The 143,832-nt window shown below is 45.8% G+C and overlaps 1 protein-coding gene across 1 annotated transcript; it reads left to right on the forward strand.

Annotated features, from left to right (window-relative positions):
* Nucleotides 1-925: 925 nt before the first annotated feature.
* On the forward strand, nucleotides 926-120,895 carry TSPAN7 (tetraspanin 7). Its single transcript, XM_068155083.1, has 8 exons — nucleotides 926-1,052; nucleotides 99,485-99,673; nucleotides 103,759-103,833; nucleotides 105,271-105,366; nucleotides 106,249-106,404; nucleotides 111,173-111,256; nucleotides 117,818-117,890; nucleotides 119,523-120,895. The coding sequence occupies exons 1-7, from the start codon at nucleotides 972-974 to the stop codon at nucleotides 117,884-117,886; spliced, it is 750 nt and encodes a 249-aa protein (XP_068011184.1). The 5' UTR covers nucleotides 926-971; the 3' UTR covers nucleotides 117,887-117,890; nucleotides 119,523-120,895.
* The last annotated feature ends 22,937 nt before the right edge of the window (nucleotides 120,896-143,832 follow it).

Genomic DNA, 143,832 nt, shown 5'->3' on the forward strand with positions numbered 1-143,832 from the left:
TTCTCATCAGTTTAGGCTGGGGTTCAATGCACAGATTTAGGATAGAATTCAGACTCAAGGCTGCTGTGAAGCCAAGGTTAGGGATCAGGCTCCAGCAGCATCCCAGCTTCATGACCTGCACTTGTAAGGTAACACTCATAAATCCTACTGTCTCAACCCAATCCCTTGCACTCGAGCTGCCAAATAGAGGTACGTCAGAGGTGCAGAGTTAGAGGAGCCTTGGCACTTCAAATGGATCTGCTGTGAGCTCTTGCCCTTAGATACAGCCCGGCTCACACACATTGTTGTATAGCTGTAAGCAAATCCGTGGTGTGCGCACTTGCTGTAATCCCCAGATGCTTGTAGCCTGAATATGAAACACAAATTTTCATTGCGACACTGAGAAGACATTTTCTCCCATATGGGCAATTTTCCTGTCTGCCCCTGAGCTCCCAGCCTTACTACCTCAAACCCCTGAGCAGGCCAAGCAAGGCTTGTGCGCATCTTCCCAAGAAACGGGGGCTGCCCGGGATGTGCGTGTGTCTTTCGCGTTGCCTCTCAAAACCTCAGGCTCTCCCGCCCCCCCACCTTGCGGTACCCCAGCCGTTTTCACCCTGCGGGCAGAGCCCCGACGGTCAGCCCCGGGCAGATGAAGTTTCAGCGGGTCAGGCGGCGCCTAAGAACAACCGAGGCCGGCACCGAACGCCTCCCTCCCTATTGCATAGCACTCCCTTCAGCGGCGCCTCCCGGGCAGCGCCCCCTGGTGGCAGGGCGCGCCGCGGTGTGGGGCCGAGGGAGGGAAGCGAGCGGCAGCGGCGGCGAGCGGCGCGATGCGGTGCGGCGGGACCTAAGCGAGCGGAGCGGCGAGAGGAGACCAGCGCTGAGCTCACCTCCTCCCGCCCCCCCCACCCCCTCCACCGGCCCGCCTCCCTTCCCTCCTCCCTCCCTCCCTCCTCCTCCCGCGCCCAGCCTGCAGCCGGGATCTCAGTATTATGGCATCGAGGAGAATGGAGACCAAACCCGTGATAACGTGTCTGAAAACCCTCCTCATCATCTACTCCTTCGTCTTTTGGGTGAGTGCAGAACGGCTCGGCGCGGACACCCACCGACCACTGGGCAGGGCCAGGGCACCCCCAGGGTGCCTGCGGCCCCCACCTGCTCGGGGTGGGCGGCGGGGGCTTCTCCGGGATGTCACCGGTGTTACCGTGCGGGGACGTAGCTCTGATGATGCCGGAATATATGCGTGTGTGCATATATATACACACACACACGTATGCGTAAATGCACATAGATACATAGGCATATGTATATATATGAGAACACACATATATATGCACCCACACACACATATATATGTATATACACACACGCGCGCACACACACACAGACAGACATATAGATATATTTTTTTTTAATAATTTTTTTTCCGGCTCTTCTTGCGGCGAGCAACCACTCCCCGAGCCCCCGCATGGGAAAGTTGCGGGGGTCTCCCTGGCTGCCGCGATGGCCGCCTCCCCCACCCGCCCCTGGCCGGCCGGACCGCGGTGGGGAGCAGCGGGGCGGCCCCCACCGCCAGTCTCCCCGCTGCCTGCCGCATCCCCATCCCGCCGCGGGGCCCGGCGCCGTACAGCCTCCGTGCCCCCTCCCCAAGCCCCACCACCCCCACCCCGGTGCGAGTCCTCGGCTCTCACCTGGGCGCAGCGGGGGCTGACCTCCACCGGTATATCCGCTGCGCTGCGTTTCGTAACCCGGCTCAGGCTCCCGTAAACCATTTTTATGACCCAGATACATTAATTGAGTTGCAGTGATTGACTGCCGGGGAGCCGGGTGTTTCAGGCGACCCCCGGGGTGGAGGCCGGAGGTTTTCGCTGTGTCCTGGCCAGTTACTCAGCAGATCCCTGGCATGAGCAGCGTATTGTGGCGGCAATCTGCAGATTAAAGACCTTTTGATGGTACATGGTGACAACATATGATAATGGCCCCACTGTGTGCTGTTAGAGACCGTAATCAGCACATCATTGATACAGTACACTGAAGCGAATTTGTCACTTCCTGGCTAGGGAAGCTCGTTGTGCGTTATCGTTTTAATAGCTTTATGCTGTGAAAAGTGCCTGGGAAACGCGAGTTAACTCAGATTTTCGTCATTCTGTTTAAAATTGCATTCTGAGCAAAGGATCGCTTATTCACGGCAATAATGCTTTACATCTTTATCGTGAGCATACGATTTGAACTGTTTTGGCTTTAACTTCGTAGGCTTTTTGTGCTCGGGGGGTTTGTTTGTTTTGTTGCTTGGGGTTTTTTTTTGTTGTGGTTTTGGATTTGGTGGTTTGTTGTTTTGTGGTTGGTTTTTTATGTTGTTATTTTAAAATACATATTTATTTATTTTTGTTTGGTTTGTTTAGTTGGTGCTGTTTTTTTCTTCTAAGCATAACCAAAGTAATCTTTTTTTTGCTAATCCGTGCTTAACGGCAGTGCCTCTGCATTATTGACCTCCCCCACTCCCCAGCAGTTAACATATTCCCCCTCCCTTCTTTTTAAACAATTTCGGTGGTAACAGCAGCTGATGTGTCTGAGGACTGAAATGGATAGGAAGCTGGAATCATCTGGGTTTTTGTGGGTTTTTTTGTTGTTGGCAAGTAGATCCTCCACTCTAGTCTCAAGGAGGTAGGTTGCTAAATTTATACACTTACCACAATTTCAGGATTCATCCTTTCCAGTGCTGTGTTCACAATGGATCTACAAGAAATTCCTTATTTTCCTGTGATTAGTGAGCAACTGCAGGAGCTCTGGTGAATTCGTGGTCTCTTTTCAAATTACAGCTTTTTAAGAGTGACTGCTGTATCCGCTGTATCCTGAATAAACAGAGGACTTAAATCAGCATGCCTGTCAAGATAGCACATTTTGTGAATGCTAATCTCATTTAAAAAGAGAGAATTGTACATTTGAGCCAAGCAGCTGGCTAAGGGCATTTCCACTGTAGGCTGTCGTGATGCCAGGCCAGGTTGACAGCTGGGACTTCATAGGGTAAATAATGCAGCTGAGCTCTGATTCAGGCTCCAGCATTGCTCCTGTCCTGGTGGGATGCTCTAGTGCAAATTCTTTTCCTCTGAGCTGTCTGTCAAGCTTCCATGTGTCTCAGTCTTCTCCAAGGGCATGTCCCACTACTGTGCCTCTTCCAAGGTAGCCATTACCTGGTAGCCATCAGGTTGTTTGTCTGTCCTCCTTAAGCCTGGAAAAGGAGGAAGAAAATAAATGGTTGGAGACAAAGTCTTGCAACCATGAGCGAAATAAAGCAAATCTCTTTTCCAGTGTGCTTTGCTGCTTCATCTGGTTTCCCAAGGCAGCAAGTTAGGAAAACTTAAGCAGACCTAAATGGGAGAGGATAACAAAGGTATTGGTAAAGTTCCACAGTAGTTGACAGCAGACCCTGAGTCTTCATCGGTTGTTCTTCCTTCAAGCACAGGAGAACAAAAACCAGTTCATATTTTTGGCTCCTTTCTGGGCTTTTAATCAACCCATTTAGTATGAATTGTAGCAGGCTGCACCTTTTGCCATGAGTAGAGCAGAAACATGTTGTCCTCTGGCTGTATCCTCTTCTTTTTACAGGCAAGTTTGAGAGCTAAGGGATGCGTGGAGCTGTCTCAATCCTCTATTATTTGTGGGGTGCTCTTTGTACTCTCATATGCTGCTGGCTTCAGAGTCAGTGTAACTCAAATTTGGTCCCTGTGAATTCTCAGAGCTGAAAATACAGGAAGTGTTCTGTTTTAGAAATTTATTTCTTGGACTTACCTAAATGCCAGAAGGAAACCATACCAGTTCCACAAATGGCTGGCTTGTAGAATTTTATTTTGATGGCTTCCCTACATTTATTGGAGAGGTTGTAATCTTATTTCTGAAAGAGAAAGCCCTGTGTTGCTTAGCTGCAGTTTGTACAGTTTTTTCTAGCTGTGAGGATGGAGTTGCAGGGAGGAAAGTGGTCCTGTGAGAGGGAGCTATGCTGTGGAAAACCTTTGGATATTTGGCCAGCTGCTTACAGATTGTGATGTGCGGGGACAGGGGGAGAAGATGTTTCTTTGAGTCCAGTGAGCTGTTCTGAAACATCCAGAAGGACTTCTCTGCATTCACGTTGTTTATAAAAGAAAACCTACGTGAGCAGAGCATTTCTATCACGAGTGATTATTTGTCAGCCTTAAATACGGATTGCATTTGTATCAATGGGTGAGATGTATGTAGATGAAGGCAGTTAGTATAAGCATTAAATGAGGCTCCACTGACTACACGAGAGCTTCAGGGCAGTAATGAGGAGACGTAGCTCATTCAAATTTTATACTGCGTAGCTTGTTCCTTCCCAAAGAGGTTTTGTTTAATGGTATACTGGTTGTTTTGATGACTTCCTCTTCCCACCCCCACCCCTTCATCCTTCTTCCCAACTTCTTTCACTCAGTGTATTAACATGGAAAGGGGGAAGAAAAAATCAGTCCATAAACAGAGATAACAAGGTTTTTATGTGCTCATATGTATTGGTATTCATAGTACACACGTTAAACGCCTAGGGTTACCGCTTCAGGCCCTTGAGGGACGCAACAATAAAAATTCAACAGCCCTTTTTCTCCTGATCAGAATTCTGTGCTGAATGCATCTGCTTTGGAACTGGTAGATATAAAAAAAAAATAATAAGAGGGCAATGAAAGTACTGCTTGGCTGTTAGCTTCTCCCTCCACCCTCTTCCCCTCATGTTGGGTATCATAAATTGCACCCATAGAAATCTAAGATATAACCTGTGTGTTGGTTTTGTTTCCTTGGTGTGGTTTTGTTGTTGTGGTTGTTGTTGGTTTTGGTTGTTTTGTTTTTTGTTTTAAAGGAAAGATGACTTCTGAATTAGAATTCAAAGGAAATTTCTCATCAGGGGGTGAAACCTTTAAGCACCCCTCAGTACCTTATATTTATTTAGTTCATGGCGCTGAGCAACCTGATCTAGTGTGAGGTGTCCCTGCCCATGGCAAGGGGCTTGGAACTAGATGATCCTTAAGGTCTTTTCCAACCCAAACAATTCTATGACTCTATGATTCTTAAGTGATCCTATGTCTTAAAATGTATATATACTTAATATTTGGTGGTAGGCTTTGAAATATGTTACCAAATTAACAGCTGTTTTGGCAGAGAGCTTTAAGGGTGCATGGGCACCTTGAGTTATAGGACTGCAGAAAGTGAGTTTTATCTTCCATGAAAAACTTGTAATTTCCCTGAACAGGCAGCATCATGGCACAATGATTAGCTTTCAGTTTTAGGCCCCCTCAGAATCACTTGGCACTCCAAAAAAAGCATTTAAGTAGAGTTTCTGTTCATGTTTCTCCAAGGTAGGTCACTGATCTAAAGAGCACCTTCCAACATTTAAATGCTAAATTAGGTTCTTAGAACTTGGCTTGTCTTTTGCTGTGTGACCAAATCAGAGCTAAAATCCCTGTTTACAACAGGAGTAGTTTACTTTTCCAAGTTTTTATTGTTTGGAAAATGCACCTCTGCATCCTGGTACAACACATTGGAGGTTAGCAGGTGGCAGGAGAGCCACAGACTGGAGTGTAGAAGGACAGGTAAGTGTCATATGGCCACTGATTTTAAAACAGACTGAAATTGCCTGTTTGCATATGATTAGCCTTCTTTTAGCCAGTTTCTCAGGGGGCCACAGGACTCAGGTGGTCAAAAGATGGCCTTGTGAAGGATGACGTGCTTAAGCCTCTGGTGGTATGGAGATCACGGGGAGACCCAGCAGCTGCTTCAGAGAAGCAGCCCTCCTATCTCTCTCTTCTCTCAGGTTTGCTAAAAAGAAGACGGGGAAGAAGGAACTGGGACTGGCTACAGCATCAGGGCAGGCAGCTCTTGGGCCTCACACTGCAGCAGTCTGGCAGAGGTGGCCTTTACCCACCATTTCAGGAGCTCACAAAGCCATTTGCTGGGAAATGCCCAAGAGGAAGAGCGAGCGTGATGACCTGCTCTGTAACACAAATTTATGGCTGAACTGCTGACCCATCTGCAAATGCAGCTGTTTGAGCTGTGCATTATAATATGGGATTAAATTTGTGTGTCCCTTTGAGTTACCAGTGGCATTAGTCATCTTCACCATGAATGTCCAGCTGGGTTGCCGAAATTAACTGTTTTTTTCTCTCCAGAATTTCTTTGCCTTGCTTCTGTATTGGTTTCTGCTCATGTCTGGGCTTTTTAATACCTCTTACCACACTTAAATTTTTTTACTTTATTTTTTGTTTTGTTTTGTTTTGTTTTTACATATCCTTTAGCAGATGGTTTTAAAGGAAATATTTGGGGAAATGTTAGCTTTCCCACGTGGCTGAGATTGCACAATCTTTTGGTAGTTCCACTGACTGCAGAGGAATCACTGCTACATTTTTAGGAGTAAATTTTATTGTTTGTACTTAGTTAGCTGAAATGCAGAAAAATTACACTCTCAAAAATACAAAAGATTCCCATCGTGATGGGTTTGAAGTGCTCCATTTCTTAGGCACAAACCTTGTGCAGTTGCCTCTAAGTCAGTGGTTTCCTGTTCTGTTCTCATAATGATATACATGAAAGATTAAAGATAATGGTGTTCTCTTGTGAATGTAGCCCAAGGTGAATTCTGTTGACTAAATAAATAACTGGATTAAAAAAAAACACACCACAAAAACACACAACCAAAAACCCAAACCAAACAAGAGTCCCCAAATAACAAGCTCCAGAGTCAACTTTCTCAATTCCCTGTTGGGATACTTAGAAACTAGGCTTAGTTGTGTTGGATTTTTGGTGGGCTTTTTTGTTTGCAGGTTAAAACCCTCTTAATAGAAGTCCAAACCAAATGTGAGCCATGCCAGTGTGAAAGCTCCAACAAGTGTGAGTAAATTGAGAAGACAAAGTCATGACTTCCACTTGTGCTCCATTGCAAGTGCTGGGAGGAGGTGCAGGGGCAGTCTTGGCCTGTCCCCAAGCATCACCCATAGGTGTGTGTGTGTGATACCAATTAGCATTGTATATCTCATTTAAGGGAGGAATTGCCTATACTACTGGTTAAATACCCCACCTGGAGTACTGCATCCAGTTCTGGAGCCCCTATTACAAGAAGGATCTGGAGGTGCTGGAACGTGTTCAGAGAAGGGCCACAAGGATGATCAGAGGGCTGGAGCACCTCTCCTATGAGGACAGACTGGAGGAGTTGGGGCTGTTCAGTCTGGAGAAGAGAAGGCTCCCAGGTGACCTAATTGTGGCCTTCCAGTATCTGAAGGGGGCCTACAGGAAGTCTGGGGAAGGACTTCTCAGGATACCAGGTAGTGATAGGACTAGGGGGAATGGAATGAAGCTGGAGGTGGGGAGATTCAGGCTGGATAGGAGGAGGAGGTTCTTCCCCATGAGAGTGGTGAAACCCTGGAATGGGTTGTCCAGGGAGGTGGTTGGGGCGCCGTCCCTGGAGGTGTTTAAGACCAGGCTGGACAAGGCTCTGGCCAGCCTGATCTAGTGTGGGGTGTCCCTGCCCATGGCAGGGGGGTTGGAACTAGATGATCCTTGTGGTCCCTTCCAATCCTGACTGATACTATGATACTACTATGATACTAAATGCTCCTTTTCTTGCTGTTTGTATAACTATGCTTACATCTTTAGGAGGTACCTGCTACATTTTGACCTTGGAGTTTGTATCTGGACAGTCCTCTGCTTTGGGGCTGGTAACTTTTTCACATTAACAGGTCATTTTGGAGTGGTGAAGAGGGATAGTGGGTGACTTGGAGTGTTTCAGTTATATTTGGGAAGACATAGGGTGAATTCATAAACAAGCGAGGGCAGAAGTCCTTGCTCTTTCACAGGTGCTGAGATTGGAGTGTGGTGGAGTACTGCTGAATGTATAGTAAACACTTTGGCTGTTTAGTGTTGAGTCCTGCTCTGAGCACCCTGCTCAGCACTGTAAACTAATATTCTAGAGCAGGGTGCTGGGGAGGCCTTGTTAGCACTTTTCTGTTGAGAAGGCAGTAGAGTCCTTTTTCTTGTATGCTGCTTAAAGCCAGCCTTGCTTGTGAAGGAAACAGAGGCAATTATCTGTGGGTAAACCAAGGGAATTTAAAATGGATCCAGGAATCTGATTTTATCTCTGATTATGTGACTATTTATCAATTCCCTGTGCTGGCAGGGAGGTAAATTAGGTTACCTGGTACTATTAGTTGTCTCCGTCTCCGTATTTTTATCATTGTTTCTTCAGTTGATGGAACTGCCCTACAAATTTATGTGCCAGTGAATTAACAGATGAATATCTAGGAAGTCTCTTTGTGCATGTGAGCTCATAGAAACATCTCCTTCAGTCTTTCATGTGCTTTTTAAGTCCAATGATACTTGTTACAGGGATGACAGCTTTGCTGCAGTACCAAGTCTCTGTTCAGCATCCACCAAATCTGTGAGTGAAGCTCCTGTTGACCTTAGTGCCTTGCAAACCTAGGTGGCTGAATGTTTTGAATCAAAGACAAGACTCCAGAAGTGACTACAGGGAGGAGACGACAGTTACTGCAAGGCCATTTTTATTTGCATAATGTTATTTCTTCAGGCTCATCACTATTAATTAGCATTTAATCATCTCAGAGAACAGATCTTTCACATCAGCAGAGCAAACCTCTTTCCATCTTAGCTCTCTTTCACCATGGTGGGCAGATGGCTTATATGTTCTATCTTTATAACAGTTCTGGGTTATGAGAGAGAAGCATTTAAATTTCTCTTGGACTAAAGGGACTAAAGGGAAGCATGGCATGCTTGTGTCTTACTGGATTATCATTATTTCACAGCTGAGCTGGTTTTTTTTTAGCTCTGGGAGTAGGCCACAGGGTTTGTAGGAGCTGTAATAAAAGAATGGAAGTGATGTTGTTAATAGTAAATTTGCTGTAATTTCCATGTGGTGTTTTGCAAGGTGTTTTCCAGATGTTCTCTTTTCATCTATATGGTTCTGTGGACAATGCTAAAACCCTTAAAAGCAGCAAGTAGCTTCCCTTCCCTCTCTGTTTCTTGCCTTCCCCATCTCTCTGAATTTGCTGTGCTGAGTTTAGGTGGTGGCTGGTAACAGCATGGTGCTGGCACTCCTGGAGGCCAGGCTTGGATGTACCACAGGGCAGGAGAACTCTGTGAAGCTGCTCAGGATGTGCAGAATGCTGAAATATTTCTTGTCATCATTTCATTCTGGGAGTTATTTGCTGTGAGCGTTCAGAAAAGGTGGGATTTGGTTTGGGCTGCGTGTGGATTTGGATGGATCAGGGTGAAATGTCCTTCTTTTATATTGAAGTAGGGTTTTTTTAAGAGTTTATTTGCTAGGAGGATGTGATGGTGTGAATAATTGAAGTGACGGACTTAGTCTTCAAAAGTCAATGCATCTTGGGAGCAGATCTGAGGAAGAGGGTGGCATGCTTATGTGGTGCAGCAGGGGATGAGAGGAGAGAAGAAGGTGAAACCCTGTAAACATCGTAGGAAGAGGAGCGCTTCTGTTTCCCTAAACATGGAAACGAAGGAACCCCCTGCTGTGTGACCCTTGTAACCACTCAGTGCCTCACTGCCTTTGAGTAGAAATGAGCAGCTCAGTCCTGCTTGATGCCACAGCACTGAAGTTACTAATGAAGCTACAAAATTCTTCAGGATCTTTTTGCTGACCAGAATACAGGCTCTGTTTCAGAGAATATAGTGCATGGAACCAGAAAATTTTGCCAAATATCAGCAGCAAAATATGTTAACAACTTATCCCTAGGACATGAGAAATCGTTCTTATTGCAAGGGCCAAAGCACATCCCCTGCACCTGAAGTTTCAGCTAGACCATGCTGATGTAATATTTCATTAAGTTTTAAAAACATTCATAATTTGAGCAGAGTATTTGATGGCTTGGCCTCCATCTGGCAACAACTTTGAAGCATTGAGAAAATTTTCTTCATCATTTTTTTTTTGGCAAGAGAATATGAAGAAGTGTTTGTTTTCTATGTTTCTAAAAAGAAATGGGAGCTATATCAAAACCTGACATTTCTGATGGAGGTAGTCCTCTCAGGGATGGAAACTGATATGGGAAATCCTAAAAAGAATTTCCTGAACATGCTAGATAATGTCAATGTTCTTTTTTGTGCTCAGACTTGGAATTTAGGGCAGTTTAGGGCATTGTGGGTTGTGTCATGACATGTGCTGAATCAGTCACAGAATCACAGGATTGTCAAGGTCGGGCGGGACCTCAAGGATCATCTATCTCCAACCCCTCTGCCATGGGCAGGGACCCCTCACACTAGATCAGGTTGCTCAGAGCCACATCCAGCCTGGCCATAGAAACCTCCAGGGACGAGGCTTCCACCACCTCCATGGGCAACCTGTTCCAGTGTCTCACCACCCTCATGGGGAAGAACTTCCAAACATCCAATCTGAATCTACCTATTTCTATTTTTGTTCCATTCCCCCTAGTCCTATCATTACCTGACACACAAAAAAGTCCCTCCCCAGCTTTCTTGTAGGGCCCCTTCAGATACTGCAAGGCCACAATAAAGACTCCTTGGAGCCTTCTCTTCTCCAGACTGAACAACCCCAACTCTCTCTGTCTGTCTCCAATTAGGCAGAGCCAGGACAATCTGTAAAGTATGTTGGCTTTCAAAATTGTATCTGGGACTTGGAGCCTAACAAGATTTGGATGTCTGTAGTGGAGATGGAGAAGTTGGAATCTTCAGGCCCATGCAGTCTACAAGGATGTACATCTGGGCTGGGATTTTTGACCGTGTTAGAAGATAACACAAAGGTGCATGATACTGTACAGCTTGCCTGGGGCTGTCCAACTGCTCTACTCTGACCTCACCCCAGAAAACGTGAAGAACATTTGATATAGTTTATAGAAACATGTGCAGATCACTGACAAAAACTGTGTGAGATGGAGGACTGCTGCAGATTTGCTGTGGTGAAGGGGAGGGAGAAAGATCCCATGATTTTTGTTATGTTCTCTGGTAGTCTCCTGGAGGAAACACTCTCATTGCCACCACTGCATCAAGACAATCAAAACGTCAGAAATTTGTCATGAAAGTGGTGGGGGTTATTGTTTTTTTAACCAAGAAAAAACAAAAGAAAAAGAAAAAGAAAAAGAAAGGGTTAAGATAAAGGAGAGGACACTTTCCAGGTATGTATTAACAGAAGATGGAAACTCAATCCTCCTCTATGTGGTTCACTTCAATAGTACTTAGCATCTAACTGGCTCTAATCAGACTTGGAATGATAACATCATTAAGTCATGTCACTTCTGTTTCCCTTTGAAAACAAAGAGGAAATACCACAGAGGTTACCCTCAATACCTCAGTGCTCTCCCTGATGGCTGCATCTCATCGCTGGGCTCGTTTTTACTGGGGCATCTGCCCTGTGCTGGAAGTAGGACACTGCTCTGCAGTGTGAGTTCTTTGCAGGCAGAGTGATTCCATTTACCTGTAAAATAATGTCTTCAAGGAAAGGAGCAGCTGACATTATTGCATGTTTAGAGAATTTTTTAACTTCCCCTTGGTTTACAGGTCATTGATATGATGTTAGAGCTGCTTTTATCTCTAGCTGCATCTTTGAATCAGTTGAAGCAGACTCAGTTTACAGTTAACAGAGTCACAGAATTGTCAGGGTTGGAAGGAACCCCAAGGATCATCTACTTCCAGCCCCCCTGCCATGGACAGGGACACCCTCCACTAGATCAGGTTGCTAGCTAATGTTAAGACCAGCTTGCATATTATCTGGGACTGAGTTTCTCTTTGCAGTATACTCCAGGAAAAACTGATGAGTTAAATTATGCAAGTCAAATGACCTAGAGGCTAACTAATGTTAAGATCAGCTTGCATATTATCTGGGACTGAGTTTCTCTTTCCAGTACACTTCAGGAAAAACTGATGAGTTAAATTATGCAAATCGAATTACCTAAAGGCTTAAATTGATCTCTTTTGTCCCATAACAACCTAGGGACTATCTATGCATTGAGTACAGTTTAAAAACTCCTGGACAAAAATTGAGACCTCAAGATGTTGGGGCACTGGCTGTCAGGAGTACTTCAGTATTTCCTGGGACACAGAAACCAAGTCCCTTTGTATTCCTTGCTGCCTGTTCTCATGAAACAGGGGAAGATATGAAGAGATTGGATCATGATTTACTAAGAGGTCACACCTTTCAGAAAGATAAAAGCCACAGTTTGTGGGGGTGGCATTATGGGTTTATTTTTGTCGTTGCAGGAAAGACTGAGGACACATACAGGCTTTCTAGGAGGCTGAAGGACTCTGTTGTATTTGCTGAGTATGTGCAGGATCTTTATGCAGCTTTCATAGTGCTTGTGCTAAACTCTTCCTGGCAGGATGGGGTAACTGCTGTCTTTGCCTGTGGTCCTGGTAAGCAGGTAGCAGGGTAGGCAAATACTTTCTTACAGAAAAATACTCACTTTTATATCTTTCCCCTTTGGTCTTCCTGCTTCAAAGTGATGCTTCTGCTGAGTGTCCTCCCAGCGTGGGAAGGACAGCTCAGTGTTCTCTGTCCCCCTGTACAGCAGTACACACCCACCCTCAGCCATCTTCTCTGGCATGGTCAGAAGAATAGCATGCAAGATAGGGCCATTGGTCCTTGCTCCATCTGAGGTGGTCTCTGCTGCTGCCAGGGATCAGGCAACAGCTGCCTGGTATAGGGGTCAAAGCACTGATGGGTTCTGCCCTGAGGCAGGCAGACATGGGATGACCTGTCCTACTGTGCTCACTGGCCTATGAAATTACAAGCTGCAGGAGATGCGCTGGGCCAGCCAGTGTAGTGCTAAACCGAGTATTCCATCCAGCAATTGTGTTATTTTCAGCCAAAAACAGCAACTAAAATAAAACCTCCCACTTCCAGGAGTTTGGTGTTTTGTAAGCACCAGCTAGTTGCTTTCTGATGTGCAAGATGATTGTACTTAAAATAGGTACAGCTGTGGGAGAGAGAATTTTCAGCCAATGGAATGGTTCAAAATTATATGGAAAGGTTGCCTCAGTTTCAGTTTGCTAGCATGATATTCATGTAATACTTACACAGAGAAATGGGTGCTCTTTAACACAAACCAAACCCAGACCCTGTCCTACAGAAACCTGAGCATGCTGCACCATAGCTATTTTTTTAACCGAAGTATCAGATTTAAAGTGTTCCCTCCCTCCTCAGTGACTGACCTCAGATTGCCAGGGGACCAGGCAGATTAATCTCAGTACCCTGAAGAATATCCAGTATTAAAACAAGGAGCTGGGCTGTTTCCTACAGTAGTGCAATCCCCAAATAATCAAGAATTTAACTGAGCCACAACAGCTTTGCTGATTTATTCTTTGAATTTCATGAAGTGCAGTTTCATGCCAGGTGTTAGACCAAAATTTACTTCCTATTTTTCCCGGCTCCATCAAATATGTAAGAAGGCAGCCTTCTAAATCTGAAGGACATGGAGAATTTGATCCTAAATGTTTGAAGTGAATGATGATATAAAATTAAAACCACCTCATCAGTGAAGAAGAAAAACAAAACAGTTGACCATTTTATTTCTAATACTATCCACTAGCTAATCAGTTGTGCACCCAAGCCCAAGTGTGTGTGGCAGTAACAATTGCCTTCTGAGAGCATATTTGCTGCATATCAGACTAGTGTAATATTGGCAAGCAAAAGGATATGACATAGAAAGACATTTTAAGTAGAATTATATCAGCTGAGGTAGATGAGTACGTTTGGCTGGACTGAACTTTGTCCATCTGAAATGTATACAGTCTCTTGTGAAGTCATCTTGCTCTGCTTACAATTAGTGGAAACCATATATGAACAGACTGTTTTAGGCAGGCAGGTGATTGCTTTCAAAATTCACCTGTGCTTCATATTTGGGTTCTGTGAAACAGAGGCTACTTCTGGCTAGGCTCCCACAGAATTCTTGTAGAGTTGGGACTGGAAGGGTTTATCACTCCTTCTTGTGCTGGATATCTCAGCACAAGTGGATAAACCTTTTTTCCCTTTCTCTGTCACAGAATCACAGAATTAGCCAGGTTGGAAAAGACCTTTGGGATTATCAAGTCCAACCTATCACCCAAGACCATCTAATCAACTAAACCATGATATTAAATGCCTCATCCAGTCTTATTTTAAACACTTCCAGTGATGGTAACTCCACCAGCTTCCTGGGCAGCACATTCCAATGGCCAATCACTCTTTCTGTGAAGAACTTTTTCCTAACATCCGGCCCAAACCTTCCTTGGCACAGCTGGAGACTGTGTCCTCTTGTTCTGGTGCTGGCTGCTTGGGAGAAGAGACCAACATCCACCTGTCCACAACCTCCCTTCAGGTAGTTGTAAAGAGCAATAAGGTCACCCCTGAGTCTCCTCCTCTCCAGGCTAAGCAGCCCCAGCTCCCCCAGCCTCTCCTCACTGGGCTTGTGCTCCAGACATCTCACCAGCCTCCTTGCCCTTCTCTGGACATATTCCAGCATATCAACATCTTTCTTAAACTGAGGGGCCCAGAACTGGACACAGTACTCTCAAGGTGTGGTCTAACCAGTGCTGAGCAGAGGGCAGAATGACCTCCCTGTTCCTGCTGGCCTCACTGTTTCTGATGCAGGCCAGGATTCCATTGGCCTTGTTGGCTACCTGGGCACATTGATGGCTCATGTTCAGCCTACTGTCAACCAATACCCCCAGGTCCCTTTCTGCCTTTTTAAGCTCTGCCTCCTGTCTCCAGACTCGAGAAAATGTGCACTTCTCCAGCATGCTGGTTCCACTGAAGCTTATATGGACCCCAAAGAAGTAGAACAGTGATAAAATTCTTGCAGCTTCTAGAAAACCCAAGGCTAAACTAAAGGATGTGAGAGTGAAAGACTCGATCTGTGCAAGTGTTGATGAGACAGTGTACTGTGAAGTCACACATGTGTCAGCTGGTGGATGAATAAATGCTGAGTACTATGGCCAGCATCAGAGGGCATGGCAGAGTGCACATTGTTTGGATTCAATTCAGCAACAACAACAAAAAAGGAGCCTGGCTGCTCCCTGTATGCTAATGAGGGTTTTACAACCTTGACAGTTTGTGTTACAGTTTTCTTTGTTCTTCAAATACTGTTGTTCTTAAGAAGCATTGTACTATTACATATATGGGGAAACTAAATCTTTGGGTTTGTTTATCAGTGGGACTCATTATAAAAGAGTAGTAGACATGTCCATTCTATAGCAGGAGATACTGGTGGAGGTCAAGCAATATATCTAAGGAACAGTTTGGTCAAATTTGTCACAGCTGTGCATCAGTTATTTTAAGTCCCTGACTGTAATAATTACTACACTGTAGCACTCACTCTGACATCTTCTTTCAATTGCAGGAATAGCAAGGTGAAAGAAAAAAAAAATCACCTTTATCTGCTGTTAAGTTAGCTTGTAGAGTGTGAGAAGAGGTTCAGACTGGATGTTAGGAAGAAATTCTTCACAGAGAGAGTGATTGCCCATTGGAATGGGCTGCCCAGGGGAGGTGGTGGAGTCACCATCATTGGAGGTGTTCAGGAGGAGACTTGATGGAGTGCTTGGTGCCGTGGTTTAGTTGATTAGGTGGTGTTGGATGATAGGTCGGATGCAATGATCTTGAAGGTCTCTTCCAACCTGGTCTGGTCTACTCTACTCTACTCTACTCTACTCTACTCTACTCTACTCTACTCTACTCTACTCTACTCTACTCTATTCTAATATTTCTGAAAAGTCTTAATGACTGCTACTTGTGGAAGGAGATTATTGGAAGGAGCAGCTGGCTGTAGCTGAATAATGAAATTGGCAGACTGATGCTCTTTTTATTCTGAAGTTGCATACACAATGCACTGGAGAAAGCATTTCAGGTTGCCCAATATCCTGGGAGACGGAGCAGAGCTGGTGGTATATGACAGCAGGCCTTCAAGTGAGTGAGCTTCTACAGCTGGGAATTAATAATAATAATAATAATAATAATAATAAATAAACCAGTTGGAAGAGACCTTCAAGATCATCGCATCCAACCCATAAACCAATCAAACCCACCTAAACAACTAAACCATGGCATCAAGCACCCCATCAATTCTCTTCTCCTCTTGAACACCTCCAATGATGGTGACTCCACCACCTCCCCAGGCAGCCCATTCCAATGGGCAATCACTCTCTCTGTGAAGAGTTTCTTCCTAACATCCAGCCTAAACCTCCCTTGGTGCAGCCTGAGACTGTGTCCTCTTGTTCTGGTACTGGCTGCCTGGGAGAAGAGACCAACATCCGCCTGTGTACAACCTCCCTTCAGGTTGTTGTAGAGAGCAATAAGGTCACCCCTGAGCCTCCTCCTCTCCAGGTTAAGCAACTCCAGCTCCCTCAGTCTCTCCTCATAGGGCTTGTGTTCCAAACCCCTCACCAACTTTGTTGCCCTTCTCTGGACTCGCTCCAGCAAGTCAACATCCTTCCTAATCTGAGGGGCCCAGAACTGGACACAGTACTCGAGGTGCAGCCTGACCTGACTTCAGAGATCAGGCAAGCCCTTCTGTGGACAAAAGAAACAAAAAATTCTCCTCGTAAGGATAGTTTTCCTTCAAGGGAATCAGTGCACATATCTGTAGATGGTCATTTACCTCTGTTTTGAAAGATCATTTGGCTGGGGAGCAAGCACGTTGATATGCTTATCCCTAAAGGAAGGAAACTTGGTGTGCCTGTTTAAGAATGTCCTCGTCCTCTTCCTGCTAATGTCAGTAATCTGTCATCTCTATGGCACGTACCAAGTGTGGCAAGCAGGATCAAGTTTGAATGTTGACGTCCAGAACAAGCTAGTTTGCTTCCTTTTACCCTGCTGCGGACATGAAGAGCTGGAGAAGGATTTTGCAGACATGGAGCTCTGGTTGCAGACCAGCATGCAGAATTCTGTGATTGCTGGGTTCTGCCAGATTTTCTGACTGTGATTGTTAAGCACTCCTGGAATTGGACTGACTTCTTAGCTGAAAAAGGATTTCTCTTTAATTTACTGGTGCAGTGGATGCTATGACAGCTGCAGAGGCTTATTAGCAGTTCTCTTTGCTAAATTTTAATCGGACAGATACAAAGTACAGTCCATGTGAGGATGGCAGCTGTCAGAAGTCTGCTCTAGTGCAGGAAATTTCGTAAAGAAGAAGGGAGTTTTTTTCATGCCTGTTATGTAGCCTGTACTGTAGGTCTGTGCTTTCCCCCACACCCCGGTGAGGCCATTCTGGAAGCAGTTAATGCTGGCTACCCTTGGGTTTGTGTCAAAGTTAACTTAAGTTTTTTCACTAGCTGATGATTAAAGTGTGTTTTGTTTGGTGGATGTAGGCTGGGACAGATCATGGAAAGAAGTGACCATGGAAAAAGATATGGACCTGATAGAAGAGGTCCAGAGGAGGGCCATGGAAATGATCGGGGGTTTGGAACACCTCTGCATTGAGGACAGGCTGAGGGAGCTGGGGTTGTTCAGCCTGGAGAAGGGAAGGCTCTGAGGAGACCTAACAACCTTCCAGTGCCTGAAGGTGGCCTACAAGAATGATGGAGACCTGTACTGACAGGACAAGGGGCAATGGTTTCAAACTAGAGAAGAGTAGATTTAGATTGTATGTTAGGAACAAGTTCTTTACCATGAGGGTAGTGGAACACTGGAACATATTTCCCAGGGAGGTGGTTGAGGCCCCACCCTGCAGATATTCATCTGGCAACCTGATCTAGTTGAGGATGCCCCTGCTTACTGCAGGGGACTAGAAGACTTTTGGAGGTCGCTTCCAACCCAAACCATTCGATGATTCATCCTAGTATGCATTTTGAAGCCAAGTGGGTTTGGGTGAAGGGCAGGCTGGTTTTCTTCTGGTATCTCCCATGCAGTTTTATCCTAATGTCTCTTGTAATGGCTACTGCTCAGATGGTCAGGCTAAGAGCAGAGCAGAATGGTTTAGAGCAGTCACTATTCTGTTCTTATTATCTAGTGAGTAAGAGAGGAAGGGCCTCAGCAAGGAGGCAGCAAAAGGCTGTTTCTTGGGCATTGCTGGACCTTGCTACCTAAAAAAGAGAATTTTCAGGTAAGCTACAGCATGTTTTCTGTTTCCTATTTCCTCTTCCCCATGAGTGGTATCATGCAGAGACAGAGTGGCCTGTGGCTTAGTTTGTGCTTTGGAATCTTTTATCACCAGTTTAAATTACACTTTTGAAATGGTAAATTATGGGCTGTTTTGGAAAGACTTCTTAATACCATTTTTACTGGCAGTTTATTTCATACCCTTAATATAAGTATCTAGTATCTGGTAGGACTGCAGGCTAAGCAGCAACAGATGGCCATGCTAGCTTGGACAGGAAGGATCATAGAGGTGGGAGCCAGTGTTACCTACCTATGTGTTTTGGTTTGCATCATTAATGCTTCCCAGGAGGGAGCATGGTTGCCACTGGAATTGGGAAAATCAGATTTTTGGTATTCTTTATTCCAAGTCCTGGCATACTTGGAAATTAACATATGTGGTTGTGGTAGTTTTAGGCTATGCCTTTAAATTCTTTTCACAGATCTTGAGCAGAAAGTAGTAAAGTGTAAATAAATCACTCTTGGGTGTAAAAAGGAAAAGAAAGATGATTCTAAACAATCCCACCATAAGATCTTGTTCCCACAACAATGTCTGCTCTTTTCTTGCTTCTTTGTTCTGGGGAGAGATACTGACTTGCTTCTGCTTGACCTTGGCTGCATGCTTTGATACTAACATTGCTCTGCTCCTTTCTGCCTTCTTTTGTACAGGGTGATAGGCAGATAGGGAGGGAAGGAGAAGCTGTTAGCTTCCCCATGTCAAAGTCCTTGTGCTGTTTGTTAATTGTAAATACCTGTAAATATTGTAAATCCTGTATAGTTTGTACATAGCCACTTCTGCTTGTAAATACAGCTTTCATTTGCTCCCAACTGGGCTGGTCTGGCAAAGTTAATGTTGGGGGAGGGAGAATTTCAACCCACCATGGTGGTTTGTGTTGAGCAATATCAATAACATTGAAATGATACTCCCTCTTGAATAAAATCTCTGTGTTGCTGATTTCCCCCTTTTTTTTGGACTTATCCTGTAATCAAGAGTACTGTGTGAGAAAGTATAGAGGAGAACAGCCAGTTCCATTATGTAATCTCGCTTCCATGTATGCTCTACCACAGGATAGCCTTAAAACGTAGTAAATAAAGCAGAGCTGAAGGAGGAAAACCACAATTAGTCGTAGACATTTCAAACCACTTTCTCCCCCACTAGCTTTGCTCCTGCACTAAAATGCTTAGATGCCATAAGACAAAAGGGTGAGGAAGAGAAGGGGATGTTTCAGAAAGTGGCTGCCTTGCAGAGATCCTGTGCTGGGGCTGGCTCTTCTTAATGCTGGGCTGTCAGCATCCTTCATGCTCTGCCTTGGTTTTCATGTCTGTGAGTAGCTCTAAGAGGACAGGGAAGAAACATGGACAAAGAATGTTGTGGTTTTAAACACAGTGTGTGGAGCTAAAACTTTGATTCTGCTAAGGTGGCTAGGGCTTAACCACAACCACTGAAATTACAGCTTGCATTGTGTATTGTATTATGTTGGATGTTTGTCAAGGTGCCAGCAGGCAAAGGCTAAGAGATCCTGGACGTGGCCATGTGATTGTGATTTGGTAGATCGGGCCATTTAGAGCGCTCTTGCAGTGCATATTGGTATCTGTCTCCTCTTGCCAGTAAAAAAATGGTATGTGTGAGGCAGGAAATTGTCCTTTTTCATATGAACAAAAATGGGAGAAACTTCTTACTGAAAATTTTCCCTGTCAGACACAGGAAACCCCTTACTTTCTGAATTGCTTTCCTTCTTCATTGTTGTCCTAGAAGCTTCCCATGGAAATCTGATTTAGAAGATAACATTTCAGTCATATAATCTCAAGGGTCTTTCCCAACCTGAATGATTCTGTGGCTCAGTTTTTCCCCTGCCACAGTTCTGAACTTAAATTCTTTTCCTTCTCCCTGGATAGGCAGAAGCTAAGCAGTCCTTGCATTGAGTAAGGTAACTGGAGCTTATGTCACCCATGAGAGGACATAATGTTCTGACTTCTTTTCTCAACATAGGATAATAACCCATAGTAAGTAAAACACATTACAAGTGCCCAGAGAATGATGTGGAAATGACCTAAAGTGGTCTTGTCAGACTGAGACCTTATCCTTGGGCAGCCAAGCAAGGGGGACATACTTCTCAGCCTGGCCTGGAAGCATTTGTCTTGCAACTTGGCTTTTGAAAGTAGCATTTGCCTACTGCTGCATCACTGCAGTGACAGTGGTTCCTGCTGCCTTGATGTCTGTCTTTTGAGCATAAGCAGAGAAGGCTGACAATGTGTTATGTAAAGATCCATGAAGTCTGCCTCTGCATTGCCCTGGGAGAGAAGAGAAAACCTAGAAAGGCAGCAAAAACTCCTTCTCTACCTCTGCCCCATGTACACACACTTGCTGGAATGTAGGGTAAAGCCAATTTCTGTGTGGACTCACTTAGAACCTTTTCTGATCATTCAAGAAATGGAGAGATGAAAGCAGTCTGTCTGAAGCCTCTTGTGAAATTAACGTGAGATTGCTTATTTTGGAAACAGCCTTCCCTCCATTTTAAGCATCTGTTGCCTCATTTGGTACTAAAGTACAAGAGGGAATGGCCTCAAGCTGCGACTGGGTAGGTTTAGACTGGACATTAGGAAAATTTTTCACAGCAAGAGTGGTCAGGCATTGGAATGTGCTGCCCAGGGAGGTGGTTGAGTCACCAGCTCTGGATGTGTGAACTTTGTAGAGTAGGGTTAATGATTGGACTTGGTGATCCTGAGGGTCTTTTCCAACCTGAATGTTTCTGTGATTCTGTAAAGTAAGCTCAAAGGCAGCTAAAACCTTTTCTATATCCTTTCACATTCGCCTCTGGCCTGAAGCTGGAAGGTCACCTCAAGGCTTGTTCTATCTGGAGGCAAGCTGTCTCCATCACCTGCCTTAGAAGCATTTCCATCTTGGGCATATGCAAGACAACTGCATGGTCTTTGTGTGATACATCTGCAAAACTCTATTTCTAGGTGCAGCCTTCTGAGAGTAATTCTGTGCTATGCTCTTATTTGGCAAAAATGAGATAACTGTAAGGAAGATCCAAACTGGAATGGAATCAGGACTGCCAAGCTCAGTTCTTTGGAAAGGCAGTGGAGCTATGTCTCAGCTAGAACAGTGTTCCTAGAACAGTGTAGTATTGCTCAGAGGTACCTGGATGATGGAATTAATATGGTCATGATTAATGGTGGACTCTTCTCAGATTCTGAGAACTCACTGGCTGCAGATCAGGGATGCATGGATTTGACTTTATTGGTTTTGGTTGTATAGCTGACCAACAGTGCTGCATTGTGCACTGTAGATGTGCCCTAGGTGTCCCTCATCTAAACTCTTCACAATGTTTGATCTTAGGGTTTTTGTGCCTCATAGGTACCTCATAGGTCTAGGGAGGTTCTTCTACCCCTCTACTCTGCCCTGATGAGACCACACCTGGAATGCTGTGTCCGGTTTTGGGCTCTCCAGTTCAAGAGAGACAGAGACCTGCTGGAGAGAATCCAATGGAGAGCCTCGAGGATGCTTAGGGGACTTGAGCATCTCCTCTATGAAGAGAAACTGAGAGCCCTGGGGCTGTTTAGTCTGGAGAAGAGAAGACTGAGAGGGGATCTGATCAATATCTATAAATATCTGAGGGGTGGGTGTCCAGTGGAGAGGACCAAGCTCTTTTTGGTGGCCTGCACTAATAAGACAGGAAATAACAGACACAAGCTTGAACATAGAAGATTTCACCTCAACATGAGGAGAAACTTCTTTACAGTGAGGGTGACAGAGCACTGGAACAGGCTGCCCAGAGAGGTTGTGGAGTCTCCTTCTCTGGAGACTTTTAAAACCCACCTGGATGCATTCCTGTGCAGACTACCCTAAGTGATCCTGCTTTGGCACAGGGGTTGGACTCGATGATCTCTTGAGGTCCCTTCTAACCTCTAATGTACTGTGATACTGTATAGATGGTTTGGAGTGCCTTTGTAGTGTAGTGAAGTGATACTTGTCTGTTCAAGGAGATAAGTTACTCATTCTCCTTAGGAGAAAATTACTCTATAATTTATTGAATAAATCAGAGAGTGTATGAAAAATGGTGGGGATTTAGTTTGGTTTGGGTTGTTGTTCTTTTTTCTTTATTTTAATCTGTTTTGAATTTCTCAGCAAGTGTTGACACAGTATAGATGAATTACTGCAGAGTTCTTACTGTGAATTTATTTTCCCTTATGAGTTGACCAGGTTAAGAACTCAGATGAGTTTGCCTCTCCGGTGGGAGCTAGAACCGCTGCAGGATATTTTCAGAGCAATGAACTTAAATGGTCCAGCCCAATCCCATGCTCTCTTTTTCTCCAATGGTCTCATGTGTGGAAACAGGATTAGAAATACACTGTTGGACTTTCAGGGGAAGAAAAGAAAAGGAAGAAAAGAGTTTATCCCCACTTGCCCCAGGAGCCACAGAACACATGGCTGTGCAAAATGCACTCACAGTATCACTAAGGTTGGAAGAGACCTTGAGGATCATTGAGTCCAACCTGTCACCACAGACCTCATGACTAGACCATGGCTCCAAGTGCCACGTCCAATCCCCTCCTGAACACCTCCAGGGATGGTGACTCCACCACCTCCCTGGGCAGCCCATTCCAATGACCAATGACTCTCTCGGTGAAGAACTTTCTCCTCACCTCAAGCCTAAACTTCCCCTGGCGCAGCTTGAGACTGTGTCCTCTTGTTCTGGTGCTGGTTGCCTGGGAGAAGAGACCACATCCTTGATGGAGGTGACAGCTGAATCTTTTCTGGCTCTGCTCTTCTCTGTTGGCTCTTCAATGGAGTGCCATGGCACACCTTATGGAGAACAGCAAAGGAGGGAGCACTTGGTTTTCTACCTAAGCTGCTGTAGGGATTTAATGCTAACTCTGTTGCACTTCCTTACTTAAGCTCTACTCTTGAGAAATAGCTTATTAAGCAGCCTAGTGAGAAAGGAAAGGGTGGAAAGCCACTAACAAATTCACTTGGTCCAGGTCAGGTCTTCCCATAGCAGTCAGGAGCTTGCTCTTTCCCTCCTTGTTCTGGCAGGGATATCAGTAGCTGGCTGGCAAGGAAGGTGCTTCCCTGTTATGCCATGTACTAGTTCAGCTGCTGCTCATGCAGTGGCTGCTAAATATAAAATTTGACTTTGAAGGATGTGAGAAGTTACCTAAGAAATGCTGGTAAGGACTGTAAAGCTTACACAGATTCCAAATTTAACAGCCACCTTCCTCCCAAAATTTCACGCCAGTGTTTAAATGTGGTACCTTTCTTTCCTTTTCAAAGATTGCTGTGTATATGGCAAGCTGACAGGCAAAAAGATCTTTATGATAATGCTTTGACCTCAGAAGTCAGTGTTGCAGATAGATAGAAATTGGTAGGTTCCTTTTGCACGGGCTTGGCAAGCGCTGCTAGAGGAAAAGACAGCTCATTACCTGCTTAGGGAGGAGAATATTGGTGTCATAACACTATCCATTGCTGGCCTTTCCTCTTGCTTACTGATGAGGTCTTTTGAAATGAGCCAAGAACATTTTATCTGACTTTGAAACTAGCAAGAAAACCACAGGATGACTGCAAAAGTGTAAAGATTTGCACTTGATTCCTGTTGTAGGAAGACATCGTAGACTTTTACATTACTAATGTTTATTTCAAATTGGGCAGAGGAAGTGAGGATGCCTGTGAAGACAGAAGGTTTCCCTGTGCTACAGAGTCCAGCAACCAATAGTGAAAGATAAATTGTATCAATGAGAGGAATTTAGGTAAGGATCTCCAATGACATAGAGAGATATCTGAAGGAAGAAAAACTCTAGTACTGAGTATTGTGTTCAGTGTTCAGTTCTGGGCCCCTCACTATAGGAAGGACCCTGAGGTGCTGGAATGTGTCCAGAGAAGGGCAGGGAGGCTCATGAAGAAACTGGAGCACATGGCCTGTGAGAAGTGTCTGAGGGAGCTGTGGTTGCTCAGTCTGGAGAAGAGGAGGCTGAGGAGAGACCTCATTGCTCTCTACAACTACCTGAAGGGAGGCTGGAGCAAGGAGGGGGCAACCTCTTCTCCTTGGTGTCAAGCAACAGGACTAGAGGAAATGGTTTCAAGCTGCACCAGGGGAGGTTCCAGCTGAATATTAGGAAATAGTTCTTCATAGACAGGGTTCTCAATATTGGAATGATTTGCCCAGGGCAGTGATGGAGTCACCATCCCTGGGGGTGTTCAAGTACCATGTGGACCTGGCATTTAGGGACTTGGTTTAATGCTGACTCTTCAGTGCTGTGTTAAGGGTTGGACTGGATGACCTTTGAAGTCTCTTCCAACCAGATATATTCTGTGATTCCTTTTGTTTTGAAACTCTCTTCATGAAGTGCCGTAGTTACACACAAATATCATACTGCTGAAGTTCTGTGTATCTTTACTCCTGACATACCTGCCAGTATTTCTACAGCACACAAGGGTCACATCTTTGAGGCTCTTAGTTTCAGGAGAGTTCAGGTGGTTCTCCTTCCCCTCTTCTGTGCCCTGGTGAGACCATACCTGCAGTACTGTGTCCAGTTTTTGGCTCCCCATTTCGAGAGAGTCAGGGATCTGCTGGAAACAGTCCAACAGAGAGCTATGTGGATGACTGCAGGACTTGAGCATCCCTCCTATGAAGAAAGACTGAGGCCTGGGGCTGTTTAGTCTTGGGGAGAGAAGACTGAGAAGGGATCTTACCAATGTCTATAAATATCTGAGGGATGGGTGTCAAGATGAAGGCGATGGCCTCTTTTCAGTTGTAGAACACAGAACAACAGATACCAGCTAGAACACAGGAGGCTCCACCTCAACAACGGGAGACTCTTCTTCATAGTGAGGATGGTGAAGCACTGGAACAGGCTGCCCAGAGGGGTTGTGGAGTCTCTTTCTCTGGAGACTTTCCAAACCTACCTGGATGTGTTCTGGTATGGCCTGCCCTAGGGAGCAGGGGGTTGGACTCGAAGATCTCTGAAGGTCCCTTCCAACCTCTAACATTCTGTGATTCTGTGAAACACCCAATAATAAAATGGTATTAAAATGTATATCTAACCTAAATAATAATAATAATAACAACTATATTGAACATCCTGGAAGTGATCCTGAGCTTCAGAATTCACTCTTGTTCTGATGCCTTTAGCTTTATTCTGGTAGAATAAAGCAGCAAACGCTTTATCCTATTCTTAATACTTCTCTTTGGCTAATGAGTGGGTTCCCTCTGCTGCAGCAGGTGGTCACTTCCCAGACAGCTGCTGTGAAGCTTGCCTGGGACACAGCCTTAGTGTCAGTGAGGCATGAGGGATGGAGCTGCAGCATTTTTATTTTGATGTAAGGGTAGCCACAAAGGTTCATCAGATTGCTCCTTCTCGCTGGCAGCTTGCCTTGGGTCTTTCTGATGCTCCTCTGGCAGGCACTATTTGTCTTGTGCTTCCAGGTGGATATGTTAGAGGATTCTTCCCACAGCCTTCAAATATATCACCTTTATGGCTGCTTCCTTTTCAGACAGACTCCCATGCTTTGGGTTCATTCTGTTGGAGAAGGTCAGTGGATTTCTTTGACTTTTGTAACAGCTCCTGATACCCTTGGTCATTACACTGCTAAGGTGATGCTATTGCCCCACTGATGTGATCCAGTCTCTCTTTCCTAGGTAATAAGCAGCTCATTTTTAAAGAATCCCCATTACTACCTCCCTTTCTTAAGGTTCCTGGTGTCAATGGGTGTGTTGTCATGCACATTTACAACCAAACCCTTCATCTCCCTCTGCTTGAGACTGCATCATATCTTCTACACTTCCACCCTCTTATACTTGCACGAGTATACACATTTATCTTGCTTTCCTACTTTCCCATGTCTTCTTTTAAATGAGACAATTGATTCAGACATCTCTTTTCTTCTTTCCCCCTCCACATTTTCCCAGCTCCTCTCCTGTCCCCAGCTTGAAGCTGCAGAGATTTTATGACCTGATCCGAAGGGAATATCCAGTCCAATCCTATCCCTAATATTAGGTGATGGGACCAGAGGAAATGGCCTGGGGTTGTGCACAGGGAGGTTTGGGTTGGAGATGGAGAAAAATTTCTTTCCTGGAACAGTGGTCAGGCATTGGAGCAGGCTGTCCAGGGAGGTGGTGGAGTCACTGTCCCTGGAGCTGTTTGGGAGGCACGTGGACATGGCAGTTGGGGACATCATTTAATGGCCATGGTAGTCTTGGGCCAGTGGTTGGATGGGGTGATCTTAGAGGTCTTTTCCAACCCAAACAATTCTATGATTCTATGAATGCATCATCCTAAGCACTGTGTGCTTTTGCTCTTCCCCTTTGTTGTAGAATCACAGAATCAAGCAGGTTGGAAAAGACCTTCGAGATCATCAAGTCCAACCTATTGCCTAATACCTAACACCTCCTGACAACTAAACCATGGCTCCAAGTGCCACATCCAATCATTTTTTTGAACACCTCCAGGGACAGTGACTCCACCACCTCCCTGGGCAGCACATTCCAATGGCCAATTACTCTTTCTGTGAAGAACTTTCTCCTCACCTCGAGCCTAAACTTCCCCTGGTGCAGCTTGAGACTGTGTCCTCTTGTTCTGGTGCTGGTTTTCTGGGAGAAAAGACCAACCCCCTCCCGGCTACAACCTCCCTTCAGGTAGTTGCAGACAGCAATGAGGTCTCCCCTGAGCCTCCTCTTCTCCAGGCTAAACAATCCCAGCTCCCTCAGCCTCTCCTCACAGGGTTTGTGCTCCAGACCTCTCCGCAACCTCGTTGCCCTTCTCTGGACATGTTCAAGTGTCTCAATATCCTTCTTAAATTGAGAAACCCAGAACTGGACACAGTACTCAAGGTGTGGCTTAACCAGTGCTGTAACCAGTGCTAAGTACAGGGGCAGAATGACTTCCCTGCTCCTACTGGCCACACTATTTCTAATCCAGGACTGTCTTTCCTTTAAAAAAATCCTGATGTTTTCCTTTTTCTTTTTCCTCACTCAATTACAAGGTTTAACATACATTCCTGGTTTGCTTTACATGAACCTGCTTTCCCATCTGTGTGCTCTCTCTGTATCTAAAACTCTGTGCAGCTCATCTAGAGTCCAAATACTGCTTGGGGTTTTTAGGCTGTGGTACAGTCCAAGTACTCACTACAGGCTGTTTCTGTTTTCTCTGTGATTTTACCCTTGTTCAGCATTTTTGGAGAGCTGCATGTTGGAAGGGATCTGCCTTTTGGCAGATGCTGTTAACATAAGGAAGGGCAACTGCACTGTGGTGGCAGAGAGGCTGGCTGCAAGGCAAGAAGGGTTTATGCCAATCACAGTACCAGAGTACATTACAGTTTGGAAGGGACCTCTAGTGACCATTGGGTCCAAACCCCCTGCCAAAGCAGGCTGAAGGTACACTCAACCTCCTCATCAACATTGTTGATGAGGATATTGAACAAAACTGGATGCAGTACTGATCCATGGGGAGCACCACTGGCCACAGGCCCCAGATAGTACAACCATGTCCTGTGCCAGCTGCATCTTGGATGTGTAATGTTGCCTATCTTGGACTTGAAATGCCACCTGTCCTGAGTTTGTAATGCTACCTGCCCTGCCCTCAGGACCCTGGGCAGCATTGCTTGCCCTCTTGAGTCCTGGCTCTGCTCTTCAGATGCCTTGTTTGGGTTTTTTTTGTTTTGTTCTGATTTCCCTCCTTCTACATTCAGCAGGGGTGGGGTGGGGAGAGGGAAGGGAGAAAGGCTGCATTGTATTTAAAAAACAAAAAGAAAGGAGGGGAGGGGGAAGAGTAAGGCAAGGTGGAAAACCAGAACATAAAAATGTGAAGGGGAGTGCAAAAACATAAACTTTGGTGCAGTGCACACTGATGCAGGAGGGAATGGCATTGGATAAGGCACTGGCATGCAGAGAGATGTCAGGAGTGCAAACTGGGCTGCAAGCCCTAAAAAAGCTTTCTTGTCATCTCATTCACACCTAACCCCCACGGGCAGTATGGTCCCTCCGTGCACAGATGAGCTGTCACTTGCTGTGTGAATGTCCTCAGCGTTGCCCAGGTATTCCCCAGAGGTGGTGGTGTGGGCAGGCTGACTGCAAGTGTTGGCAGTGACCAAATACCTCCTCTCAGGCCCAGGCAAGGTGAAGCTTGTTATGAAAACAAGACAAGTCATGCCCAGGATTGCATCATGTTGTTCTGAAATGTTATTCTCCACCAGCAGGCAGAGATACTGTGGGTGCCAGGTGGCCTCGTGGTGCAGCAGCCCTTTGCTTAACCCCCAGTGCAGGGTGGGAACAAGGCAGCAGGCTGGCCCTCACCTCATGGGATTTTCTTTAAGGCTATGGTAACATGTAATGCCTTTGAGGTGGGTGTTAGTCCTTTCTTTCCTTTGGGCTTTTCTTCCTTCAGACACCTTCCTCCACCAGGAGTGACTGTGGGTGTCAGTGCTGATGGCTGCTGCCTGTTTATAGCTATGTGAAGTGCGGTTACCAACAGCTGCCAGAATTTGGTTGTGCAGGCAAAGATGTAAAAGCAGAAAGGAGGGAGGGTTAATGGTAGGAAATGAGAAGGATATGTAGAGGAGGAAGATAAAATTAATGGAGAAGAGAAGGCCATAGGGACATCACCCCATCGTGTATAAAACACTGCAGGTTGGTCTCTGCAGCAGAATCAGAAGGGCTGGTGGGAAGGAGGGGAGGCACAGTGGTAGTGAGGGTAAGTAGGGAAATCACTTGTCAGGTGGCTGCAAAACTTCCCATTGCCCCTTTCCCAAATAGCTTTTTAATGTTGTGACTCTTGGTAGCATTGAGATTCATAGTGCTCCCACCAAAAAAGAAAGGTACCAATGGTGCTGGCCATTAGCAATGTAGCTGTGCAGGCAGAGCCCACTGTGAGGGTACCTGCACCTTGAATTGAGCCTCTTGCCTTTAGATATGCCTGTATGAATCTATTTTAAAGCTACATTTTTATATCCTGGCTGTGTAGGCAGAGGAAGCACATATCAAGGATACTTAGGAAACATCTCTGGCTGCAAGGACTTGCATAGCTTTCTGGGGGACTTGTCACAGAGCCAGCTGCAGCAACACCTTTGTCTGTCAGTCATGCTGCTGTTAGTAAGTGTAAACACTAAAACCCCAAACATGCCAAGCAGTTCAGGAGCTGCATTGCATGTGGCTGTTTAATACACTGCTGCTAAAAGTGTTCTTCCTACCATTAGTGGGGCTGTTAGTGTAATCCTCAAGCCAAAGGATCTCACAAGTCCAGTTAGCTGTACAGCTGAGAAGGCTCCTCTGGGTGGTCGTACTTTCCACCTCATTCCAATGCCATTTCCCACCACTTATTTTTCCTCTGTTGAATCAGCCAATGTCACTAATAATTCTATTCTTAAATTTCAGAAATTCATGAGGTTTCAGAAACTCATGAGCTGCCTGGGATGGGGGCAGAGCATCTCTTTCATTTACAAGAGCAGATCATTTTAGGGTGTCAGGCAGTAATAAGACTAGGGAAAATGGAACAAAACTAGAAATGGGTAGATTCAGATTGGATGTTATGAAGAAGTTCTTCCCCATGAGGGTGATGAGACACTGGAACAGGTTGCCCAGGGGAGTGGTGGAAACCTCATCCCTGGAGGTTTTTAAGGCCAGGCTGGATGTGGCTCTGAGCAACCTGATCTAGTGTGAGGTGTCCCTGCCCATGGCAGGGGGGTTGGAGCTAGATGATCCCTGAGGTCCCTTCTAACCCTAACAATTCTATGAGTCTATGATCATTAGATCTTTACCAGACTGCCTACTTCAGAGTAGCTTAAGGAGGTTTTTCTAGTGGCAGTGAGGGGCAGAATATGTTGTGATGCCCAATAATAGTGAAGCTGCACTTACGACAGGCAAGCCTGTGTTGACAGCAGAGAAGTGTTTCAGAACATTTGTCCTAATAAACTTTCATTGTTCTCTGCTTGTTTATCAGCTTTGTTCCCTTCAATGCTGCTGTGTTTGTGGCTAATTTCCTCTACTGGTAAGCTACCCCCATCGAGTTGAAAGTTGTCTATTTTTAAAATGCCAGCTGCCTCTCACATGAAAAAAGAAAAGCCACTGCTGATGTACCATTGCCTGCATTATTCAAAGTCCTTTTTAGACTCTCTCAAATAAAAAGCTTCATTAATATTTCAGCAGTCACTGTGATTCTTTAAAAGGGGGCTCTGCTCCTTTTCTCACCTCACACCCCTGTAGTTTTGTGTGCGGAGGAGATGCTCAGGTCTCAAGTTATCTTTAGTAAAGCAAATTCCTCATCTTCTGGAGGAAATGAATCTCAAAAGAAAATCTCACCTCGAGATTGGTCCTAAGAAGACACCTGGTATACCCTGTGTCTTACTGCAACCCTCAGAATGGGAGAGGTTTGGGGGTGGAGAGGCTACTTAAGTATGCTGAAGACCAACTGTTGTGCTCCATCACATGAAGTGACCTTTCTAGGTGGCACAGGGGGGAAATAGGAAAGGGGATTGGAAAAGGAGAATCAGAACAGGTTGGACTTCTTTACAGAAAGATTTACTTAAGGTTTCCTTTAACTCTTAACTGAATTTGCACTGCTTTCAAAACTACACTGAGGGCTATTTTCTTCCTTCTCTCTGTTAGGTACAAAATCTGTGGTAAGGCTGTCATTTGGAGAATGAACATAGTGATTTCCTCACCTGAGGTGCCAGCAGAAAATCAGTACCAGCCAGATCTGGAAAAAAACTGCTTTTGACTCTCTAGAAGAAAGTTTGAGACAAAAAGTACTGAACATTCTGGATTTGATATGTAAGAGCAGTTTTCTTAATCTAAAGCATCATAGAATGGTCCAGGCCAGAAGGGACCTCCAAAGGTCATCCAGTCTGACCCCCCTGCAGTCAGCAGGGACATCCTCAATTAGATCAGGTTGCCCAGGGCCTCATGGAGCCTCACCTTGAATATCTCCAGGGAAGGGGCCTCAATCACCTCCCTGGGCAACCTGTTCCAGTGTTCCACCACCCTCATAGTTTGAAGCCATTGCCCCTTGTCCTGTCACCACAGGCCCTTGTAAACAGTCTCTCCCCATCCTTCCTGTAGGCCCCCCTCAGGTACTGAAAGCCTGCTATCAGGTCTCTCCTCCTCTTCTCCAGGCTGAGACCTTGCAGGAATCTTACTCCTTTGCTTGTGCTGCCACAATAAAAAATTCCTTTGGCTTGATTGTGCATGACAGGTTTTGATACCAGGAGATGGAGGTGCAGTGATACAGAGCTGCATAATCATTTTGAAAGGTAGTTTCTCAATACATCAAATAATTAGGTGTCTGAAGGGAAGACAGGCGTTCAGAGCTGCTGCTCACCCATGAAATGAGAGCAAGAGTGATAATGCTAGCTAAAAATCACTGCTGCAGTCCTCTGTGTGCACAAGATCTCCCCTGCAAAGGGAGGTATCGAGGAAAGGATGGTGAAGAGGTTACAGAATCAAAGGATTAACCAGAGTGGAAAACATTTTCAAGATCATCAAGTCCAACCTATCACCCAACACCATCTAATAACTAAACCATGGCACTAAGTGCCTCATCCAGTCTGTTTTTAAGCACTTCCAGGGATGGTGACTCCACCACCTCCCTGGGCAGCACATTCCAATGGCCAATCACTCTTTCTGTGAAGAATTTCTTCCTAATATCCAGCCTAAACCTCCCCTGGCACAGCTTGAGACTGTGTCCTCTCCTTCTGTCAATAGTTGCCTGGGAGAAGAGACTGACCCTCACCTGACTACAGCCTCCTTTCAGGTAGTAGTTGTAGAGAGCAATAAGGTCTCCCCTAAGCCTCCTCCAGGCTAAACAACCCCAGCTCCCTCAGCTGCTCCTAACAGGGCTTGTGCTCCAGACCCAAGGTTGATCTGAGTAGGGTGGGGATCATCAGTTAATAAAGAAATAAAGCAACCACAAACTTTGATGGGATTCAGACTGCACGTGGCTGAACTCTGTGTTGCCTACCCACAGTGCAGCTGGTTTGCACACAGAGCAGTTCTTGCACAGTGAGGCTTCCCATGGGGACAGTGTGCAAGCGGGAGTCCATGGCTTTGCTGGTGGAATACTAGGAATGCTGTGAGCTGGAGTGATTGAGCATCCAGAAACTTGAATTCTGGTTTGCTGTTGAAGAAAATTACTCTGACCAGGCTTGTGAAAATTATTTTTCTAATCCAGCAGTGAAGTGCTATTGTGGGCAGGAAATAAGTTTTGGGGGCTTTGGTGGTTGGTGTTTGTTTGTTTGTTTTTTCCTGTTGATGCTGCAGTGCTTTAAACTATGGTTCATGTTTAGATACCCTATTCAGGGTGAAATTAAATCACTGCTTTTGTTTCCTGAGGTAAATAAGAGTTTTTAGAAGTCCTGATCCTGCTCTCCCAAAATGTACAGAGTTATTTCTTCAAGAGGGAAATAACAGCTGCTGCTCTCAGAAAATACAGAGTCCCCCTCCCTTCCCCCCTCCCTCCCCCCCCCCCCATTTCTTTGGAATCATTCATGACTTTCCTAGTATAATTTGTTTAACATTTAAAAAAGGAGCTTAGCTTGCAAACTGTTTAGAAGGTGCAGGAGAGCATATTGCCTGGTACTGGGAAGACAGCGGGGATGCCAAAGCAGTACTGGCATACTTTGACTGAAAGGTTGTGTCTTGGTGAGAAGGGTGCAGGGGTTTAGACAGCAGACAAGCCCAGCAGCCTGTGGAGGTCTGTGGTAGTTTTAGGCTACATCTTTAAAATTTTTTCACAGATCTTGAACAGAAAGTAGTAAAATGTAAATAAATCACTATTGGGCATAAAAAGGAAAGTAGAGATAATTCTAAACAACCCCATTGGAGAGATATTCACCATATGATTTAGTTCCCAAAACAATTTCTCTCTCTTCTCACTTCTTCACACTGGGAGCGATACTAACTTGCTTCTGCTTGACCTTGGCTGCATTGTTTTGGCTAAGTCTAGCATCCCTCTGCTCCTTTCTCTTCTCCCTTTTGTACAGGGGGGTCAGGGCGAGGCAGAGAGGGAGAATCTAATAGCTTCCCCTTGTCCTTGGCCAGGGGTGTTCTTGTGCTGTTTATTAATTGTAAATGCCTGTAAATGTTGTATATTGTGTACCTATTCATTGCATTTCATTGTAGTTTGTAGTTTTGCTTGTAAACACAGCTTTCATTTGCTTCCAGCTGAGCTGGTCTGGCAAATTTAATGTAGGAGGGGAATTTTCAACCCACCACAAGGTCAGTGCAGAACCCATGAGCTTGTGCTGCATGGTCAAACAGCCAAACTGCAGGACTCTCTAGGTGGAGGTTGCAAGCTTTGGGTTAATGGCAGGTGACTAGCAGGGTATGCCCTGGCTGGCAGTAGCTGAGGAGCAACCCAAGCGTGCAGGAGCTGTGCAGGGGCAGGCTGAGATGGTGGCTATCTGTGGGTATAGGTGCAGGAAAGGATATGTGGCACGTCCCTGTGACAGCCCCTTGGGGGCCTGCAGGAGATTATTGTGTCACGTGCGTACAGGCTGACCTTAATCTTCCTAATACAGGATCGCCTTCCTGAGAGGGACAAGGAGCAACCCAGATTTTCCTGCTGATGGTAATGCAGCAAGCGAACTCATAGCTCCAGGGAGGAAGCATTCATAAGGCACTGAGATGTGAAGAATGGAAAAGAGTGGTCTGTAAAAAATGGAGACGTGGGGTTGCTTCCTGCTTTCTGTACTGTGTGTCCATCCAGGCTTATCATGGAATCACAGAATTGTTAGGGTTGGAAGGGACCTCAAGGATCATCTAGCTCCAGCCCCCCTGCCATGGCCAGGGACACCTCACACTAGATCAGGTTGCTCAGAATCACATCCAGCCTGGCCTTACAAACCTCCAGGGATGAGGCTTCCACCACCTCCCTGGGCAACCTGTTCCAGTGTCTCACCACCCCCATGGTGGAGAAATTCTTCCTAACATCCAATCTGAATCTATCCATTTCTAGTGTTGCTCCATTCCCCCTAGTCCTATCATTACCTGACACCCTAAAAAGTCCCTCCCCAGCTTTCTTGTAGGCTCTCTTCAGATACTGGAAGTCCACAATTGGGTCTCCTCATAGCCTTCTCTTCTCCAGTCTGAGCAGCCCCAACTCTCTCAATCTGTCCTCATAGGAGAGGAGCTCCAGCCCTCTGATCCTCCTCATGGCCCTTCTCTGGACACATTCCAACACATCCAGATCCTTCCTGCAATAGGGGCTCCAGAACTGGATGCAGTACTCCAGGTGGGATCTCACCAGAGCAGAGTAGAGGAGGAGAATCACCATCCTCGACTTGCTGGCTATGCTTCTCTTGATGCAGCCCAGAATGTGATTTGCTTTCTGGGCTGCAAGTGCACACTGGGGGCTCATGTTGAGCTTCTCATCCACCAGCACCCCCAAGTCCTTTTCTTCAGGGCTGCTCTCAAGCCAGTTTCTGCCCAGCCTGTATCAGTGCTTGGGATTGCCCTGACCCAGATGCAGATCCCAGATTTGGGATTAATGCTGTCTGATGGAAGTTCCTCCTTCTCAGGTTGCTTTTCCTGGCCAAGAAATATTTTCCCTATTGTGCTGAGGCGCTTCAGCTGGCCACTGCTTGCTCTTTCAAATATCACTGGAGATCTCTGCTTGTTCCCTGCCTGAGGATGGGGGGAAGCCTCTCTTTCCTCTGTGTTCTGGCCCTGCTATGGCTGCCTTTCCTTCAGAAAACTGTTAATTACAATTAAATGTCTGCTTCTCATTCCTGCTTTAAGCCTGTAATAGGGAGATAGCTTTTGCAAGGGTTACAGACGGGTCCTGACCCAAGGGACTTATCTGAATGGTGTTTGGAGCCGTTGGTCCCATCTGCTGTGTACCGGCTGACACTCATTATTTTACCTGAATGGCAGCTGCTGGAGAAATTGGAGCCATTGTGTCTGGTGGAAGAGCAGATGCTCAAGAAGAGAGGTGGGTGCTCAGACCCACCTGAACTTGACAATGGCTTAGCTTGGGAAACAAGAGCCAAATTTGTTTTAAAAGCTTGTAAAACAGTGCTAACGGTAACTCTTTTTGCCCACATAGGAAGCAAGGACTGCGGGTGGGAGCGAGGCACAGAAAGTGAGGAAAAAGCAGAACAGGAGTTGAGGCAGATGTTTGGTGCAGTGTTTTAATGGATCCGGCTAGCGCACAAAGGTGCCTTTTTGCAGCTTAAGCTGCCTCTTTTCAAAACAGTGTGTTTTCTGGAAATGTCCTTCCACAGTCACTGCTGGCACTGCTTAACTCCACACACAATCACAAATTTGGAAGGTTGAGGTTTTTATAAAGGAACAAAGGTGGTAAGATTCTTATGGTGAGATACAAAGATCTTGCTTATTCCTCTCTGTTTGCCTTTCCTTCTTCCAAGTCAGTTCTGAAAAAAGATCTCCATGATTTTGTGGATGAATTCCTCTCCCAAGGGGAAGAAGACTTTCTGCAAGCCTCCTAACTCTTCTATGCTCAGAAAGGGACTGGGATATTTAGTCAGAGAAGCTGGTTTGGTTGGAGGACAGCCAAGCAAACAGGCACTTGCACAAATTGGTGCTGCTGATAGAGTGAGACACTTCTAGGAGTGACTCAGAGGAATTGGCCAGTGTGCCCCACGGCTACAAAGAAATGTACAGAGCAAAAAGTTGTTGTCAGCAGAACATCTGATGATGCAGTAGGTAAACTTGTTTTTAGTGGAAATTGGGAAGTGAGGCTTGGAAAAATGTCAGACATAGCCTTCTGGGTAGAAATTGAATGCTGTATTCTTGATGTTTGCAAGGCTGTAATACTTACTTAAGAGAGCAGAAAGTTAATTTGTTTATTAAATGTTCTGTCAGCTTGCTCCTCAGTGACAGTTTGTCTGAGTCACCACTTATCAGCCCAGCCTTCCTTCCTACAAATGTCACAAGCTTAAATTTTTACCACAGCTTGATCTACATGTGCTGGAATCTGAACTCTGCTCATTTAAACCTGTGCAAATATAAATGTTGCCTGTAGCATGCCCAGCAGGGTTGAAATTATCTCTTTTGTGGGAAACATATCAGAATTCTTGAGCTGGCTTGTGTTTTCTTTTGGGAACAGAAGAATACTTTCTTCTGTGGAGTCTCATTTTCTGGAGACTTTCAAGACCCATCTGGATGTGTTCCTGTGTGACTTGCGAAACATTCTATGGTCCTGCTCTGGCAAGGGGGGTTGGACTCAATCTCCAGAGGTCTCTTCCAACCCCTAACATCCTGTGATCCTGTGAACAACCATTGTGGCATCGATGGTGCTGCAGAAATGCTGTTGGGTTGTAGCAACAGACAGGCAAAGGGTGTTGTATGGTTTGGTGTGTCTGCAGGACCACTAGAGAACTGAACTGCTCCTGTGTGAAGCAGAGAGGTGGCACATTGCAAGTGTCTACAGTGCAATGCCTACATTTCCTTCTGATTTTGCATCCTTGCCCTGGAGTTGGAGGTTTTGCCAGATGTCAGTGCAGTTCCATGCAGCTGCAACCTTTTCACCTCCAAGTTTTCTGTTGTCCTAGCAGGGGAGGCTTGTGGGAGACTCAAAAACATAACTCAGAGCAATGAGAAAATCCAGAAAGTACCTGTTGTGCCACCTCTTGCCTGGACAAATGTCTACTTTCATACCTTTTGGGGAGGCTGCCAGTTTGGAGCTGACCTTTCCCAGCTCTGGGGTACTTTCAGGAGGAAGCTCTGGCTTGAAGTGCTGCCATTGCTTCTTGTTCCTGCAAAGGACAAGGGAGATAGAGTGCTTCTGAAGCTGCCCAAGCCAAGAGGCTTTTGCAGAAGGATGCTGAGGAGATCTTCCACTGGGTGTCCCGGTAGGAGCTGGGGTCCTCAGGGCCATCCAGAGACGTCAGCACTGCTGTAGGCAGGACATTGTTCTGCTGCTCTTGCTGGCTCACATCCTCTTGCAGAAGCAGAGCCCTGCTCATTTGCCTAATGATGGTAGGTGAGATGTTAGGCAACTACCTGAATTGCTGTTTTACAGTCCTTACAAAGAGTATCAACAAAGGAGTGTGTGTACTTTGTTAGGCTGGTGCATAGCTACCTCGATAAAAGGGTCAGGTGATGAAAGTTTCTTCCAAACAAGAAATGAGGCTTTCCTGCAGGCTTTTCTGAAATGCCTTAAAGGACAGATTCTGCCAGTACAACACAAAATGGCTCTTTCTGCTGAGCACAGTGACAGTGCTTTTATTATGTTGTAAATTAGGTCTTGGAGGCCTGATATTAAGCTATTTGGGCTCTTCAGTACTGTTAATAGGAGAGATTCAAAGGCTCTTTCCCCCTTTTCTTTTTCTGCTTTTCCCCACCTCACTTTCCCCTTCTTGCTTGTAGATATGAAAGGATTGTAAATTGCTCCAGATGGACTTTTGGGCAGAATTATCCAAAACTACCTAAATTAGAGCAGCATAAAGAGTATTTCCTTCTGCCCATTAGTCTAATGGGAGTGAAGAGTGAAACTCTTGGCCAGACTTTGCAAACATCCTTCTGTGCCTGTTTATTTTGTGTCCTGTAGATTCTTCACCTTCCCCGTGTGCCTTCTACTCACGAAGGGACAGCTCACCAACCCGGCCAAGCTGCAGTCTCATGTGCTCAGACTTGGGCTGGGAAACCCAGTTTGCTTTGCAAAGTCACTAAACCAAGTGTCCTGCAACCTGGCTGGCCATACAAAGCGCTCCTGAACAAACTGTACTGCACCTTCTCTGAGCAGCACCTCTTAGCCCACAATGTCTGAAGTGATGCAGCTGTGATTTTGCTCACAATGTCCTGTGGCTGAATCAGAGGTTGAGGTTTATGGTTCTTTCTTTGCTCCTGCCCTCCTCCAGATGCATGACTGCTGCTCATTCCTAAAGTGCACGGCCCCTGGGGTTTTTGTTTTTTGCCTTACAGTGCACAGGCCAATTCTCTGTAGCTTTATTATCCTCAGCTTATGGAAATGCTTGTTGAAATGTATCTCTTGATGAGCTTTGCTTAAGTACTGGTACCCGAGGCACTACAAATTTATCTTCAAAACAAAGTTAAACTTTAAAAAAAATTATTTAAAAAACAATTTTTAGTCATTAAAGAAAGACAAAGAAAAGATATTTTTTAGAAGACCTAGCAATTAAACAGGTGGGAACCTCAACAGTACAGCTAAGAAGAAGACAAAAAATAGCTGCTGTTTTGTTCTGTTGTGTTTCTTGTTTGTTTCTGTTTCCTTTTCCCCTTTTCCCCCTTTCCCTTTTCCTTGGTCTTAATTCTATGTATTTTGTGTAGTTCTTGTGTGTTCAGATATAGACAAGGGTAATTTAGGAACCCAGGTTGTTTTACCTCTTTCCCAGTCTGTCTGGATATCCAACACCCTTCCTATACCTCCACTTTCCTCCATGGATGTGGGGCAGGATGCTGTGGAAGGTAACGTCAGGCAGTGGTACAGGTTGGAGCTGGCTCTGCAGCAGTGTCCAGCACTGGTTGCTGTGGCAGGAGCAGACCTGCAGCACTGCTGCCCAAGAGTGGACTGCTGATCACAGCCAGGGCAGCAAACAGCATTCTTCAAAGGAGACTCCAAAACCTGGGTATCCCATTGTCAGTGTCTCCACCTTCCTCTTTACCTCCCTCTACTTTGTGGCTCTCCTTTTTTATTTGTTTCTTTTTTCTACTTCTTTTTATTTCCGTCAGTGTTTGCTAGGGGACACCTTCTTCTGTCAGAAATTGCTTCCTTTCGCAAAAGATGTATTGCTTGCTAGCAATTCCTGCTGCTGACCTAGGGAGCCTTGGACACTGATTGTGCAACTGATGGTGTCTCTGTGTTTTGCTGGTTTGCTGCAAAGAACCACTGAATGCAGCAGATGATTGTCTCAAGGGATTGAGCTCATCTGTCAAGAGGATGGCAGTGTCTCTGCACAGGCTCTTGCCCACAGCATCTTGCATCACATGCTTTGTGGAAAATGTGGTTCCTTGATTGTGGTGAGGGGAGGACTGACTGCCTTAGAGAGCTGCACAAATGTCTGGCTGGAAAGTACAATTTATCCTCAGTGTGCTTTCCTGCAAAACCTTACTGCCTGCCATAATTTATCCTCATATGACTAGTGTCATTAAGTTTAATGGCTTCCATAATCAAATTCTCATGTTATCCTACCCCTCACTGTGTTTTACTTTTCTACTCCTCATCCAAGCCTCTGAGGAACAGTGTGTGCTATTTTGGCTGAGGACAAACTCATGCAGGTTGAGCACTGAGCAGCTGAAGTGCACAGGCTCCACTTCATACACCGCCATCCAAGAAGCAAGGACAGCAGGTTTATTAATTTGCCCTGAACAACCTCTGGAAGCATGCTTGACATGATAATTAATGCCAGGGTTCATATTTCTGTTCTCAGGCACTGTCAATATCAGTAAGAAGTAATGATTGAGTCCAGTAAAGGGTTTGTGCAATGTGCACCCAGCACTGGGGAAAAATGGGAGCACTGGCCTTAGTCCAGGGGAAATGTAACATAGTAAACTTCTTAAAAGGCTGTTCAATTGCTCTCTTTATTATGCAATTGCTCTCTTTATTATGCAGGAGCATGCAGGCTGTGTACAGGATGAAGAGCATTTTCTTAACTGCTGCCAAAGGAAACATTTTCTATGCTGTGTACAGTCGTCTTCACTTTGGTGTCTGGGCTGGCAGCAGAAGACAGCTCCTTCTCACCTTTTCACAGGGGTGATTTGTAATGGTGCAGCTTGCACTGAAGCGAGGTGTAGGGGGACTCTTCAGGAGTGGTTTGCTTGCTTCAAGCACAAGCAGAACTCAGATGGTCCATATCTTTGCAGAGGAATCACAGAAGGTTAGAGGTTGGAAGTGACCTCCAGAGATGGAGTTCAACCCTCTCTGCCAAAAGCACAGGATCACCTAGGGTAGTCTGCACAGGAATGCATCAGGGGGATGAGTTCACTGTCTTTCTGTAGTTGGATAGATCATGAGTGAAAGAATATAGGAAAAAAAGTTCTTTTTGAAGAAAAGCACCATAGACAGTGGATAGCTGGATGGGAACAGCAGTGTGGTTGTTTGGCTGGAGATGGGGTGAGATGCTCTGGCACTTGTGTATTCTGAGCTCCTCTTGTAGCTAGGGGCTGTAGCTTACAGCTCCTGCAGCGAGGCTGGTGAGAGGCCTCGAGTGCGGGTGCTGCAGGGGGAGGCTGAGGGAGCTGGGGTTGTTTAGCCTGGAGAGAAGGAGGCTCAGGGGAGACCTTATTTCTGTCTACAACTACCTGAAGGGAGGTTGTAGACAGGTGGAGGTTGGTCTCTTCTCCCAGACAATCAGCAGCAGAACAAGAGAACAGAGTCTCGAGCTGCACTGGGGGAAGTTTAGGCTCAAGGTGAGGAGAAAGTTCTTCCCAGAGAGAGTTGTTAGCTGTTGGAATGTGCTGCCCAGGGAGGTGGTGGAGTTACCATTCCTGGAGGTGTTCAAGAGGGGATTGGACGTGGCACTTGGTGCCATGGTTTAGTAGTCATGAGGTCTTGGGTGACAGGTTGGACTTGATGATCTTTGAGGTCTTTTCCAACTTTATTGATTCTATGATTCTATGCAGGCTCCTTTCCCAGGGATCCTCAGCTCCCAGCACCACTTTTGGATGTAAGCAGCAGCATGCAGCCACCCATATTTTACCCTACTTTCTTACCCTTGTCAACCACTTTTCAGTGGGCAGCAGGAAGAGACTTTCTTCTAGCTCCCCAGGCACTCAGGCTGCTCAAAGAATGTGAGGCTCCCTCTTCTCTTTCCAGCAACATCACAGTGAGCAATCACTGGCAACAAGCCACTGGCCACCAGCAGCCTGCAGCGGGCCAAGCCCTTGCACTGGACTGAAGGACATGTGGGTGGTGTACCCTGCTCTACCACTGGTGCACGACTGGTTGGGGTAATTCCTTTCACCTCCATGGCAGTTTCTCTGCCACAGATGATCCAGCTTTGGCTGCTCTGTGTGAAAGGTACTATCTCAGTGACTCAATGTTGTTATTTGACACCTGCAATGCTGAAGCAACCAGACAAAAATGCTCAATAATATCAGAAATAGCACAGTGTCTTCAGGTGTTCTTTCTTATGCCTTTAGCCTTTTCTCTAGCCTTTGCCCTTCCTACTGGTTTATTACTTTCCCAAAATAGGTTTTGTGGGAAAAAAAATTTCCACTAGATTTGTTCTGAAACTGGAGTGACAACTTGTTTATTTATTTAATTGGTTCTATGTTCCAACTAATAATCTTCTCTGTGTTTGATGTTTTTGAGCAAGTGAAGCTAAGGGGAGGGGGAATGCATACCAGAGATGTGGGGGTTTCTTTTCCATGTTTTATCAGTGCTTTCTTTAAATAAAGAGGCTTAATTAAAGCATAGCTTCCTCATGACAGTCTGCATAAATGTGGCACCTAAAGAACATGAATTGAGCTGGAATAGTTTACTGTTTCTGTGGAGCCCATAATTTTCTTTATGAAAATAATTTCTGCCTGTGATTATTTGGTTATCCCAATGTATAAAACTTCTGCAACTTCATACAAGACTTAGAGATTTTCCTGGCATTCTTACAGCCTGAGCTTCCCCAGCACTCAGACTATATTTTTCTCCCAAGCTTCTAAAATTGCACAGGAGTTTAGGGGTGTTCCTTACTTTTAAAATCTAAATTTGTTTTTTTTTTTTTATGCTTCATGGGCTGCAGTGTGTGCACAACCCATCTGCACACAAAATGAGAATGAAATAAGCAGGGTTCATTAGTCAGATGTGGTGAATGGCTTGAAGTCTTTAATTAAAGGGGGAAAAAAAAAAGGCACAAAAGGCCCAGTGAATCAGATGTTCACAGAGTAACGGAGGTGGAGAAAAAAGACTTTGTGAATAATATCCTGTTTGAAATGTAGACTCCCTTATTTGCCCATAGTTAGTTCCATCTGTGTCTTTCTTCAAGGGTGACCAGCCAATAAAAGAGGTGACAGCCTCAACTTTTTATTTCTCATGGATAATTCTGCTGTGTTAATTCTTTTGCCTCGAGGGTAGACCTTTTTTTCACAGTATCACAGTACAGTAGAGGTTGGAAGGGACCTTCAGAGATCATCAAGTCCAACCCCCCTGCCAAAGCAGGATCACTTAGGGTAGTCTGCATAGGAATGCATCCAGGTGGGTTTTGAAAGCCTCCAGAGAAGGAGACTCCACAACTTCTCTGGGCAACCTGTTCCTATGCTCTGTCACCCTTGCTTTAAAGAAGTTCCTCCTCATGTTGAGGTGAAATCTTCTATGTTCAAGCTTGTACCTGTTGTTCCTTGTCTTATTACTGTACACCACCAAAAAGAGCTTGGTCCCCTCCACTTGACACCCACCCCTCAGTTATTTATAGACATTGATCAGGTCCTCTCTCAGTCTTCTCAAGACTAAACAGTCCCAGTGCTCTCAGTCTGTCTTCATGGAGGAGATGCTCAAGTCCCCTAAGCATCCTCGAGGCTCTCCATTGGATTCTCTCCAGCAGGTCTCTGTCTCTCTTGAACTGGGGAGCCCAAAACCGGACACAGTATTCCAGGTGTGGTCTCACCAGGGCAGAGTAGAGGGGGAGAAGAACCTCCCTAAAGCTGCTGGACATGCTTTTCTTGATGCAGCCCAGGATTGTCTTCAATCTATTTTAGAGCTAGACATTTCTGGAGTCGACAGTGTACCTTTGGTGTAGAATGAAATGCCCTAATCTTTCCCAGCCATGGCATGACTCTTTTGGTCTTAGAACGGAAGCTCTGCAAAAGTCTCTTCTCACTTAGGAAAAGTCTATTCCTACTTAATTTTTAGCCACTAGCCAAACTTGTGACATCCTCCCTGCTAAGCAGCCCCTGCAAAGATGTTTTAAAAAAAGCCCACAGAGAAAGTAAGTGCTTTACTTCTCCTGATGTTGCTGATAGAAATGGGGGGGTGGGGTGTATTTTTAAACCTTTTCTGACGACTCATGCTTCTTGTGAGCTTCTCATCAGCCGAGAAGTTGAGCAGAATAGAGGCTATTTCAGCTAATTACAGGGTGACGTTAGAGCTTGAAATGGAGGAGAGGAATGAACAAGCACTTCTGAGCGCTCTGCCTCTGTTCCATTTTGTGCCGGCATGTTAATAGCTGTGTCTGTTAGCGCGTTTTTAAGGCTGTGCTCAGTCTCAATAGGATGGTGTTTGTCTGTGGGCCTCCCTTTTATTCTGTTTGCCACCAGTGTATTTCTGACAATGCCCGCACTGTCTCTGTGCCCTGAGCCGATTGGATGACTTGTAAAGGGGACTGAGATGTTACACTGGCTTGTCAGTGATGCTCTTCATTTGTATTCTGCTCAGGGGGCCAAGCCACTGAGGCAGAGACGTGCCAGAATGCTTCCCTTACCAGAGTCTCTGCCCTCTTTAATTTTCCCTCGTGCTACTTTACCTTGGTGAGCCTTTCTTTTTCAAGGTGTAGCTCTTCCTGCAGCATGGAGCTTGGCTTCAAATGATGTAACAGATGGGATGGGCAATACCTATAAACCAGTGGATTGTTTGGGACTGGTTTTATTTTTGGCTGTGAAACGCAGCATTAGGAAACAGAAAGCTGCACTGAGAGCATCTGGTGCCTGCCCTCTTGTTGGCTGCATGGGAGGATTCATGTGGGCAGAGAAATGTGAAGTATATTGTGGGAGTGTGGCCTGTGCAGAACTGCTTCTGAAGCAACAGCTAGTTCAGCTTTTTAGGGAATGGCACGTGCTCTTGGAAACTTGGGAATGAGAAGCTCCCAAACTGCTATTGTTTTAAAGGGCTGGTTTTGTTCTTAATCTAAAAGGCCACATGTTTCAGACCTCACATGCTAATATGGCATGTCCTCCCTAAAATGGTGCAGAGAAGCATCCTCAGTGTTGAAGTAGTGTGTAGGCAAAATGCAGTGTCCTCACCTGCTCTGCTGCTTGAGATAGTGGCAGCCTTCAGGGAGAAAGCAAAATGATTTAACAGTACGGGGTGATTTTGCTCCTGAATATTGAGTAGCCTCTCATGAAAAGGCTTCTGACTTTGTTCTGTGGTTCTCTGAAAAGTGAATGGTGCTGGGTCTATGTGCTGGGTTGATATGCTGTCATCCTTCCTTGCTTTAACTGCAGCAGTTTCCAAGTCTGCTATGCAATGGTCCCATTTTCAGGACTGCTAATGCAGCAGAAGAGACCAACTGCCCTTGAGCGATATCCTTGTACACCACACTGACAGGGGCCAGGCGACTCCTGTTTGTCTTCCAGCAGCCTGTGATTAATGCAAAGTTCAACAGCAACAACTTTCATCTTCTGCCATGCAAGTGGTCCCCACCAGGGAGAGAAAGCTCCGATTGTTTTGGTGCTGGCTCCAGTCTGTGCTGCCATCCTCATGATGGTGTGATTTTTCTCTCCTTCTATCCTTCCTGCACCTCCCTTTTGCCCTCTGCCCTCAAAGACTCCTGTGTAAAGGCCAGATCAAACAGTCACCCTGGAAGGAAAACACAGAACAGAGAAAAGGCAGTTTTGGTGAGGACTGCAGGTCATACGTCAGGTTAAATCAATCCCTGGTGGAGAGAGCAAAGAAAATTTAACTTTGAAAGAGCAAATGCAGTTTGCTGAGGCAAGGTCTGTGGCTGGTTTCAATTGCTTCAGGGTCATCTGCATAGCTATCTACAGATCCTCTCTGCACTTAAACTCATATGGTGCTGAACTAAATCAAGTGAGGAAAATTAAGATCAGGAGGAGGTTGCTGGATGTGGGCCAGGGCAAGCACCTGACCATTTGTGTGAGCTGTGTTAGGAAAAGGACAAAGCTGTGCCCAACTTGGTATCCCAAGTTGTGTCATGACATGCATGAAGATGCCCATTTCTTGTACTGTCCTGTTAATTTCCTCTGAGGGTCTCATTATCTGCCTGCCTGTCCTGGAAGTTGAAGACCTAATTCTAGATTTAGGCAATCACAGGTTGAGTCAAGGTCAGTAAAAACTCCTGGATATATTTCTAAAGAAAATTCTTTTCTCAGTCCCACATCCCTGCTCCTCTTGCCATGTATTGAAGACAAAGGTCTTGCTGGCTTGTTTTCATCAGCTTGTGAAATGGTGGGTGCCTCAGGATCCTGATATATTGCTGCTGCTATTAGGAAATTTCTTAGAGAGCCTTCTGGATGAAGGCCTGGTAACCTAAAGGAAATTCAAATGACTTCACCAAATCATGTATCCTGGACCTATGCTAGACAAGCACGTGATGGTGTAGAAAGCCCTTATCTTTCTTGGCTGTGAATGAATAAATGTGGTTCCTAACTTCAAAACAGAGGTGCTCTTACAGTTGGAAAACTAGTTATTTGTTGTATCCTAGGAGGGGTATAGATCCTATACAGAGAGCTAGAACAGCAGTGCAGTATTCTCACCAATTCCTCCCCAGTAACTTTCACTACTCCTTTACATTGCCATAGACTAACAGAAATCCATTACTCTTTTCCTTCATCAGTGATGGATGCAGGGAACAAATGCACTTTGGCCACGGCAACCTCATGCAGAGCTACAGGCTGGGGGTCAGAGTGGCTGGAGAGCTCCCAAACAGAGAGGGACCTGGGGGTGCTGATTGACAGCTGCCTAAACATGAGCCAGCAGTGTGCCCAGGTGGCCAAGAAGGCCAATGGCATCCTGGCCTGCATTAGGAATAGTGTGGCCAGCAGGAGCAGGGAGGTCACTGTGCCCCTGTACTCTGCATTGGTTAGGCCGCACCTTGAGTCCTGTGTCCAGTTCTGGGCCCCTCAGTTTAAGAAGGACATCGAAATACCTGAACGTGTCCAGAGAAGGGCAACAAGGCTGGGGAGAGGCCTTGAGCACAAGCCCTATGAGGAGAGGCTGAGGGAGCTGGGATTGTTTAGCCTGGAGAAGGGGAGGCTCAGGGGTGACCTCATTGCCCTCTACAACTACCTGAGGGGTGGTTGTAGCCAGGAAGGGGTTGGTCTCTTCTCCCAGGCAACCAGCACCAGAACAAGGGGACACAGTCTCAAGCTGCACCAGGGGAAATGTAGGCTGGAGGTGAGGAGAAAGTTCTTCACCGAGAGAGTCATTCGTCATGGGAATGTGCTGCCCAGGGAGGTGGTGGAGTCACCGTCCCTCGAGGTGTTCAAGAGGAGATTGGACGTGGCACTTGGAGCCATGGTCTAGTCATGGGGTCTGTGTTGATAGGTTGGACTAGATGATACTCGAGGTCTCTTCCAACCTAAGTGATACTGTGATACTGTGATACTGTAAAGGAGGCCACATCACAGCAAGTGAGGCAAGGCAGAAGTAGTGGATGGGCCTTTTGGGTCCCTGGTTCATTTGGAAGCAAGTATCAGGTCCCAGCATCCTCTGAACAGGATGTTGAGGTCCCAAACCATTCCTGTTTCTGCACATTACTTATTTGTTCTTGTGACACTGAGTCAATGGAATTTTCTTGCATAATTAGAGAGAATATTATCACCTTCAGCTCTGAGAGCAAATGAACTTCTTCAGCAGCAATTCACATTCATGTGTGCACTGCATAACAAGGGGAAGAGGAACGCTATGGATTTTATGTGTCTAAGCAGAGCAGTCTGAAGCTGGAAATGTCACTGCTTGTAGAGTAATTTTATCTGCTGGTGACTGGGCGTTTCTCATTTGAAATTAAATTCCTTTTGGCCCCTCTGCCTATCAGGGCTTGGGTTGATGAGCAATTTCTTGCAAATCTGTGCATCATCTCTGTTAGGTGTCTTCTTTTCCTGTTTTTACCCTGTGCTGTGCAAATTAATGTCAAGAAGAGAGCGTGACTCAAAGAGTTATTTTTTTTTCTCATACAGGAATTCTGCTATTTGAAAGCTAATCTTTCAATCACAACTAGGCATGTGCAAAACTGATAGGTAAAGTAATCACCCTGTTTTATGAGTCCCAGCAGCAGGCCAGCAGATGTGTTCTGTGGTACTGGCTAAGCAAAGTCTGTGGATTAACTGCATTTTAATTGAGTGAAGGGCAGCTTGGTGTTGCTCTGAGACAAGTGTTTGAGGCTTAGGAAGACATTTTGGAACTAAACAGACAATCTTCCCCCAGATGCTCTCCTAACTGCAAGTTTTCAAGACCCTTAAGTGTGATCTCACCATCTCTTTCTAATATTTCAACTCCTGACTAGACTGGGCCTCTGATGCAGATGTCAGCGTGTTCCTAATTATTATGGCAACGTCCTTGAGTGCAGCCAACTCCAGTCAGACAAATCTGTACAGCTGAATATAGCAAAGTGGTATTTCAACCCCAGTATGGGTTTCTTCCAGCTGACATAGCTTCTATTCCCAAAGTTAGCTCCAGTACAATTATTTTTTTTCTTTTCTCTTTTTCCTTTCTCCCTTTGTCCCAAAGCCATTTGAGGGAAGAGAAGTCATGCAACTTTCACTGGCATCTGGAAGATACAGTTGACTATGAATTCAGAGTTATTTTTCAGTTGGTGTTATGTGCCATTTTTGGCAGAAATCTCTTCCACAGGCTTATCTATGGGAGGAGAAAGGATACCTGAATGCACTTTGTTTGGGATGTTTGTGTGCCTTTCTTCCCCTTTAGAAGTACCTGAGTTATCTACCTGGCTGTAGAAATCTTGCTGTTGGTGTTACCATGCTGCAAAACAGGAAAGTGCCTCTGTGCTTGCCTGATAAAGTTCTTCTGTTATGAATCAATTTTGCCAGAACCAACCCATCTTCCATTGCAGTATGAAGTTTCCAGAATAATAATGGATACTGAGTTCCAAATATTTAGAGTTCTCTAAATAGAAGAAATGATCTCTGTGCTCCACAGTCGGAGAGTTGTGTGTGTGTCTCCCTTGCCCTCCCGGCCCCAAGGGGGCTGGAATGAGCGCTGCAGTGTAAGAATGTAATTGCTGATCTCCTGTACCACGCACAAGTTCCATGAGCTGTGGGACAGTACTGCCCTAGCCTGGTTATGTTTTCCAGAGAGGTCATGCCCCCACCAGGAGGAAATTCAGTGAAAATGAGCAGACCTCAAACCTGAAATGTAATCAGAAAGGTTATGGGTTTCTTGCGGGCAAGAGATTAGGCCTCATGCTTCAGTGGCTCTAGAGCCAGGGCTTTCAAAGAAGTGTTCCTCTGAAAATATGATGACTTGGGAGAACTTATCCTAACTTACAGCTACCTGAAAGGAGGTTGTAGCATGGTGGATGTCAGTCTCTTATCCCAAGTAACAAGACAAAACAGTCTCAAGTTTCGACTGGACATTAGGAGCAATTTCTTCACTGCAATGGTTATGAAGCACTGGAACAGGATGCCCAGGCAAGTGGTGGCTTTACCATCTCTGGAGATATTTAAAAGATGCATAAATGTGATGTTGAAGGACATGGTTTAGTGGTGGCCTGTGAGTGCTAGGTTAACACTTGGACTTGGCCATAGAATCATAGAATGGTAGGGCTTGGAAAGGATCTCTGAAGATCATTGAGTCCAACCCCCCTGCCAAGATGGGATCACCTAGGGCAGGTCACACAGGAACACATCCAGACAGAAAGTTTCCAGAGAAGAACCTCTCTGGGCCTCCTGCTCCAGGGCTCCAGCACCTACACAGTAAAGAATTTTCTCCTCCTGTTGAGGTGGATGATCTTAAAAGTCTCTTCCAACCAAAACATTTCTATGATTCCCATACAGACTATCATCAGTGAGAACTCCAAAGCATGTTAGGATCCAATGTTCCCTTATGCAGTAAGATTGAAATCTTTTAAGAAGGGAAATCTAAAATCCATCTGGGACATCATGTGCTGGTGCTGTAGAGCATCCTCTCTATGTGGCCAGCTGCATTGATCAGGAAATAGCTGGAAGTGTAAGCATGTTATTTTGGTGAGGTACAGTGTACACAGGTAAAAATGTTGCAGGGCACACATACAAATCCTACTGTTTTCTGTACGGTGACTCTCACCATTCCAGCCAAGCCCTGAGCTAGCCTTGAGGCTGCCTGCCCAGATGGCACAGAGGCACCCCAGACAGCCTGCTTCATCCCAAGTAGGCATCAGCCACAGGCAATTGTCTCTGCTGACTCTGCTGGGGCACAAGAATGATATGTGGCTGCAATTTCTCATGCTCTGCTACATTTATATCAGTTGAGTCCTGTCCCTTACTAAAAGGGACTTCCCTGCCATCATGGTAACCAGCTCATTTATGACTTAATTTTCAGTACTAATGAGATACTCAGTGCATGTCAATTTCACTGGGGTTTGCTTGTAGCTCTTACGGTTATAATGTTGAAGCTCTTAGTGCTTACAGTTGTAAAGATGAGATTCATGGAAAACTAGTTAAAAATGGGTTCAGGGGGAATGCCAGGAGGTTATCAAGTTGTTATCCCTATACCTGGATATGATCAGCAATACTTCAGTCATTCATCACTGATACTAATTTACCCTGTGTTTGAAGAACTCACTGTAAAATCTACTTGTGTCCTTTGTTCTCATTATATGTAGTTTTTATGATGTTTGATCTGAGTCATTCTTGCTCCAGTTTCAACCCACTATTCCTTATCTGCTGTAGTTGTGGAGAACAGCTCATTCTCTTGACTTTTGTAGTCTGTTTCTCTGTATGCAGAAGTCCATTATCACCCTGCTCATAGCATTCTCCTCTCTAGGTGAAAACAATAACATTTCCTTTAATCTCTCCTCACAAATCATATTTTAGAATCATAGAATTGTCAGGATTGGAAGGGACCACAAAGATCATCCTGTTCCAACCCCCTTGCCATGGGCAGGGACACCTCACGCTAAACTAGGTTGCTTAGACCCCCATCCAGCCAGGCCTTAATAACATTCAGGGGTGAATGTTTTCTAGATATCTTTCTTGTTCTTCCTTTTGTACCCGTATTTATTTCTTTTAGTACTGGTACAGGAGATTGCACTTCATCTGGGGCCTCATGAAGCCAAACAGAGCAAAGGATGACCTATATTGCAGGTGATGTCTGCTCCTGTTTATACATCCCATCGTGTTCAATTTTCATAACAGTAGGACTTCCCTGAATCACATTCACCTTGCAGTCTGCTCCACCCCAAATCTTCCTCTGAAGAGCTGTCGCCTGAAAAGTTTTCCCCAAGCTCCCTTTGTGCAGTTGGTTGTTTCTGGCTCTGTGTAATAACTGTACCCCTAGCTGTGCTGAATTTAAAGCATGTCTTCAAATGATGAAATAATCTCATATAATCTTGTCCTCCAGTATAATTGCATTCCCACCAGACTCGTGTGCTGCAAATTTTAATAAGCAGGTCCTCTACTGCCTCCTCTCCTTCACTAATGTCAGTGTGGAATAGAACCAAGAATAAGAAGGTTAAAAAAAAAAAGGGTAAACCTGCTTAACCTCTCTTTAATTTCACAGTGACCCTTTAATGACACTTGTATAGGTCCTTCATTTGTTGCTGGTTTCATCAAGACTGTGCTTCCTTGATTGCTTGTGGGAACATCTCTGGATGCAGCATCCAAAGAGGTGTAGCTCTGCATGTAGGCAGAAAAAAAGGAAAATATTTTTATCCAGAGGGATCTGGATCTTTCCTGCAGAAGTGAAAACCCATGGGATGCTAATGTACTGGTTTTCTCTTCAGTCAAATTGCAACAGTGAGTGATTTTGGTGCTAGTGTAAGTGCAGGTTCCTTACTTGAAAAAAAATTTCTTAATTTCAGCTTAAAATCATGCAGGGAAATGTAAATCATAAATCTAAGAATTTAGGAAGTTGGTAAATAGCAACTGTTGGTATGACCACATTCCTGGTTCAAGTGCTGCCAGCTTGTGGGGACATTGGCATTGGAAACCCATGCTAAATGGGTTCACAGACTTGAAAACTAACACATTTCAGAGTATGAGGGTAAATGTAGGCTTGAGTATTCTGTGTGTCCCAAAATCTCTTGCCAGTGTGTGGGGTTTACAGTAGATACTTTTCATAGTACTTTTGCACTTCATATGCATCTTAGATCTGACAGCCAGAGAGAATGGAGATAGTGTGCATGGCACCGAGAAATGCTCAAACTGAAATGATCCTGAAAAAGAGAATCTTTGTGCCATTTTGTCTTTGGGTGTCTGATGATAATAGCAGATGTCTGCAATGATGGAAGATTCAGGCTCCTGCTGAGAAAGACTGTAGTAATGAGAAGCATTTGATGAGCTGACTCTGTTTCATTCTTACTGATGAGTTGATATTTTAAGGATACAAGTAATTACAGCAACTTTGATCAGATTTAGCTTAGGCGCAACTGGAATTGATTCCAAGAAAGGCAGCTTGCATGGACTGAAAAGTAACTAAGATACAGTATGGCTGGGTGCAATATCTCACTGGCTCTTATTTTTCATTCTTTCTCCATCTCTGTTTCCCCATTTACCCAGCAGTGATTTTATGTTAAGTACCTCCTTAGAATTGAGTTATTCTACAGTCTTTAAGATTGTATGGCATCACTTTCGTTGTGTGATTATCAGAAGTACAGGGGAAACAGTCTTTTTGTTATATCTGAGTCTGATAGTGATGGTTTCATAGTTTCATAGTTTCATAGTTTCATTCAGGGTTGGAAGGGACCACAAGGATCATCTAGTTCCAACCCCCCTGCCATGGGCAGGGACACCCCACACTAGATCAGGCTGGACAGAGCCTCATCCAGCCTGCTCTTAAACACCCCCAGGGACGGGGCCTCGACCACGTCCCTGGACAACACATTCCAGGGTTTCACCACTCTCATGGTGAAGAACCTCCTCCTCACATCTAGCCTGAATCTCGACACCTCCAGCTTCATTCCATTCCCCCTAGTCCTATCACTACCTGAGATCCTGAGAAGTCCTTCCCCAGCCTTCCTGTAGGCCCCCTTCAGATACTGGAAGGCCACAATTAGGTCACCTCGGAGCCTTCTCTTCTGCAGACTGAACAGCCCCAACTCCTTCAGTCTGTCCTCATAGGAGAGGTGCTCCAGCCCTCTGATCATCCTTGTGGCCCTTCTCTGGACACGTTCCAGCACCTCCACATCCCTCTTGTAATAGGGGATCCAGAACTGGACACAGTACTCCAGGTGGGGTCTCACCAGGGCTGAGTAGAGGGGGAGGATCACCTCCCTCGACCTGCTAGCCACACTTCTCCTGATGCAGCCCAGGATCTGATTGGCTTTGATCAGGATCTGATTTGGCAGTGTCAAACTGAAAGTCTACCCTTCTATCGATGCAAATTGTGTGTGTGTCTTGTAACCTGCTTCTGATTGTGTTGGGAGAAACCTGGACGATCTGCACAGGATAAGAAATGCAGTGACCGGAGCTAACTCTGCCCTTCAGAGAAGTCATTTGGGCCTGCTGGACTGGAACACTTCCAGGGAAAGGGTACTGATACCAAAGTATCTTCACACATCGCTGCTGATCACGGGAAGGAAAGTGCCTGAGGGAAGGACAAAACTCTGTAAACAACTCTCAGATGGAAATAACGTGCAGCAACCCTTTCGCTTTGCCTTGACTGAGGGTCAGCCAGCAGGAGTTCTGGAGCAAGCTGTTGCTTTCTCCTGGTCAAGGAAAACATTTTAGGAGTAATCTCCTCCTGCTTTATTTTACTTTTCATCCTTATGAAATGTTGGGTGTTGAAGAATAAATGAGCAGCAGTTATTGTTTCATGAGCAGTGCCTCAGGGAAGTGGGTGCAACCCGGTGGCTGTGTCGCTTGTGCGGCAGCAGGTGTCAGGTGCCCTGCTGGCTCCAACAGCTTCAGCTCCACTTTCTCTGAAAGATCTACCAGATCTGTAGTGAGCTGAAATAAATATCCTTTTCCCCATGCTGTGAGATCTTGCCCCGAGTTTTCTTACAACAACTGTGTCCAGTTCTGGGCCCCTCAATTCAAGAAAGATGTTGAGTTGCTGGAATGTGTCCAGAGAAGGTCAACAAGGCTGGTGAGGGGTCTGGAGCACAGCCCTGTGAGGAGAGACTGAAGGAGCTGGGGTTGTTTAACCTAGAGAAGAGGAGGCTCAAGGCAGACCTTGTTGCTCTCTACAACTACCTGAAGGGAGGTTGTAGCCAGGTGGGGGTCTGTCTCTTCTCCCAGGCAACCATCACCAGAACAAGAGGACACAGTCTCAAGCTGCACCAGGGGAGGTTTAGGCTGGATGTTAAGAAGAAATTCTTCCCAGAAAGAATGATTGACCATTGGAATAGTCTGCCAGGGAGGTGGTGGAGTCACCATCCCTGGAGTGTTTAAAAAGAGACTGGACGAGGCACTTAGTGCCATGGTTTAGTTGATTAGATGGTGTTTTGGACTTGATGATCTTGAAGGTCTTTTCCAACCTGGTTAATTCTGTATTCTAAAAAGGCCCATCACCTGTGCTACTTGCTGTCAGCCAAGTGCAACTGCTGGGACATGAGACTGGAGGGCAGAAATGGGACACTTGCTCTGGGAGGGCAGATAGCTCTTCTGGTGTCTCTCCTTGCATGCCAGGCAGCAATTAAGTAGTGGCTGTGAAATGGAGGTGGGTGGGAGCGAGTAATTTTTGGAGAGCTGCTGGTGAATGTGTCGTGGAGCTGCCTGCCTTCACACCGCCCCGGCAGCGGCGGCCCTGTGGCCAGCCCGGTGCTATAATTAGCTGCTGGCAATCGGCAGCTGCTTGCTCCTGTCGCAGGGATTCAGACTGTGTCTGAAGCAGTAAATACACAGAGCTATGAGTTGTTTTTTGCTTTACTGACTCTGTCTTCCCAGAGCCAAAACCAAACAGCTTTCTTCACCTGGACTTCAGACTGACTGGTGTCTTCATTTCTGTACTTCAGCAGTAAGCTGGGCTTCATTTTCTCTGAGGAAAATGTAGGAGATGTGTTGAAGCATTAAGAGGACTTATTCACGTTTCTGTGCAACCCTCTCAGTTTATAATGAGCAGTCATCTAATTAAGAGACCTTACTGATTGGAATAGGAACAGATCCCTTTCTGGAGATGGTCTCAAGCTGTGCCAGGGGAAATTTAGGCTGGATGTTAGGAAGAAATTCTTCACAGAAAGAGTGATTGGCCATTGGAATGTGCTGCCCAGGGAGGTGGTGGAGTCACTGTCCCTGGAAGTGTTTAAAATAAGACTGGATGAGGCACTTAGTGCCATGGTTTGGTTGATTAGATGGTGTTGGGTGTTGGGTTGGACTTGATGATCTCAAAGGTCTTTTCCAACCTGATTAATTCTGTATTCTGCATCCCTTTAACCACTGTCCTTACCACATTAGTCTGCTCTGCTAGAACCATCTCAGAATACAGGAATTCTTAAGAGACTGGAAGCTTGTTTCTCACCTGAGGCATTTTCTTTACATTGTGTCATAAGATCCTGGGTTGTTTTTAGCTAGGATTGATTTCAGCTCTAGTGGATGGGCAAAATTATGCACCCTCAGACTCTCCAACTTGCATCATTTACCTGAGCCTATCTCAGAAAGAGATCCTGACAGTGTACACCACCAAATGTTTTTTGCAGGAGCTAAAGTTAGGGGAGGAGGATACCACTTCCTGCTCACTCTGTTTTTCTTTTTATTTATAACATGATAGGTCAGTACATCAGGATTTCTACTGACTTTTCATGGATTTTTTGGGGTGTAGGTAAATGGTTTGGTAACAGCCTCATCTGGCACATTATCCTTTTCCATTATTTTGTTCTGTGGTGGTTGGGAATGTGCTTCCTCCCTCTGAAAATGTTCACCTTACTTAAGGATGGGGGGTTTTGTTGCTGGCATGTCATCCTACAGCACTGACACTTCTCTGGCAGTTTTTAACAAGATGACTCTGGGAAAGGAGAATGAAGTCTCACATCATATGGGTGAGCAGGGTAGAATCCAGAAACCTGCATCATATCAGATTGAGGAAGACTGGTTTTGACCCAATTCTATCAAGCTCAAATGCCAAGGCTAAGATCTTGAAGCATGTACTTTTGGTGTCTGCAGTTGCAGAGTGTGATTAGTCTGCTCTGTGTTTGGTTAAAGAGATGGACAAACAGCATCTAGCAGTATACTGGGTGCTAATGAGCTTTGGAGGCTTTTTTTCAGGGTTTTTGGTGTTGTTTTTTTCAGCCAATCAAAGAAAGTGTTCAGGTTTGCTTATTGCAGGATTTGGATTGTGCCTTCCTGGTCCTCCTTTGCAGCTGTGATCAGACCCTAAAGCACAGATCTCCAGGCTTTGGCAGTTCAGGTTACTCAGTGGAGTCTCATCTAATACCTGTGCATTTTGTACAGTCTCCCAAACCTTATGCAAGGATAAGGCCATTTATATGCAAAAGCACACAGAGAGCTCTGTGGGTCTGTGCCTGGATCTCTCTGGTGTGGCTCTGAACCATTAACCTCTCCCATGGTTGTCAATGTGTATTTGGAAGCATGAAATGATATCATAAGACTTTAAAGCCTATGCTGTCAGACAACTTTGAAGCCTTACCTTTCAAAGTCAAATGTGTTTTCTTCAAATTTGTACAGAAGTTATAATTCTGAGCACCATATTTGTTCCCTTCTCTTCTCTTTGTCTGCCCTCTTCCATGAATTATTCACTGGTACATATCTGAGTAAGGATGTAAGTACGTTTGAGGAGATTTTGCAAATGCTACTGATAGAATAAATTTGTTCAGTAAAAAAGATAGCTCTATAAAGCATCTGGCACCAGATAACAATGCTGTCATCCTAAGTACCTGCTTCACACCCTGGGTGCCTTAACTCAAAGGACCGACAGACAGACCAGGAATTTTTAGGAAGAAGTACTGCTTGCAAAGTACGACACTAAAAGTGTGTGCTGGCTGGCATACAGTGGAACTAGCATACAGCCTTAGTGGCTGTATTTATAGCAGGCAGCAGCCAGATACACTGCAATAAGCAGAACTGCTCTTCAAGTGTCAGGGGAATTCCCAAGTGTTATGGCTAAACAGAAGGATGGGGCCATCTTCTCGCTAAGACAGTTGGTACTCAAACTCTCCGGAGCAATTTTCCTTAGACGATACTGTGTGCCTCCTGCACAGAATGTTTTATACCAAGGCTGGCTGTGATTGTTTTAGGCTATGCCTTCAAAAATTTTTCACAGGTCTTGAACAGAAAAGTAGCAAAGATGTAAATAAATCACTGTTGGGTGTAAAAAGGAAAATAAAGATAATTCTAAACAATCCCACTGGAAAGATAACGGACTGAAGCTCGTGATGTAAATAATTTCTCTCTCTTCTCGCTTCCTTGGGCTGGGAGATACCAACTTGCTTCTGCTTGACCTTGGCTGCACTGCTTTTGTTCTGACTGATATTAACTTCTCTGCTTCTGTCTCTCGTCCCTTTGGTACAGGGGCGCAAGGGGGAGACATGGAGGGAAAAGCTATTAGCTTCCCCTGGTCCTTAGCCATGGGGTTCTTCTGCTGTTTATTAATTGTAAATACCTGTAAATATTGTATATTTTGTGCATTTTCATTGTAGATTGTAGTTTTGCTTGTAAATACAGCTTTCATTTGCTTCCACCTGAGCTGGTCTGGCAAAATTTAATGTTGGGGGAGAAATTTCAACCCCCCCCCACTGGCACAAACCAATTGGCTGATGATCTGTTTACCTTGTACTCCATACATGCTGTGTTCCAGGGAGCACAGGAAAGCCTTGTGCCTGCTGCCCTCATTGCCTGGGAGAGGGATTAGGACGGGAAGCAAAGCCTCCACTGGAGCTGGAGCTGGAGCTGGAGCTGTTGCCCATATATCTGCTGCTCACATAACCGATAATCTCCTATGTTCAGCACGAAGCATCCGGAACAAAGTGCTACCCGCGCTGTTCCCCTGCTGACATCCATCGTTCCACTTCCCATCTGCTCGCAGGTTTCCAGGGCATCAGCTGTGTTCCCAGCTGCTGGCCCTCTCATGTATCATGCAGCTGCTGGAATGGGCTTCATGAGCTGTTGCCTTCCAACTTCATCCTAAGGGCTGGCCCTCAAAGTGTGGCTCCTTAGATTTTTTCATGTTTGGCTGCAGATGTCTATGTATATTCACAGACTCACAGGACATTAGGGGTTGGAAGGGACATCAAAAGATCATCTAGTCCAACCCCCCTGCCAGAGCAGGATCGCTTAGAATAGGTCACACAGGCACATGCCCAGGTGGGTTTTGAATGTTTCCAGAGGGGGAGACTTCAAAACCTCTCCAGGCATCCTGTTCCAGTGTTTTGTCACCATCACAGTGAAAAAGCTTTTCCTTTTTAGTCTAATGCAATCTATAAAATCCTACCTGTCAAACTTCTAGAAAAATAACTAATTTGCCCTATGCTATTGGCTCCTTCAGCAGGCTTCTCTCTCCTCAAGTAATTTACACTCTCTCAGCCTTGCTTCAGTCCTTGAATATCTTCAAGTGTTAGATGTGCATTTCAGTCAACCTGCTAAAGAAACGCCTCTCTTCTATGGACCACTAGTTCTCTCTTCTTGAGGCTATTCAAAAGCACAATTTCAATAACCACAGCTTTAATCACATTCTTTGACTGCTCTTAAAGATTTGCACTGCAACAGAAGTGGGAATCTTTCCTATCCCTTGAGACTTGTAGCACTTCCATCTTACCTTGGAAAGGACCCAAGATACTGATTTTTAACATTCTTACTCTCTTTACAAGAAACTGTGGTTTACGTTATGTAAGAGGCCTCAGCATCCTCCAAGCCTTGTATCCATCTTACTGAGAGGATACAAAAAGTTGTTGTAGCAGGATTTGAAAAGCTGTCTGATGTGTTTCCAGAAAGATGACATATAGAAGATACAAGGTAGTGGAGTGCAAGGGTAGCTTTTCTGTAACATTTCTATCTTGCCATCAAAACTCAAGAGGGGCTTTATCCCCTGTCTACAATTTGTGGTTTCAAGCTCATGCGGCAATCACCTTGTATGCCCTCCTTCCCCATCGCATATTCTAATTCATACTCAGAGTCTGCTACAGAATGACTTAAAGGGACTCACTCGAGTTTGGTAGGAAGAACATGACTGCTACAGAGTCTCTAATGCATCCTTCTGTGTTTTATTCATTGCTCATAAGGGATTTGGAGAGGGTGTGGATGTGAATAAAACGTGCAAAATTTGCTGTCAACAGCATGATAATTAAAAGAGAGAAGATAACAGTGTATGTAATAATATTGGTACACGTGCACAAAGCAGGGCTGATCTTAATGTTAGAAGCTGAGTGTTTCTGAGCCATTTGCCTTTAAGACCTATATAATCATAATGCTGCTACATTACCTTAGGGTTTCTCTTTTGATTTTCCAGCTTCAGAAAACCAAGCTTGCCTTCCACACACCCCCACTCCCCCCGCGCCTTTTCTTCCTTCCCCTGACAACACTCTGAAAGCCTGAGGGTGTTTGTTTGAAGAAAGACTCACAGCATATAAGATATTATGGTACGGTAAGACATGTTGCAGTAAACAGAGGAAGAAATGTGGGGACATCGTTGTCACTGGGGTGGTGTGGTTGAGCTGGCTTTGTTACCTTAGTGTTTGTAACGCCAGTTTTTTGCCCTCGGACAGCTACAACTAAATTTTCCCTATTGCTCTCTGACATCTGGTGGCAGCGCCAGATACTGCAGTTCACTGCCTGAAGAATCTTACCGGGAGGGTAGTTCAGACATTAGATTTACTGGAAAAGAAATTGACTTGGCATTGTATTTTGGAATGATTTTCCCCAGCTTGGTCTGAAACACTTCTAGAATGGTAGGATTTCACAGAATCACGGAACGGATCCTGTTGGAAGAGACTTCAAAGATCATCCAGGCCAGCCCTCGACCCAGCACTGAAGGATCAACACTAAACCACGCCCCTAAGCACCAGGTCCACAGGCTGCTTAAACTTCTCCAAGGATGGTGACTCCACCACTGCCCTGGGCAGACCATTCCACTGTTTGATAACCCTCTCTGTGAAGAAATATTTCCTAACATCCAGCCTGAACCTCCTCTGGTGCAGCTTGAAACCATTTCCTCTAGTCCTGTTGCTCGATGCCAAGGAGAAGAGTCTGCCCCCTCCTTGCTCCAGCCTTCCTTCAGGTAGTTGCAGAGAGCAATGAGGTCTCTCCTCAGCCTCCTCTTCTCCAGACTGAACAACCCCAGCTCCATCAGATGCTCCTCACTGGCCATGTGCTCCAGGCCCTTCACAATCCTCACTGCCCTTCTCTGGACATTCTACAGCACCTCAGTGTCCCTCTTGTAGTTAGGGGACCAAGAGCTGAACACAATACTCAAAGTATGGCCTCACCACTGCTGAGCTCAGGGGGATGATCACTTCCCTGTTCCTGCTGGCCACTGTGTTTCTAATACAAACCAGGATGCCATTGGCTTTCTTGGCCACTTGGGCACTCCTCTGATTCAGATTTAATCAACTGTTAACACTTCAATAAACTGTGTTAATATATAGATAGATATATCTATAGCTTGTATTAACACAGTGCAACTTGATTTAAGATGTTGCCAGTAAAATTTCGCTAAGCACTGCTTTGATGCTTAGAGAGCATAAAGTGTAGAGTGATGCTGTGAAAGAGGTGAAGGCCATTGGCTGGCTCTTTGATATTTTCTTGCTCTAACAATCGATTCTCCAAATAAGTTCACAGGATCACAGGATGTCAGGGGGTGGAAGGGACCTCCAAGATCATCAAGTCCAACCCTCCTGCCACAGCAGGATCATACAATCTAGCATAGGTCCCAGGAACACATCCAGATGGGTCTTGAAAGCCTCCAGAAAAGGAGACTCCACAGCCTCTCTGGGCAGCCTGTTTCAGTGCTCTGTGACCCTTACAGCAGAAAGTTCCTCCTTATGTTGAGGTGGAACTTCCCGTGCTGGAGTTTGTATCCATTGCCCCTATCACAAGGCACAACTGAGCAGAGTCTGTCCCCTCCCTCTTGACACCCAGCCCTCAGATATTTAGAAATAGTTATTAAATACCCTCTCAGTCTTCTCCAGACCAAAAAGCCCCAGGGCTCTCAGCCTTTCCTCAGAAGGCAGTGCTCCAGTCCCTTAATCATCCTTTTAGGTATAGTTTGATGCTTAGTTGTGAGAAAATGGCCAGGTCTGGAAACAAAATTACACAGTCGTTCTCAGCTTGAAACACACTTATTTTTGCGTTTGCTAGGAACAACTGAGTTCTTTCTGTTCCTTTCCTTTCCTCCCCTTCTTCAGTGCTCAGCAGAGATGGAAATGAGGATAAAACATGCAAAATGGGCAGCAGATGCACATATGTCTGTGGCAGGTGCAGGAGTATATGAGCTCACTGCGGTTCCAGGTTTGTGTGGCTGCTGGGAATGTGTCAGTGAACCTCTGCCTGATACTCAGGTGCTGTGTCACTAACAGAGAACATGATTTCGCCATGAAGACCAGTAGCAGGAACAGATGGATAAGTGTTGTTAATAGGAAGGGCAGCTTACTTTGTAATGGATTGTTCTCTATTCACAGGTTCCCCTTGTAATACATGTTTCTGCCTTCTTGCTGGGTGAGTGTAGTGAGACCTTGGTGGAGATGTAAAGTGATAGTGATTAATTTTGTGCAGCATACTGCAGATTGCACTCCCAATCCAGGTTTCTTTTCTTCCTCGTTTCCCAGTCCCAAGGTAAGAAACTCACCAACTAATGTTGGGAAGCATAATCCCCATAATTTAGCCATGCAGCAAGAAGCACTGTATTCAGGAAGGGGCCTTTCTCCCATGATTCCTGGGTTTGCATTCTGTGCCACCTTGCCGGTTCTTATATGTAGATGGCATGGCACTATCAGCAGCTTGTGCCATCTTTCTTTGGCAATTAAATGAACCAGAAGCTATGAGTGTCTTGGGTTTATTATCTTCCTTGTTTTTTGTTTATTTGTTTGTGTTGGGTGTTGGGTTTTTTTTTTTTGGGGGGGGGGGGGGTGTTTCTGTCGTGGGGTGGTTTTTTTGGTGGTGGTGTGGGTTTTTTTTAACTTCCAATTTGGTCGTTCCAAAGCCCCCTCCGTACTGGATTTTGTCTAGGAGATTTCCCAGCTTTGCTTCTGAGGCACAATTACTATGTTAGATGTCTTGTGACAGATGAAAACTGTGTCTTGTGACAGATGAAACCTGTTGAGAAAACTGTCCACATAGTTACAGGAACTGGAACACAAGGACTTCCATCTGAACATGAGGAAAAATTTCCCTGCTTTGAGGGTGACAGAGAACTGGAACATACTGCCCAGAAAGGCTGTGGTGTCTCCTCTGGAGACATTAAAAACCCACATGGATGTGATCCTGGACAACTGCTCTAGGTGAACCTGCTTGAGAAGGGGAGTTGGAGTAGATGATGCCCAGAGGTCCCTTCCAAATCCTACCATTCTGTGACTCTCCAATTCCTATCAGAGCTGGTTACAAGGGTGCAAATGGCAACATGCTGCAACCCCACTAGCCGCAGGATTGGTCACTACTGAAATAAAGGCTTGAACTTTAGGAGAACTGACACAGATGAATTCTTGCCACAGCCCTCTGCCTTTTCCTGAACAAATTCACAGCCCTGTGAGCCATAATATGCTCCAGCCATGCAGAACAGGTGGGACCATAAAGGGTGTTTTGGGGAATACAAATACACTCCAGTACAGTAGGAAATACAATGCCTCCAGAAAAAGTATCTTGAAGAGCAGCTGCATGTTGCTCTCCTGCTCTGGATGATGGAGCCAGGCTATGACCAAAAGGACTGAGAGTTCCAGAAAAAGGTATCAGGGCTGAAAAAGAAAGTAACACCACAGTATCTTCATCTTGCCATCCCTACCCTTTGTGATTTGCTTTGGAAAGTTTTAATAGACATCACACCATAGCAAGGTGCCCCCATTCCTATTTCTCTTCCTGCTTTGTCCTGTCATTCCTAAGACCATGGGATTAACCCATTGCTTTGGAAGTATTTCCCACAGGGACTTTGGTGATAACATCCTCAGAGCCTTTCCCTAGCTAGGCTGTTACAGGGAGGTTTCATCCTTGTTCCTAGTGTCAGTGTGCCATCTCATGTTGTAGGAAAAAAAAGCCCCTAAAAATTAAACCCTGTGTGCTACAAGGAGGTTTATTAGTCTGTCTTATATCCATTATAGCTTATTGAGCAAAATATTTACCATATGTGCATATGTGTTTTCCCACTGTGAAAGACAGCTAGACTTGATTAGATGTTTAAATGCTCAGATGTTTTGAATGAGGAATTGAGAGAAAGCTCTTAGCTGATGGCAGAGGCAGCAGGAAGGACAATATGAGGCTGTGAGCTGCCTCCAGATCTCCTAAGCAATAAAACTGCACTCTGCAATATTTTGTGTTCAAGATTATTTAATCTTAACATACATAGCAATAATTTCCTGCTCACCAGTGAATAAGTGATCATATGAAAGTCTGCTCAGTCTGTTTGTAGGAAAGGAGCAAGTACATACTCTGCCCTGGTGAGACCTCATCTTGAGTACTGCATTCAGTTTTGGGCTTCCCAGTTTAAGAGGGACAGGGATCTGCTGGAGAGGGTTCAGCAGAGGGCTGTGAGGATGATTAGGGGACTGGAGCACTGCCTTAAGAGGAGAGACTGAGGGACATGAGGCTTTTTAGTCTGGAAAAGAGAAGACTGAGAGGGGATTTGATAAATGTTTATAGATATCTGAGGGCTGGGTGTCAAGAGAGAGGGGACAGGCTCTTCTCCATTGCACCCTGTGATAGGATAGGGGTAATGAAGGGGTTGTGGAGTCTCCTTCTCTGGAAACAGGGGACACAGTCTCAAGCTGCGCCAGGGGAGGTTTAGACTCAAGGTGAGGAGGAAGTTCTTCACCGAGCGAGTCGTTCGTCATTGGAATGTGCTGCCCAGGGAGGTGGTGGAGTCACCGTCCCTGGAGGTGTTCAAGAGGGGATTGGACGTGGCACTTGGTGCCATGGTCTAGTCATGGGGTCTGTGTTGATAGGTTGGACTCGATGATCCTTGAGGTCCTTTCCAACCTTAGTTATACTGTGATACTGTGATAACTTTCAAGGCCCATCTGGATGCGTTCCTCTGTGACCTGAGCTAGATTGTATGGTCCTGCTGTGGCAGGGGGGTTGGACTTGATGATCTCTTTGAGTCCCTTCCAACCCCTGACATCCTATGATCTTGTGGTCATAGATGTTGGATGAAGCCAGAGGAGCCTTGGTCTACCTCCTTCCTTAGAGGGCAGTGTCCCCTTCATATCAGCTACTGTCTCCTCTATGTGGCAAAGCGTAGTTTCGTCTCTCCTTCATGCTAGGTGGCTTTTGTGTGAATGTGAAATGAACTTGAAGTGTTGAAGTGTGGGGTTTCATGGAGTGCAGTGGCTCCCAAATAACTCTGCAGAGTAACCCACACCTTAGTAGAAGGGTTGTTTCATGGAACTTCAGTCCTGTGTAGCACCCCTGGGGTAGTTACAGCAGTCACTTGTTCATGAAAGTACTGATTCCATCCATTTTAGCTGCATTTCCTGCAGTTTAACAGTTGGCTCTACAGAGTGACAGGACAGCTTTCTGCTTGCTGTTCTACATTGGCATATGACTGGAGAGCACAGCCTGTTTGGAAGAACATCCCAGCACTGCTTGCTTTTAGCATTGCTCTGGAGAAAACAAACTCAGGGACCTGCCTCGACTGAACCAGGAAGGGATTGCAGTTGCTTCCTTTTGTACAATATATACATCTCCACTGGAATAGAAGATTTTGATTTTAAAACCTTCATTTAACTTTTGGGAGAGACTTTTTTTTTCCCTGTCCAGTTATTATTGTCAAAATAGATCAAACCTGAGATCCAGATCATCATAAATCACTTCTTCTTTAAAGGCCAATGTTTCTCTGTGTGGCCCAAGGGGTGGAAGTCAAGCCTGACAAGGTGCACAGACCTGCATTTTATTCTTGGCTCTTCCACACTGCCTCAGTTGTACTTTTCTCTGTCTGGAGAATGGTACTTACCTTGCACCACTGTTGTGGGGATTAATTCATCCCTCTATTTGCACAACATTTTGACCATGCCCAAATGAAATGCTGTTACTTTAATTGGCTCAAGGCTCTATGCAGTCTCCCATGACACTGTGTTTTGAGAGCCAGATGGATGGGCAGAGTGAGGCCCCTTACCCAACAAGTAGCTAGGGCCACCCAGTGTGCTGCCTTCTGAGACCTGCCTGCTCCACCTCCTAGCCAGCCCAAATTCCCTGTCATAGGAGGCATGCTGTCTGGGGGTTGGGCACAGGCTTCAGCAGGCCACCTGCAGACATCTGAGCTGTTTCCTGTGCCCCGTGGCTGGAGCATCCTGGGGTGGAGAAGCTGCCTGCACTGGTGAAGAAGCTGCTGTGGCAAAGTTTTCTTCAAGACTGTTTTGCAGATTTCTGTGCATCTTGCACTGACTGCTAGAAATTTGGACCTAAATTAAGAGCCAAATGGTTATATTATCTATTGGTATTTGGAACATAGAGGGGATTTGACCTTTGCTTAGATGCCAAACCATCACAGGATGAATTTCTACATCATATGTAAATGTCTGAGGACAAAATGTTCACCCAGCCATCAACTTCATCTGTAATCTTCTAGACATTTAAGGCCATAAACCAGATCACTGATGCTGCTGTCTTTAGAGGGCTTCTGTATTTTTTAGCAGAAGGCTGTCTTACATACTTGTGGTCTCACCTACTTGGATTCTTTGCTAAATAGCTGACCTTATTGTTTTGGGGTGGAATCATAGAATTGTTAGGGTTGTAAGGGACCTCAAGGATCATCTAGTTCCAACCCCCTTGCTATGGGCAGGGACACCTCACACTAGATCGGGTTGCTCAGAGCCACATCCAGCCTGGATTTCAAACAGTGCTAAAGGTGTGACAAGGATATAAACCAGCTTGGTTGCAGCAATAAGCATTTGCATATCAGTGGTCAAATTTCTCTACATCTTCTCTTACAAAAGAGCTGCACTAGTAAAGCATATAGGGCTTCACAGATGGTCTATGAAATACCACAGAAACATTGTGGTGGTGGTTGCTCTTCATTTCCTTCCTTCTCTTCATTTGCCATCTTCATCACTCATCATTTTTTTGTCTCGTCAATCTCAATTTCCTCTGTCCCATCTTGACAAAGGAAATTCCAAGTGGAACTGGCTGCTATCACAGTGATGCTCATGCAGTAGCTCCCCCCACTTGTCAGGAGCCGTAGTCTTGGTGAGGCTGGCTATATGGGAGCTGCAGAAAATGGAGTCCGCAAATGGACAAGGGATGGTAAGCTAGAAGGCAGAATTTAGTCTGCTGTCAGTGCATCCTTTTCCAGTGATATGTTCAGGGAACTTGGATGCTAGTTGAAGGAAGTGGAATATAAGAGAACACAGGGATGAAAAAGCTTCCAGAACAACATTTGATTTGCGAATAGAATAGAATAGAATAGAATAGAATAGAATAGAATAGACCAGGTTGGAAGAGACCTTCAAGATCATTGCGTCCAACCTATCATCCAACACCACCTAATCAACTAACAAATGTAACCAAGCACCCTGTCAAGTCTCCTCCTGAACACCTCCAGTGACGGCAACTCCACCGCCTCCCCGGGCAGCCCATTCCAATGGGCAATCACTCTCTCTGTGTAAAACTTCCTCCTAACCTCCAGCCTGAACCTCCCCTGGCGCAGCCTGAGATTGTGTCCTCTTGTTCTGGTGCTGGCTGCCTGGGAGAAGAGACCAACCTCTGCCTGTTTACAACCCCCCTTCAGGTAGTTGTAGAGAGCAATAAGGTCACCCCTGAGTCTCCTCCTCTCCAGGCTAAGCAACCCCAGCTCCCTCAGTCTCTCCTCATAGGGCTTGTGTTCCAAACCCCTCACCAACTTTGTTGCCCTTCTCTGGACACGTTCCAGCAAGTCAACGTCCTTCCTAAACTGAGGGGCCCAGAACTGGACATCATGTGTAAGGAAACAAATTTAGGATGACAGTGCTGTGTGGACAGCACTGTGGTGGCCTGCTGGAGCAGTGATGTGGGCTTTCCCTTTCTAGGAGCAGGAGGAGTACGAAAAGGACACCTTTCTTAAGTTACCTAAGCTGAAGAACCACTGCACAGGTGTAGCTTTCAGGCAACAGCTGTGAGGAAATCTTTAATTACTCCACTTCTCTAATGAAGAGAACAAAACTTGACTTTGTTTACTAAAACCTACCCAGGAACACCACATTGCATTGGAACGTTTCTGGTGTAAATTTCAGTTTGGCCATAAACTTACCAGACATTGTCTGAAAAAGATGCATTTTGATCCTATAAGAACTGCATTTCACCCATGTTCATTGTGTCAAGTCTATGCTGCATTAGGCATTCCTGCAAAGTGGAAAATTTGTTGGCACTGTGGTGTGAGACCTGTGTGTTTACTGGAAAATCAGAGCTTGGAGCTGACAGGTTCAGCCCAAATCTTATATTAGAGTGACACTGCTGTGTTCTGAGGTATGGGTTACTGTCATCTCCATCTTTCTCCATGTGCTTTGCATGCATACAATGTAAAGGGCTTATAGATGGCATTTGATATAAAGCAGCAAGTGTAAGAGAGTGAAGGATAATGACTGATTAGCAGCAGAGCTGGCTGGCTGTGTATGTAACATTTCGATGTACACTGACCTGCCTTCTTCCCATAAAGCTGTGTGCCCTTTGCCTTCCTCCTGCCATGGTCTACATTTCACAGAATAACCCAAAGCCTTCTTGAGGGCACTCTCTTATTCATCAAGCTCCTCTTGGCCAACCTTAGAGCTATATTATGCCTTCTTGACAGTGTCCCTCCTGCTGGCTACTCTGCTGCAAGTTCCTCCTCCGAAGAAAAATGAACAGAGTTGCCTTGGGTGATGTTCATTTTGCTAATGTGCTTTGCTCTGATAAGGGGAATGACTGTCACTTGAGATAGCTGAAAAAGGAAACGAGGAATTTATTCATCAGAGTACAAATCATTCTGCTTTCTCTGCCAGGGAGCTAGCAGGTACCAGTGGTTAGTGTGAAGTGGAGGATTGCATGGTGTGGCAGTTTTTTAGGCTGATGCCTAGGAAATTTTTCCACAGATTGAGTAGAAAGTGGTAGAATGTAAATAAATTACCATTGGATGCTAAAGAAAAATTAATGATAAGGGCTAAATAATCCCCTTGGTCTGATAACTAACATAAAGTTAGCTGTATAAACTAACTCTTGGTCTTTTCAGCTTCTTCACTCCAGCAGACCAGCTGCTTGCTTCTGCTGGCTTGCTGTCCTTGGCTGTGCCCTTGTTGTGGCTAAGCAAGCTGCTCTCTGCTCTTCTCTCTCTCTTTTCCCTTGTACAGGGATGGGGGGAGAGCTGAGTCGAGAGGGGGAAGCTGTTGGTAACCCCCTGGTTTTGTCCCAGGGGGTTCTTGTGTTGTTCATAAATTGTAAATATATGCAAATATTGTGTATTTTGTACATATCCATTGCATTTCATATTTCCAGATTGTAGTTTTGCTTGTCAATACAGCTTCATCTGCTTCCATCTGAGCTGGTCTGGCAATTTTATGTTGGGGGTAATTTCAACCCACCACACGTGGGATGGGAGACGTGATTGTGATCCACATGACAGACATGCTGTGCCTTGTCATGCAGTTCTTGCTCCCATCTCCCCCAAAAAGTGGGAGGATAGCAGCTGTTGCGTCTTGTTCCCAGCTTTAATACTCCTCTTCCTATGCATTGTCATGGCTGTTAAAATCCTGTGCAGGGGCCTGTCTTCTGACCTTCTTGCTCAGCACAACAGGGGTCCAGCTCTCCTTTCCATTGTCTCTGCTCAGGCTTGGTGCCACTTCCCTACTGGCATTATAGAATCATAGACTCAGCTAATTTTTAGGGTTGGAAGGCACCTCAAGGATCACTAGTTCCAACCTTCCTGCCATGGGCAGGGAGAGGCTGAGCCCTGCATTCAAGTTCTGTCACCTCTGTCTGAGGGAAATAAATATGTGTGGGTAGCTGGGGCCTCTGGGATGTGGAGGAAGAGGTAACATCTTGGATTTCAGCAGAATCACCCAGACATTGCTCTCAGCTTTCTCTGCTCTGTATGGTTTGGTTGTTAGGGTGGGACAGAGGGTGAAGGGTGGAAGGAGTAATCCTTTCCTCCATCTTTATTCTTTGACGTGCTACTTTTCCTCGTCTTCTCTGGCCTCATTTGCCCATGCAGCTGGTGGCATAGGAAGTCCACAAGTGCACAAGCAAGTATCAGCCAAGCAGTGGTGTCACTGAAGCCTTGCCATGTTGTGCGGTGCCTTCTGGGACCCAAGCAAGACAACAACCTTGGTTCCTTACCTCCAGTCACATAGTGTAGTTCCCTATCTGTGGGGACTGTTGTGTGTTTGCTAGTCCCATCAAAGCCTGATTTAAGTCCCCAATGTGAAGCCTTGATAATTTCTGTTTGGGGACCATTCATGACCTGAAGAAGACAAATCCTTCCAGCAGGAGCTGCCCAAGCTGCAGCTCCCTAAACATTTAGGCCCTCACCTGGGTCTCAACCCTCTGCTGCCTTACGCTTTGTTTTACTGTCCTCCTGTTGGCCATCAGTGCTGGACATGATAAAGATGTGCTGGAGCAGTAGGTGTACTCCCTTGCTGTTTGTTGCCTGGTATAGTTGCAGTCTTTCTTCTGCTGCCCAATTTCTGCCTGCTTCCCTGTTGTCAAACAAGACATGGACTGTCAAGAAACTATGGACATGCAGGAATGTGTCCAGAGAAGGGCCACAAGGATGCACCTCTCCTATGGAGACAGACTGAGAGAGTTGGGGCTGTTCAGTCTGGAGAAGAGAAGGCTTCAAGGAGACCTAATTGTAGCCTTCCAGTATCTCAAGGGGACCTACAAGAAAGCTGGGGAAGGATGTTTTAGGATGTTGGGTAGTGATAGGACTAGGGGGAATGGAGCAAAACTAGAAGTGGGTAGATTCAGATTGGATGTTAGAAAGAAGTTCTTCCCCATGAGGGTGGTGAGACACTGGAACAGGTTGCCCAGGGAGGTGGTAGAAGCCTCATCCCTGGAATTAATTTTAAGGCCCATCTGGATGTGTCTCTGAGCAACCTGATGTAGTGTGAGGGGTCCCTGCCTGTGGCAGGAGGGTTGGAACTGGATCATCCTTGAGGTCCCTTCCAACCCTGACAATTCTATGATTCTAAAGTAGGCTTGTGCATTGGAAAATGTGTTTGGTTTGTCTTGCTCTCTTCTTTCTGGGAGGCAGGAGTGAGAGGAGGGGAAAGAGGCAGACAGTGGAGAAAGCAGACTGCTTGGCTACCCATGGCACTGCCAGCAGGATGGCCAGTGGGAATATTTTCTCTAGCTTCCCCTGTGCCACCCAGAAGTGTTTGGGGAAAAAAACAATCCCCTTGGAAGCTGACTTGGGAACAGAAATGGAAAATATGCTCTTGTGTGTGAGACCAGGGTCCAGAGCTGCAGCAGGAGGTTAAGCTGCTTGAACATACTCATCTGGGATGTTGTAGGAGAAAATCATTTGAGCAAAATGTATGAGGTTTAGCTAAGTTTTTATGAGGTGAAGGAAATGGCTTCACATTTACTGATGAATTAAGTATTTTTAAAGGCAGGTTGGTTACACAGAGTGTTCCTGAGTTTTCAGTGCCCAGAATAGAATAGAATAGACCAGGTTGGAAGAGACCTTCAAGATCATCGTGTCCAACCTATCATCCAATACCATCCAACCAACTAAACCATGCAACCAAGCACCCTATCAATTCTCCTCCTGAACACCCCCAGTGATGGTGACTCCACCACCTCCTCAGGCAGCCCATTCCAATGGGCAATCACTCCCTCTGTGTAAAACTTCTTCCTAACCTCCAGCCTAAACCTCCCCTGGTGCAGCCTGAGACTGTGTCCTCTTGTTCTGGTGCTGGTTGCCTGGGAGAAGAGACCAACCTCTGCCTGTCTATAACCTCCCTTAAGGTAGTTGTAGAGAGCAAGAAGGTCTCCCCTGAACCTCCTTTTCTCCAGGCTAAGCAACTCCAGCTCCCTCAGCCTCTCCTCATAGGGCTTGTGTTCCAAACCCCTCACCAACTTTGTTGCCCTTCTCTGGACACGCTCCAGTAAGTCAACATGTGATGCCAGTTGTTAGGAATGTTGCATTTTTTGTTACCTTTCACCTCTAAACTGAAATAAAAGAAATTTATTTAGTTATTGATGTTTAAGGCCACATAATAAATAAAAAAGTCCACCTTCACAGGAAATAAAAAATAGACTTATTTATCAGAACTTCTGCTCAAACATTTACCGCGCTCTCTCGCTACCTCTTAAATGCTTTTGGTTGGCAAAGACCTCTCAGATCACGAAGTCCAGCCATCCAAACTGACTAGCTACAATTGCATTTTGTGAATTTATTGTTGAGTCTATACCTGAAAGCAACTGAGCAGAAAGAGTATTTAATAACAGAGAAACCTAGGGGAGCAGCACACGTAGCCCAGTGCCGCTACCACCCTCCAGCAAAAAAAAAGATTAAGTGCTGCTGCGGCCATTTGAGCTGCAGGGAGTGGGAAGGAGTGGGGGGAAGGGAGAAGGGAGATGTCTGATCCACTTAATGCAAAGTATAAATTGATGTCATTTCAATTTTCTTCTTACAAGATTTACCACTTTACATGTAAATACCAGGCAGCGAGGTGGCTATCCTGAGTTTCCTATTCACATGAAGAATGTGTTCATCTCCTGGAACTTAACCGATCACACCGAGTTAAGGGGAGGATAATAAAAAGCTATGGAGTGAATAATGGAAGGATTTAAAAATGAGGCATGGAGGGGTGGGGGGGCAGAAGACAGAATACAGTGTAATTTTTGGAGGCAAAAAAACCACAGCTGAGATTCAGGGTGTATTTCAGGACATCTGGCCGATCTAAAGTCCCTCTGACAATTGTCTGGTAATTGTTAAACCTGTTGCCTTTTATCCGTGGGCTTAGGGCTGCTTAAATATGTATGCAAAAAAGCAGAACGGTTATGGATGCTGTGCAGCATCGTTTGTGTGGACCTTAGTTTGGAGTCATGATGGTTTTGCTTCTACTTTAGCTCATGTATATTTGATTCTTGTTTAGTTTTGTTTTGTTTTCTCAAAAGTGAAGCCAACCCAAAACCATCTGTGAGAGGCTTAAGTGTTAGAAGAAGAGTTTGAGATTAAAAAAGTGGCCATTTTTGGAGGAACTGATTTAGAAAGGAAAAAATTTGGGCTTCTTATTAGTTATTCCTGAACAAGTGTATGAAAATTGGCATCTAATAATGCTGCATCTTTATTTAATCCCTTTCACTGGTAGGGGTTTTTAATTAAAGGCTCTTTTGTCTTTTATGCCAGTTGCTTTGAGATCCTAACCTTTTGTGTGTAACACAAATGGTTGCCGGGGCTCTGCTAACGTCCTGAGCACTATTTGTAAAGAAAGAAAACTACCAGGAAAAGACCACATTAATATCAGCTCCCATAGAAACACTCAAGCATTTCATTAGCAGTTGTAAGATGGAGAGACAATAGGAAAGGCTTTGTTGGGTGAGAGGTGGTAAATGGAAAACTGGCAGGAGAAAATCAAAGTTTGATCATGAATAGCCCCTCACAACTGCAGCATCATCTAATTCTTCGTGTGTTTGGTTTTCCATCATGCCCCTGATCACAAATGTCTAAGGCCACATAATAAATAAATAAGTCCACCTTCAGAGGAAATAAAAAGCAGTATGATGGCTCAGTGCCAGCAAAAGGAGAAAAAAATGCTCTGCAGCCATCTGCTCAGCATCAGTCCAGCACCAGCCAGCATGCTGTGAGCAGCAAGTACAGATCATTCCTCAAGGCCTGATGGTCAAAATGTCACTGATACTATGTTCTTTGCAGAGCATGTTCAGTGCAATCTTTTGTTTGGAGGACCCCTCTCTGTGGGTGTTTCTAGTTACATGTCTGTACTAAAAATGCTCTGCAAATATGTCAGGTCTACATTGAAAGGCTAAAGGTAGGGAGTTGAGATACAGAATGTTTTGGTCTATTATTCTAAGATTGATTTGATTTAAAAAATCAACACATGTCGAGGGATGTAAGAGAAGGGACAGACTAATATAGGCATGAGAGTGGTCAGAAGAGGTGATGTTTATGTAGAGTCAGGTTTCTAGAGATGTTTATGTACCCAAAGGTGCAGATTAGTCCTGGGGTTTTAAGATGGTCTGGTTGCTGAACCTCACGCGTAATGAAAGACAGTCTTTGGAAAGTGAGTGCTTATTTTCTACAGCATTATCCCTTCCAAATGTCTTGGTGCTCTTAAAACTTTTCCCTGTTTAGATGCTGGGATGCTTACAACCTCTGGTGATGCAAGTGTTAGACTTGGTATCCAAACATTATTGTGGCCATTCACTACTGTGCATCCCAAGCACAGAATTGTCAGTGTGGAACACTTCAAGCATCAGGGCTTATGTTCTTCTCTGTGCTGAGTGCAAGCCAGGCAGAGCAGAAATCTCTTGGAAAGAGTCAGGATTTGCAGGTAGCCAGTTAGGTTAAAGACTGATTAGGTCTCTGAAAAAGTCTTAACATGAATATGAACTTGTGGTATGTAGAAATGCAAGGTATAAAGCACCTCTTGGAGGAAAGAACCTGACTCCCATTGCCACTGATAGCTATGCTGCATGACGCCTTTGTGTGTTGACCAGGCTCTGTCTTAGAGCTGTTACCTCCAGAAACCCTGTTGAAAAGCTCTTCCAAAACTCATTTTTATAAGGGGTTAGACACCTAATTTTACCCCAAGACAATACAGTTGTGGTTTTGTACCCATGCAATTCCTTGGGAGTAAACAAGGGAAGCGGGCTCAGCTCAGAGACAGCTGGACTTGTTCTCAGGTATTGCTGTGTTCATCAGAGCAAGCCACATTCTTTGGTTCTTTCCTGATACAGTAGGCTGATCAGAAGTGGAAAAGCTGAGCATTTCTTCTCTGTATCTTCCACTATGTCATAGTTAAACATTGACAGCCAGAATCATACTTTGCTGCTGAGGAGATTTGATAAGAGAGTGCTTTGTACTGTAGCATCCACATTTTCTGTGGGCGTTATGGAAACACCTCATTGGCACAAGCATCTTCCACACTTGTATTGTACTGGTAACTAATCACAGGATCTTAGGAGTTGGAAGGGACCTCTGGAGATCATCAAGGCCAACTCCACTGCCAGAGAAGGATCACAGAATCTAGTGCAGGTCACACAGGAACACATCCAGATGGGTCTTGAAAGTGTCCAGAGAAGGAGACTCCACAACCTCTCTGGGCAGCCTGTTCCAGTGCTCTGTGACTCTTAGAGTGAAGAAGTTCTTCTTCATGCTGAAGTGGAACTTCTTGTGCTGTAAGTTTACATCTGCTGCCCCTTGTCCTATAACAAGGCACATGTGAGAAGAGGCTGTCTCTCTTCTTGACACCCAGCCCTCAGATAAATTTATATACATGTATTAGATCCTCTCTCAGTCTTTTGCTCTCCAGACTAAAAACCCCCAGGTCTTACTTTCTGAGCAGCTGGTATAGGTCTTTCATCAATAGTTCCTGATGACTGAGACCTGTGTATGGCAACTATCTGTATTCTTATGCTGAGGACATGACTCAGTTAACCATGTTAATATAATTTTGGTGTGAAACCCCTCTGTTTCCTCCAGTCTCCTCTGTTGACAGTATTCCTCTGTCTGACAGTGTTGGCCAATTTTATCACCATAAACTTTCCTTAGGATAGTCTTAATTTGTTGTGATGCTCATGAAAATAAGTCAGCTCCAATGCTTGCAGAATTTCTCTGCTAGCTCCTATCAGCAAAAGCTTTTGCAGCTTCCCCTGTGTCACCAGCAACTTTATCTGTTTCTTTTGCCTTTTTTTCATGTGTGTGTGTGTTTTCTGTGTGGTGCTCTGTCAGCAGGTTTGCTGAACTCAGCTGGTTCCAGCAGTTTATCTGTTGTGTTAGAAAAGTCAGTCAGCTTTTCAGGAAGTTATTTGGGTTAATTTTCAATAACTAAGCTTCAATAAGCCATGCTGCATGGCTTTATCCCACTTCCCACTTAGTTCTCTGCCTCCATTTGATAAAACAAGTGAGGCAAGGAAGAAAAAGAAAAAAACACAGCACTTTTATGTTAAAAAAGGACCTTAGAGCTGTCTTCCCATACCTGAAGGGATCCTACAGCCTGAAGCCTGAAGGGATCTTTCAGCCTGCAGAAGAGGAGGCTCAGGGGAGACCTTCTTGCTCTCTACAACTACCTGAAGGGAGGTTGTAGCCAGGTGGGGGCTGGTCTCTTCTCCCAGGCAACCAGCACCAGAACAAGAGGACACAGTCTCAAGCTGCACCAGGGGAGGTTTAGGTTGGATGTTAGGAAGAACTTCTTCATAGAAAGAGTGATTTGCCATTAGAATGGGCTGCCCAGGGAAACGGTGGAGTCACCATCACTGGAGGTGTTTAGGAAGAGACTGGATGGGGCACTTGGTGCTGTGGTTTAGTTGATTAGATAGTGTTGGATGATGGGTTGGACACGTATGGGATGGAGATTGGAGTCAATACAGCTGACCAATATGATCGAGTATTGTTCCTTTATTGTTCCAGTATTGTAGCACTATAGTGTGAGTATAGCACAGTAAAGTAAAGCAAAGAAGAAGAAGGGAAAGGAAAGGCAGAAGTGCGTAGCAAGGGAACTTCTACAACTTATATAAACTCGGAGAGCCTCATTGGCATAGCTCCATTGGTTCCCTAGGAGTGACCACACATCGCACTGTTATAGATTATTGGTCCAACTACTAACGACACGCGAGGTTGTTGATGCAGGTGTATGTCCTGTTGTCCCAAGATAACTTTCTATGTTTATAGCTACCAGTGTCCTGCTGTGCTGCAGGCACAGCACTGTTTTGCTACACTGCTAGCTGGCTCTGCACTTATGTTGAACATGGCCTACCACCATGTCAGGCTCTAGGCCTGCACTGCCAGATTGCTCACACTGCTCGTTGCTGGCATTGCCACAGACACGATCTCGAAGGTCTCTTCCAACCTGGTCTATTCTATTCTATTCTATTCTATTCTATTCTATTCTATTCTATTGGAAGGCTGGAAAGGGACTTTTCACAGGGATGTCTAGTGATAGGACAAGAGGGAATGGTTTTAAGGTGAGGGAGAGTAGGTTTAGACTGGATCTTAGGATGAAGTTCTTCAGTACGAGGGTGGTGAGACTGTGAAACATGCTGCCCAGAGATGTTGTGGAGAGGACTCTGGGGGTTTTCAAGGCCAGGTTGGATAAGGCCTTGAGCAGATGAGACTAGTGGAGAGATGTCCCTGTCATGGTGGGAAGGCAGGAGTAGATGATCTCTAAAGTCCCTTCCAACCTAAGCCATTCTATGAAAATAGGGCACAATCACAAGATCACATTCTACAAGTCTATGACCTGTTTAAATCAATACACCAATATATTTTTGCTTCATTTAGCAGGAGCAGTGCAGGCAATGTCACTGAAGATACACACTGGTGATCTTGATTTGAAAATTGCTGCTGGTTTTGAGTTTGGAAAGGAACATTTTTGTAATATTGTTGCATTTTAATGGGACAATTATGAGTTAAGAAATCAAAGTGAAGATAACACCTTGCTGATGGCTTGCTGCCAGGTGGCAGGCAGTCCAAAAGGAGAAGATGGCTCAAGCCCAGTGGTATGCCTGATGGTAGATGCTGCAAGAATTTATCTATTTTTTAACAGCTTGGGCTTTGAATGAAATGGTTTTCATTTTTTGTTGGCACTTTATCAGCTTGGACAGTGAAAACACTACCACTGTTTTCTAATAGCTTTAATTCCTTTTCATACTTGCTTTCTTACACAGCCCAGTTCCTGTAATGGTGCAGGAGGAGGGTATTTATTTGTGTTGGTATTAAAATACTCATGTGAATGAGAAAGTGTTTTCTTCAATGCGTCTTCAATGTGTTTCTGAAGCACTGACAGATCTGAATTGATCAACAAACTTGATCAAAGTAAGTTCAGTTTACTTTGCTAGGTTAGCACAAAGGAGAATTTGGCTGTATTTGAGCAGTCCTGTTGGGAGAGAGGGAAAAGTGTGTAGAAAGGACTTCTTTTCATTGTCATTTAGGCATTGCATTGCTTTGAAGGAGACTCTTTAAGTATTCTATATACAATCTAAGAAATGAAGTAACAGACTGTAGTGGAAAAGAGACATCCTGTTCTGCTTTTCTGGACCCAGCAGATCATGAGTGGCTTTTGAATGCCCCTCTATGGAGGGATGAGATCTAGAAACACTCAAGCATTTGGCAGCTTCCCTGTGGTTTTTGTTGGCTTCCCTTTCAACTAGGCTGGCATTTAGAAGAGAGCAAACCTATCTCTGGGCTGTGGAGACCAAGTGCCTGGCAGGCATGCTTGGAAGGGGATGACCAGGCATCTGTGAGGAATATAAACCATGGAGATGGAGCAACATAGAAGGCAAAGATAAAAAAGCATGTGAGAAAGATGGCAAAGCTTCCATAAAACAGTTTTTCATTAGCAGGTGAAGATACATAGCAAAACTGCTCCTGCCAGATAACAAACTTCAGCTAATTTTCTTCAGGGGAACACATTTGCTTTTCAAGATTTGCTTTGTTTACACTTATTTGTGCATTTTCCCCTATTTATGTTTTCCTGTATTCCTTTATTTATCTTCAGTAACAGGGTGTTCTGCTGTGCTCTCAACTGTAGCACAAAATAGTTAAGGTGAAACTTCTCCCACGTGTTAAATACTTTAGAGCCAGGTCTTGAGTAGTGCTGGCAATAATATTTATGGATAATGGGAGCAACACACTTGTATTGTAGAAACATTGTCTTTCTGACTTCCCAATCTGCAGGGGGTGTTACAGTGAAAGGAAAGCTAACTTCTGAGAGCTTAACATACTTTTATTGCAAGTGTGGTGTACCCAGTCAGAAGGTAGCAAAAGCAGACCAAATATAACTATTCCTACCTTACCAGGTTTCTTTCAGGTTTGTTTTCAGCCTTGCCTAGGATATGCCTATGACTTTTTCCCACTGAGGGCCAAGGGAATGCTGTAATGGATTGAGTTGCTAGCCATGTTGAGCTACCCAGTGCTGCCCTGTGTGTAGTAGAGTGACAAGTGCCAGGTTCTACACATTGGCTACAACAACCCCATGCAGCGCTACAGGCTGGGGTCAGAGTGGCTGGAGAGCAGCCAGGCAGAGAGGGACCTGGGGGTACTGGTTGACAGCAGGCTGAACATGAGCCAGCAGTGTGCCCAGGTGGCCAAGAAGGCCAATGGCATCCTGGCCTGGATCAGGAATAGTGTGGCCAGCAGGAGCAGGGAAATCATCCTGCCCCTATACTCAGCACTGGTTAGGCCACACCTTGAGTACTGTGTCCAGTTCTGGGCTCCTCAGTTTAGGAAGGATGTTGAGTTGCTGAAACATGTCAAGAGAAGGGCAACAAAGTTGGTGAGAGGCTTGGAACACAAGCCCTATGAGGAGAGGCTGAGAGAGCTGGGGTTGCTTAGCCTGGAGAAAAGGAGCTTCAGGGGAGACCTTATTGCCATCTACAACTACCTGAAGGGAAGTTGTAGACAGGTGGGGTTTGGCCTCTTCTCCCAGGCAACCAGCACCAGAACAAGAGGACACAGTCTCAAACTGCACCAGGGGAGGTTTAGGCTGGATGTTAGGAAGAAGTTCTTCACAGAAAGAGTGATTGACCATTGGAATGTGCTGCCCAGGGAGGTGGTGGAGTCACCATCACTGGAGGTGTTTAAGAGGACACTGGATGGGGTGCTTGGTGCCATGATTTAGTTGATTAGATAGTGTTGGATGATAGGTTAGACTCGATCTCAAAGGTCTCTTCCAATCTGCTTAATTCTATTCTATTCTAAGTATAGTGTGGTGCCTGCTTTTTCCAGCTCCCATGAGTTAGCCCTCACTCCAGTTTTACAGAGTTGTGGGGTTAGGGTTATAAGCTGGAACAGAGGAAGTTCCACCTTGACGTGAGGAGAAACTTCTTTACTGTGAGCATGATGGAGCACTGGAAGAGGCTGCCCAGAGAGGTTGTGGAGTCTCCTTCTCTGGAGACTTTCAAAGCCAACTTGGACGTGTTCTGTGCAGCCTGCCCTAAGTGATCCTGCTTTGGCAGGGAAGTTGGACCTGATCCTTGTGCTGTCTATTAATTGTAAATGTCTGTATATATTGCAAATCCTGTGTATTTTGTACATATCCATTGCATTTCATGGTAGATTGTAGCTCTGCTTGTAAATACAGCTTTCATTTGCTTCCTACTGGGCTGGGCTGGCAAAGTTAACCTTGGGGGGTAAATTTCGACCCACCACATTACACCTTGTTTATTGGGATGTTTTTAATTGTGGAAGGGATAAGTGGTAAGCGATTTGGACTGTCAGTCTATAAGTCACCTTCTTTTTCTTTCTTGCTATGTTACAGAGTGATAATTTTTTAAAGTAATTTATTTTCATTAGAATCATAGAGTGGTCTGGGTTGTAAGGGACCTCCTTGCTGATACTGCTGCTATTTTTCTTCCTGGGCTGCCTGGCTTTGGTTCCTTAAGCTTAGTGTAGCCCCTTTGGTCAGTCACGATGTTGCTGGTGTGTCATCCTGGATTAAGACTGAGCATCAGCCACAGCCAGATAGGATGGCAAATTTGGGAACAACATCCCTGGCTGGCGCCACTCACAGTACAGTCTTCATGACAGCTGCTGGCAGTGTGTAGTAAGAGCTGGCAAAGTAAAATAGGAAAGCTTGGTAAATGCATGCGAGAGAGTGATCAACTAGGAATTTGTATGGCTCATGCTCAGCCTTTTAATGCCTTCTATTTTCTCTTGTTAGTAGGTGGCTCCCCAGATTGGAACCTTTAAAGATTGTAGATGAGGCTTGAACAAGGCTGACTGGCAACGGTGCAAACATAAATTTTACAACAAGCAGTCAAATGAAATAAAACAGAATGATGTGTGTAATGATGGTACCATTAGCTTGCCTTACAGCTGATATGAATGCTAGTGAGATAAATATTGGGTATCTGTAAATAAACCATTGTTATACGAGCATGAAACCTCCCCCCAAACTCTTAATTCTTCTTGAGAAGGAGGGGATGATTTTCTTTAATCTTTTCACCAGGCACTCTGCACTGAGTCATTGCCTGTAATTGCTGTTCACAAATATATAAGGGGGGCTTTTAATGCCTACTTTTTATATTTGTCTTTTCTTTTTTTTTACTTTCCATTAATTGTAGCACTTCCATTCAAGCTTGAAAATGAAATTGCTTCCTCAATGTACTTCCTCTGTGCTGTGTGTAAACATGGGCTTTTTTTTTATTAGCCCTATTTCCAGTGAATCTGAAAGTGCACCAATACTGGATGCACAGAGGCTTTCTCCAGTTGTCTTAGTTACCAGAGCTTGAAAGGAAAGCTCAGAAGAGCCCACACAGAACAAACCTCATCCCTGTCTCTTACTGCGGAGTCTTGCACCCGGGAAAGGACAACCCCATGTATCAGTGCAGGTTGGGGACCAATCTGCTGGAGAGCAGTGAAGGGGAAAAGGACCTGGGGGTCCTGATGGATGAAAGGTTGACCATGAGGCAGCGATGTGCCCTTGTGGCCAAGAAGGCCAATGCTGTTCTGGGGTATTAGAAGGGGTGTGGTTTGTAGGATGAGAGAGGTTTTCTTTCCCCTCTACTCTGCCCTGGTGAGGCTGCACCTGGAATATTGTGTCCAGTTCTGGGCCCCTCAGTTCAGGAAGGACCTCAGGGAACTGCTTGAAGAAGTCTGTCACAGAGCCACAAAAATGATGGAGTGGAGCATCTTCCATATGAGGAGAGACTGAGGGAGCTGGGGCTCTTTAGCTAGGACAGGAGGAACCTAAGGGGTGACCTCATTCGTGTTTATAAATATGTACAGGGTGAGTGCCAAGAGGCTCTTCTTGGTGATGCCCAATGACAGGACAAGGGGCAATGGGTGGAAGTTGAGGCATAGGAAGTTCCATGGAAACATGAGGAGAAATCTTTTCACTGTGAAGGTGACAGAACACTGGAACAGGCTGCCCAGGGCGGGTTGTGGAGTCCCCCTCTATGGAGATATTCAAAACCCACCTGGATGCACTCCTATGTGATCTGCTCTAGGAGATCCTACTCTGGCAGGGGGGTTGGACTGAATGATCTTTCGAGGTCCCTTCCAGTCCCTAACATTCTGTGATTCTGTGAATTTATCTCATGTTTGGGAGACTGAAGAGCAGCAACAAGAGTCAGGGGAGTCGCCACTCACCTCTGCCTTTCCAATGGCTGCTCTGAGCCACTCAGCAGGGCTTTGAAAGAGTCTGCAACTGCGTGTGCCATAACTAGGGAATCATGATAATATCCTCCTCTCTTGATTAAATAATCCACCTGCTTAATTTATTTGCTTTGATTGTGGATTTGGTTAGCAAGAATGTTAATGGTATATCAAAACCTGATTAGAGCTGATGAATGGATAGGAATAAAGAAGTCTTAGAGTATTTAAAAATGAATCATAGCAATAAGATATGCAAAGTCCTGTACAATTGGGTCCATATGTCTTTTAGGACATCATTGTAATTGTTTCAAGAAAAGACAACATGGAGGAGAAAGAAGCAAATGAGCCACAAGTATCATACATAGAAATCTAAGACTTTGATGAAAATAATAATAATATTATTAATAATCCATACCTTCTGCAAATCTTACACTGCATCTCAAATAGGAGGAGCATTCTTGCTTAGAAGTTCTTAGGTATTTCACTGGTTTGACAAAGGATGTTTTACAAGGCAGATGGAGATAAATCAGTAAGGATGAACAGTCTGTAGGTGGAAGTGGCAGCCGTTGCCTCCTGAGGCTCTTCTGAAGGCACTCACAGCAGCCTAGCCACAAATCACAAGAGCTTTGGTCCCTGTGATCCCATGGGACCTCTGGAAAAACTTCAGGGTGGGATGAGGGAATCCTGCATGTGACCCATAGCTTCTGGACCCACACCAGAACATAAGATGAATTTAAAGTGATGAGAGGCCCGTGGTTACAAAGCCTTTGTAATGGCCTGACCATTCTGATGGAGAACAGAGATGCAGGTTACTTTTTGCCTCCTAAGAGAGTTACTATACCAGCATTAGAGTTCCACATGTGTTATTAGCAAGCTGGTAGTGTCACTTGGTATTACAGTCATAGAATCACAGAATTGTCAGGGCTGGAAAGGACCTCGAGGATCATGCAGTTCCAACCCCCTGCCACAGGCAGGGACACCTCACACTACATCAGGTTGCTCAGAGCCACATCCAGCCTGGCCTTAGAACCCTACAGGGATGAGGCATCTACCACCTCCCTGGGCAACTTGTTCCAGTGTCTCACCACCCTCATGGGGAGGAACTTCTTCCTAACATCCAATCTGAATTGACCCTCTTCTAGTTTTGCTCCATTCCCCCTAGTCCTATCACTACCTGACATCCTAAAAAGTCCCTCACCAATTATCTGGTATTTTCTATTGTCTTTTCCATATATTTATTTATTTTTAATAACACCACAGAACTTCACAACTTCAAACATCTGGATGGACATTTTTAAAGCTTTGTTCCTACTCTGACAGGCTTCTTTTGGGTTTGTTTCAGCTGGAATTTGATTGCAAGGCTGGCTAAAACATAAAGACACATACAGCCCTACACTCAATCAAAAAGTGTCAATGTAGCCACTCTAACATGTGTAAAAGCTAGTTTATATGTGAAGGATGTGCCTTTGTTTTCAGACACGTGCACAAGTGCAGCACCCACTCCTCTGTCTCAACCATTTCAGCACCAGTATGTGTGAAAAACAAGCTATGGTTCTCTTGTTTGTTTTAATGTAATCCAGGGGCTTTTGGTGAATGGTTACAGGTAATAAGCCATTGTGAAATCGTATTTACAAGCTATGTTGTGTCAGTTGTGAGGATGACCATTTTGAAATCTGTTTCCTGGAGGTGTTTTGTTTTTCTAAGGTGGTGTACTGCAGGGCCAGTTCATTGCAGCTTTGTGCTAAATGCAAAGAGCATGCTAGGGAATGGTAGCTTCTCTTTTGCAGTCCTTCAAAAGTGAAGGGACCTCCAGAGATCATCCAGTCCAACCCCGCTGCCAAAGCAGGATCACTTAGGGTAGTCTGTACAGGAATACATCCAGGTGGGTTTTGAAAGTCTCCAGAGAAGGAGATTCCGTAACCTCTCTGGGCAGCCTGTTCCAGTGCTCTGTCACCCTCACTGTAAAGAAGTTTCTCCTCATGTTGAGGTGAAATTTTCTATGTTCAAGCTTGAATCTGTTGTTTCTTGTCTTATTAGTGTGCACCACTGAAAAGATCTTGGCCCCCTCCACTTGACACCCACCCCTCAGGTAGTTATGCACATTGATGAGATTTCCCTCTCAGTCTTCTCAAGGCTTTCTACCAGTCCAGCCTGTGAAGCAACCATCTTTGTTTCTGATGAAGATGAGAACGTTCTAATGGCATAGCTTCATGTGCACAGCTGAGCATCACCTCCTCACACATCTGACTTACTTGTGGATAAAGACATTGTAACCCTGCTAAACCTGCAGAGAAGGGAGTTGGTGGTCATTCTTGCTGACAGCTGGGTTTGCATAGAGGACCCCTGACATCCTTGTAGTTGTTTCAGGAGTGTGTCTGTCTGATTTGCCTGGAGGCAGTTGCAGATTGTAAGGACTCTGCATTCTAAAATTACACACTTAGCACATCTTAAAAAACTTTGAGCAGTTAGGAACTGGTTGCACATGGTGGCTGTCTACTGTGTGGGCTCTGGATGAACAGACAGATTTGAATTTCATCTGCCTTCATCCTCTGTTAGCAAGATAGGACTTGAGAGAACAACCTTGATTATTAAATCCCAGTAGTGCAGGAGAGTGCACAGAGCATCTGCAAACCGTGGTCTATGGGAATGCCTTCCTTGTGGGATTTGGGGCATATTATTTCCTTCCTCTCTCTAAAATAAAAAGCATTTGAGTATTAAAAACAGCTTCTGGCTTTGATTTTGGTTTCTTTAGTAGAAGCAGCACAGGGAAAGCAGCTGCATGAAAATGAAAAGCAGAATAGTATGAAAAACAGTTGGGCAGATGCAAAGTCAGAGTGGAGTAGATGCAGAGTCAGAGTGCTGGCCCTTGACCTTGACTAGGAAGAAAACAGGGCTATTTTTGAGTGGAACAATTCATACCTTTCTTCTCCTTAGCCTTGTTTTGTTACTTTTTTTTCCCATTTCTTTGGCTGTGTTGCTATCTGTGGGTGGAGGGATGGTAGTCCATGTGTGGGTGAGAGCAAATACATCTGGTTGTAGAGAACATCATTGGTTTTGAAGGATTGACTTGAATATATTAAATCAAGAGCACTTGATTTCTAATGATGGCCCATGTGAACAGTACAGCAACACAGTGGGGATCCACTCTATGTACATTGCTTGCAGAAAGGAGACCTGTCCCCACTGGAGAGGCTCACTGCAGCATGGTGCCTGGAAGAACTGGAGAGAAAAACACAACTCATGCAAAAGGAGAAAAGGAAGAAGCCAGAGGTCCCAATTATGAAAGAAATGTGTCCTTTCTAAAACCAAACAAGCAGTCCCACAGTAGGAATGGCAGCTCTCAGCATGGTCTGAGCATGAATATGAGAATGTAAATAACCAGTGATCTTCCATAAAATGGAATCAGTACATTAGGGGTGTGGCTGCAGTAATAAAACCCTTTTTAAACTTTAAACAAAGCCCTTATCTGTTCATTACACTGGCTCCCAACCTGGTTTTTTTCATGGATTGAACTAAAATAAACACTGCAGCTGGTGACCTTCTTGGCAGAGGTGGCCTAACACTGCATAAGGAGAGGCCATGAGCCCCTGTGGCCTCCTGCTTCCACTTCACAGGTTCCAGGCAATTAGGGATTTTATTGGGGCCCTCCTGCCCTCCACTTGTGCTGCTGCCCAGCAGCCCTCCTCCCACGGGTGAAGGGATGAAAGCTGCCCGACTGTCATCTTTCACAGGCAGTGGCTTCATTGCCAGCTTCACCTCCTTCCCTCCCACTTTGCTCTTCCAAAATGAGGAGACTGCTCCTAACCTCATTACTCTCATTTCCACCTTAAATAAATTCATGACCAAGCCTGTGCCCACTTTATTCCCAGCTTAGCTGTCCTTTGGCTTACACAGCTCTCTCTTGTCCTTGGTGTGTAATCCCCTCACAGAGAGATTCATATCCCCTCTAACCCCCTTTATCCCACTTCATGTGAGGCTTTGAAAGCCACATGCCTCGCCTCCTGCTAGAGACACTCCCCATTGCCTTGGTATCCTGAGAGGCTTTCTTTGTACCTATGCAGGGTCACCTCACCTTTCTTGAAAGGAGATTGCTGGAGTTATGCCCATTGCACACTGAATCCCAGCATGGTGAAGGTTGGAAGGGACTTCAGGAAATACAGAATACAGAATTACAGAATTAACCAGGTTGGAAAAGACCTTTGAGATCATCAAGTCCAACCTACTACCCAACACCATCTAATCAACTAAACCAGGGCACTAAGTGCCTCATCCAGCCTTATTTTAAACACTTCCAGTGATAGTGACTCCACCACCTCTCTGGGCAGCCCATTCCAATGGCCAGTCACTCTTTCTGTGAAGAACTTCTTCCTAACATCCAGCCTAAACCTCCCCTGGTGTGGCTTGAGACTGTGACCTCTTGTTCTGTCACTGGTTGCCTGGGAGAAGATCATCTAGTCCAGCCCCAAGGGAAGTGTGAAGTTGAGTGGAGAGCCCCAGGGAGGTGGGGTTCTTAGCATCACCGAGGGAGCAGAAGAGGTAGATCATGCTTGGGCCAGCTGATGCCTTTGTTCTCCCCTTCCCTCTCCCTTTTGGGGAAAATCAAGCCTGACTCTCGGAGGCAGAGGAGCTCCTGCAAAGCCCAGGACCTCCTGAGGAAGATTGCATTATTGCTTTGCAGATGGGCCCCAGCGGTACCTCGTAAACACCATGGGTCAGCTGCCATTCAGAAACCTTATTCCTTATTATTTATTGCAAATTTAGGAGCCTGAGACTTCTGCCATTGGTCCCAGCAGAACAACCTTGAATTTGGTGCTGTTTAAGTTCATTGCATATCCACTGTCACACATTTCAGTGCCTTGCTCTGTTATTTCTGAAGGTTATTAGGAGTGTAGATGCTTGAATGCAAAGTGATTCTGAAAGTTTCAGATCACTGCTGTTGTGTGCAGTGACTGGTGAGCTTGTAAATAACTTTTTAATTCTTTTCAAGTTTTCTTACTGCTATATCTTAACTTTGTAAGACCCAGCAGATAAACCAACCTGATAGGCCTGCTTTTCCTCCAGTTTCCACAGTCAGCAAAGTGAGAAATTGCTTTGGGTCTCACGCTGCTGTGGGTGTCATTACTGCCTCTCATTACATTCAGAAGGAAGCTGTGTAAGATCAGCCAAGTCATAACTGCAGAAATATGATAGGCATATGGACGGTGGCAGACTAGTGCCTAGTTAAGGATGGAACTGGACTGTACTGCTCTGCATCTGCCCAAGAGCTTTTGTGTGCCAAACAGACGTGGGTGCTGCCTTTGCCCTCTGGGCCTGTTGCTGGTGATGGTGCAATGGAGAATTCTTTTGTCACCTGCTGACTGTGCCCACATGTTAGATGGGTGCAGTAATTCTCTGGAGGATCCTTCTCTCCTAAGCCACATTGCAGTAACTCCCCTTCAGAGTTTGTTTTGCAGAGTCTTGGTGGACAGAATCTGTTCTGACAACTTTTAAGGTATCTATTGGCATCCAACACATGTGCTAGTGCAAAAGAGAACCTTTTTTATCCTGTACATTTGACTCACACATATTTTCTTCCTCTAGATGCAGATGAGCTGCACCACACGGTCACTGTAAGCTCACTGCTGCACATATTTTCTTCCTCTCTAGATAGAGATGAACTTCACCACATGGTCACTGCATGCTCACTGCAAGTTCAGTTCTTTTATTACTGTTGGGAGCTGAAGGAGCTTTGGTGATGCCCTTGGGTTTAAGACAGAATAGTATGATGCTGTAGTTTGCTGCTGCAAGTGTGAAGACTGTTACATGTGCAGGGAAGAATTCCTGTGCTGACTGACCCACTGAAACTCCTTCATCAGAGACTCTCTCAAAGTCTTCCTTATCCTGCTCAGACCTAAGGTATAGAGGGATGTTTCTGCTGAAATCTAAGTCTTATTTGTGCCACCATGGCTGTTGAACATAGCACCAGTCTGATGGACATAGGATTATAGAATCACAGAATGTTAGGGGTTGGAAGGGATCTCCACAGAATGTCGAGTCCAACGCCTCTGCCAAAAGCATGATCACCTAGGGCAGGCCACACAGGAAATGTCCAGGTTGGCTTTGAAAGTCTTCAGAGGAGACTCCAAGACCTCTCTGGGCAGCCTGTTCAAGTGCTCCCTCACAGTAGTTTCCCCTTATGTTGAGGTGGAACTTCCTGCGCTGTAGCTTATATCCATTATTCCTTATCCTATTACTGGGTGCCACTGAAAAGAGCCTATTCCATTCCATTCCTCCTGACACCCACCCACCAGATTTTTATAGCCATTACTAAGATCCCCTCTCACTCTTCTTCAGACTGAACAGCCTCAGTTCTCTCAGTGCTAGGGGCTGTTTTCCAGGGTTGTTCCTTTTTCCTCCTTTGCTTTCTTCACATAGGGATGATGCAAGTCTAGATCTTGCATGGGTTTATTTAGGAGGCACTCAATCAACAAGAGCATTTAAAAAACAATACAATATTTAAATAGGACTTGTGCCTGTTTCAAAGCATCTAGTCTTGATTATCTTGCCTTGTTTTTTTCCTTTTAAAGTTTTATACCTCAGTTAAATTGGAGAACTGTTTTAAAGTTTTAGGTTAAAAAAAAAAAAGTATATTATGCTGTGTAAATCACATTTCTGTCATCACTGTGTATTGCTGCTGCAGGGATTTGAAGCTTTCAAAACCTTTCAGATGCCAGAATATTTATTGCCTGGCTTTATCAGTTTGCTCTCAATCAGTTAACTCTTTCTGTTCTGCTTGTGTAGTATTATACCCTCAAAACAACCACTGTTTCTATGGCTAAGAGTGTGCTTTCGTGTTGATATTACATAATGTATACAGCTGTTTAAAGTTATACTTGTTGAAGACTTGGCAATGTTCACTTCAATGTTAATCACTCAAAAAAATAGATTTGGACATTCTTTAGAGCATGGAAGTTCAGCAAGGAGGGAAGGACATCTCTAAAAAGAGGGGAACAGCTGGAAGAAAGTAAGCCTGGCCTGCCCTAAATATTTGTTAAGTGAGCAAATAAAACAAACAAACCGAAATCAAACTTGAAAGGTACAGAATACAGAATTAACCAGGTTGGGAAAGACCTTCAAGTTCATTGAGTCCAACCTATCAACCAACCCTATCTAATCAACTAAACCGTGGCACTAAGTGCCTCATCCAGTCTTATTTTAAACACTTCCAGGGACAGTGACTCCACCACCTCCCTGGGCAGCACATTCCAATGGCCAATCACTCTTTCTGGGAAGAATTTCTTCCTAACATCCAGCCTAAACCTCCCCTGGTGCAGCTTGAGACTGTGTCCTCTTGTTCTGGTGCTGGTTGCCTGGGAGAAGAGGCAGATCCCCACCTGGCTACAAACTCCCTTCAGGCAGTTGTAGATGGCAATAAGATCTCCCCTGAGCCTCCTCTTCTCCAGGCTAAACAACCCCAGCTCCCTCAGCCTCTCCTTGTGCTCCAGACCTCTCACCAGCTTTGTTTAACTGAACATCTTTCTTGAATTGAGGAGCCCAGAACTGGACACAATACTTAAGGTGTGGCCTAACCAAGTGCAGTGCACAGGGGCAAAATGACTTCCCTGCTCCTGCTGGCCACACTATTCCTGATCCAGGCCAGGATGCCATTGGCCTTCTTGGCCACCTGGGCATGCTGCTGGCTCATGTTCAGCCTGCTGTCAATTAGCACCTCCAGGTCCCTTTCTGCCTAGCTGCTCTCCAGCCACTCTGACCCCAGCCTGTAGCACTGCATGGGGTTGTTGTGGCCAATGTGTAGAACCTTGCACTTAGCTGTGTTAAATGTCATGCCCTTGGACTCTGCCCAGCCTGTCAAGGTCAATCTGCAGAGCCCTTCTACCCTCTAATAGAACAACACCTGCTCCCAACTTGGTGTCATAAAATTGCTCCATCTCTTGAAGCCCATCAATGAACAGCATAAAGGCAGAGCCTGAAGAGGGACACAGTTATCCTGTGATGCGCCCCTGGAGAAGAGAGTCCTCCTGTCATCTAGAATGGTCCATCCTGACAGTGCCTTGTACACTCTGTGTAAATGCTCTCATCTGCCAGTCACTGTGTCGCCCAAAAGCAGTAGAAGGAGAGGTGCACACTCTCATCTTTGATAGTGGCAGATGTAAACAAAAGTCTTTTCTGGTAAAATAGGCACTAACTGGGGGTGATGGCTGAGGTGGGATGCTCTTCTTTCTCTGTTCATCCATACCAAGGATACCAGACCTGGACTCCTCTGTGTCTGCTCTGCCCTCTGTCAAATCAAGATGGTGACTTCATTGCCTCCTCTTGACCCCTCCCATCTCAAAGCCTGCCTGAACTGGTTTTAATTATGTTTCATCTGAGTCCCAGAAGGTTTATTTTTCCTGTTGTCACATACAGGAACACCATCTCTGTTTTCCCCACCATTAGCTGTTTGCTGTGCTGAAATTCAAGTGCAGTATGGTGAACACTCCTTGAATACTGTGAGTTTGGATGACATTCATGGATAAGCCACATCCACACTTTGGTAGCAAGAGGAGATCCATAGCCAAATACCAGACAGAATAGGCCCTCTTCAGAGTAAATACACAATAGAAGGAGGATATTCAGAAGGAAAAATGGGGAATGACCAGCTCAGCTGCAGATCAAGTTTCCACAATGTAGCTGCAGCATTGCAGAGTGTCCAGGAGGTGGGTTGGCCAAATGCATGCTACAAAGATGCAGCCTTAATGTTGCATCAGGTCTCCATGGTTGGCCTTCCTGTCATCATGGATCTCTTGGAAGGGGATGGAGACAAGGAATGTGAAACACCCACTGGTGCAATGTCAAGCGCAAGCAACATTCTTCACCCTGGCTTTGTGCTTTAGCCTTTGCCCCGCTTCTGGCCCTTGAAAAACTGATCTCTGTGAGCCCAATTTGTGACAAGGGGTCATAGGATCACAGGATGTTAGGAGTTGGAAGGTACCTTCGAAGATAATCAAGTCCAAACCTCTGCCAGAGCAGGACCATAGAATCCAGCACAGGTCGCACAGGAATGCATCCAGATGGATCTTGAAAGTCTCCAGAGAAGACCCAGGGAGGCTATGGCTGCCTGCCATCTCCAACCACAGCTCAACAGAGGAGGTGTGAATGAGGGGAACTGGTTTTGTTTCCATCATGGCTTGGACAAACAGATGACCTGTGGCTATCCACTCATTTAAAGTGCATGATTCTGCCTCAGGCAGGCTGCAGCTCTATAGAGCTGCTAGGCAGGTTAAAGCAGAAGGTGTCCAGCTGCTCACTGAAAACATCCTGTGCCCCACAAGCTCAGTTCAAAGCAGGCTTTCCCCCAGTCAGTCTGCTTTCTGTTCTGGTGTCCACAGGCCACCATGCAGCTTCTTCACAAGTGGCCACAACCGACACACCTAGGAGCTGTAGCACGCACATGGGATCAGTATTCAGCAAGCACAAATGGCTGCAGGGCTCTAAACCCTGCTCCCCCAGCTCAGAATGAGTTCTGAAGGCACCTCCTTTCTCTAATGATGCACTTTAGCTTGTGGAGTGGGATGCTGCTTTTGATGTCTCCAAACTGTAAGTTCCTTTTCCTTCGACGTTCAGCCATGCATACTTAAAGCTACATTTCAAGACATTAGGTCTGAAAGTTCCCAGCAGAAATGCAGTATTTTTGCCTTTTGTTTTTATCCAGAGATGACCACGGCCTTGTCTGCAGCTGACTTAAAAGATACATCAATTAATAGAGCCACTGTTGACCGAAGTGTAAACCAGAATGTTTTCTCTCATTTGATGAAGGGTCTTGTATAAAAATAAGCACAAGCCTCATGAGGAAGGACTTCATTTTGTCAAGATTTCCAAGTATTTTTCTGTCAGTGCAAAGTGTAATGAAGCTGAGTTTTCACCATAAGAGTTTGAGTGCTTATTATAACTATTCATTATCTGTGTGGTCTTAGGATGGAGATCAGGTACTAAATCTCATTATTTTTTCCTCCAAGTGGCATGTAATTAATGACTTCCTTATAAGAATAGGTATTAGCAAGAAATTATTAGCTTTGAGCTACGAGGACAGACTGAAGGAGTTGGGGCTGTTCAGTCTGCAGAAGAGAAGGCTCAGAGGTGACCTCATTGTGGCCTTCCAGTATCTGAAGGGGGCCTACAGGAAGGCTGGGGAAGGACTGCTCAGGATCTCAGGTAGTGATAGGACTAGGGGGAATGGAATGAAGCTGGAGGTGGGGAGATTCAGGCTGGATGTGAGGAGGAAGTTCTTCCCCATGAGAGTGGTGAAGCCCTGGAATGGGTTGTCCAGGGAGGTGGTCGAGGCCCCGTCCCTGGAGGTGTTTAAGCCCAGGCTGGATGAGGCTCTGGCCAGCCTGATCTAGTGTGGGGTGTCCCTGCCCATAGCAGGGGGGTTGGAACTAGATGATCCCTGTGATCCCTTCCAACTCTGACTGATACTATGATACTGTGAGCCATGCTACAGGAGTGTTTTCAAGTTCATGTGTTTGTGTGCACTGACTGCACTCTTTTTTAGTGCTTATAGGACTTCTTGGGCCATATCCAAGTCTTCATCCTGCAGCATCCCTCATCCTTATGAGGAAAGGCTGAGGGAACTGGGTCTCTTTAGTGTGGAGAAGAGGAGATTGAGGAGTGACCTCATTAATGTTTATGCTCAGTGATGTCCAGTGACAGGACAAAGGGTAATGGGTGCAAGCTGGAGCACAGGAGGTTCCTTAAAAATGTAAGGACAATCTTTTTCACTGTGAAGGTTGTTAGAGCACTGGAACAGGCTGTGCAGAGAGGTTGTGGAGACTCCTTCTCTTGAGACTTTCAAAACCCACCTGGATGTGTTGAGATCCTGCTCTGGCAGGGGGTTGGACTGGACAATCTTTTGAGGTCCCTTCCAGCCGCTAACAGTCTGTGATTCTGTGATTCTTCTCTGCTGTTTATTAAATGACCAGGTAGTGCGGGAAGTATTTAGAAGTGGTGAAGTCAGGGATGGAAGATGCTAGAGCAATTACATACCAGAATAGCTATTGAAGGTGTTTTCTCCTAACACAGTGACCTCTACAGTTTGAGGTTGGCAAATAGCCCAGAAATGGTTATTAATGAGTTTGCAACTTTTTTTTTTGAGTAGAGTCTTCACTGAGTAGAGTGTAATTATAGCAGAGTTTCAAAACAGGCTAGGAAATTTTACCAGAAACATTAATTTGTCTGTCGTCAAAATGTCTTTCTTTCTCTCTTTTATTCCCTTCCTTCCTTCCTTCCTTCCTTCCTTCTTTCCTTCCTTCCTTCCTTCCTTCTTTCCTTCCTTCCTTCCTTCCTTCCTTCTTTCCTTCCTTCCTTCCTTCCTTCCTTCCTTCCTTCCTTCCTTCCTTCCTTCCTTCCTTCCTTCCTTCCTTCCTTCCTTCCTTCCTTCCTTCCTTCCTTCCTTCCTTCCTTCCTTCCTTCCTTCCTTCCTTCCTTCCTTCCTTCCTTCCTTCCTTCCTTCCTTCCTTCCTTCCTTCCTTCCTTCCTTCCTTCCTTCCTTCCTTCCTTCCTTCCTTCCTTCCTTCCTTCCTTTTTCTTCCTTTCTTCCTTTCCTTCCTTCATTCCTTCCTTACTTCCTGCCTTCCTGCCTTCCTTCCTGCCTCCCTCCCTTCCTCCCTCCCTTTTTCATTCCTTTCTTCCTCCTTTCCTCCCTCCCTCCCTCTCGTTCCTTTATTTTTGTAAGGCATCTTTAATGGAAATGCTTGGCAGTACCATTGGTCACTACATCCTGGGTGATGGGTTCGTGTTTGACTTATTTCTGTCAATGTGCATCATTTTATTTCCCTTTTCTTCCCCAAAGAGGAGGTAAGTACATGAACAAGTTGCCTTCTTCCAGGGATACAGATCATGACATCTTCATTTCTTACTAGCTCCAGCAGAGGTCTGTACTGTGCAAAAGGTAACTCTAGGGTTTGTAGATGTAGTCAGGATCACCAGATGTGAGAATATCTGTGTTTCTGTCTTATAACCACCTCCATGTTGCATCATATCTTTCCTTATTGCTTTGCTCAATCCTCTGAAGAGCTAACATTGAAGCTCAAAGGAAGATACATGATTGTTTTAGTTCCCTGCCTGCCTGGTGAGAGCCCAGAAGCTGAGACAGGAGAAGATTCAGAGCCAGCCACTCCCATTGCCTGGCAGGGCTGCAAGGCAGGAACATTTTGAATATGATCCCTTGCCTATTTTGGGAAAGTTATAAAATTTTCAGAGGTAGGCCAGTTATTTTTAAGCCTCTCTGGACATGCTTTTAAAGCAAGATTTGTTCTGGATGTTGTCAAGGTCAACTATTTTCTTTGTGAGAAAAGTTTCCTGCCTGTGGGGAAATGTTCTGGTAGATCTAATTAGCTGTGTGCCTCGGTCCTGTCTTGTTTCCTCACAGCCTGCTAAACCTACTGCTAGACCTTCCAGCTTCAGCTGAGATGGATTGCATCAGTTCTTGCCTGCCTTCCCCTGGCTTCACCCATTTTATGTACAGTCTTTCTTTAGCCTATTTGAGGGTAAGACTGAAGTTGAACTGTTCAGAGACAGCATAACTCTACCAAAATGCAAGGAGGCTGGTGTTTGGAAAAGGAAGTACTGGAGCTGAGGAGCTGAAAATAGCAGCCACATGGGTATTTTCCTTACATCTGACTCTTTGCTGCTGCTTTGGATCTCCTTTTTGTAAGTTGCACACATCTTCATTTAGCAAGGTTGCAAATATGAAATAGAAAAATGATACCTTCAATGAAATCCTGATTAATGAAGGTGCCCTCCTGCCTCTCAGTTTTATGAATAAAGAACTGCTTCAGGGAATTGCTGAGCTCTTCCTGCTGCTTTTGGACACAGTAGGGATTGCTCAGTCAGGGTTGCCTTCCAAGTTATACTTTGCTAGAGCTTAGGAGTCAAAATAGCTGACATCTGTAAGGAACAGGAGGACATTCTTTACGTAGGCAAAAACCTTGCAATTACTGCTGCACATTGATCTTCACCTTTGAAAATGATAAACTTTTAATGTCCCATAGGGAAGCCATGCATGTAAATTAGTTCCTCTGGAGCTCTTGAATGAATCTCTGTTGATATGAGATCATAGATTCATAGAATCACAGAAGTATTGAGGCTGGAAAGGACCTCTGAGATCATCAAGTCCAGGCTATGACCTAACACCACCACATCAGCTAAACCATGCCACCAAGTGCCACATCCAATCTTTTCTTAAAGACCCCCAGTGATAGTGACACCACCACCTCCCTGGGCAGTCCATTCCAGTGCCTAATCAGCCTTTCTGTGAGGAAGTGTTTCCTAATATCCAACCTAAACCTCCCCTGGTGCAGCTTCATACCATGCCCTCTTGTCCTGTCACTAATTGCCTGGGGGAAGAGCCTGACCCCCACCTGACTACAACTTCCTTTTAAGTAGTTGTAGAGTGACATGGTCCCCTGTAAGTCTCCTCCAGGATGAACAACCCTCAGACTTTCCTCATCACACTTTTCTTCCAGCCCCCTCAGCAGCACCTCAATATCCTTCCTGAAGTGAGTGACCCAGAACCACCTACAGTGCTCGAGTTGAGGTCTCACCAGTGCCAAGTACAGGGGCAGAATTCCACCCCTCGTCCTGCTGGCCACACTATTCCTGGTACAGGCCAGGATGCCATTGGCCTTCCATGTCCCCTGGGCACATAGCTGGCTCACATTCAACTGCTGTCAACCAGCACTGTCAGGTCCCTCTCAGCCAGGCCACTATCCAGCCACTCATCCCCCACTCTGTAGCACTGCACGGGGTTGTTGTGGCCAAAGTGCAGGACCCTGCACTTACCCTTGTTGAACTGTTGAGATGTAGTAGCTTTCATATCTCCTATCTCAATTTAAGGCAGCAGCTTGCTTTATACCGTGCTACCTGTGAGATTTGGGGTATGGAGACAAGAGAGACAGTTAAGATTCTAGCACTCATTCAGTTTAAAGGAATACATCATGTTTCCTGGTCTAGTTCTGACAGAACTAAAGATAGTGCACTTTCAGAAGTTATTCTCCGTTACCTGGAAGGAGGGGGTTGATAGTTTAGTCTTTGTCCTGGCACTATTGAAACAAGAAATTCATAGAGATTTTTCTGCTGGCCTTTATTGAGAAACTGCCTGTGTTTAGCACCACTTTTGCTTTCAGCAATGCCCAGCATTGCCAGAATATCATTCTCCCTGCCTCCTCTAAAGCTGCTGTCCATGCCCTTGCATTAACACTGCCTGTGTGTCTCTTAAAAGCAAATGGTTTATCGGACAGGTGAAGTTAGACCTGCCTGCCTGTAGCATGTTTACTTTATCAGCACATCCAATCAGCTCCAGACCTGGGGGCAATGCTGCGGATAACATCTTTACTAACATGGGAGGAAGGCAAGAGAGGTAGAAAGCTTGCTGTTGACTGAAATCAGTGGCTGGTGGGATGTGACTGTGGTGAAGTGCTTGAGGAGAAGCCAGGAGACATGCTTTGCTGCTTTATGCATGTAGTCTTGCTGTCATACTCACAAACCCCATCTTATTCAGGTGTGAGAGCAAATGTGTGATACACAGAGATGTTAGCTGAGAAGGAGCAGAAGGAGCAATGTTAACAGGATGAGCTTCAACAAGGTCCTGCACTTTGGGCTATAACAACTCTGTGCTGCACTGCAGGCTTGGGGAAGTGTGGCTGGAAAGCTGCCCATCAGAAAGGGTCAAGCAGCTGAATATGAGTCAGCAGTGTGCCCAGGTGGCCAAGAAAGCCAATGGCATCCTGGCTTGTATTAGAAATGCTGTGTCCAGCAGGAGCAGGGAAGTGATTGTCCCCTTGTACTCAGCTCTGGTGAGGCCACACCTTGACAATTGTGTCCAGTTTTGGGTGCCTCAATACAGGAGGGATGTAGAGGTGCTGGAGCCAGTGCAGAGGAGGGCAATGAAGCTGTGAATGGCCTCGAGAATAAATCTTATGAAGACCAACTGAAGGATCTGGGTCTGTTTAGTTTGGAAAAGAGGACTACCTGAAAGGACGTCGTAGAGTGGCTGGTGCTGGTCTCTTCTCATGAGTAATTAGACATAGAACAATAAGGAATGGCCTTAAACTGCAACAGGGGAGGTTTAGACTCAACATTAGGAAAAAAAAATTACAGGAAGAGTGGTCAGGCATTGGAATGAGCTGCCCAGAGAGGTGGCTGTGTCACCAAACCTGGATGTGTTCAAAGGTCATTTAGATGTGGTGCTTGGGGTGAACTTTGTAGAGTAGGGTTAATGGTTGGACTGGAGGATCCCAAGGATCTTATCCAACCTGAGTGATTCTGTGATCTTGTGATAATGGTGCTTGGGAAGCCAGTGAGGTTTGGACATGATGCATGTAGCCAGAGCCAAGAGATCCTTGGTAGAGCTGGCTGGCTTGTGGGTTTTTGTGTTGTTATGTTTTGCTTTTTCCCCAGATTTTTAATTGTTTTTAAGCCAGAACATGCCAGTTCATCTGGATTAGAACACTCCATTGGAACATCATGATTTCAGTGGAGTTTTTCTTAGAAAATAAGCAGATGGCCTACCTGCTTCATTTCCTACCATTTTTTTCAGTTAGGAGTTTTTAAGGTATGTTTGCCAAGCCTGAGGTCAGACACAATGAAATATGAGACCTGCTAGAGCTAAATAGTGCAATTTCTAGCTGTGTTTAGACTTTACAATCCTTGCCCTTCTTGGATATCTCCTTTGTTGGGTTTTATTTTAACCTTTAAAATGGTTGACCTAAACAAAGGGCAGGCCTAATAATGTTTTATTGCATGCTACATCTAGAGTTTCCTGGATGAGGAAACCTAAGCCTACGGGCTTCCAGCACTGTGGATTTTTGTAAGGATGACAGGATCTCCCTTTGATGAAGTTCACGATGAAATGGCTTTCTGATAATGCTGAAAGTTGGGAAAAGAGCACCAAAAAACTCCGCAGCCTTGTGGACACTCTCCTCTGACAGCCAGGATATCTGAAATGTTCTGTGTGACTCCAGGAGAAGATGTATTGATCATAGCCACATATCTATCTGCTTATCTCCATGATTTCCTAATCACTTCCCATTTTGCCACTTAATTATACGATCATGATCTGAACAGACACATAAAATTGGGATGGGAGTGAGAAAGACTATAAGAGAAGACTGCACTGTAGGAGGTGCTCTGAGTTTCCTTTCACACCTTTCAGGTGCAAACGGACCCGTATCACTTATTGGGCCTGACCCACAGGTCACACTGGGCACAGAGGTATGGTGGTTGCAGGTCAAAAGAAGGAATTGCTTCATTCAGGTACAACCATGTCGAAGTAACTTCCACAGCCTGTTGAGACAAGAGACAGAGTAAGAGCAGATGTGTGTAGCAATGTGTATTCCTGCTGCCTTGTTTTCAGGCCAGTGCTGTCTTCCATCTGTCCTTGTCTCTCCTGCTTTTAAAGAAAACAAACCTAGACCCCAAACTAAGCCAGTACCTTGATTGTTCCTTTGATTGTGTGATGGAGCAGAGAGATAGGGATAAAAGGCATGTCTTGAAACTTAAGGAAACAAGGTTTGCCTTAGGGTAGAAGTGGGTGCTAGTCATGCCACTGCTATGAATAGGTCATGAAAAGGTTTGCAGGGAACTCTTCTGGTTATTCCTTTTCCTTAGCAAAATTGCAGTGGGCACTGCTGCAACCCAGGAAGCATCTGCAGCATGTCTTTGTGCAAGCATTCTGCACGGTGCAAGCTTGCCAGGGGTTTAGACCTCCCTGTGAACCGAGGGATTTCTTTAAATCCATGTAAATCAGAGCTCTATTAAGAAGAAGGAGGGAAATAAACCACAGAGACCTTTTTCCAAAGTCTGAAGGAGGGGAATAAACCACAGAGTCCTTTCTCCAAAGTCTGTGTGTACTGTAAATTTGGATAGACCCCTCTGAGACAGGGAGAAACTAAACTCTCAAAGTGCACAGTAAAGGGTTAGGAATTGTGTCAAACAGCTGACTAAAAATGCTTTTTACTACGAGGCATGAGTTCTCTTTCAAATGTGAGGCAGTTTGTTCATTGTGGCTGTGAAGGCTTCTTTTATGTCTCTCTGGGGACAGTGGTAAAAATTCCAGCAGCTCAGGCACAGAAACCAGCCCTTTGTCAAACTGGAGGCAAAACCCCCAAAAGTTATTCTTTGATTTCCAAGGCCCTCACAGCTCTCTTTTGGACTTTGCTGATTAGTCTGCACCCTCTGAAAAAGCTCTTGTTAAGGAGAAGAGGGACAGAGGTGAGGATAGTTTTGTGTGTGGATGGGACCAGACTCAGCAGAAGTGTTTGATGCCTCTGGGTAGGTAAACGATCTGGTGATTTGTTATGTTCAGCTCTTAGCTGGTGGAATACAAGAGCAAAGAATCAGCACTTTTCATGCAGCTGCTCTGAAAGATGGACAGGAGTTGGATTATTCCTACCAGAGCCATAGGCAGGAGAGTAGAAATCTCTGCTAATCCTGAGGGATGTGATGTGTTTCCCTGGCAGTGCTGCACTCCTGTGCCCTCTGAGTGGGAGCCAGGTGGCAGCATGTCTTCGTCACAGACATGGGAGGTGTGGGGGAAGGAAGGGAATGAGAAGCGAAGTAGCAAAATTGCCAGGTGATATTTTCTTTCTGGTATAGTAAGGATGTTCTCTCTCTGAGGACACACTAATTTGCTTTTATCTGCCTGGTCTCTTCTTCTGTTTCTCTCTTTTTTTTTTGTGGTTGGTTGGTTTGTTTTTGGTTTGTTTTGTTTGTTTGTTTCTTCTCTTTGTCCTGCATCCCTTCCCCTCTATCTTTCTTTAGAACATCTGTTTTGTGTCCTTCCTCCTCCTGGTGTTTTCCTTAGGTGGCTCTGTTTATTCAGCAGGTCTGCTGAACACAGTTCCCCTTCTGGAGAGAGAGAAGTGCTGTGCCAGACCACTGCTTGCTGCCACAACCGCAAGCACAGGTCGAGCAGAGGACGAGCTCCTTTGCTTGCCAGCATGAAGCAGCAGAATGGTGGAAAGGCACAGTGGGAAGACAGTGATGGGGCTGCACCCTGCATAGTCCTTTTTTTGAGGCATCCTAGGTGAAAAAGCCCAAAAGCTGTTTTCCTTTTCTTTCTTCCTTCCTTCAGGAAGGCTTTCAACGTATGAAAAGTAGCTGAAAGATCTTACAGCATCGCTCAGCGGGGATTTTTTTAGGTGCAACACAACTGTGAACAAAGATCCCCTCAAAGAACAACTGCAGGGCAGCCCTGGTGTAACAGATTTGAATGTCAAGATTTCATAGCAGTGTAAAGATACTCACAAGAGGAAACTTGTAAAGGAAACAGCAAAATGCTGTCAAGACTGTTTCTTCTGCTGCTGTCCCTCCGCAGTGGCCTGGAGGAGCTACTTTGACTTGGGGGGGGGGTGGGGGGGTGTGGAATTCAGAAAGCATTTGCAGAGCTGGCCCTTCATGTCCCACCTTTGGTCTTGCTGTGAGAAGGAGCTACGTGTGTAGTCTTGTAGCAGGCATGACAGCATCGGGTGACAATCAGCAGATGGTGATCTGCTGTGGTCACCGCTTGATGTCAGCATGCAGCACACCGTGGGCTTCCCTTGCGTCCCCACTGATGCTGGGAGCTTGCTCCCCCTGGCTGCTCTGCAGCATAGCATTCTCTGCCTGGGTGCCTTGGTCAAGAGAGGCTGTGTGCTCCCAGGACCCACTGCTGTCCTCCTACCCTGTATCAGGGGGGCAAGCAGCTGCACAGCCGGGGGTGGGGGTCACTTGCACAAGTAATGTATTGCATGGGATGCTCATGTTGCTGAAACTTTGTCTTTAAGAAAGACAGGACATCAAGCAGCAGATTTTTGTGGTTCAGGTATTTTTTGTGACAAATCTCAGGAGGTGTGAGGTGGCAGCAGTTATTGTCAGCTTCTGGTAAGAGTGATGGAGTTGGCCACCTCTCAGTGCACTGTAGGAGCAGAGAGCTTGTTCCTGCAGATGGTATGCTGCATCCTCCCTTGGCAATCATCAGCTTTGCAATGATTAGTCCTAGATGTCTGTCCTCTGGTGGCAGTCTTAATGTAACATCTCCAGATGCTAGAAATTAATTTTCTCTGTCCATCCCTCTGGAGTTAGTAAAAAGTCTTGAGGCTTTCTTCTGCCAAGACAACAGCAGCAGTGAATCTCTTCAAGGAGCAGCATGTACTGAATTTGGATGCCTTCCCTGGTAGCTCCTGACAGGATGCCCAGGAAGGTGGGGGAAGCCCTATCCCTGGAGGCTCTTAAGGCCAGGCTGGATGTGGCTCTGAGCAACCTGATCCAGTGTGAGGTGTCCCTGCCCACGGCAGGGGGGTTGGAACTAGATGCTCCTTGAGGTCCCTTCCAACCCTAACAATCCTACAATGCCTTTCTCCTCTTGCTTTGCAGATCACAGGCGTTATCCTTCTCGCGGTTGGCGTCTGGGGCAAGCTTACCCTTGGCACATACATCTCTCTCATCGCTGAGAACTCCACCAATGCCCCTTATGTGCTCATCGGGACGGGTACCACAATCATCGTCTTCGGGCTTTTCGGCTGCTTCGCCACTTGTCGCGGCAGCCCATGGATGCTGAAACTGGTAAGCATGCCAGAGAGCCTTAAGCAAGAGGTTTTGTTGATGGCCTGGGATTCCCCCCCACCCCACCCCCCCCAGTCCCCCCAGCCCTTGCCAAGCTTCACCAGATGTTAACATGTTTCTTCAGGCACATAAGCCAGATTTTATTATCTTAATGTTCAGCATGTGTGTCTTTTGGACAAAGAAGGAGAGAAAAACCTCCTTGCCAAAGCCAGTTGTTGGTTGAGTATGAATGAATTTTTCTCCCACAAGCCCATGTGTGGTTGGCAGCAGGGTGAAATACATCTGATGAATTACTCTGTGAGGAGTTCTACTATTGTTCTGTTTTCCTGTGAACCAGTTGATAAGTGTATTTCCAATCTCAAAAATACCCTAATCACCATAAATGGGAAATTCACTGGAAGTGTATTTTTAAAGGGCCATTTTAATACTCTGATTTGAAGTCTATAGAAAAGTTAGTTGCTGTCTTCTAAAAATACAGGAAGGACGTGGACCCAATGGAGTGGGTCCAGAGGAGGGCCATGAAAAAGATCAGGGGGTTGGAACACCTCTGTTGCAAGCACAGGCAGGGGGAGCTAGGGTGGTTCAGCCTGGAGAAGAAAAGACTCCAGGGAGACCTAATAGTGTCCCTCCAGTACCTGAAGGCAGGCTAAAGAAGGATGGAGAGAAATTGTTTCCAAAGGCCTGTAGTGATAGGACAAGGGGCAATGGCTTCAAACTAGAGAAGAGCAGATTTAGATTGGATGTTAAGAACAAGCTCTTTACTGTGAGGGTGGTGGAACACTGAAACAGGTCCCCGTGGGAGGTAGTTGAGGCCCCATCCCTGGTGATATTCAAGGTCAGGCTTGACAAAGCCTGAGCAATCTGATCTAGTTGCATATGTCCCTGATGACTGCAGGGGGGTTGGACTAAATGACCTGTAGGGGTCCTTTCCAACCCAAACCATTCTATGATTCTATAAAAGCACACCAGCCTTTCTTTTTCTTCTAACTTTCACTAGAACAAAACAAGACAAGCCCAGAAAACCAAGCTCTGTATGGTATGTTTGTCCTCATCATAAATGCATGATGGGCTCAAGTACGCTAAGCAGAGGTACAACAGCTGTCCCTGAGTCCAGTTTTACTTCTCCCCCTCTATGTTTGTCTGTTCTGAGTCTTCCAGCCCACCTTAAAATGCAAAGTAACTATAACTGAAGCAAACCTATATGGCAAATGATGTTGCTGGAAATATTCAGGAGCACAATCCTATGTATGTAATGATTTGAAGTGAGGAAATAGCACTTGTGAAGCACTGAGATAAAGGAAAAGGGATTGACAGCACAATGCATCTCCTGCTACAATATTTTGGGGCTGATTTTTAAGGAGATGGGATAATTCTTGTCCAGTTTGAACCAAAGTTTTTTAAAAGGACATCCTAAGGAGAGTTAATTTCCACTGCTGATGGCCCAGGAAGGGTGAGGTAGCAGCTGCAAATCCCTCGGCAGGCATCTGCTCATTGTCACTTGGCATGTACCTAGCACTGTCATAGCTGCACTGCTGCTGTCTCTTGCTGGTGATATTGGGGTTACTGCAGTCCAGATGGGAAAGGGATGAAGGTGAGTGATGATATAAATCCATGGGAAATCAAGCTCTACTAGTTGCTCTGTAAGTCATGTCACCGTTTTAAAGGTATGCCGACCGTTGTGTGTGCTCTTCCAAGAAAATGGTTTTATTCTCATTGTACAGGTAAGAAATACTGCAAAACTGTCTCTCCTGAACAGAACAAGCAGGGAGCTTACAGCTACATTAATTGGAGAGATTGATTTTTCTAGTTCTGCCTTCCTTGTTGTCCTTTCTTCTCCTACGACCATGCATTAAAACCAAATTTATCTTTTTTCCCCACTAAATTCTGATAGGACTGAATTTGATGCTTCCTTTTTAATTAACTGTTATTTAGCACTTGGAGAAAAAAGGTAATCATAGAATCATAGAATTGTTAGGGTTGGAAGAGACCTCAAGGAGCATCTAGTTCCAGCCCCTCTGCCATGGGCAGGGACACCTCACACTAGATCAGGTTGCTCAGAGCCACATCCAGCCTGGCCTTAAAAACCTCCAGGGATGAGGCTTCTACCACCTCCCTGGGCAACCTGTTCCAGTGTCTCACCACCCTCATGGGGAAGAACTTCTTCCTAACATCCAATCTGAATCTACCCATTTCTAGTTTTGTTCCATTCCCCCTAGTCCTATCGTTGTCTGACACCCTCAAAAGTCCCTCCCCAGCTTTCTTGTGGGACCCCTTAAGATGTTCACACCAGACAATGAAGCCTACCACCCCACTTTGCTGGGATCCAATGTTTTTTCCTTTACCTTCTTTATTTCTGCTGATGTATTATTTATTATGCTGATAAATCTGCAGATTTATTATTTTTCATAGCAGACCCTGGCTGGCTGCCAAGTGTCCACCCAAGTGACTTTATCGCTCCCCTCCTCAACCGGACATGGGAGAGAAAATATAGCAAAAGGCTTTTGTGTTGAGATAAGGACAAGGAGGGATCGCTCTCTGGTTATCACTGTTGGTAAAACAGACTTGTGGAAAAATCAGTGTAATTTATTGCCCACCAAATCAGAGTCAGGTCATGAGAAATATAAAGCTAAACCTATAAACACCCTCCCTCCACCCCTCCCTTTTTCCTGGGCTTAACTTTGCTCCTGAATTCTCTGCCTCCCCCACTCCAGTGGCAGAGGGGGATGGGGAATGGGTGCCATGGTCGGCTCATCACTTGTTACTTCTGCTGCTCCTTCCTCCCCAGGGGGAGGACTCATCACACTCTTCCCCTGTTCCAGCATGGGGCCCCTCCCATGGGTGACAGTCCTCAATGAACTTCTCTGACGTGAGTCCTTCCCACAGGCTGGAGTTCTTCACAAACTGCTCCAGCATGGGTCTCTTCCATGGCATGAAGGTCTTCACAAACGGCCTGCACCAGTGTGGGTTCCCACAGGGCTACAGGTCCTGCCAGCAAACCTCTCCAGTGTGGGCTTTCATCTCCATGGGTCTACAGGTCCTGCAAAGAGCCTGCTATGGGATCTTCCATGGGCTGCAGGTGGATGTCTGCACCACTGTTAACCTCCATGGGCTGTAGGGGGACAGCCTGCCTCACCACGGTCTTCACCACAGGCTGCAGGGGAATATCTGCTCCAGTGCCTGGAGCACCTCCTCCCCCTCCTTCTTCACTGACCTTGGTGTCTGCAGGGTTGTTTGGCTCACATGGTCTCTATCCCAGCAACTGTTTCTCATCATTTTTATCCCTCCTCTTACATACATTATGACAGAGGTGCTACCACTGTCCCTGAAGGGCTTTGCCTTGCCCAGTGGTGGGTCTGTCTTGGAGCTGACTGGCATTGACTCTATCAAACGTGGGGAAAGCTTCTAGCAGCTTCTCACAGAAACCACCCCTGTAGCTTCAGCACTACCAAAACCTTGCCAAACAAACCTAATACAAATAGTTTACACTGAAAGCATATTCAAGGCTTATTTAGCTCCAGATCCAAATGCTTCTCCGAAGGCCAAACATGGACCTTGGCTTAGCAAAGTGTTTGAGGCATCTACCTAGTATTACATGATAAAATTGCCAGTGACATCACTGGTTCATTTCATCCATTGGAGAAACCTCAGGAATCAGACAGCAAATCCCAGTCCAGCAGGGAGACAGGTAAACTCCAACCAAAACACCTGGAGAAGCTTATTTGCTTTAGCAGAGTGCCAGGCAAACATGAAGAGTCTGTATTCCTTACTGGGAGTTCAGAATCTGAGCAAATTGGGTCCACCTCTGGCGTGTGAGTGTGTTTTAATTCATATGAGAACACCAAGAAATGTGGGAACAGAAATGCCAGGAAAGCCAGTCATTACACAATACAACTTGTGAGTTGTAGTAACACATACATTATATTCAGGCAATAACCTGTGCATCATCTCCAAAAGACCTTTGGTTTCTTAGCATCTCTGGAGGGTATCTAGAGCAGAAAGTTAAATTTTATATGATAACTGAGCTGTAGCTGTGCTGAGACAAAAGCCTGTCATGTTCTGACTTCTCTTGCCTCCTTCCTTTTCAGTATGCCATGTTCTTGTCCCTGGTGTTCCTGGCTGAGCTCGTGGCTGGCATTTCAGGGTTTGTGTTTCGCCACGAGGTAGGTGGAAATGTGCTGAGTTTGCATACGGCAGCGCCTCCCTCAGCAGGAGCCGCTGAGAGGAGCTCTGGAGCATGGAGAATGTGTCGGTCGCTGAGCTTGGCAGCTCCATACACACCTCCAGGGATGTGGCTGACGGGCAACAAACACATGGGCAGAGCTTAAAAACTTCTGCAATTCCAAATGAAGGGATTTAGCCAAAGCTCTTGGTCTCAGCTGCCCGAAAATACACTCCGGAGCTGTCGGGTTTTGTGTGTCCATCGTGTAAGATTTTTTACATATGCTGAAGGCTGCAAAACAGATGGAATACTTTTCTTAAACACAGCATCTTCAGCCGGGCAAGGGCTTGTTTGTGCAAGGCAGAGAGCACCTCTGCATTAGACCAGGCTCCATGTTTTGTACATCTTTCTTTGGGGTGAGCCAGGGGGATGGGATTTTGTTTCTATCCTAAGGAAAGATTAGAAACACAATGAGGTAGAAAACTGGGACATGAAGAAGCTTTTAAATAGCACGATGGGTTAGATTTGTAGCTGCACTTCTGCTTTATCCACTCTAATCAGGTTTGTCTCTGCCTTTAAGTGCATGGAGCTACATGTTACTAGTGCTGAACCAGGACAACCCCACCCAGACACCCTTCTTGTCTCTTTGTGTTAACAGTTTTCTAGTCTGCTCTTCTGACAGGGTATTTCCCTTGCTGTAGGCTTTTCTAGTGTCTGCCCTGGCAAGTGGTGGGTAGCTTTTAGTTTGATCCTGAAATACCTGTGCATCTGCTGAGGGTTGCCATTTTATCTGCTCTAACCTGCAGCAGCCTCAGTGTCAGGCTACTGCTCCCTTTTGAGAAAGGTAATCTTGTGAAGGTCACAGCCATGTGGGTTGCCCAGATCATCTGCTAACCCAGCCCCTTTACCACCCAGTCAAAGTGCCATTGCCAGTGATGTCCCTGACCTACTCCAGCTGAAAGACCTCTTGTTATCCAAACACTGTAAGTGCTGGAGATGAGGGCTGCCTGGGTAGGTGACTCATGTCTTTTGATGCCACTGGCTTCTGTCACCAAGACCTCTGCAGAAGCTTCAGCTCCCACTAGGTAACCATGAGTAAAGAGAAGCACAGTCTCCTTCAGACTTAGTGCTGGAACAAAGCTCGGGGAAAAGCTTCAAAGGATGCCTCTCTTGCAGATTAAGTCATTTTCTGGTTTTTAAAATGCAGTTTGCTGGGGTAGTTTTCTATGTCCAGTAGACCCCACTTGAAGAACAGCAGGAATGACTCTGGACAGTTACAAGGGAACTCTGACAGCTCTGAAAACACTTAAAAATGAGAGGGAAGGACTAGCTTGGGTGCCTTTCTAGGTTAGGAAATTCATTTGCTTCCTGCAAAAGCAGTTTCAGATGTCACACTTTCCGCTCCTCACATGGGCTGTGCTTTGTCTCTCCCTCACAGATCAAGGACACTTTCCTTAGGACATACACTGAAGCAATCCAGAATTACAACAAGAACGACGAGCGGAGCCATGCAGTGGATAACGTACAGGAAAGTGTAAGTCTAAAACTGGGTGTTAAAAAACTTAACAAATAAAGAGAGACAAAGGTTACATTTGCATTTGGTCACTGAATAGGAAGCGTGGTTGGCTCAGTCTGCAAGCACCCCAGGCCAATGGGATCCTGGGGTGCATTAAGAGCAGTGTGTCCAGCAGATCAAGGAAGGATCTCCTCTCCCTCTACTCTGCCCTGGTGAGACCTCACCTGAAATACTGTATCCAGTTTTGGGCTCCCCAGTTCAAGAGGGACAGGGATCTGCTGGAGAGAATCCAATGGAAAGCTACCAGGATGATGAAGGGACTGGAGCATTGCTTTATGAGGAGAGGCTGAGAGTCCTGGGCCTTTTTATTCTGGAGAAGACTTAGAGGGAATCTAATAAAAGTATATAAATATTTGAGGGCTGGGTGTCAAGAGGGAGGGGACAGGCTCTGCTCACTTTCACCCTGTGAAAGGACAAGGGGTGATGGATATAAACTACAGCACAGGAGGTTCCACCTCAACACGAGGAGGAACTTCTTCACTGTGAGGGTCACAGAGCACTAGAGTCTCCTTCTCTGGAGACTTTCAAGACCCACCTGGATGTGTTTCAGTGCAACCTGCAATAGATTCAATGGACTTGCTCTGGCAGGGAGGTTGGACTCTGTGATCTTCAGAGGTCCCTTCCAAACCCTAACATCCTGTGATCCTATGATTACCCTATCCTGGGACAAGCTGTCTGTCCCCCTGGGACTCTCTAGCCTCTGGAGGACTTTTCTTTGTGTTATATGAATTAACTCTTGATTTCCCCTTACCTACAACAGCTTACTAAATGGCAGCGATGATTCTGGACTAGTTTTATTTCTGGTTTGTTTGTTTAAAATCTGTCCTTTATTCCTTGTAGCTGAGCTGCTGTGGCATTCAGAGCTACACCAACTGGAGCACCAGCCCTTACTTCTTCAAACATGGCATCCCTACAAGCTGTTGCATGAACTCCAGTGATTGTAATACTCAGGATCTGCGCAACATGACCGTGGCTGCCACTAAAGTAAACCAGAAGGTACCTGCAATGTAGTGCCAGAGGCAGTTGTTGAGAAAGCATCCAGTACACCTGTGGAGCATTTAGCTGCCTGCAATTGCATTTCATTTCAAATGGTTCACTGATAACTTGTGTTGGGCTGGAGTAAGGATGGGCTTTGACCCCCACTTGCTTTCAAATTCTTGAAGCTGGCCTTTCTCAAATGACCAGGTGTAACAGCATTTGTTCCTCTTCCTCACAGCAGAGGCTGAGGTAAAGCTCTGCACACAGAGGCAATGCTGGCTGGGCACAGGATCACATGAATGCCACATGCTCAACTGCCATTGAGGGTTAGGTTGATCAGCACTTCTAGGTTTCTTCTGCTTAATGCTGTGGGGATGTGTTGAGGACATAGACCTAGCTAGATGGAGAGAAGGACAAGTTTTACTTGTGCTTGTATTCAAACAGTAATTTCAGTGCCAATGCCTAACTGTCACCCCAAACAGAGGAGACATGGGTAACTGTCAACAAGAATTGTGGTTGGCTGGTACATTGACAGGAACTCTTCAGTCTTTGAACGTGTGCTGCTTCAAGCATAGCACAGCCAAAGCAACCCCCTCCCCAGGGTTATCTGAAGGAGCAGGTTGGGAAAACAGATTAGAGTTGGGAAAGCAAACTGGGAAACAGGAAGAAAAAGAATATTTGGAGGATCAAAATGCAGAAAACACAAAGAAAGGGTGGAATAAAGAGGAAACAATGCAGCATATATAGCAGACACTGTGCTGCAGAAATACAACTCTAGTTATTGCTTTAAGTGCTAGTGCACCATTAACTCTTTATTTTTCACTTCAGATTTGCAAGAGAGGCAACAAAAGGTTTGTTGGTACAAGGAATGATACTGTGGCCAAATTACTGTGCAGAGTTGGGGCATATAGTTTGGTGAGGCTTAAGGACTATTTTCTTTTCTGTTTTTTGCTTTCAGAGTTGAATTAAAACAAATAAATAGAAGTTCTGAGCAGATAAGAGGAGAAATATGGAAATACCTCTGTGTTTTGTCTTCTTCACCTCAGTCACCTGTGACCTGTAATTTTTCCACTAAACCTCTATTTTCTGTAACAGTTTAATGAGACCCACTTGTTGCAGACATATGTGCAATGTTGGTGACATCCATCTGTTAAGAAACTCACACTCATCACTGAGTAATCTTGCTGAGTTGCGTGAGAACAAAGTGTGAGCTGCTCCATTCAGTTGCACTTTGTGACCTTGTAGTAACTTTCCTGGTTTTTTTATAAGTGGAAAGAAGGTGAGGGGCAAGACAGAGTGGATCTAGGGGATGTGCAGTACAGCCAGCACCTGCTGCAGGAAGACTGCCTCCTGGGCAGCTCATCCTGACACCCTTCTGCCTATCATTGCTTCCTGATGTAACTTGAATTCTACCAGCAGGTCCATGTTTTCAGTTCAGGATGGCCATGCATTCTCAACTTTTCCTGACTGCTTAACTGAGCAGATGCTGTTTGCATTCCTAGCACTGATCTGGTGTTCCTCCAAAGTGCCAGTCCTCCTCTACATGCACAGAGAAATCCCTGTCCACTTGTGAGTTCCCCTTGGTAAAAGATGGCTGCTAAATTGTAGGAAGCAGCTGAGAGATGAGCTAAGCTTCTGCTAGTTCAGAGCTAGTAGCTCACTTCCAGGGGTGCTTGCTCCTAAGCATCTCTCCTGTCAAATGCCTGAGTCACCTGACAGATGAGGACTGCTGATTCCTCAGGAAGAAGTCGATTTAATTACTTGATTTAATTACCTAGGGGAAGTTTGGATGTCCTGTGACATTTTGTCCCATTTTCTGAGACAGCTATTTGTAATCAAAGGTTGTCAAGATTTCTGTTTAGCAGTTGTGAGATCTGGAAATTGTCCCAAGCCTTTGAGCAAGGTAGGATGTTTCTGAAAGGGGCATGGGAACAAAAAGCAAGCAGATGAAAATGTTGTGTGGCCATATGCTTTCACTTCAGATGGGACATAAACATCATGGCCTTTGACTCAAGCCCCTTGCTCATCTTGAAAACAGGCACTTTGATTCAGAGATTCGTTCAGAGACTCAGAGAATGGTTTAGGCTGGAAGAGACCTTAAAGATCATCTATTTCCAACACTCCTGCCATGGGCAGGGACACCTCCCACTAGCCCAGCCTTGAACACCTCCAGGGAGGGACTGTCCACGACCTCCCTGGGCATCACCTGCTCCGGTGTCTCACTATCCTTACTGTAAAGCATTTCAGACTAATATCCAGTCTAAATCTGCCTTCCTCAAGCTTCAATCCGTTCCCTCTTGTCCTATCACTACAAGCCCTTGTAAAATGTCCCTTGCAGGTACTGGAAGGCTACTATAAGGTCTCCCCAGAGCCTTCTTTTCTCCAGGCTGAACAGCCCCAACTCTTGCAGCCTGTCTATGTGTGTTGGAGACAAAAGGCAAATACATATTGTCTGGGTTGTGGAAGACCTTTGTTACCCTTCCTGTGGATACATACAGTTGGAATACATCTTTTTGGTGGATCTTGCAAAACTCTCAGTAAGACAAGTTCTCTATGAGCTAATCAAATTACTAGCAGCTCATGAGGACTAATGATGAATTATCTGAAGAGGATTAAACTAATGATCTAATTACATGGCTAAAAGAAAACATTCATGCATTTTCTTTGCAAATCCTGCCTGCCACAAACTTGCTTAGTGACCTTGGGTAAATCATCTAGTCTGTTTCTTCATTTCAGATGGGACTAACACCTACCTTTAAGAGCTGTCACTAGTATTAGCTAATTAATATCCATCCAGTGCTTTTAATCTTCTGTTACCAACAAACCTCAGGAACTACTCTTCTCTAAAATGCTAATAAGGGAACAGATTCCTGAAGTCAAGAATGACCAGATACTTGCTAAATTGTCACTTCTGTCCTCTGAAGTGGACATCAGCACCCAGAAGAGCATAGACAGTGCTTTATGTACTTGTGTGCTGTATATCCAACTCTTGGGCGCTTCTTGTACTCTGATTCCATGCACAGAAAGGACTGAGCAATGGAGCCACATTTAGGCAAGGTACTTTGGGAAACAGATGATTGTGATTTGGGAAAACAGAGTCTTCAAATGAGGAGAGTGATCAAAACTTGCATGTTTGTTTTTACAAGCTCTGCTGTCTCCCTCAAATTACCCTTGCTGTTAGGTGTTGCATCTCCTGATGGCTGCTGAACAGAACAGATTTCAGAAGAGCTGGGAGAACATTAAGCCATGTCAGACAGAATGAAAGCACTGCTTGAGAAATCTAATCTCATTTCGTAACATGCAAGACACAACCACAGATGTTTGGTGTGTTAAATAAGCAAGCTTGAATCTGACATGCTGTGTAAGATGTAATTAATATGTACACTCAAAAATTTCAGAAATCAATTACAGCTGTGCTGGTCCTCAGCTACTATTAGGTTTACCACTTCATTACTCTCAGGATTAAATAAAATGTCTTTTGATATTGTAAAAGAGGTTAAAGAAATGAAACTATTTAGTTCACAAATGGCCTGTCTCTGACAAGGGACATTGTCCTTTCCTTCTACCTGCTCTTTTTTGCCAGTACCTGATGCTCCCAGGTCATGTAAAGCATTCTTGCGGCATTTGCAGAAGTGAGGGGTGTGTGATTGGAGGGGGAAGGTGGAGACACTGCTCTCTTATGGGACAGGAGTCCAAACCAGGAAAGGGAATTTGCTATTATTTTGGGGTTTTCCAACTTCTGATAAAGTGAATAAAGTTATAACCTTAAATAAAATGCCATGGGATTGACCTTAAACTGAGAGGGGTGTTTTATTCATTTGAGAAAGCATGGCAAAAGGACTCAAGAGGTGGCTCTGGGTTGTGTGTGCAGATGGCTAATAATGAAAGAAAAAATAGATGCTAGCTTTCTTTTTTTTTTCCTCCTTTTTTTCTTCAAGCTTTATGTCTCATGCTTAGATTCATTTAGACACCACTAGCAAGAAAAGCTAATTTCAGATGCTTTTTTGAGGGGTAGAGTTAGGAGAGGGAAGCAGCTTGGGAGAAATTCCCATACTAAGGGGAGCATCTCAAAAAAGCCTATCTGAGAGAAGGGCAGAAATGTGAATGACTCTTCTGGCCCCAGTGTGGGCTGTGAATTGAGGCACAATCAATGAAGTTGGCTGATGGAGTCAGGGTCTGAGCTAGAGAGAGAAAATAGAGTTTGGGGAGCAGGACAGGGAATTTAATGTCTAAGAGCAAATGAACCAAGAAGCTTCATAGAAAGTCCTTGATAACTTTGCTACGTGGGTTAAAGTTGTGTATTGCTCTGTGGCTTGCCTGGTGTCCTTTGACAGGAGAAGGCAAGCAGAATGCCTCACTGGACACATAAGCATGCTTGTGTTAAATATCTGGAGTAATAGGAAATCAGCATCAGTTATTCCTTGACATCTGCATTGTATTACAGCTTTACTGTACATTGTTACTGGTTTGGGTTCAGGGCAAAGTTGTGTTAATATTTGTGGGGTTTTTAAACAAAGCAAACTGGCTTTCTTTAATAAGCCCCATAAAAATGAGTGCAACATCACATGTAGCTTCTAAAAGTACTGAAACACATTTGCTTGTAAAAAGAACTGGGTGTGCCACCATTTTCCACCATTCACTCAGAATTGCTAGTATGTAAAAAGGTGAGGTTGGAAATTACACCAAAAATACTGTCTAGCCCAAGTCCATTCTGAATGAGAAATTTCTATGTATGCATTCGTGGCAGGGAAGGTCGATACAAGGAATGATTATGTTTGTTCTCTAGGGCTGTTACGACTTGGTGACCAGTTTTATGGAGACAAATATGGGAATCATAGCTGGAGTGGCTTTTGGGATTGCATTCTCACAGGTAAGTGCATAAACACTTCCCTTCTTCTCCCCTGCCCCCCCCCCCCCCCCCCCCCCCCCCCTTTCCTCCCCTTTTTCTTTACCCAGACTTCAAGGAAGGAAGGATTATGGAAAGGGACTGAACTCAGCATGCTCATTAGTCCTGAGGTCATCTGTTCATTGATTTTCTTTTTTTCAACTTAAATGAAGTTTCTCCTTGGGAATATCAGTTACGGTTGAGCTAATGACTAGCTCAAGGAAAACAACTTGTCCCTCTACTGGGTCAAATAGAGGTTAACCCAATAAAACATTGGCTTAAATGGAGCATAAACAGCTAAGAAGACAAATAGCTTATCCTTTGTTTGGAGAGACTTCTGTCTTCTAAGCAGCCTTATTTTTTCTTAAAAGAATCTAGAGTGTACCTCCAGATACCTAAGAGCCTGAAGGAGGCACCTGGGTTTAATGACCAATTTCTTTTTTAATCCTTTTTAATTTTCCCCCTTTTAACACTGAACACTAAGCAGAGATCTGCCAAAATGAAATTCTTAAACTAACTCCTTGCCTGCACCAAAAGGAATTGGGCATGGGAGGGACAAAAGGAGAGCTAAAAAGGTGTTTGCTGCTCTCTGGTATTCAAGTTGTCTTTACCTGGGCAGGAGTTGAGGAAACTAAAGGTCTGGTCAGAATCTTCTGATCAAGAAAGGAATAGTGTGGCCAGCAGGAGCAGGGAAGTCATTGTGCCCCTGTACTCTGCATTGGTTAGACCACACCTTGAGTACTGTGCCAATTCTGGGCCCCCTCAGTTTAGGAAACATGTTGAGATGCTGGAGCGTGTCCAGAGAAGGTCAGCGAGGCTGGGGAGAGGCCTTGAGCACAAGCCCTATGAGGAGAGGCTGAGGGAGCTGGGATTGTTTAGCCTGGAGAAGAGGAGGCTCAGGGGTGACCTCATTGCCCTCTACAACTACCTGAAAGGTGGTTGTAGCTGGGAAGGGGTTGGTCTCTTCTCCCAGGCAACCAGCACCAGAACAAGGGGACACAGTCTCAAGCTGCAGCAGGGGAGGTTTGGACTCGAGGTGAGGAGAAAGTTCTTCACCAAGAGAGTCATTTGTCATTGGAATGGGCTGCCCAGGGAGGTGGTGGAGTCACCATCCCTGGAGGTGTTCAAGAGGGGACTGGATGTGGCACTTGGTCTAGTCATGAGGTCTGTGGTGACAGGTTGGACTCGGTGATCTTTGAGGTCTCTTCCAACCTTAGTGATACTGTGAAGGGGCAGGAAAACACCTGCATCTTTCAACAAGATGCTCCTTTATACTAGTTACTTCATGTGTGATTGCAAGGACTCTCCTGGACACATAAGAAACTGAGAGAGAAACATGGGTGATGCAAAAGTGCTCACAGAATGGTTCAGCAAAATGCACAGCAACATGTGTGGTGTCTGAACCACTTCTACCTGAGAGACAATCTGCCTTTTCTCTGCAGAGAGTGCATGGCACAACTGCAAATGTCCTGTTCAAAGACTGTCATGCAACTTTCCCTCACTTCATTCACACAGTGTGAAAACTCTGGCTCCTGAGGCAACACTGAAGAAAATCTATCTGCTGAATGAAAAATGTTTATCCAGTGGTTGGCAAAAGTGAGGTGATAGGAAAGATTATTTGACTTCTTAAAACTCATTAATTCTGTTAGTAATTAACTGTGCTGTGCTGGAAAGGTGTGATTTGCCAGTGCTGTTGCTGGTGATGGGCAAGTAAATTAATGGGAGGTCTGTGGTTGCCCTCTTGGCCCTGCTGCCCTGTGTGGTCAGCCTGTGCTTGCCTGCAAGGTGTTTTGGTTACATCTCTCTGAGGTTTGATTTGCTTAGCAGTTGCAATGCCTCTGGGCTCTTCAGAATAACTTTCCCTGAGCTGTATGGGAAACAGCCTCTGTGTTCTCTCAATGCATCCACAAGCTGAGGGAGCCCTAAAACTAGTCTCAGACCAGCTGACTGCTATGCATACCCAGGGCATATCTGTAAACCTGATGCCTTGAAGCCTAGGTGTTAGATGTGAGAAGCTCATGATTTGGCCTCTCAGCTTGTTTTATGTGGGCACAAACATTGGTTCATCATAACCACCAGCCACCCAGAGCATGTACATGGGTGTCAAGTCTTCACAGAGAGATCCAGAAGCAGTGAAACCACCAGTCTGGAGCTGTTGGTGCACAGAGCAAGGGGAATTTTGTTAATTGGGGTTTATGATAGGCTATTCCAGTTCTTGTTGAATGGTCACAGTTGTCTTGATACTCATCTGTGACCATGATTATGACTTGATTACTGCTGTAGGACCCTTAGCTCTTATTTCAGTTGGATTTCTAGACAACCAGAAGGCTATAAAGCATCTTTTTTAATGCCTCGTGTAAAACTGTCCAAAAGGAAAATGGAATGAGTAGAATTTTACCATTCATATGGTGCTGGGGCAAATGCCTCAGTCAGGACCTGAAAGCCTTGAATCAGGGTTCTGCATGCAATAGGCAAAACATCATTTTCTCCTGCCTGAAAGTTGTTTACAGCTGGGAGGAAGACTGAAGGAGGAGTGCAGCTGGAATTGTCATGCTTTTGGCATGTGTCTGGGTGTTTACTCTGGATCATCAGTTGTCTGTGAGGAAGGTGGGTGGGCAGTGCAGGCAGAGTGTGGCCCTTGTAGCAGGAGCCCTTTGGTGCAAGGTGGGATCACCGTGGCAGGCTGCAGCAGCGCGTGGAGGAGGGCACTTTGCTGCCGCTGCTGCAGCTACCAGTGAAAACCGAAGCTTGTTTGGCTGTGGCTTGGAGCTGTCCAATGGCAGTGTGCAGGCTGCTGCCAGCTGGGGATGTTGCTCCTCTGCCTGAGCCCAAGGCTCTGGTGCTCAGAGTAGCCATCCAGCTGCTGGGGCTGTTTGTGAATGTGTGAAAAGGTAAAGAGAGGGAATGCAGGGGACAAAAACTGCAGCTCTCTTGAGGTGTGAAGGATAGAAGGCAGTCAGTCATAATTTACAGCCTAATCTGTTTTGCTGGACCCAATTAAGGATGGTGTTTACAAATTGATTTCGGGTTAAGAGCGGCTGGCAGTAATGCCAGGCAGGGCTCCAGCTGCAGGCGAGGTTTCGCTGCTCCTACTGAGAATAGGTTTAATCTAAATAAAAGACAAATTAGATCATGTTGCTCTTCTACAATAAAGCATGCTCGAGGGCTCTGCCTTCACATGATTTGTTAGGTGTTGACTAGCATGGGGAATGTGCTGATTCCAAGGAACAGGGAAGTTGATGTAATGGCATTGAATATCTTATAGGTCTGGCACAAACTTCCCAATCAGAGGCAGAGTTTAAAAAAACCCCAAACAAACTGCTGTGCTGTTGCTGTTGTCTGCACTGCTCCTCAGGTTGGAAATAACAACAATAAAATACAACTTGATTGTTTTTTGGACTCAGATGCCAATGCTGACTTCCAGCTGGAATAATTTAAGTTTAGCAGGTGCTCTTCAGAGCAGCAAAACAGTCACCGTGGTGTGCAACAGAGAATAAAATTATGCAAGCAGCACAGGTGATGAAGGGTTTTGCCTAGATAAAACTGCAGTGTAGGCACTGGCTTAAGGGATGCCAGAGGCAGAGTCTGGAGGAGCTTGTAGATTGTGGTTACAGTACAGTCCCTGATTTGGGAGTCTCAGTGCAGAGTTAAGGCCAAATTACTCCCTTTGTACTGAAGGACTTGAAGTCAGGCACTCTCCACGTGCCTGCTGCTGAGCATGCACAGTTCCCATTTGAAGGTATGTTCTCATGTGATTACAGTGCAACATCCATCTGCCCTTTTTATTGTTGGCATTAATGTCAGTAGCTCTGCCTGACTGTGGACAGAGTTCTGGTGAAGACATCATCTACCTTGTCTCCTGCAACTCCTGTCTGGATATAGGGAAGCTGAGACTAGGCTCTACTAGCACAGGGTAACACCTCTGTCACCCCTTGCACTAGGGTTAGGGAGTGGGATCCATATCAGGACCCAGTTGGTGACTTGACATGTCATGTAAGACTGAGTTGCTTGTAAAGACTAATCACTGTGGAGAGAGGTCCTGTGCCAGAGGCATACCATGACACAGGAGGTTCACTCAGGTAAGTGATGGGACATGGAAAACTCTCTGTCCCCAGAAGCAGAACCAGGGAGCCTAGATACCTGGACATTTGCATTTTGAGAGTACGGAAAGGTAAATCCCTGAACTAAACAATTCTTTCTGCTGGATAAAACCCCTCCGTTTTAGCTTACCTGGTCTGCTGATGACTTTCAAGACCCATCTGGATGCATTCCTGTGAAACCTGTGCTAGATTCTGTGGTCCTGCTCTGGCAGAGGGGTTGGACTTGATGATCTTCAGAGGTCCTTTCCAACCCCTAACATCCTGCAAGCCTGTGACCCAAGTTGGTTCAACAGAGAACTGCTAGAGAGAATCCAATGGAGAGCCATGAGGATGATTAGGGGACTTGAGCATCTCCCCCATGAAGAGAGACTGAGAGCCCTGGCACTGTTTAGTCTTGAGAAGACTGAGAGGGGATCTCATCAATGTCTATAAATACCTGAGGGGTGGGTGTCAAGTGGAGAGGGACAAGCTCTTTTTGGTGGTGCACAGTAATAAGACAAGGGATAACAGGTTCAAGCTTGAACACAGAAGATTTCACCTCAACATGAGGAGAAACTTCTTTACAGTGAGGGTGACAGAGCACTGGAACAGGCTGCCCAGAGAGGTGGTGGAATCTCCTTCTCTGGAGACTTTCAAAACCCACCTGGATGCATTCCTGTGCACAGTACCCTAAGTGATGCTGCTTTGGTGGGGGGGTGGACCCGATGACCTCCTGAGGTCCCTTCCAACTTCTAATGTACTGTGATACTGTGACAGGTTGTGATCCCCCTCCTCAAGCACCTCTCCCCTGCGATGCACTCTGCCCTCAGAAGGAGATGGGCAGAGCTGGTGCCCCATGAGCACAGGCAGGCCAGCTGGAGCAGTGGTGACAGCCCTCGTACGGAGCCAGGTCCAGGGCAGGCTGCTCTGTCTGCAGAGACAGCCCTCTTGCCTCTCCCCCATAGCCAGGGATGGGCTGTAACAATCCGGACGTGCTCATGAGTTAATTAATTGACCGATTCCAATGAGAACAGCGAGGCTGAATTATTTATAGTACAGCAACACTGCTGGCATGTGCAGGAAACGCTAACGGACTGCAATAGGCAAACCGTTGGAGTGACTGAGTGCTTATCGACGAGTGGAAGCCAGGGAGCTGTTTCCAATAATCTGAGTGACAGCCTAGGGAACAGGGAAAGACTTTTTAATTTATTTATTCATTTCCAGGTTTGTAATGCTCATTTCTCCAGTGCTGCATCATTTGTTAAGGAAGCAGAACCACCTTGGGGCATTAAGAAGTTTTTCTCTACCACAGCATTAACAAAGCTCATGGTGGTGGTGGGTGGTGATTCAACAAAGCTAAAGGGGCCCAGCAGCTCCTGGTGGTGGTGGGTGCTACCTTAATAAAGCCAAGGGAGCCCACCCGCTCGTGGTGGTGGTGATTTAACAAAGCTAAGGGGTCCTACCAGCTCATGGTGTGTGGTGATTTAACAAAGCTAAAGGGGCCCAGCAACTTGTGGTGGTGGTACTTGGTGACAAGGAACCCAGGTGGAACTTGCAAGGGAAACACAACCATTCTCCCATCCACATTTGACATGATGAGGCAGTGACAACAGGATGGGAAAGTGGGAACAAAAGCATGCTGCCTATTAAATAAATACTCTCTGATAAAAATAAAGGTGAGGATCCAACAAAAACAGACAACGAGAATTTTTAATGCTGCTCTTCTAATCAGAGCAGTCACAGAATCACAGAATCACAGTCACAGAAAGGTTCAGGTTGGAAAAGACCCTCAGGATCACCAAGTCCAACCAATAACCCTACTCTACAGTGTTCACAAGCACCACATCCAAATGACCTTCAAACATATCCAGGGTTGGTGACTCAACCACCTCGCTGGGCAGCACATTCCAATGCCTGAACACTCTTTCTGTGAAAAACTTCTTCCTAATGTCCAGTCTAAAACTACCCAGTCATAGCTTGGGGCTGTTCCCTCTTGTTCTATCACTAATTACCTGTGCGAAGAGACCAGCACCAGCATCTCCACAATGTCCTTTCAGGTAGTTGTAGAGGGCAATGAGGTCTCCCCTCAGCTGTCTCTTTTTCAAACTAACCATCCCCAGCTCCCTCAGTCACTCCTCATAAGATTTATTCTCCAGGCCCTTCCCCAGCTTCATTGCCCTCCTCTGCACTGGCTCCAGCACCTCCACATCTCTCCTATATTGAGGTGCCCAAAACTGGACACAATACTCAAGGTGTCTTTCAAATAGGGCATAGACATCACAGAATCACAGAACATTAAGGGTTGGAAAGGACCTTGAATGTTTGTCTAGTCCAGCCCCACTGCCAGGGCAGGATCATACGTTGTGCATAACTCCAGAACATGAAATCTGTGCTTGACATGGCCTCTCCTTTGCTCTGCATTCATTTCACTTACATTCTGTTCTGTTTCTGTTGTCACCCCTAACAGCTGATCGGGATGCTGCTGGCATGCTGCCTGTCCCGGTTTATTACTGCTAACCAGTATGAGATGGTGTAACAAGGTGAGCTTTCCCTGCAGGACAACTTACGTGCCCTGGTACACGTTGTCATGGCTGTGCACTGCTTCTGCTGAAGATAGCAGACAAGTTCATAGAGGATTAAGTCATCACACAGGATTCTTTGCTTTGGGATTTTCATCCCAGTATTCGGTCTGGTGGGGTGGGGGGGGAATTAGGGAAATGTGCTGTTGAATATTTTGCCACTTCAGCTTTTCACTTGGAAAGAGAGGGCAAAAGATCTGCCATGAACACTGTTGGCAACCAAAACAGCTGTCAGAGGTTGAGTTTTAGTCAGCTGCTGTTGATACCGTCCTGCCTCATACCAGGTTCAAAAATGAAAGTGCTGGCTGGAGCAAAGTATTATGGGGTTTGAAGTTCAGGTGGTAACATGGGAGGCTTCCTGTGCTGGTTGCTGGGTTTGGGATCCAGGTTATGGGTGTTGTCTCTTCCCCTGGGTTGGCAGTGGGAGGAAGAGGGATGGGGGAGAAGCTCTGGCTTGGGCTTTTAGCTTGCTTGCTTCTGCCTGATTCTTGCTGCTGCTTTCTGCTGTGCCCAGCTAAATGTGCATTTGTATTATGGTTATCTGAGTTTCTCTAGGCTGAACAACCCCAGCCTGTGCTCTCTAGTAGTTTGCATTTAAACCACTACAACAACCTACACCTTTCTGGGTTTTTTTATCCCCCTCTGCTCTCTAGTCACTTGTTTGGATTTAAACCATAACAACAACCTACTTCTTTTTGTTTTGGTTTGTTTGGGGTTTTTTTATTCCCCTCTGTTTTCTAGTCATTTGGTTGGATTTAAACCATGCCAACAACCTACCCTACTTCTTTTGTTTTGTTGGGGTTTTTTTTCATCCCCCTCTGCTCTCTAGTCACTTGTTTAGATTTAAACCTACTTCTTTTTTGTTCTGTTCTGTTGGGGTTTTTAAAATGCTGCTCTGCTCTCTAGTCGTTTGTTTGGATTTAAACCATTACCACAACCTACTTCTTTTTGTTTTGGTTTGTTTGGGTCTAAACCATGACAACAACCTAGCCTACTTCTTTTGTTTTGGTTTCTTTTTCATCCCCCCTCTCTCTGGTCATCAATTTAGATTTAAACCTACTGCTTTTTGTTCTGTTTTGGCTTTTGGTTTTTTATCCCCCTCTACTCTCTACTAATTGGTTTGGATTTAAACCATGACAACAACCTACTCTACTTCTTTGGGGTTTTTTTATCCCACTCTGCTCTCTAGTTGTTGGTTTGGCTTTAAACCTACTTCTTCTTGTTCTGTTTTGTTGGGTTTTTTATCCCCCTCTGCTCTCTAGTCATTGGTTTAAATTTAAGGCATTGCAACAACCTACTTATTTTTGCTCTGTTTGGTTGGGGTTTTTCTCCCACTCTGCTCTCTAGTTGTTGGTTTGGATTTAAACCTACTTCTTCTTGTTCTGTTTTGTTGGGTTTTTTATTCCACTCTGCTCTCTAGTCGTTGGTTTAGATGTAAAGCATTGCAACAACCTACTTCTTTTTGTTCTGTTTGGTTGGGGTTTTTCTAACCACCCCCTCTGCTCTCTAGTCGTTGGTTTAGATGTAAAGCATTGCAACAACCTACTTCTTCTTGCTCTGTTTGGTTGTTTTTAACCCCGCTCTGCTCTCTAGTCTTTCAGAAGCGCAAAGTCCAGAGCCTGTGTGAAGATCAGGAGCTGCAGACCCGGAGGAAGACTGACATGAATGTTCTAGCACACACTGTCTCTCGCACGCACGCACACCCACACCCCACGAGCAAGCACGTGCGGCGCGCACACTCGCGATCCCCCACGCCCCCCGCACCTCCCCTCCTGACCTCTGTCCCCACATGCGTCGTGTACCATTCTGTGAAGGTGCCACCGAGAGCAGCCGAGGCCCCCACCTCGGCCTCCCCCCGCCCCACGGCTCGGGCTGGGCCGGCACCGTGTGTATGTTCTTGGTCACCCAATAGTCGCATCGTAAGTTAACAAAGGTAATCCATTAACAGCGTCGATCGGGCTGTGCATGTAGTGACTGGAGGGCACCATTAGCCTCTCACCCATGGTTAATAAGTGTTGCACACGTTCATAGAAACTGGTATATGAAATATAAATATATATATATATATATTCTTTTCTTTTCTTGGTTTTGGGGGGAGGGGGGAGGGGAGGTGTTTCTCTTAATTTCTGGGTTTGTTTATTGCTTTACTAAAGGTTTTCATCCTTTCTCCACCCCCCTTCCCGGTCCCTGCGCCTGTCCCCTACCCCCACCCCCCTCCTTCCCTCTTCCCAGAAACAAAGGAATCAGTAACATAACATAAAGATACTTGAAAAAAAAGAAAAAGGAAAAAAAAAAATAATTAAAAAGATGTTAAAATGTTGTGCTTGAAGGGAACCACCCTGGTTATTTCCTGGTTATTTCCTGATGTTCTTCTGCCACCCCTGGATTCTTTCTCAGTGTTGTATGCCTAGTGCGTATACCCCGGTAGGCTTTGTCTAGTGCATTTTGCCTCTGAACCTGATCCTGTGTAATACTGTTAACTAAGCTGTGTTGTTGCTTACTGTGAAGGCAGGAATTTTGCTTCCTTTATTTTTATTACTAGCTAGTTATGAACTAATTGAACTGCGCTGTACTGCGGCCTTCATACTTTATTATTTCCCCCCCCCCCCCGCCCCCCTTCTTTCTTCTCTTCTCTTTTCTTCTTTTTGCATTAAGGTTGCAGCCACCAAATACATTGTTGAATCAAGCTGAAATAATAAAACACACACACATACACTAAAATAAAACTACAAAATAACCCCCCCACCCAAACACCCAGGCATATGAAATACTTTTTTTTTTTTTTTGGGGGGGGGGGAGGAAAGCAAAGAAGTTTCAAACCTTTTTAAGATAATTACAAAAAAAAACAAACAAAAAAGGAAATAGGACTTTTTTAATGATGCCTCTGTCTAGCATGCCAACGAGAATGCATTGATATTGTGAGTATTTGTGATATACGTATTAATAAATGGAACCATTACAGATTTCTAGCTGCTTCCTTGTCTTTCTTTAGGCCTAAGGAATCTGTTTCCAGGGTGGGGGAGAAGTGAACTGTAGTGGTTTGAGCCTTAACTGAAAGTTAGAAGCTCAAATGGGGAAAAGGCTGAGAATCTCTTCCCCACTCCCCACCCCCACACCCCCCCCCCCCTCCTCCCTCCAAACAGGGAGAGGGGGGGAAAAAAAAAAAAAAAAAAGGTAAGGAGCAAATCCACTAAACAACAATCTGGAGTCAGCTTGGAAGTAAAGAGGCAAATAATTTTTTATTCAAATTATATATATGACAATAACAGGGAAAAAAAAGGTTCACAAGGGCAAAGAACAAGAATGGATGGGAGTGGGACAGAAAAGAATAATACAAAACCAGTCTTTCTCTGAGGAGGTGCAGAGGCAGCAGGGAAAAGGATCAGGTCCGGCCACGTGGCTGAGGAGCAGGAGGGCAGCAGCAGTAGCTCTCATCCAGCAGAGGCAGGAGCCAAAAAGGAGATCCAACAGCTATGATGTCCTGCTTTTTATACCCTGGCTGGGCAGGGAGGGGGGAGTGGAACAGACTCAGCTTCCCAGGGGGAAACGCCCTTCAGGGAGGATAAAGTACCCGCAAGCCCTCCCCCCTGCTTTCTTCTTTTGTTTTCAGAAAAAGGTGTTAACCCACCACATGAATATGAAACGCAGTCAGAGAATCACAGCATCAACCAGGTTGGAAAAGACCCTCAGAGCTCGTCAAGTCTGACCTATTACCTAATACCTAACACCTCATGGCAATTAAACCATGCCTTCAAGTGCCACATCCAAGCCTTCAGGAAGGATGTTGACTTGCTGGAGCGTGTCCAGAGAAGGGCAACGAAGTTGGGGAGGGGTTTGGAACACAGCCCTGTGAGGAGAGGCTGAGGGAGCTGGGGTTGCTTAGCCTGGAGAAGAGGAGACTCAGGGGTGACCTTATTGCTCTCTACAATGACCTAAAGGGAGGTTGTAGCCAGGCAAAGGTTGGTCTCTTCTCCCAGGCAGCCAGCACCAGAACAAGAGGACACAGTCTCAGGCTGCTCCAGGGGAGGTTTAGGCTGGCTGTTAGGAAGAAGTTCTATACAGAGAGAGTGATTGCCCATTGGAATGGGCTGCCTGGGGAGTTGGTGGAGTCACCATCATTGGAGGTGTTCAGGAGGAGACTTGATGGGGTGCTTGGTGCCATGGTTTAGTTGTTTAGGTGGGTTGGATTGGTTGATAGGTTGGACAAGATGACCTTGAAGGTCTCTTCCAACCTGGTTTATTCTATTCTATTATTCTATTCTACTCTTTTTTGAACACCTCCAGGGACAGGGACTCCACCACCTCCCTGGGCAGCACATTCCAATTACTCTTTCTGTGAAGAAATTTCTCCTCTCCTTGAGCCTGAACTTCCCCTGGCACAGGGGAAGTTTAGGCTGGAGGTGAGGAGAACGTTCTTCACAAGTGCACAGCTAGGAGTGTTGCATCTTTATGCATGTTCTCTGTGGGACATCAATGTGCCTTTGTGGCCAATAGGGACAATGGTGTCCTGGGGTGCATCAAGAAAAGCATGTTCAGCAGGTCTAGGGAGGTTCTACTCCCCCTCTGCTCTGCCCTGGTGACACCACACCTGGAATACTGCATCCATCTGTCTCCAGTTCAAGAGAGACAGAGACCTGCTGGAGAGAATCCAATGGAGAGCCTCGAAGATGATTAGGGGACTTGAGCATCTCCCCTATGAAGTGAGACTGTGAGCTCTGGGGCTGTTTAGTCTTGAGAAGACTGAGAGGGGAGCTCATCAATGTCTATAAATACCTGAGGGGTGGGTGTCAAGTTTGGAGGGGGCCAATCTCTTTTTGGTGGTGCACAGTAATCTGACAAGGAACAACAGGTTCAAACTGGAACATAGAAGATTTCACCTCAACATGAGGAGGAACCTCTTTACAGTGAGGGTGACAGAGCAGGACAATTACAAACACACCAGCTTATTTGTGACCCAGATAAAAAATTGCCTCCTGACATGAGGAAACTCTGAGTGTGACAGAGCACTGGAACAGGCTGCCCGTAGATGTTGTGGACTCTCCTTCTCTGGAGACTTTCAAATAACCGCAGGGTGCCTTCCTGTGTGGCCTGCCCTAATCCTGCTTTGGCAGGGGGGTTGGACTTGATCTCTGGAGGTCCCTTCCAACCTCTAATGTACTGTGATATTTTAACAACTAAATTGGTTGTGACAGAAAAATGCAAGTGCCCAGAGAGGGGAACAAACAAACAAAAAACCCAACAAAGGGCAAAGGAACTTGAATTGTTTCAGAAATAGAAAACCCTCCCACAGCTAGTTTCAGGTGACACATACCCCCTGCTTTGCAATTGTTCATCTTGTGACCAATAATGACCAGCAGCATTTAATTATCCCATCCTTAGCCCTACACATGATTTTGGCATTAAGCATTTCTCTCTGATACTGGTGAGGGTGGGGAGAGGAGGGCTTTGGGGTTGAGGGGCACAGGTAATAGATATCTTTCCTGTGTTCATGGGAAGGCAAACACTGAGCTCTTTCTTGTTTGAATACAGGCAGTGCTAAAGATCTGATGGAAAGTTCTGGAAAGTTTTGGACCAAGCCCTTACACCTGCAACGTGGACCAAGAAGACTTGAGCAGGGAAGCCCTGTAGCCTTCCAGCTGTGGAAGAGCAGGGTAGCACCTGTGTCATCTTAGCCCATGCAGCTGCCAGAATCCCAGCCTGTCCTCTGTCCATCTTTCCATTCATCAGTGCCACCCACTTGTTTACTGCAACTCTCAGCCCAGGGAGGGCTGCCCTGCCTGGTGCCTCCCACATCAGCTCCCAGTGAACCTCTGAGTTGTGCTGGTATGGTCAGTGTGCTCTCACCCACAACTATAAACAGGCTCACAGCCACACAGGGGAAAACTTGTCAGCATATGCTGTGATGGGATGGCTAAAACTCCCCAGTGGCATCTTTGGATTTATTCAAAGAGTATGTCCTAAGCAGGGAAGTAGATTTGTAAATAAAAAGAGGAAGCTGGTCGATAAATTTATATCTGCCTTCAATAAAGTGTCTGCCACGAGGGAACGAGACATCTTTACATGTGGAGAATGCCAATACAGGTCCTGCACAAACACTGGGAAGTTTGTGTGTGCTTTCCTGAGGACAAAGCCGCTCAGCACAGGTCACAGCTCTCACATTTACAGACCCTTGTGAAGGCTTGAAAACAGTGGCAGCTGCTAGCTGGGTTGCTGGGGCTACGCGATGCTGGAGCGATGCCCTTCTCCCGCAGGCACAGGAAGTTCGCAGGGGAATGTTTTTACACAGCAGAAAGAACTGGCCCATCAGCTGCCCCACTTTCCCTCTTCTATTCATCCAGGGCAGGTCTCCCCTGCCTCAGAGAGGGGAGGGAAGTGGGGGCGAGGCTGCTGCCTCCTCCCTCAGGAGCCACTAGCAGTCTTCCAGAGTGGAAAAGCACCAACCTTCCCTCAGTTTTCTTTCCTACCCCACCACCCCCCTTCCCTTTTTTTTCCTGAAAGAAAGAGTTGTTTGTGCCAAGAGCTGTTTCTTTTGAAGATGCTGATGTTGGGTGACAGGTCAGCAGGCCCCCAAACTGCTCCAGCTTGCCTGTCCCCATTCAGTAAAGCAGCTTTAAGGCATAGGCATTGAATTCAGGCTGTTCAGCAAAGCCCTTCAAGTGTGTGCTCAATTGTTTCCCCCAGCCCAGCAGCACTCCTGCTTGTGTGGGGTAGGTGTGTTAATTGGGCTCTTGACAGCTGCCACGGAGAGGATCAGGCTGGTGAAGAACCGACCAAGGACTTCCCTGGTGAAATCCCCCTGGCTCAGGCTGGGGCCACACAGCTGCTCCAGTGGGGAGGGTTATGCTGTCTGCCAGCCTGCTCCGGGCACAGCATCCCCACACTTCTCCTTCCAGGAGTGAGGCAGCAAAAAGGAAACAAAGTAGGAGCTGCCAAGTATGGGTTAATGTCAGCTGGGCACAGATGTGGAGGATTTTCCCTCCAGAGGTGAAGCTGCCATAGGGTAGCAAGGGTCCTTTGCCTCACTGCTGCACTGGGCTGGTTCTGGTTGCCTGATCCCTCCCTGCGCAAACTGCAATCACTGAACCCAAGATGGGCAAAAGAAAGGTGGGCAAGTTTGGGAGTCAAAGTAGGTGATGAGGTGACTGGGTGAGTCCCAGGAACGGTGGGAGGAATGAGGGATGAAGAGAGTGGGAGAGTGAGAATGGGAAGAGGAGGAAGGGGCATGGAGCCCCCTTCGTTTTGGTCTTCATGAGCTGCTGGTTTGGTTTGGCTGTAGGGTGGACCAGCAGCTCTATCTGGTACATGCATCCCATCCTGAGATGTCTCCCAGGGCTTGCTTCTGCTGAGAAGGACCTCCCCAAGCATTGTCAACAGGTTGCTGTGAAGGTGATTTTTCACAGTAGCATCAAACTGCAGCTCTGGGAGGAGGCAGCAATACTGAAGGGCCTTGCTGCTGACACCATCTTTGGGTGAGCACCACTGCAGTGAAGACTGGCTTACAGGATCCCAGCCTGTGGCTCCACACAGTACACAATCCAGAGGCTCAAATGGTTTTGTCTTCTGTGGCTCTTGACCTTGATTTTAATGGCCTATTACTGTTTAAGATAACTTTAACATTAGCAAATGAATTTGCTGCCAGCCAAGCGCCATGCAAAAGTACCCAGCATCGTGCCCTGGGGGCAGCACTGAGAGAGCCCTGGGGCTTTTTAGTCTGGAGAAGAGAAGGCTGAGGGGGGATTTTATACATGTTTATAAATATCTGGGGGTGGGGTGTCAAGAGGGAGGGGAGAGGCTCTTCTCTGTTGTACCCTGTGATAGGAGAAGGGGTAATGGATATAAACTACAGCACAGGAGGTTCCACCTCAACATGAGGAGGAACTTCTTCACTGTGAGGGTGACAGAGCACTGGAACAGGCTCCCCAGAGAGGTTGTGGAGTCTCCTCTGGAGACTTTCAAAACCCATCTGGATGCATTCCTATGTGAACTGTGCTAGATTCTATGGTCCTGCTCTGGCAGGGGGGCTGGACTCGATGATCTGCAGAGGTCCCTGTTAAAATCTGGTCAACTTTTTGCAAACTGTTTTTTTTGTTTGTTTGCTTGTTTGTTTTTTTTTTTACCAGCATGGCCTAATTTTGAGGGGGAAAAAAGAAAAGGTGTTGATTTTGCCTTCTGCTTGTCATTGCACCTGCTCCTGTTGCAGCTAGGAAACATTTGATTCAAAGGACGTTTCCTTTTTGTCTGGCGTGAGTGGAGATACTTGGTGTGTGCAAGATCATTACAGAATTAACCAGGTTCTGGAAAAGACCTTTGAGACCTTCAAGTCCAACCCATCACCCAACACCAGCTAATCAACTAAACCATGGCACTAAGTGCCTCATTCAGTCTTTTTTTAAACACTTCCAGGGACAGTGATTCCACCACTTCCCTGGGCAGCCCATTCCACTGGCAAATCACTCTTTCTGTGAAGAAATTTTTCCTAACATCCAGCCTGAACCTCCCCTGGTGCAGCCTGAGACTGTGTCTCTTAAAAGCAAGCCGTGCTGAGGCAGCAACTCCTCAAGCTCTGAAGTCTGCTCTGCTCTGTGGTAACTGCAGTGTGGCTATTTTTGGTCTCTGCTGAAGCTATCTATAGGTGACACCAAGTACTTTTTCAGATTGCAGTCTTTCCTTGCAATCAATAAGTGGGGGTGTGTATAGACACACATGTATATATATATGTATTTAGAACATCACTGGTGCAGTATAAAAGTGGAACTCCTGGTGTGACGCACATTCCTCATGCCACTCACTACTAAACCACAAGAATGCTATTTTTTTTGTTCACCTTCCTCACATAACACAGTGTCCTGGCCAAGGCTTTCAGAAGTAGATTTCAGGCAAACCCCTGGAAGTATATTTGGATGTTAGGAAGAAGTTCTTCCCCATGAGGGTGGTGAGACACTGGAACAGGTTGCCCAGGGAGGTGGTGGAAGCCTCCTGCCTGGAGGTTTTTAAGGCCAGGCTGGATGTGGCTCTGAGCAACCTGATCTAGTGTGAGGGGGTCCCTGCCCACATCCAGGGGGTTGAAACTAGGTGATCCTTGAGGTCCCTTCCAACCCTAACAATCCTATGATTCTATGATTTCCAAAATGCTGCAGCTTTCAGAGAGTGCCAAGCAACTACCTTTGGGGAATCCAGCCCTTTCAAACCTCTCAGGGCACTCAGAAAATGAAAAGCCATTTTTGAAAGCTCTGTATGTTCTCGAAGTAGAAACTAATATATTTTTAATTGGAATTGTTTGCAGAGGAGAAGCAAGGTCAGCTTTCAGGCTTGCTTGGAAGCTGTGGGTTCTGTGCTTTACCTTCTTGAGCACAGAATCAGAATCAGAAAACATGATGTGAGAGCACAATGCCTAGTAGAACAGGCATTGGAACATGCTGCCCAGGGAGGTGGTTGAGTCACCAACCCTGGATGAGTTTAAAGGTGGCTTGGATGTGGTGCTTGGGGATATGGTTTAGGGGTGAACCTTGTAGAGTAGGGTGATCAATTGGACTTGGTGGTCCTGAAGGTCTGTTCCAACCAGAATGTTTCTGTGATTCTGTGAACTGCTGAAGTGGGATAAGGGGAGGAAAAAGAGGGGAAAAAAATACCTTTTTTTTTTTCAGTCATAATGGTTTGAAATGGGAAGTATTTCAACCTGATCACAGTGGAGAAGCAGCCTCTAGCTCCAAGCTGAGCAGGCTCAGTAGCTTGGGTCCACATCAGGGAGGTCTCTGGTATGGTCTGGAGGGAACTGCTGCCTCTCAGGACACCATTTAAGTCCTCCTGACAGTGCTGGCAGCCTTTTGTGGGAGTCTGCAGGTGTGAGATTGCTAGAAACTACCACAGTGCACATGCAATGAAATTCACAGCCAGCATCAGTCCCTGGCTCCACCTGAGGCTTTACAGGAGTAGTTTCACACTGGCAATTTTGTGCTCTGGCTGCCATGGGCTTACTGTGCTTCTGTGGCATTTACCCTTAATTTCATGTTTGTAAGTTATTGCTTGTTCACAAGCACTGAATAGTGCTTATGTTGACCATTTGTTATCTTCAGCTCTGCAATTAAAAGCAAACAGAAAAATTGCATAGAATTTTCTTCAGCCTGGAGCTCAGTGTGACCCAAATGTTGTACAAATGAGTCTTTCCCCCAGGCATGGGAATTGGTACATTGAGCCTGTGCTTTATTGCTGTGTGCTACTCCATTTACCTTCATGCAGTCCTGGTACTGGCAGAGCTGGGGACAGCTTCCTCTCAGGGACTAGCCCAAGCCCTGTGCACTCCCTTTTCCTCACCTACAGCCTGCCAAATTCAGTGCTGTGTCTGGCAGGAAGAGAGGTCTCTGCCTGCTCTGTGGGAGCATGAGGCAGTGTGAAGCTATGACTAGAATAGAATAGAATAGAATAGAATAGAATAGAATAGAATAGACCAGACCAGGTTGGAAGAGACCTTCAGGATCATCGTGTCCAACCTATCACCCAACACCATCTAATCAACTAAACCATGCAACCAAGCATCCCATCAAGTCTCCTCCTAAACACTTCCAATGATGGTGACTCCACTACCTCCCTGGGCAGCACATTCCAATGGGCAATCACTCTCTCTATGAAGAATTTCTTCCTAACATCCAGTCCAAACCTCCCCTGACACAGCTTGAGACTGTGTCCTCTTGTTCTGTTGGTGGTTCCTTGGGAGAAGAGATCAATCCCCACTTGGTTACAACCTCCCTTCAGGTAGTTGTAGAGGGCAATGAGGTCACCCCTGAGCCTCCTCTTCTCCAGGCTAAGCAACCCCAGCTCTCTCAGCCTCTCCTCACAGGGCTTGTGTTCCAAACCCCTCCCCAGCTTTGTTGCCCTTCTCCGGACACCTTCCAGCAACTCAGCATCTTTCCTAAACTGAGGAGTCCAGAACTGGACACAGTACTCAAGGTGTGGCCTAACCAGTGCAGTGTACAGGGCAGAATGACCTCTCTGCTCCTGCTGATCCAGGCCAGGATGGCATTGGCCCTCTTGGCTGCCTGGGCACACTGCAGGCTCATGTTCAGCCTATTGTCAACCAGTACCCACAGGTCCCTCTCTGCCTGGCTGCTCTCCAGCCACTCTGACCCCAGCCTGTAGCACTGCATGGGGTTGTTGTGACCAAGGTGTAGAACCCAGCACTTGGATGTGTTAAATCTCATGCCCTTGGATTCTGTCCATTTGTCCAGCCTGGCAAGTTCCCTCTGCAGAGCCCTTCTACCCTCTAACAGATCAACTCCTGCCCCCAGCTTGGTGTCATCTGCAAATTTACTGATGATGAGACTCAGACAAACCCAGGCTGGCAGCACAGCAAGCACCATCACTGAGCTGAGTGTAGTCTACCAATCTTTGCAGTGCTGGGGGTTTTGCCCCAGTGTTTAGCTGTCCAGCCAAGATGCTCCCTGTTTGTTTGGGCTATGCATTTTCAAGTGCTACAGTAAAACAAAACAAAAGCCAATCAAAATAATCTCTATGAGACCTATTCAATATAAAAGTTATTGGCAATTAGCACAGGGTTGTTTTGGCTTTGTTGTTTTCTTTGTATAAAAAGTAATTAGCCCCCTTGCCCTGAGAACTAATGAATGACTTTCATTACACCCCAAGGGGTCGTCAATCCAATAATAATCCTCTTCCGATGAATGTTCCACAACGACATCGTTCCACAACGCAGGCAACAGGATGGTCACAAAGAGGATGCAGCCCTACTCTGGTGAATACTGGAGCTGGTTGCTTCAAAATGAAAGGCCATTAATAATTTGCTTGGATTAGTGCAATAGACTTGATTTCTTACTCATTAAGGAGATGAAGCAAAGCATAGAAAAAGACCAAGTGCCTCACCAATGAAGCAAATGATAAAGCAGACTACACACAAAGACCAGCAAAGCCCCATGGCAGGGGGTTTGGAACTAGATAATCATAGAATTGGTAGGGTTGGAAGGGACCTCAGTGATTATTGCGTCCTTGGGTGCCACAGTGGAGCCATCAGACAGAGCCTCAGCGCAATACAGAATTGCACATCCTGCATGCCCACGCAAAGCATCAGGAGGTCTGATTTCAGGCTGCAAGCTCTGACAGCGTCCCTTTCAGCACTACTGCAATGACACCTGTTACACCATGGCTCTTTATTTCCCCTGATTGTACTGCAGCTCTCACAAGGGTATCACAACGACAGCTGACAGCTCCCCTGCCTGTGCGGCTCTGCTCCCGTCGGGCTGCAGGTGCTTGCTAATGGGATAATGCTGTCGTTGGGGTTGTGCTCATGTTTGCCTCTGCTAAGTGACAAGCACCAGCTTGTGCTCTGCTTTCTGGCACTTCCCTTTCAAGCTGCAGAGCTGGGCTTGCCATTTCACCTCCTGAGCATATCAAAGTTTTTCTTGCTGCTTTGTGATACAGTGGCAGTTCAGTCACAGGGAAGGACAGGGCTAAGTGGCGCTCACAGAATCACAGAATCAGCCAGGTTGGAAGAGACCTCCATGATCATCAAGTCCAACCCATCACCCAAGCCTAACTAATCAACTAAATCATGCCACTAAGTGCCTCATCCAGGATTTTCTTAAACACCTCCAGGGATGTCAACCCCACCACTTCCCCTGGCAGCCCATTCCAATGGGCAATCTTTCTGTGAAGAACTTCTTTCTAAGATCCAGCCTAAACCTCCTCTGGCACAGCTTGAGACTGTGTCATCTTGTTCTGGTGCTGGCTGCCTGGGAGAAGAGACTGACCCCCCACCTGGCTACAACCTCCCTTCAGGTAGTTGTAGACAGCAATTAGGTTTCCCCTGAGCATCCTCTTCTCCAGGCTAAGCAACCCCAGCTCTCTCAGCCTCTCCTCACAGGGCTGTGCTCCAAACCCCTCCCCAGCTTTGTTGCCCTTCTCTGGACACATTCCAGAATCTCAACATATTTCTTAAACTGAAGGGCCCAGAACTGGACACAGTACTCGAGGTGCGGCCTAACCAAAGCAGAGTACAGGGGCAGAATGACCTCCCTGCTCCTGCTGGCCACACTGTTCCTGATCCAGTCCAGGATGCCATTGGCCTTCTTGGCCACCTGGGCACACTGCTGGCTCAGCCAGCTGTCAACCAGTACTCCCAGGACCTTCTCTGCCTGGCTGCTCTCCAGCCACTCTGACCCCAGCCTGTAGCTCTGCATGGGGTTGTTGTGGCCAATGTGTAGAACCCGGCACTTAGATGTGTTAAATCTCATGCCCTTGGACTCTGCCCATTTGTCCAGCCTGGCAAGTTCCCTCTGCAGGGCCCTTCTACCCTCTAACAGATCAACTCCTGCCCCCAGCTTGGTGTCATCTGCAAATTTACTGATGATGGATTCAATACCCTCATCCAGATCATCAATAAAGATATTGAACACGATGGGGTCCAACACTGATCCCTGGGGCATGCCACTAGTGACTCCCTGGCACAGCCTGGCACCTGGCAGCCCTCATTAGCCTGCCACACAGGTAGTTCTGAAATTGATGTGAAACAAAAAGGTAGTCACCTGAAACTGGTTCCAATTGGGTTTTCTGCTGATTGATCTTCCAGCTCCACTGCGGGGGGGAAAACAAGTTCTGCTGGACATCAAGTATTTGTGGGTCTACTTCCACCATCCCAGGAGCACTTTGAGTTGGTATCACAGTATCACAGTATCACAGTATCACTTAGGTTGGACAGGACCTCGAGGATCATCGAGTCCAACCTGACACCACAGACCCCATGACTAGACCATGGCACCAAGTGCCACGTCCAATCTCCTCTTGAACGCCTCCAGGGTCGATGACTCAACCACCTCCCTGGGCAACCCATTCCAATGCCGAATGACTCGCTCGGTGAAGAACTTCCTCCTCACCTCGAGTCTGAACCTCCCCTGGCGCAGCTTGAGACCGTGTCCCCTTGTTCTGGTGCTGGTTGCCTGGGAGAAGAGGCCAACTCCCTCCTGGCTACAACCACCCTTCAGGTAGTTGTAGAGGGCAATAAGGTCACCCCTGAGCCTCCTCTTCTCCAGGCTAAACAATCCCAGCTCCCTCAGCCTCTCCTCATAGGGCTTGTGTTCAAGGCCTCTCACCAGCCTTGTTGCCCTTCTCTGGACACGCTCAAGTGTCTCAATGTCCTTCTTAAACTGAGGAGCCCAGAACTGGACACAGTACTCAAGGTGCGGCCTAACCAGAGCAGAGTACAGGGGCACAATGACCTCCCTGCTCCTGCTGGCCACACTATTCCTAATGCAGGCCAGAATGCTATTGGCCCTCCTGGCCACCTGGGCACACTGCTGGCTCATATTCAGGTGGCTGTCGATCAGCACACCCAGGTCCCTCTCTGTCTGGGAGCTCTCCAGCCACTCCGACCCCAGCCTATAGCTCTGCATGGGATTGCCATAGCCAAAGTGCAGCACTCGGCACTTGGACTTGTTGAAAGCCATCCCATTGGACTCTGCCCATCTGTCCAGTCGGCCGAGGTCCCTCTGCAGAGCCTTTCTACCCTCTAATTGACTAACATCTGCCCCTAACTTTGTGTCATCTGCAAACTTGCTGATGACTGACTCTACCCCTTCATCCAGATCATCAACGAATATGTTGAAGAGGACAGGGCCCAGCACTGATCCCTGGGGCACACCACTGGTGCCTGGCCTCCAGCTGGATGTGGCACCGTTCACAACCACTCTCTGGGCCCGGCCCTCCAGCCAGTTCCTAACCCAGCACAGAGTGTAGTGGTCCAATCCACAGGCTGACAGCTTAGTCAGCAGTTTGCTGTGGGGGACGGTGTCAAAGGCCTTGCTGAAGTCTAGGTAGACCACATCCACAGGCCTCCCCACATCCACCAGGCGGGTCACCTGATCATAGAAAGAGATCAGGTTGGAGAAGCAGGATCTGCCCTTCCTGAATCCATGTTGGCTGGACCTGAGCCCTTGGCCATCCTTCAGGTGCGCAGTTATTGCTGCCAGGATAATCTGCTCCATCACTTTCCCTGGCACTGAGGTCAGGCTGACTGGTAGATAGGGACAAAACTGCAGAATTGCAGAGAGGAGCCCACTCTCTCCATAGTGCTTGTTTCTGTAAATCTCAGGCCTACTAATGAGCTCAGGTGTAGGAGAGGTACTGCTGAAACATACAGTTAAACTGTCTGATCATCAGAGGGACTCAACTCAAAGATTTCAGCACCAAAACCACAGGCCTAAAATAAAGAGATTTCTCATTATAGAGCCATGACCACAGGCACAAGGCCAGCATTTTACATATTCCTCCTGTTAAACAAGCTTGTTCACCAGTGTTTGAAGCCCAGAGCAGCTCCAGCCTCTCTTGGGAACAGCTCTGCCCATCACATCATATATCTAGGGCTTGTTAAGGGCTCTCACTACAGGATCTGAACTTCCATGCAGCTCAGCTGCTTGGGAGAGGAGTGCCCAACTGAGGAAGGGCACAATTAATAGATTGCCCTTCTGCTTGGAATCAGAGCAATTAATCTTGCTAATAATTCAATTTCCCACTTTGACACTCACAGAGGACATCCACATTTAGGGCAAGTTGGAAGACCCTGCATAGTGGAAGGCTTGGTCTCTGCAGATAGAGGTGATGCCCAGGGAAGTGCTAAGCTTAGCAACAATACAAAGAGACTCTATTTCCTAGATGGTTGTTGTGTGGCACCAAGTTTCCATCTGACTTTTGCAGTGCCTTGAAAACAGAGCTGGAAAGCAGCTCCAGAATATAACCAAGGCCAGGGTACAGTGGCATTGGAGGGCTGCTTGCTGCACAAGTTTATATTGCTTCATTTAGGAATCTTTCTTACTACAGATCAGCTGCCAGGCTTAAAGGACTAAATACAGGGAACATGGAAAAGTCCTGTGGGGAAAAAAAAATCATCAGATAAAGGCTTGCATCTTAGCCTGAGCTAGGTGGGAAACAACACAGTGACACTTTTGGTTGGTTTTAGAGATGGTTGGAGCTGCAAGGCTGAGAGTGACAGTGAGAAGGGGAAAACGTGCCTTCAGAGATGACATGTTCACATAAATGGTCTACCAAATATCCATGTTCTGCACAAGAAAACAAAGAAACAAACATATTGAAAACTACCTTAAAAGAAATAATCAGCCTTCTTAATCTGGCATGTTAAAGAAACTCTGACACTCAAAACCAATCAGCTTTTGAAGCATCTTCACTGAATACCCTGCAAGTGCACAGAACATCTCCTCAGTGGGCTACAAAAAGCAGCAATACACAGCAGCCTCTGCATGGGCTCGAAGATCACATCAGGCAAAGCAACATGCCCCCAACAGAAATGCACAAACACAGCTGTGATGTGATATCTAGAAAGTGTACAAAAGCATGTGGATGGGGTGCATAAAGAGGAGTGTGTCCAGCAGATGGAGGGAGGCTCTCCTCCCCCTCTACTCTGCCCTGGTGAGACCTCACCTGGAATATTGCATCCAGTTTTGGGCTCTGCTGGAAAGAGTTCAACGGAGGGCTACAAAGATGGCTGAGGGACTGGAGCACTGCCCTGTGAGGAGAGGCTGAGAGCCCTGGGGCTTTTTAGTCTGGAAAAGAGACGACTGAGAGGAGCTGCTTCACTGTGAGAGCACTGGAACAGGCTCCCCAGGCAGGTTGTGGAGTCTCCTTCTCTGGAGACTTTCAAGACTCATCTGGATGTGTGACCTGTGCTAGATTCTATAGTCCTGCTCTGGCAGGGGGGTTGGACTCTATGATCTCCAGAGGTCACTTCCAATCCCTAACATCCTGTGATCCTGTGAATAAAGCAGAGGAAAAGTGCACAGAAAATCCAAGGGAAAGGGAGAAACCTTTTCTAGAAGGAGTGCTAATAAAACAGGTTGGAAGCATACTTTGAAGACCTTGCAACTGGAAACAATCACAAGAAGTTCAGAGTGGGAAAAGCTGGGAAGTGAAGGGTCTTTATGGGAAAGATGAGCAAGTTCAAATGCAGTGAGAAGGAATCTGCCAACTTTTAAGGCTCTCACTAGTGAAACCACACAGCTACAGCTGTAGCTAACTGTGCCCACACGAGCAAGTGCAGAACCCAAAAAGCTCAGGTAAACTAATTTCAGTATTAAAACTTGCATGGCCTAGCTTCCCAGTGAGGGGACATCTCTAGACCTGTCATTAAACCTGCTAAAGTCAATGAACTTGACAAAGAAAAGCAGCAGGTCAGGAGACTGCACGTGCATGAGGTCTTAGGCTCAAGACAAGAGAGCACACACCACTCAAAAGCTACAACGGTAACTAGCACAAAGTCTTTCCAGGAGCAAGAAGACTAACAGTAGCTTTATGAAAGATACAAGGATGTCACCCAGGGATGTATAGGAATGTCATGGGAAGCATGAATTCTGTTTTGTTACTGCTTGCAATGTTTCACAAACCTGAAACTAAGGGATTAAAAGAAGCACTGCATCAGAAAAGCACAGAGCCTAGCTTGTAGCTTTGTAACAATGGAGGATAGGAATTTGGCTGGGAGAGGTATCAAGTCTTGGGTAAATCCTCTAGCAGAAAGAAAAGGCCTGACACAAATCAGTTGCTTTGGCAGGGTTTTATCATTTGCCAAAGTATCCAGGGTTGCTCCAAACTGGAGCTGCAGTCAGGTGGGAAGGGAAAGCTATCAGCCCTGGAGAGCTCATGGCTCTCCCACAAAGGGATGGCAGCCCCTATACATTGTGATAGTTTGATGCAGGCCTGCTGGAGACTCCAGCATGCACAACAGGCACCACAGCCGAGACTGAGCTGTGAAACAAGTTTCCGGAGTGCTTTGAGAGCCAGAAATACTCCCCAGCATCATTACAGACACAAGAGGGTCTTGCAGTAATGAAAGTGCCCATTGATGATGTGCCATGCTGGGGCAGGCTGAGCAGAATCCCAAATCAAGGAGAACGCTGAGAGAGCCAAGGAGGTGCAGCCTAAGCCTCAGCAGAGCCAGATGTCAATCCCACACCATTTAATGACATCTAGAGAAACCAGCCACAAGGGCAGTAAATCCTCCTGATTATAAGCAACGGTGAGCAAGCTGAGAAAGCAAGCAGTAAACAAGGAAACTCAGAAATTGCAAGGGAGGTTGAAGTAGGTCAGTGTGTTCACACTCAGTGATGCAACTCAAACCACTCACTAAAGAAACTGCATTGCTAGGATACAGAATAAATATGACAGCTAGAGCACTGGACACAGAGAAAGGGTAAGAACAAGGATGTGAAGCATTTAGCAGCATCACCACTTCGTATTTCCCCCTCTTTCCCTTTCAACCACTACAAGCAGGCTCATGCTACAGGCAGAAATGCAGCTGTGAATAAATAACAGGACTTTGCCAAGCTATGGCAGTGACTGTAAAATGCTCCATGGTCTCTGGATCTCACCTTCACAAGTGTCTATTTCATTAGGAGGGCCATATTTTTCACTCTTAAACTATAATCCATCAAACAGTGTGACATTTGTTGATGTGCAGCACAGACTTAACATGCTTGGTGAAGCTGGGACAATGATCAAATGTCTCTGCTTTTGGAAAGCTGCTAAACTGGGGGGAAAAAAAGCCATTTTAAGTGCAGTGGGTTGAAAATTACACACACACACTCCCACACCCCCCCATTAACTTTGCCAGACCAGCCCAGTTGGAGGCAAATGAGAGCTGTATTTACAAGCAAACTACAATCTACAATGGAATGCAATGAATATGTACAAGAATATCACAGAATCACCAAATCACCAAGGTTGGAAGAGACCTCAAAGATCATCAAGTCCAACCTGTCACCCAAGACCTCATGACTAAACCGTGGCACCAAGTGCCACGTCCAATCCCCTCTTGAACACCTCCAGGGATGGTGACTTCACCACCTCCCTGGGCAGCACATTCCAATGGCTAACAACTCTCTCTGTGAAGAACTTTCTCCTCACCTCGAGCCTAAACCTCCCCTGGCACAGCTTGAGACTGTGCCCTCTTGTTCTGGTGCTGGTTGCCTGGGAGAAGAGACCAACCCCTTCCTGGCTACAACCTCCCTTCAGATAGTTGTAGACAGGACTAAGGTCTCCCCTGAGCCTCCTCTTCTCCAGGTTAAACAATCCCAGCTCCCTCAGCCTCTCCTCGTAGGGCTTGTGCTCGAGGCCTCTCCGCAGCCTTGTTGCCCTTCTCTGGAATATTTACAATATTTACAGGTATTTACAATGGGTAAACAGCACAAGAACCTCCCTGGTGAAAGACCAGAGGAATCTACTAGCTTCTCCCTCTCTGCCCCCCCCCCTTATACCCCTGTACAAAAGGGAGAAGAGACAGAAGCAGAGACATTAATAACAAAACAATGCAGGCAAGGTCAGGGAGAAGCCAGTTAGTATCTCTCCCAGAGTGAAGAAGGGACTAGTTTTAATCCCTTATCTCTTCTTATGGGATTCCTTAGAAATATCTTCGCTTTCCTTTTTACACCCAACAGTGATTTATTTACATTTTACTACTTTTCTGCTCAAGTTCTGTGAAATTATTTTAAAGGCATAGCCTAAAACTACCACAGAAAGAGAGCAAGTTGTCCACAAGGAGAGCTAAAGAAAGGAGAGGTGGTGTGTCACCCCAGAAATCATAGTATCATTCAGGGTTGGAAGGGACCACAAGGATCATCTAGTTCCAACATCCCTGCCATGGGCAGGGACACCCCACACTAGATCAGGCTGGACAGAGCCTCATCCAGCCTGCTCTTAAACATCTCCAGGGACGGGGCCTCGACCACCTCCCTGGACAACCCATTCCAGGGTTTCACCACTCTCATGGTGAAGAACCTCCTCCTCACATCTAGCCTGAATCTCCCCACCTCCAGCTTCATTCCATTCCCCCTAGTCCTATACTGATACTGACTGCAGCCTTTAGTAAACTTCATAGATGGTACAACAAGGGCAGGGGTCACTGGAAAGATGCAGTTTTCTGATGGTCACCTCCCTCCTTTGTAGCATAGTGGCAGAAATTGCTCCTGAACCATCATATTGCCAAGGAAAACTAAAAGGCAGAGAGTTGGCACCCTGGCAGGTAATCAGGAGTGCTTTCAGAAGTAGGTTGGAAGTCTGAAAGAAGAATCGTGTCAATTCAAAATAGCAGCCAGAGAGCTGCCTGGTGTCAGTGTGTTCAGCCTGATGAGAAACAGCCATATGAGCTGGAAAAAGCAGAGGCCTCTTATTTGATCACCATTGAGCCTTAGGTACTGTATCTCCAGCAAAAAAAATCCAAAGGGAAAGAAATGTGGCCAAAGAGGAAACATCACAAGCTTACCATCAAGGATGGAGTAATCAATCAATCCCTCTACATACTCCCAACATGAACATTCAGTCTTTTAGGAACTACTCATGGAAACTGTGGACATGGTATTCCCCATGAAGCCCAAACAGAAAGAATGCAAGGGGGAGTGTGGGAAAGTACAGGTTAGGAGGAGATCTGCTAAGAGAGCAGCTCTGTGGAGAAGGACCTGGGAGATCTGGTAGACAAGGAGTTATCCATGGGTCAGCAATGTGCCCTTGTGGCCAAGAAGGCCAGTGGGATCCTGGGGTGCATTAAGAGGAGTGTGTCCAGAAGATCGAGGGAGGCTCTCCTCCCCCTCTACTCTGCCCTGGTGAGACCACACCTGGAATATTGCATCCAGTTTTGGGCTCCCCAGTTCAAGAGGGACAGGGATCTACTGGAGATGGTCCAACAGAGAGCTATCAGGATGATGAAGGGACTGGAGCACTGCCCTATGAGGAGAGGCTGAGAGCCCTGGGGCTGTTTAGTCTGGAGAGGAGAAGGCTGAGAGAGGATTTAATAATTGTTTATAGATATGTGAGGGCTGGGTGTCAAGAGGGAGGGGACAGGCTCTTCTCCATTGCATACTGTGGTAGGACAAGGGGTAATGGATATAAACTACAGCACAGGAGGTTCCACCTCAACATGAGAAGGAACTTCTTCACTGTGAGGGTCACAGAGTACTGGAACAGGCTCCCCAGAGTGGTTGTAGAGTCTCCTTCTCTGGAGACGTTCAAGCCCAATATGGATGCATTCCTGTGTGACCTGTGCTAGATTCTATGGTCCTGCTCTGGCAGGGGGCTTGGACTCAGTGATCTTCAGAGGTCCCTTCCAACCCCTAAGACCCTGTGATCCTGTGAAAGTGCTTTGGAATGACTCCACACACTGATGCTGAAAGGGAGAGAAAACAGTCTGAAGTCTAGAGAGGGACAGTGAGAAGCACCTTTGTGTCCACCCTGAAAGGCAGTCAGGTGGGACTGTTCACTCCAAGGCAGCTGAGGGGCTCAGATCAGCAGTGTTAAATCCCAGTTGCTCCTCGTGGCATCCTGATTCCATGAGCAATGCTCCCAAGTAACGCACTCATATCTCAAACATGAGAGAGCTGTAGAGTTAATTATTTGCAGAGTTTTGATGTAAGGCTGTGATTCCTGGATATCCACAGCTTTTTGTAGGTCAAATCTACTCTGGGTGATTGGTAGCCGGGATTTCACCACTGTCCTTTCTAACCACCAAAATCTGAGTTCTGAAAGGGCTTCCATCTGACTCCCACCTTACTTTACCAAGTTGTGCCACATCCCCATCTGGCATCTGACTCCCACCCTACTTTAATTTACCAAGTTGTGCCATATCCCCATCTGGCAGCTGGCTGGAGTTTTGTTTTCTTTTCTTTCCTCAAGTTATTCAAGGACTCACAGAGCTGGCTGAGTACACTGGATCATTCTGTGTCTCCTAAAGTAGTTCCTGGATTTATTTGAATAGAGATTAGCAAGATTAAGAACGTTTTCTTCAAATGAAGACAGTAGCCTACAATTTTCAAATGGTAATTTTTGTTCATTGTATTGATTCATAGTTCAAGGACTTTGATGGCTTTTGCTACAGCAGGAAGAAAGCTGTTGAGTGTTGCTGCTGTGAAAACCAACAGTTTCAGGATTTTGTTCGAGACTGTGAAACAACAGATGCACAAATCCCATTGAAATTCAATGAAAAGTGACCTTGAAAAGCTCATTTCTAGAACTTCCAGAAGTAGCTTTACACACAATTTGGGTTTCCTATCAAACATTCTGCACACAACTTCACATACTGTTATTTGGGGGTAAAAAAATCCCCAAACAAATAAAATTAGGGAAAAAAATAGAAGGGCATTCCTGAGACAGCAGAATAGAATAGAATAGAATAGAATAGAATAGAATAGAATAGAATAGAATAGAATAGAATAGAATAGAATAGAATAGAATAGAATAGAATAGACCAGGTTGGAAGAGACCTTCAAGATCATCACATCCAACCTATCAACCAATCCAACCCATTTAAACAACTAACCCATGGCACCAAGCATGGCATCAAGTCTCCTCCTGAACACCTCCAATGATGGTGACTCCACTACCTCCCCGGGCAGCCCATTCCAATGGGCAATCACTCTCTCTGTATAGAACTTCTTCCTAACATCCAGCCTAAACCTCCCCTGGTGCAGCCTGAGACTGTGTCCTCTTGTTCTGGTGCTGGCTGCCTGGGATAAGAGACCAACCTCCGCCTGGCTACAACCTCCCTTCAGGTAGTTGTAGAGAGTAATAAGCTCTCCCCTGAGCCTCCTCTTCTCCAGGCTAAACAAACCCAGCTCCCTCAGCCTCTCCTCAGAGGGCTTGTGTTCCAAACCCCTCACCAACTTTGTTGCCCTTCTCTGGGCACGTTCCAGCAAGTCAACCTCCTTCCTAAACTGAGGGGCCCAGAACTGGACACAGTATTCAAGGTGTGGCCTAACCAGTTACTGACATGGAAAAGTGTTTTAGCCCTCTCGTTATCTGTCTTTATCTCCCTGAAGTCCTACACCTCAGTTTAGCTATCTGTGCTGCTTGCATCAACAAAGTACAGAAGGAAACCTCAATCTAGTTCATCCTTCTTTCATCTTAAATCCACCTCCAGCCACATCCATTATTTTAGTTTATGCTCTCGTGTGGCTTCTTTAAAGGTCCTTATTGCTGCAGAAGCTCAGTTGTTTTTCAGAAGAGCATAATGGAGATGTGGCTAGTTAGGATCCCTTGCACGTTGCTCCATCAGTGTTATTCATGCTCAGCACATCACAGCTGGTGTAACACCAGCAGCAGATGTGCCCTTACTCTGTCTGAGGTTGTTCCAGCATCCCCTAACTGTCTTTGTGTCTAACTGAGGAAGATGGGCATGGGTTATGGCATGAACCTGCTTTCATATGAACCCAAAGGAAGCTAAAGAGGTGTCACTACCTTCTTCACAGAATCACAGAATATTAGGGGCTGGTAGTGACCTCAAAATATCATCCAGTCCAACCCCCCTGCCAGAGCAGGATCACCTATACCAGGTCACACAGGAATGCATCCAGGTGGGTTTTAAATATCTCCAGAGGGAGACTCCACAACCCCCCTGGGCAGCCTGTTTCAGTGTTCTGTCACACTCATAGGGAAAAAATTTTTCCTTATGTTTCCATGGAACTTCTTATGCCTCAACTTCCACCCATTGCCCCTTCTCCTGTCATTGGGCATCACCAGGCAGAGCTTGACTCCATCCTCTTGGCACTCACCCTTTCCATATTTATAAACACTAATGAGGTCACCCCTTAGGCTCCTCCTCTCCAAACATTCATTCTCTAATATTTGTGCAGTTCATCCAGGTGTTGACCCCTATCCCTAAGCCCACCACACTCTGCTCTTTATACCCATCCATCAAATTTTACCCATGCTTGGCACTGATCCTCTGACACAGCTCAGGTCAGCAAGCAAGTGCTGATGGGGTGCAGCCCCTGCCCATGCTTGCTGGCATACCAGTACCCTACTGCAGCTGCTAATGCCTTGCTTCTGCAGTGGCATTATCTGTGTGTTTGCAGACAAGGCCTAAGCTGGGCTGTCAGAAAGGGATGCTTAATTATTTGCTGCCTGTCTCCTGCACAAGGTTCTGCATGAAAACCACAGGATTTTATTGTTGTTGCTGGAGGGAACGGGATGGGGGAAAATGAAGTGCTTAGAAACCCTTTTCTTTCCCAATCATGCTGTGTCTGTCCAAATTATTTAGTAATTCTTTGTGCACACTCACTGGGAGAAAAATAGTAACAATAACAACAAGAACAATAATGATGTCTTAATGAAATAGTGTAAAGAGAAACAAATTACTAAGTATTACAGTACCGTGTCTGTGTGTTCACTAAACTGCGGAGGAAGCACTCATGTCTGTGTGCTGATGGCAGGTGAGTAATGAGAGCTCAGCCTCCTCTCAACATATCATAGAATCATAGAATGGTTTGGGTCAGAAGGGACCTCCAAAGGTCGTCTAGTCCAACCTCCCTGCAGTCAGCAGGGACATCCTCCACTCAGTCAGGTTGCCCACATCCCTGTTGAGCCTTACCTTGAATATATCCAGGGGTATCTCAGCTACCTCCCTGAGCAACCTGTTCCAGTGTTCCACCACCCTCATGGTAAAGATCTTGTTCCTAATATTCAATCTAAATTTATTCTTCTCTAATTTAAAGCCAGCACCCCTTGTCCTACCACTACAGACCTCTGTAAACAGTCTGTCTCCAGCCTTCTTGTAGGCTACCTTCAGGTACTGGAAGACCACTATTAGGTCACCCCATAATCTTCTCTTCTCCAGGCTGAACAACCCCAGCTCCCTCAGCCTGTCCTCTAAAATCCATCAAAAAGGTCCTCCTTTCTGCTGCAATTCCATCCTGTTTTGAAGGCTGAAGTCTCCATCTCTCCAGCTCTGTGTTGATTAACTTTGAGTTTACTAAGGAAGCAAGACTAATTCAATCCATCAGTCGATACTCAGTCTAGGTTCCCTCGACAGATTTTAAATACAACAGCCAGTTTAACCAAGTGGGACAGAGGGCCAAAGATGTCCAAGTTAAACATTTGCTGTGGGTTGCATAAAAACAGGAAGGTGGATAGAAAAGACCCTATTGACGTTCCCAGATGAGGGAAAGGGTACAGTGTGAGCATAACTGAGGACAGACTGAGAGAGCTGGGGCTATTCAGTCTGGAGAGGAGAAGACTCTGAGGAGACCTTATATTGTGGTCTTCCAGGATCTGAAGGGGGCTACAAGAAAGCTGGGGAGGGACTTTTTAGGGTGTTGGGTAGTGATAGGACTAGGGGGAATGGAATAAAAATAGACATGGGTAGATTCAGATTGGATGTTAGGAAGAAATTCTTCCCCATGAGGGTGGTGAGACACCGGCACAGGTTGCCCAGGGAGGTGGTAGAAGCCTCATCCCTGGAGGTTTTCAAGGCCAGTCTGCATGTGGCTCTGAGCAACGTGATGTAGTGTGAGGTGTCCCTGCCCATGGCAGGGGGGTTGGAACTAGATGATCCTTGAGGTCCCTTCCAACCCTAACAATTGTATGATTCTATGATTATGCTGTTCGAAGTCCTCTTAGGTGCTCAGCCTTAAGCCATGAATCTGTAAAAAAACAGGTCTCACCAGATCTTGTCTCCGAACACCTCGTTGTTATTCTCTCTTGACAGCAAACCAAATAACCTCTTAAGTAAAGATTTGGATTGTAGATGACAATGTAGCCTGTGCTGGCATGAAAAATTAAACCTTGGTATTACTCAAAGCTCGCCAAGCCTACAGGGCATGGTATGGCTTCACTTAAAAGCTGCCAAGTTTTCCTTGTGGTGGTACAGCTGTTGCCCTGTTTTCCCCCACCAGTGGTAGAGGTGTTCTGAATACAACAACATTATTACCATTGTCTCCCCTCTTTCTTTATTACCTTTCAGTCCCCAGCTCAACTCGGTTTCTTTTTGCTTTGCCCCATCACCATCACCTACTTTTTAATGTGCTTGGCACATAGTTCATGCTCTTGTTTTTTACCCAAGCAGTGCCAGCTCCCCTCTATGATAAATTCTTATGCCTCTGAAGATCTATCTGTGGATCCAGGTGCAGAAGGAAGA

The sequence above is a fragment of the Melanerpes formicivorus genome, unplaced genomic scaffold, assembly GCF_026170545.1.
Source record: "Melanerpes formicivorus ecotype bairdi unplaced genomic scaffold, bMelFor1.0.p_v2 SCAF_30, whole genome shotgun sequence".
NCBI classification, from domain to species: domain Eukaryota; kingdom Metazoa; phylum Chordata; class Aves; order Piciformes; family Picidae; genus Melanerpes; species Melanerpes formicivorus.

Bases quoted from the DNA above. Each gene is read 5' to 3' on its own strand.
- TSPAN7 (XM_068155083.1), top strand. From the start codon at position 972: ATGGCATCGAGGAGAATGGAGACCAAACCCGTGATAACGTGTCTGAAA. The intron at 103,834-105,270 runs GTAGGTGGAAAT...TCTCCCTCACAG, and splicing joins GGTTTGTGTTTCGCCACGAG to ATCAAGGACACTTTCCTTAG. The intron at 105,367-106,248 runs GTAAGTCTAAAA...TATTCCTTGTAG, and splicing joins TGGATAACGTACAGGAAAGT to CTGAGCTGCTGTGGCATTCA.